This window comes from Ursus arctos, unplaced genomic scaffold, assembly GCF_023065955.2.
Source record: "Ursus arctos isolate Adak ecotype North America unplaced genomic scaffold, UrsArc2.0 scaffold_4, whole genome shotgun sequence".
In the NCBI taxonomy this organism is placed as follows: Eukaryota; Metazoa; Chordata; class Mammalia; order Carnivora; family Ursidae; genus Ursus; species Ursus arctos.
Window position 1 is genome coordinate 56,595,112 of NW_026623056.1, and position 121,896 is coordinate 56,717,007.

At 36.1% G+C, this 121,896-nt stretch overlaps 3 protein-coding genes and 1 long non-coding RNA gene across 5 annotated transcripts; 2 read left to right on the forward strand and 2 right to left on the reverse strand.

Moving 5' to 3' along the window:
- Window positions 1–14,140: 14,140 nt before the first annotated feature.
- On the reverse strand, window positions 14,141–27,023 carry CUNH3orf38 (chromosome unknown C3orf38 homolog). Its single transcript, XM_026520372.4, has 4 exons — window positions 26,937–27,023; window positions 26,181–26,823; window positions 23,383–23,621; window positions 14,141–21,684 (listed from the first exon to the last, which is right to left on the reverse strand). The coding sequence occupies exons 1-4, from the start codon at window positions 27,021–27,023 to the stop codon at window positions 21,004–21,006; spliced, it is 1,650 nt and encodes a 549-aa protein (XP_026376157.2). The 3' UTR covers window positions 14,141–21,003.
- Window positions 27,024–30,460: 3,437 nt separating this feature from the next.
- Window positions 30,461–114,718, reverse strand: ZNF654 (zinc finger protein 654). 2 transcript variants are annotated; one of them, XM_026490634.4, is made up of 9 exons: window positions 114,177–114,718; window positions 89,102–89,247; window positions 67,135–67,216; window positions 53,091–53,226; window positions 50,298–50,500; window positions 49,508–49,647; window positions 40,020–40,161; window positions 34,170–36,516; window positions 30,461–33,578 (listed from the first exon to the last, which is right to left on the reverse strand). In XM_026490634.4, exons 1-9 carry the CDS (start codon window positions 114,363–114,365, stop codon window positions 33,571–33,573), a joined length of 3,393 nt encoding a protein of 1,130 aa, XP_026346419.1. In that variant the 5' UTR covers window positions 114,366–114,718; the 3' UTR covers window positions 30,461–33,570. The 2 variants fall into 2 exon arrangements, with proteins under 2 accessions (XP_026346419.1, XP_026346376.1); XM_026490591.4 differs by having other exon boundaries at window positions 30,461–36,516.
- Window positions 34,018–88,838, forward strand: LOC130542676 (uncharacterized). The gene is made up of 2 exons (XR_008957377.1): window positions 34,018–34,221; window positions 75,339–88,838. It is a non-coding gene; the product is annotated as an uncharacterized LOC130542676 (long non-coding RNA).
- A 3,176-nt stretch (window positions 114,719–117,894) lies between the features above and the next one.
- On the forward strand, window positions 117,895–121,525 carry CGGBP1 (CGG triplet repeat binding protein 1). Its single transcript, XM_026490700.4, has one exon. It carries the CDS (start codon window positions 117,895–117,897, stop codon window positions 118,396–118,398), a length of 504 nt encoding a protein of 167 aa, XP_026346485.1. The 3' UTR covers window positions 118,399–121,525.
- Window positions 121,526–121,896: the final 371 nt, after the last annotated feature.

Here is a 121,896-nt window from a genome sequence, read left to right on the forward strand (position 1 = left end):
ATCCACCCCCGGACCCCCCTAGTCCTTGCACACCCCCCGCTGCTGGCAGTGATGATTGCCTCATCACAACCATAGCTATTCCTTATGGTGAATCTATCAGTCAAAAGAGAGTGTGGGAAATCTGGCTCAGAAAGACATGGCACTTCATGGAAGGATTTACCACTATGCTTCTTTAAATAAATAGATCCCTCTAGTGCACTCAACAACTTATTTTAGGGGTGTCTGGGTGGCTCAGTCGGCTACGCCTCTGACTTCGGCTCAGGTCACGATCCCCGATCCCCAAGTCCTGGGATTGAATCCCGCCTCGGACTCCCTGCTCAGCAGGGAGCCTGCTTCTCCCTCTCCCTCTGCCTGCTGCTCTCCCTGCTTGTGCGCTCCCTCTCTGTCAAATAAATAAATAAAATCTTGTTTTTAATCTTCTTTTCTTTACTAATTATACACAATTCCCAGGAACTCACATTGATAAATGAGAAATCGGACAATAAGGCAATTCTTAGATAATTGTAAAAGCAAGGCCAAGGCTTTCCAAAGTAAGGCTGACTGATCCCTCAAGGCCAGTGAAGCTTTTTCTACTTGGGTAAATAGAAGATCCGTTTTCGTCATTGTCCCATTGAGCCTGTGCTATGAATGTTCTCCCTTCACTTTCTTGTTCAGAGTCTAACTTGAGCATTTTGCTTTCTCCGCAGCCTCCTCAGGTGGAAGCCGCTTCCTCTCTCACACTTCTCTTAGCAGATGGCGTGAAGGTGCCCATTCTTCCTCACTCCTTCCTGCAAACACTCGGCTCTGAATCTCGTGTCGTTGGACGATGCCGCCCAGCAGCGTCCTTGTAAGCATCTACAGATCCTAGGTCGCTCCGTTTCTTCAAGCGTTTTAAATCCTGGTTCACACGTAATTCGCTGACATCACTCCTGTGATTTCAGAGATGATCACTCCGGTAACCAATAAATAGTTCCTGGTTTTCCTCTTCTCCGGGGACTGGGTCCCACCCTCCCTCCTCATCTGCTATGGGCTGAGGTGTGCCCCACAAATTCACACGCTGAAGCCCACCCCTAGGGTGAGGGTGGTATTCGGAGAGGAGTCGTTTAGGGGGTTATAAGGTTTAGATGAGCTCAGGAAGGTGTCGCCCTCATGATGAGATGGGTGCCTTTGTAAGGAGACACCAGAAAGCTTGCGTCCTCTCTTTCACCACTCACATGCGTCAAGGAAAGGCTGTGTGAGGACACAGCAAGAAGGTGGCCGTCTGCCCTGACCCTGCTGGTACCTCGGTCTTGGACTTCCAGTTTCCAGAACTACGAGAAATAAATTCCCGCTGTTGAAGCGCCCCAGGGCTGCGGCATTTTGTTATGGCGGCCAGAGCTAAGACATCACCCGCTCCCATCAGCATACCTTACACTTTTCTACCGAGGACTACATCCCCTGCTTAATAACAATCTCGGGTATCCCATTTTCCAACTGCTGCCTCCCATATTTCCAACTCACTCCCTTCCATGCTGTGACTACCCAAATTCTTAGGCCTATAGTCCATAAATCCTACAGGCTTTTCACTGTCAAGTTTGGTTTTCAGCCCTTACGTCTTTCCTTGCAACTAATCAAATGTCCATTGTCTGTCACGATGTAACACTCTCTTGTGTAAATCAAGTCTCTTAACCTTTCCCTTCATTGTACTGTTCTAGCAAAACCCCAACCCCAGTTAAATTCCACTCTACGAGCACACTCCTCACCCGCTCTCAAGAAGAGGAACTTGGAAGGAGTAGAGTATCACCAGCCCTCACTTTGAATTTCTCTTCATGAACATCAACTGGGCACAAAATGTTACCAAGAAATTCTACCGCAGTTCCCTAATCCAGGTACATTTCTACTCTCCCAGGCAACATTCCACATCTCTTCTTCCCTCTTTTCAAAGACCTAACACTGACTCCCCTCCTCACTCCCAACTAATGATCTTGCTTCCTATTTTAATAAAAGACAAATAAATGAATAAAAGCAATCAGAAAAGAGTATCTTCATTCTCCCACTACCACCATACCCCCCATGCCTTCCGCACCTATGCACTCGTATCTTCCTGGCATCAACCCAGCCCTGACTGTTCACTAGAAATTATCGTAAGCACTTTATATAAGCCAAATCACTTAATCTCCATGACAACCCTATAAGCCAGGGACCATTGTTACCCTCATTTCACAAATGAGAGACCACAGGCAGAGAGAGGGAAAGCAACTCGGCGCCTGGTCAGCAAGCCAGTGAGAGGGCAAGCTTGTTCTCTCGTGGCCTTCACCATATTGCTTCTCTCGGGGCTGCATTCGTACGCACGATCTGTCTGTGCTTCTACCTGAGACCAGTCCTGCTCCTGTGCTGTGGACCCCGTCCCCACCTGACTTCTCGGGAACATCACACCAGTAGTTGACCCCAACTCCTGATCGCTCCTGGGTCATTACCATAAGGATAGAAATTTTCTCTCGTCTTTAAAAACCTTCCCATGACCCCACATCACTCTCAAACTACTACATTATGTCTGTGCTCCCTTTTAGATCATAATTCTTGTAAAAGAGTGTTCATGACTCCAATATCGTGCATTCTCTGTGGCACTCATACAATCCTGGCTCCTACCCCCGTCACTAAGACTAAAGTGGCCCTAGTCGATGACTTACAATTTAAACATTCACTCACTCCTTCCTCCTTGAAACGTTTCTTCAAGGGGCTTTTAGAACACCACCCTCCTTTGGTTTTCCTTGCATTTAACTGGTCACTGTTCTCCTACTGACTTCTCATTTGCCTGACCTCTTAACACTGGAGGGACCCAGAAGTCAGCCCTCAGACTTCCTCAGGACCTAAATTCATACCTGGATGGTCTCAGCCATTATCGCGGTACTAGATAACATCTTTCTGCTAATGATTTTGAAATGTATACCTTTGGTTGGAGTCTGTTTCCCAAACACATATCTTAGGCCTTCTTGACAGCTTTAGATACTCCTAGAGAAACTCAAGGGATATCATTATTTCATTGTCAACTGCAAACTTGGTATCTCCATGTAGATCTGTAATGAATATCTCAAATGAGCACATCGAAACACAAGCTCCTAGTCTTTCTCCACATCACTCCTTCCCCAGCTGTGCTGCTTCCGCAATTTCTTGCGCCTTTTTTTTTTTAAAGATTTTATTTATTTATTTATTTGACAGAGAGAGAGAGACAGCCAGTGAGAGAGGGAACACAAGCAGGGGGAGTGGGAGAGGAAGAAGTAGGCTCCCAGCCGAGGAGCCTCATGTGGGGCTCGATCCCGTAACACCGGGATCACGCCCTGAGCCAAAGGCAGACACTTAACGACTGAGCCCCCAGGCGTCCTGCTTGCATCTTAATTCATTGCAACTGCATCCTTCCAGGTGCTCAGGCCAGAAACTCTAGAACCATCATTCTCTCTTCTCTTTGCCTTGCAGTCAAGAAATTCTGTCAGCTCTCCTATCCCACACAATCTCGAGTCTGACTAGTTCTTACAGGCCGCACTGCTGCCTCCCTGGTCTAAGCTACCATCTTCTCTCACCTGGTTTCCTGCAAAGAGCTTCTTAACTGCTTCCCCCCACCCTGGCGTCCTTGCTCTTTCTCATGGCCAGGATCCTTTAAAAAAATCAGATCATACTACTCTGTTGAGAATCCTCCACTGGCTTCGTACTGTAATTAGGGTATAAACTACGGTTCTTATAATGAACTATAAGGCCCTGGCTTTATGCCCCCTTGCTACTTCTAATTTTCCACTGCTCTGCCTCTAACTCACTGACTCATTCCGGCTCTATTGGTCTCCCTGATGTTCCTTAAACCTGCTAATCACATTCCCACTCAAGAATTTTACACTTGGTGGGGCGCCTGGGTGGCTTAGTCGTTAAGCGTCTGCCTTCGGCTTAGGGCGTGATCCCAGAGTCCTGGGATCAAGCCCCACAACAGGCTCTTCCGCTGGGAGCCCGCTTCTTCCTCTCCCACTCCCCCTGCTTGTGTTCCCTCTCTCGCTGGCTGTCTCTCTCTCTGTCAAATAAATAAATAAATAAATAAAGTCTTAAAAAAAAAAAAAGACTTTTTACACTTGGTGTTCTCTCTACCCGGATAGCCCTGTGGGTCACTCCTGTACCACTTTCTACTCTGGTTAAATGCTGCCTTCTAGGGAAGTTTCCCGCCACCATTCTAGATAAAAAATAACTTATTTTTAAATAAGCTCTCCCCTTTACAACTTGCCTTTCTTGCCTGTTTGTTTTTGTTTTTTACCAATAACATTTACTACCATCTAACCTTGTTACATTTTACATGTTTCTTTCTTTACTTTTCCTGCTGGAATGTAAGCTCCATGAGGACAGAAATGTTTTTGTCTCTTTGGTTCACTGCTCTTTCATTCAGCAAGAAGAGTGCTTAGAAAAAAGTAGGCACAGAATAAATTTTTAGTGAATAAAATGATTTAATAGATGAGTAAGTTAATAACATTGCATTCAAGAGGAGATTTTGTGGTTGGTTGATTAATTTCACATTTGGAGTAGCATCTTCTTTGTTTTTTTTAATGTATTTATTTATTTGAGAGAGAGAGAGAGGGAGCACGAGCAGGAGGGGCCCAGGGAGAGGGAGAGAGAGTCTCAGGCAGACTAAGCGTGGAGTCTGACTTGGGGCTCAGTCTCACAACCCTGAGATCATGACCTGAGCCCAAACCAAGAATGAGACACTTCACCGACTGAGCTGCCCGGGTGCCCCTGGAGTAGCAGCTTATTATGCACATGGTTCTGCATAACATTTTTGGGTCAAATCATGTTTACTGACCCTGGAATAAAGTTCAGATTAAAAGGTCTTTTAAAGTCATATTGGTATTAATTGTTAATAAATATTAATGTTTTTGTTCTTTTCTTTTCATTCCTAAGTCACTGCTGAGTGACAGATACACACTGTCTTGTATATTTACCACTGCTACCATCTTCTCACTTGCTTCTCTCCCTGAGTTATTAATACTGCATTCTAATCTATTTTACATATGGCTGCCAAATTAATCTTTATCTAAAGAGCAATGTAACTATCACCCCTGGCTCAGAAAATTGCTGTGGCATCTCAATGTCCGATGTAAAGTCTCTCAGGCCGGCCCTAACCCACTTCTACTGACTCTTCTACTACTTCTTCTACTTCACCTCCCTGCACTCCTACCACTGAGCCTTTGTGGGCACCACCAGTCCTGCTTGCAAAGTTGCTCTTTACATCAGAGACAGGCAAACTTTTGGGGTTAAAGATCAGGTAACAAGGGGCAGCTGGGCGCCTCAGTTGGTTAAGCATCTCCTTTTGGCTCAGGTCATGATCCCAGCGTTCTTGTATTGAGCCCCTCGTCGCATCTGACTCCCTGCTTGGCTGGGAGCCTGCTTCTCTCTCCTCCCCGCTTACGTCTCTCTCTCTCTCTCTCTCTCTCTCAAATAAATAAATAAAATCTTTAAAAGAAAAAAAAAGATCAGGTAACAAATATTTTAGGCTTTGCAAGTGTGGGGGAAGAAAACTTTTCCCTTCTTTCCTTCTAGGTACTTTCGGCTGGTCCATTAATTAACTGAACCTAAGATCAACAGGAGAAAATTTTAATTGTGTATGTACGAGAGTAGGACCACAGGCACCAAGGCATTCGAGGCTTCTGCGCCATCCTGGGCTGGGGGTGCGGTTAGATGTCTGAGACTTCAAAGGGGAAGACCAAATGTTGGGTAAACAAACGTCTGCCCTGCTGTGCAGAGACAATGGGACATGGGAGGGGAGATCTCTAGGCCCTGCAGAGTTTTCCCCCAGCTCACCACACACAGCCCAAATTCTTGGTAGTTACCTCAGCACCAGGACTTCTGAGATAGGGAAGCGGAGGGAGTCCATACAAACCTGCTTCTTGCTCCTTTTCCTGCTTCTGTTCTTGCCAGGCTCTGCACCCCAGCTCTTACACATGCCTGTAGTGTATCTTGTACAAAGTCAAGGAGTTAATGATTTCTTTAGAGTCTTCCAGCACACTAGATAACATGGAAGGAAGGACTGGGTGAGAATGACCTGACAAGGCCTTCCTGTGGGTATTCCCAGACTAGCGGTGCTAAACATTTCGATGCCAAGACCCCTGGCTCCAAGGAATGAGTGACTTATGGAGGACGCCTAGACACGTGTCCTCATTCTGACTGGTTCCTGGTACCTGACAGGACACATACACCAGACCACCATCCCCGGTAAAAACCCCAGACCCCAAACAAAGACAAGACTCTCTCTCCTTTCCTTTCTGAGTCTCCCAGACACTCTGTACCTGCACTCTTATCTTAAATAAACTTTGCTCTCACTTCCTGCTGGCTCGCATTTGATTTCTATCCTGCACACAGCCAACCAAGGACCCCCTCTTGGCTGCTCCTGCAGGACCCCGCCCCCTTGATCCTCCGACCTGGCATGCCTACATCACTTCTAAGTTCTTTCAGGCAGTGAAGGGGGAGGTAAAAATCTCTTCCTGAGTCTTCTGGGCCTTGGTTCACTTCAGTTCAAAGTAATAATTTTGGGAGGGCTCGTTCTGAACCCCTTTACAACTCATATAGTCTCTGTTATAACTATTCAACCCAGCCCTGGAGCAAAACCAGCTCTTTGTTTTACAGCTCAGGTTGTCTATACTTCTGTGTAATGTCAGTGTCCAGCACAATGTCATGCAAGAGACACTCAGCATTTGTTGTCTGCTGTCACTAACGATAATAACATTGACGAATGTGAGTCCCATCACGTTAAACCTGGCCACATAAAAATAACAATTTAGAACAACCTGTTGTATGTAGGTAACTTATTTCTTCAATCTTAGAGCACTTCCTCATTCCCCCCACCCCACATACTCTTAACATTTCTGACATTGACTTTGTTTTCTTTACCTCTCTACATCTATTGAATGTGATGGGAATTTTTAGCACCAAAAAGTAATTGAATCAATAGTACAGCCTATAACCAAAGGAATAATTTTAGAAAATATTATCACATATCTAAAGCACAAGTAAAAGTGATTTTCCTCCCAAACATCTATGTGGTTCATGGAACTGAAGGCCCAGTTAAATGATAAAGTCCTGCTTTTCAAACTTGTTTGCTTATATATTCCATAACGGAATGTTTACAAACTATATGCCTTCACAAATGTTGAGTCAACACATCTGAAATATTTCATTATGTTATTAAATAGTTGAAAAAAAATAATCTCAGGTGGGGGGATGGAGTAACTGGGTAAGGAGGGCACGTGATATGATGAGCACTGGGTGTTACATGCAACTGATGAATTACTGAACTCCACATCTGAAACTAATGATGTACTGTATGTTGGCTAATTGAATTTAAGTAAACACACACACACACACACACAGAAGTAATCTTCATTTTTAAAAATAAAAGTGTTAACTCTTTAAAATGTAAGCAACTTCATTGAATTCTATACCCATGGATATCTTTTTAAATATTTACAAACAAGCCCGTTTATAGTTAGAAATTTTACTTGTAGGGGCGCCTGGGTGGCACAGCGGTTAAGCGTCTGCCTTCGGCTCAGGGCGTGATCCCAGCATTACGGGATCGAGCCCCACATCAGGCTCCTCGGCTGGGAGCCTGCTTCTTCCTCTCCCACTCCCCCTGCCTGTGTTCCCTCTCTCACTGGCTGTCTCTCTCTCTGTCAAATAAATAAATAAAATCTTAAAAAAAAAAAGAAATTTTACTTGTACTCCTCTGATTTGTACTTTATTCCAGTTGTCCCACAGAATTTTACCCCAATGCGATAATTTTGTGCTTAAAGACTTAATGATAACTGTACACTTCTATGCGACAAAAATATGATCATAATTTTTTTTCATTTCCCTACAATGTTTCAAGTACTAACATTTCTCTGGGTTGAATTACCTTAATTTTTAGTGTTATAAAATTGATCAAAACAACACAACTAACTCACACATTTTACTGGAGACCCACACTTCAATGAGATGGGTTTACTGCTTGTTTAAGTCAGAGTTCATCCTCAATTCTATTTCCTTTTTTTTAGTATATAAGCATGAGAAATTATGAACATATTAACAAGTAGAGAGGAATGAAAATATCAGCCAATATTTTGAACATATTCCTGAGTAAGATTTGCACATTTTAGTGTATGTAAATTTTATATCAAAAGGAAAAAAATCAGATAGTGATTTATTGCCAACATTTACTTTTACTAAATGACCACGCAAAAACTTAATTTGGTTTTCCTTTTAATTTTGTTGAAACCAAATAATTTTAAAGAAAGTTTAATAGACACTTGACTTGCAAAACTTTTTCAAGTCGCTAGTATATATCTTTGTACAAAGAGTAAACAACATGCATACAGAGTGGCCACAGGTTTGACACGGACAAAGACCTTGGTGATATAGGGCTATTGATCAAATTTAAATGGCAAGTTTACTGTTGCCAGTGAATCAATCCAGAACTCTTTTTCAGGATCAAAGGTGACAAGTAATGATATCAAGCAAATACTAGGCAGCATTAACAAAGTTTTTCAGACTTTTGGTCATAAAGACCTTATGGTCCACATCAAATCTGAGATTTGACATTTTTGATTACCCAGCTACCACTGAGCAAACTGAAAACTGTCCAGTAGATCCTGAATTCCACAGGGCCTCCAGCTGGGTCTTTTCTTTCAACTTTTGCACCATCTGACTTGCAAAACTTTTGTTGAATAATCATTGTGGTGATTCTCTTTCTCTATACCTATTCCTTATCTGAATAATTCAAAATTCTCTGTGTTTACGACCCAGAGGTTCTGATACCATAGGGCAGTGCAACATAATGAGGTTCAGGAGGGCTGAGAAACAGATCTTCCTTTTGTGAAGTGAAAGAATGGTAGCCTTAAAAAAAAAAAAAAGTTGAAGAAAAGGGAAAGTCTACTGCTCAGACCCTCAGCCACAGTCAGGTTAGTGTTGAGAGGGCAGGAGATTGAGGATAAGGAAACAGATTGCCTTAAACGTCTTCAAGCCAGCTTCAGTGTTTCTGAGCTTTCAGGTATGTTCGGAAGAACATATTTTGCAGTTGGAAGTCCACTAGTACAAAGCCGGTTCTGTGACACAGACAGACTCGGAGAAAAGCCTTAGCCACAAGATGTCACTAAAATTCCATGTTACACTTTAAGACGCTATTGCAAGCTTCTTTCCATCTAAAAAAAGAGCAGCAGCATTCGAGATGGAAATACAAGAAGGATGAAGTCTCTTTGATTCCTTAATTTTAAAAGAAAATATGTGATGGGGGAAGAAAGGATGATGAAGAAAGGCAACGTAGTTTGGCAATAGCATCTCATGCTACCTGGGCCTTCACAAATTTGTTTCTAGTAAAATGTAATCCAATAAACATGTTCAAATGGAACTAACATTCAATAATTTCAAGTAGGTACTCCAAAATGGAACAACTTGTAAAAAAACATTTTATTAAAATCCTTGGAAAATACAGTTTGTGAATAAAAAAAAGTTTATCCATGAAAACAAATTTACCTTAGAAAATGAAATGTACGCAAAAAAGGTACCTGTTCATTCATCTACATAGTTCTAGGCAGGCTTTACAAGTTTGGTAATGCAAATTCACTTAGTCTTGAAAGAATTAGCTATTGCTTAGTTATTCAAGAGTGGTATTTTTTTTTTTTTAAGATTTTATTTATTCATTCGACAGAGATAGAGACAGCCAGCGAGAGAGGGAACACAAGCAGGGGGAGTGGGAGAGGAAGAAGCAGGCTCATAGCGGAGGAGCCTGATGTGGGGCTCGATCCCATAATGCCGGGATCACGCCCTGAGCCGAAGGCAGATGCTTAACCGCTGTGCCACCCAGGCGCCCCTCAAGAGTGGTATTTTTAAGAAAGAGCGGTATATATACCGCTGACTATATTTTATATATCTTGAGAACTTCTTTATCGGCATGGTACATTTATTACAGGTTAAAGTTAAACTATGTAAAGTTAAGCAACTGGGACCAGAGGTATTTTAGAGGCACTTGTGTACAAGTGTTGGGACTTCCCTAATGTGCAAATCCAAGAACTTCAACAGTTCCAGCTTTACAAAGACTAACCTATAAAATGAAGACATCACAGCAAGCCATCTGAATTTAAGTGTAGAAATGACATATTTACCCGTTTAATAATTATGATAATCAATAAAAGCTTTATTTTGGCTAGAAATAACAAAGAATATAAAAATCATTTGATGAAAATCTCGCCTCCCTCCAATATATTGTGCAAAAACATATCCGTGCTCTACATGCTTCTGAAAGACCGTCAACTGATGAATGACATGTCTTTTTGGAAAATGTAATGTGAACAAAAGAAAATAGTTCCAAGTTTTTTCACTCCAGTACCGAAAATGTTTCCAACCTAAGCCTTATTTGGGTGAAGAGTAAAAGGAGATAGTGGAATGATCTCTAACAAATTGCCAGAATACCAGGATTAGGAAAAGACAGAAAATAAGGGCATTGAATGGCTGCTAAAAAAAAAAAAAAAAAAAAAAATCAAGGTGATGACTTCAGTTAAATTGCTTGGGTGAAAAGGTGATTACTGCTTAAAAACAAAAAACAGCAAAGTCAGATCAGCACAAACTTTTGGTGTACAATGTGTACACTACATTGGTACACTCCGTAACCATGATATATATCCTAGCAGTCTTATCCCACAATTCTGTTCTACATTCCTATGGTTGTATAGAAAGAGGAAGCTTGTCACTATGCTAGTATTCCAAAAATAGGTGTGTGATTTAAAAAACTCGTTTTTCTTACTGATCCACATATAAAATTCTTTTTTAGTCTTATACTACCACAATAATCTTCTCACCTAGAGTCACCAAAAGAAAAACCTACCCGCAGATGGTGTTAAAGCGGTTTCCCATCTGTCCTTTGCATTCAATTCAGGAAAGTATTCTTTCATGTTATGTTGCAGTATTTGGACGTGGTTTTAGATATGTCCCAAAACATGTTTCTGCAGTAAACCAAGAAAATAAGATTGTGGTGGGGGTGGGCACGAAGCTCTTCAGAACTGAGCCATTTGCAAAAGATGTGTAATCTTAACATAATCTGATCTCCTTGCCATTACAATTCACATTATGAATCTGAAGGGGTGTCTTCTCAAGACAGTGGGTAGACTTATATGCCACTTAAGCAAGGCACCTAAAATCAAAGAAATGCCCTTTCCTGACATTAACGATGTCTCAAAGAACTGTTTTTAACTTCTGCTTTTAACTCAAAACATCATGTGAATACCTTTCCTTCACACAGGAAGTATTGAAAGAAAAAAGTTTTGCAACTTCCTGTTCAGTTTTTCATACAGCATTATGAACAGGATAGACTCAAGCGTTAAAATTTGACTGTATTTTCTACTTCTTTCAACACTGAATCAACATATTGATGGTTTATTGTTGATAACTGCTCTCTTAAGGAAAGAGTTGATTGGCTTTTTTATAACCCTCTTATTCATTTAACACCTTCATTGCTGCCCAAATAGCTAGTGTACGTTCCATCATTAAAAATCGTACTACGTCCTGTCTAGTTCCCACCAAAGCTTATTGCCCAGTGCAGTCTTGTTTTCTATATTGATGAGTTTTCAGGGATGAATAGGACAAGAAGTTGCTAGGGACTTCTCACTCTTACATGAAATACACATACATGCCAAATGAATCAGACACTGCACATCAGCGGTTCTGTCTGCAAAATACAATATCCTCTAAACACATGATGGCAGTTGCTCTTCCATGTTGTCACTGAATTATATGATCTTCCTTTTGGCAGAATTTTTCCAATAGCTTGTTCTGTAATCTGATTATATTTATTAATGTTGAGACTGTTTTTACCAGCTACTCAGCAACAATGCCTTTTTAAAAATTACTTCCTGTTAGATTTGTTTGATATTTGAACTGAGACTCCAAGTTCAGACCCACAGTGGACGACTATTTTACGGTTGTCAGAGGCTAGCAGTAAACCAAGTGCATTATTTCGGAGGATTATATCCAATGACATGATGCAGAAAAAAATCAGAAAAATGGATATAATCATTAAGAGATGTTAAAATATGGTTTGGTGTCCAAGTGACAGGTCTAAGACAGGACCCTATTAAGGAGGAACTCTGGTGACAATCTAAGGTAAGCTGGCTTTCTGCCACCAAGCACTGAGTGGGCTGTGTATGCCAGGTGTCTGGGACAAAAACTCATTTTCATTTTAAGAAATGCAACTCTGAATAATACTTCTGTATTTCTGAACTCTTCATCTTGAATGACAAATTTTAAACTGGGATGTTATTTTACACTGTTCAGGAAAAATAAAATCACCCAAATTCATTTACCAGAGAAATCAATGCACTTCAAAAAAATGTGACTTTTGATGGTGATGCAAATATTTGGCCCATGTACTATTAACCAGGGGTGAATGGACTGCAGGCCAAATTTCAGATATTCATAATTGTCCTTCTTTATATATAGTTCAGCTGAAAATTTAAAAACATCACTCTCACAGAATCTCTTGCACAGCACAGATTCTAATTCTGCATTCACATTATGACATTACAGTATTTGTTACTATTTTCATCACTTTTCAATGAGTCATTTTGGGAATCAGAGATAAGAGTAACAACCACAAAATGCAAATTTAACAAGCATTAAAATTCACAGGGAAGTACATTAGTGAAAATAAACACTGTTAAAAAAAAAAAAGAAACACTGTTGACTTCATGTTGGCTGTGATAAACTGACCAACATAGTCTGTGTTATTATATATGCATCTACTGATTATACACTAAGAACATAACACTATCAAAAACTGAGATTTTAATTTACCTATAAAACTTGCTAAATATGTGAATTATGTGCATAAAATTTCCAAAATATGATATGGAAAAAAAATGTTTCAGTGCATTTTTTCCCCCTCTGAAACTGCCAAACTAGTTACCAAAGATCACCATCCTTTTGGGGCATTGTTCTAATCCAAAGGTTAGGGCTTTACCTACAATTCAAAGTTAAGGACCAAAAGATGGCAATGGTTAAAGTAGTAAGTAGGGCATCAATGGGAGATCAGCGAAAAGCACTTTCTAATAAAATAAACTTTTATTAAACAGTAAATGTTACTTGATGCAAGTTAAACAAAGTGAGAAAAGCATTAAGAAACTAGAGCAAATATTTTAAGTACCAAGTGTCTTCTATTAAGGTACCTGGTACATAGTAAGTGCTTGATAAGGGGTTACCAAATTGAGAGAAGACTGTTTAAAAGAAAATACTGACACATTATTTAAAATCTACTTTTTTCTGAGTCCTAAACTCTTGCTCTAGCTTAAGGTTGTTTTTAGAATCAAAATTATGGCTTATTCTGCAATTCTCTTCGCTCCTATGAGTTCAATTCTATGACTGTTCTACTACTAGTTTCAGCATTAAAGCCCCTGACATGCTTTTCTATTGCTATCTTGTTTCTGTAAACTCGTTCTACTGTAAAACTAATCTACTTCAGTCAGTGCAGTCAGTAGAGTAAAACCTTTGGTCTTTGCTAAGTATTTTCCATTAAACTTCGCAGAATAACTTTTAATGACCTTATGAGCAACACCCACCCAGGGCCATGCTTCTTACTGAAAAATCCTATTCTCAATCTGCCACTCGTCTCCAATGTCACTCTTAAACGTATGTTAACTCTTATTATGCCGTCTCTTTGAAGGAATCATCTATCCAGTACTTATTTTATTAACATCTAAATTTTTACCACAGGTTACTAGCAGTCTATAATTTGGCCTTCTGTCAACCACTCTGCACTTTTCAACTAAAACATGAAAATATATTTTGAATATATGTAACAAAGCAAAAAAGTTTTACACAACAGTTCAAACAACTTCAGCAACTCTAGTGATTAGAAAATAGGAAACTATTTTAAAGGCTTCATAGTTTTTTTTTAGAAATGACGTGTAATATTTTTATCCTCTTGTTTTTCCCTCTGTAAATAGAAATACACACACTATACACATATATTTATAAATGTACATTTGTTAGAAAAAACGAAGAATAAAGAGTGTTTTTCAATTAGCATAATTTATGAGGAAGCAAAATAATTCAACTTCAATGAACTACAAATTCCTTTAAAACATTCTTGAGTTGCTAAGAAAGCACACACTCACAAAACCATGTAACTTCAAAATAGTTTAGAAATCATCTAATTGTTTATTTTTACATGTGAAGAAAAGGAGAATTAGAGTTTAAATTCTTTCAAAATAAGGTAGTAGTAGTCAGACTAGAAATAAAGTGCAAGAAAAAAAACAGGCTTTGTAGTTTAAAAATTAAATCATCCTCCTCCCCCAAAACAAAAACAAAAAAAAACAGGAAAAAAATCCCCACAACAAAATCGTGTGAACTTCAGCACATTACTTAACTTTTGGGGCCTCAGTTTGTCTTTTACAAAAGCATAATAAAACTTTAATAATTCTATCTACCAGATTATTGTTGATTGTATTAGAGCTCATATATCATTATTCAGGAAGATAACTTCAGCTTTACTCATTAAACTAATATTTATTGAGCACCTAATACATATGCTAGGCATTGTCTTTAGCAGACAGGTAAAGGGCTAAGAATATAAAAGCCTCTGAAAAAAGTATCATTTGTTCCCTCACTTATATCTTTAATAAATATTGATTTGAATACCTAGCCTCTGTGCAAAGCAATGGAAAAAAATGTAAGCCAAACAGCTAGTCTCTGCTCTCAGTTTAAAATCTAGTGGGGGAGATTAACAAGTTAGTAAATTAATATTTAAAGTGCTAGGACTGAAATAAACAGGTGCTCTGATAAATATTAACAACGAGGTCCACTTAGGAGGAAACATTTAAGACAAATCCTAAAAGATAAAAATTAAGCAGCCATGCAAAAATCTAGGGAAAATTTTAGACAGATGATATATACAAAACACCTCCAGAGAAAAAATGCTTGACTTAAAGAAATTTCCAGTTTTTAAACCATTTCAATCATAGCCCTTTTAATTCTATAGTATATTACCAGACTGTCTGCAACAACAAAAATATTAAATTTCACTACTTTGTATACAGACCTACCTTGACTTATGATGGGGTTACATCCCAATAAAACCAACAGAAGTTGAAAATATCATTAGGTTGAAAATGCACTTACTAGGTTAGGACCTATTGAAACCTTATCTTTGCCTAGCCTACCTTAAATGTGTTCAGAACACTTACATTAGCTTACAGTAGGCAAATCATCTAATACAAAACCTATTTTATAATAAATAAGGTGTTGATATCTCATGTAACTTACTGAATACTGTAAGGAAAGTGAAAAACAGAATGACCATATGGATACCAAATGATTGTAGTAAGTATACTGGTTGTTCATCCTTGTTTACCCTTGTGACTGCATGGCTGACTGGGACATGGGACAACCTGCTGCTGCCCAGCACCAAGAGAGTATTGTCCCCCCTTTCACTAGCCTGGGAAAAGACCAAAATTCAAAGTATGGCTTTTACTGGGGCGCCTGGCTGGCTCAGCCGGAGCACGTGACTCCTGATCTTGGGGTTGTGAGTTCCAGCCCCACATGGGGTGTAGAGAGATAAAACAACAACAACAACAACAACAACAAGTATGGTTTTTACCGAATGCATTTCAATTTCATGCCTTTGTAAAGTTGAAAAATCCTAAGTCGAACCACTCTAAGTCAGGGACTATCTATACTTGCCAGTAAAAGCTGAGGGCTAAGTAAGCACAGGACAAATACTAAGACTACTTAACAGCAGATGTTGGCTGGACCAAACAATGCATGAAAATGAGTGAAATCAAACCTAGATGGTGATGAAAACCAAATTATAAAATCTGGACTTTATTTTGGAGGTACTGCAATACCACTGAAAGTTCTGAGCATGGAAGATATGATGAAAGCTATACTTTAAGGAAATTTTAATGTTATAAATATATTAAAAATATTAAAGCAAAGAAATAAATTAAGTCAATGTTTAGGTAAAGAAATTCTAATTATAGCAGCAGCTGAAACAGAAAGCAATACTGTAGATATGTTGCATCTAGACATGGCAAGAAATTAAATGTGGGAAAGACTATTTCTGAGGCTGAAAGTACAACAGGAAGGGAACAGGACTAGTGATTGTGATGAGACACTGAGTTCAAGAAATTTCATGTAAATTTTTACATATATTTTTACATATCCCAATTACTTCAATTATAATATCATACAAGAGCATTCTATATCTTTTCAAGTGATTTCAAATCACCAAGCAACTTAAGAAGTATAATTACAAGAGGATACCGCATGCACTAACACTCCTACTCTGTATTTAGATAAACAATAGAGATTAAAGCCATCTTTGCTTTGGAAATCAGAGCCAGCAAATGACATTCATACTGAAGACAGTCAAAAGGATTCATCAAACACTGGATGGGTGAAATAGGTGAACGGGATTAAGAGTACACTTATCGTGATGAGCACCGAGTAATGTATAGAATTGTCGAATCATTATATTGTACATCCGAAACTAATGTAACACTGTATGCTAATTATACTACAATTTAAAAAAAATTCTTTTAGAAAAGAATCACCAGTTCTAGTAATTTACCATCTATTTAGAGAGGGAGTAGTAACTTACCTGTAACAATCTGAGAACAATTAAATGTAATACTAACCATCAGTATTTTAAAAGATGAAAAGATTAATACAAATTTGTGAAACTAAATGCTTCAAGAGAAAAGGCTTTCCTAAGTAGTTACTGATTTTTTTGTTCAGAAAATGTCAGATAAGTAACACAGCTGGCAGTGTGCAGCAGGGGATTCTTTCAATTCTTAAATTCATCAATTCAAAAGTAACTAATTTCATACTTGAGATTTAGGGTATCTAAAAACTGAAGATGAAAACTGCTAACCAAAGAACCCTCACTAAATGACTATGAAGGGAAATACTGGGCAGTACTAGGAATAGAAATTAGGAGGTACCAAATTCTAGGCCAGTAATTCTATTAACATTTCATGACTAACACATTTCTGGAGTTTATGGTTTAATATCTGGGGGTACATTCTATCTCACAGTAAATAATACTCCATTTTAATATTAATGTTTTACTGAAGGACTACTGGAAAGGTTCAAACCAGAAAAAAAAAAAAAGGCTAAAAAGATTTAGTGTGGTCTAATACATTTCGAAAATATTTTCCTTCCAACTCTAAATAAAGTGGTCTGTCAAAATATCTTATATTCTGATTGATATGATCAGTGTGGCATAGCTAGGGCCACACAGCTATCTAAAATTTCATTTGTTCTTTTTTCCTGACCCATACAAAAAGATATAACCACATCCTAAAAAAAAAGGGCCTAAAGTAGTTCTCATCTTAAGACATCTAAACGAGGAAACTGAAACTTAACAGAGGAAATTTAGGTAGGTAAGTAACCTACTGATGTATTATTTTACCTTGTGCTTGATTCAGTGACTTAAATTGTAGATGCTCCATAAAAATATGCCAAATAAACTTGAAGAGAACCCAGATCCATAGTCTTACTTCCCAGCACTTGCAGTTTAGTTGTGCTATCTGCATTCAAACTTGAGTATACACAATCGTTATAAACTGGGTGGGGGTGAGGGGAGGTGAGAGGGAATGGTGTGAGATCACATATACATGCCCTTCAGATGTATGGCATGTATATGATCCTATGTTAAAAATCCTTCATTGAAATTAGCAGTGTACAATCATTAATAAATAAACATCTTAGGATAAAGTTTTTGTAAAGATCAAGAGAATTTTTTTTTTTAAAGATTTTACTTATTTGTCTGAGAGAACAAGGGAGAGGGCAGGGTGTGTGTGTGTGTGTGTGTGTGTGTGTGTGCAGGGGGCGCGCGGATTCTGGGATCCTGGGATCCTGACCTGAGCAGAAGGCAGATGCTTAACCGACTGAGCCACCCACGCATGCTGAGAATTTTTTTTAATACTTTTTCTTTTCAGATTTTTCTCTCTAAATTTATCTTGCCAAAATAAAATGAATTCTGAATATTTTTGTTTCACTTTAACAGTATTTCAGTAGGTTTTGTCTTAGTATCTGATGTCTTTTGAAAAACAAAATCCACAAACAGTTACTATCATAAACTAACAGATTTCCTAGAGATTATCCTTTCATTCATAAGGAAGATTAAGTCCTCTAGTTTAGGGACTCAAGCAAGGGCACAAAATTTCCTAAAAATAATTTTAGTATCAAAGAGTAGTTTGGGGGAAATATAACTATTATGGCCAGATTTTAACATGAAGTATAAGAATCCTTATGAGTCACAGATGTGCTTTAGGGAAGTCCATAAACTCACTGAAATAATGCAAATACTGTAACACTATATGCAAACACATTTTTTTCATGGGGAAAAGAACATAGCTCTCATTTTTCAAAGGATCCATGATCACTCCCCACAGCCCAAATTAAGAACCAGTGAAGAAAAGGGCATCTAAATTTGTGAATGTAGATACTAATAAAAACATTAGAGGATGGTTTTTGTTCATGTTTATCATCTACTTAGCCATGGGTGCCATTTTGTCAAAACACAAAATTGCTGATTTTTTAAATTAAACCACTATTCTTTAAATCCTTTTCTGGTGCAATTACAATTTCTTACTGGCACTGGGTAACTAGCCTTCCTTTAGCTTAAGAATATTACCTGAGAACACAGGAATGAAGTTTTCCTATGTTGGCCGTTTGCAAGTTAATTTCATGAAACAGAGATGGCTTTTTTCCTATTATTTGGTATTTTAGCTAATAAGACTCATGAAATGTGTTTTTGGCATTCTAGATACTAATAAAACATCCCAATGTAACTCTTAAATTTTTTTTTTTTATTTTAACAAGAACAGATACTTCGTGTATGCCCTATTATTAGGCTATCACAGATCAGTCTACAGTAAATAAAGCCCAACTGCCCCTCTGGTTTGACCATTCAATCACTATGAATTATGTGTAGGGTTGTATTCTTTACTACTTGACTCCAACAACTTTCAAAATACCAGCTGAGGGTGAAATGAAGCAAAAGACATCTAAAGCTGGGGTCTCTGCCATTCTCTAACATATACAAAACAAAGGGATGGTAGCAAAAGCAGAGTTCAATCTGCAGGGTGCTTCTGGACATTCTCAAAGACCTGACCAAGCTTTAAACTTCGTGAATAAATTTCAATTCCTCCAGATCTTCTTTCTCTGAATAGAAAATCCTACCCCTCCCTATAATGGTTGCAGCCTTTCACTTTATCCCATTCTGACCCCTGGGCTTTTTAAATTTAGTAAAATTTTAAAGAAGGTTATATCTGTTAGCTTGGAGCCTAAAAGTTTCTGTGTATCCACATATGAAATTCAAACAGATGAAATGATAAAAAAAAAAAAAAAGAAAGAAACAACCCATCACCGATAAGAACCAAAGAAAACCTAGATGCAGAAAAGTCTTTTATACAGTATGTAAACTTCTTTTGCTCATTTTTTCACCCCTTCAGTTAAACATTAGGTCCTACTGTGTTGCCCAACTGTGGGGATTCACAGAAAATAAAACATAGTTCCAATTCTCGAGAGAGCCTATCAGGAAGATTTCAAATTTCTAACATTGATTAAAAGAACATGCAAAGATTGCAGCCTGACTTGACTGAGCAAACTCGAATTCAAAAAGTCAATACTGAAGGTAGCTAGAAGCAACTTCTGCTCACCCTGAGCATCTGTAGTAATACTTCTACATTACTCATTATCAATACCACAAAGAAAACAGATGGGAATAGTTTTTAATTTTATCCTTTACTTAGGATATTTATTGAGTATATGTTATAATGATACTCTATACTGAAAGAAGAAAATGATAACCTGGCTTTAAATCTAAACAATATACTATTCTTATAGCAGACAGTAGGAATTTCCCTCCTTTATTAAGTTCTTATTTTAGGATGTATCAATTTGTACTCCTCATAAAAGGCATGGCATTAAAAAAACAAAAAAGGTGAATTTTTTCCTCCTGCTTTCAAAATTCTTGTTATTCTAAATGTTCACGAGAAGAGTTAAAGGTAAAAAATTAACATGTACAACATATCATCACAATTCCCAGCTGAATTTTTTCCATATGGCATTTTTGTAAATTAAAATTACTAACTAAATCCAAGATCAGCAAGTAGTTGCCAAGTGATGAAGAATTTAAACCCTAAAGCAACTATGTAATTAATCTGGCAACTTATCCTTGTAATTCAAACCTACTAGAACAATTCAGAGGTGAAAAATACTAATAATTTTAATTTATGATGTGGGAGTATATCTATATATATGTATATAGATATGCCCACCTTATAAATTTGCGTGTGTGTGTGTGGTGGGGTTTTTTTTGGTCACCAAGATCGATCAAGAGGAAAATAGTAATTCATTTAAGTTAGAACTGGGCACACCTTTTAAAAAATTTCAACAGTATGTTTCCTTTATATGGTATTATAATAAATGTTCTATAAAACTGTTAGCTGAAGCCTTAGATAAGAATAAGGTCTGTTTTGAGAATAGCACTTATCACTGCCCAAAAGAGTTCAGAAAATGTTACAAATTTTAAGATATTTAGCTTGGACGAACTTTGAAAATCCTCAAATTTTAAAAAGGCAAAGTAAATTTTTCTCCACCTGCTAAATTATTGGACTTTTTGCGTGAGACTGTCACTCAAGTTTTCTAAAGTGATAACTTTGAGTTTACATTAAACCTTTCCCACGTGAAAAGTACAGATATTAGCAGAATATTCACTAAGTAAAATGAAAATATTACCTGGTTTCTAAGGCACACCATTAGTTATACCATCTAAGGTGGGATTTATTTGATGAACTGCATTAGCTCTCAGAACATTTGCTGCAACTCAGGTAGAAAGAGGCAAGTATTCAATAATATGTTAGTCTATTGTCAAGAAAGATATTTCAACTAAAATATGTCAATCCTCGCACCTGAAATCACTTAGACATTACTGATGTGACATTTGGAAGAGTTTCTGTATAGAAGGTTTTTCAGACTGACATACAATGTTCAGTGCTTTAGAGGGTTGGGTAAACTCAGTTCTCTTTTGTTCAACAATGCCTCATCTCCACTGCATAAAGCTTGGTCTCCAGTTCCACTATCCAATGCCTGCCTTACATTAAGTTGTACTTCGTTGGTACCACATAAAGTAATTACATTATAAAAGGCCTCTAGATCACTAGGTTCAAATGTAATAGCTGGTTTTGTTAATGTTCCAGGGGCAAGAGACCCCTCTCCAATAATTCTCAGGTTGATAAATTTGATTTTCCACGTATTTTCCACAAAAGGGCAGCGTATGAGTCCAAAAATTTGTTCAAAAATGCCCAAACAAGTGTTCCCTCGGTGGACAGTCCCAGCAACTCCAACCATAACCAGACCATGGGGAGAAGAGGCACATTTCAGTCCATGGGAATCTAGGTTGGGACTGAGAAAAAGATACTCTTCTTTCACTAGTGACAGCAGACGAAGGCTCACAATTTCTGCTCCATAGTAGTCTATCACATTTTGTTCAGAGGTGTTGTAATAAAACCTAAGCTTGACATCGTGCCAGAAGTGCTGTGGCCCCCACTCATCTTGAGGTGGTCCCAGAAAAGGATTCTGAGAATTAAGAAGTTCAAAGAACCAGTGACAGAATTCTTCTCCTAATCGACGAAAATCAACTTTTTCAGCTTTTTTATCTTCTTTTTCCTGCTGATTAAGATAAATAAAATATAAAATATAACCAATATCAGTTCTCATATCTTTTTTCTATCTAGTCTGTTGAGAGCTAAGTTTTCATATACTGAGTACAGAAGAAGCTAAATGAACTACAAGTTAACTCACTGAACCCATCAAGCAAACTGTTTTTCCAAAAAGGGTAAAAATCATTTTAGAATTTCCCAGCTTAAACATCGGAAAATTCAGCAAAGAAATTAAGGTTTAACAAAGTCTCTTAAAATTATCAGCATGAACAGTCAACAGTGATTTATGTAAGTATTTCTCGATTGTGGCAGTGGTTTCACAATGTCTGTCAAAACCTTCATACTATATGCTTTAAATGGATACACTTTGTTGCATATAAACTATACTAAAATAAAGCTGGCAACAAATAAGCATTTTTTACTATCTTTAAACAGAGTTCTAATACGACTGAAATACATTACTTATGATTGGCATTAATTTTATACTGTTATTTTTCTTTTTTACAAAGGGAAATGTTATTACAAAAATATACCTGATAAGCTTCTATTTTATTCATCTATGTGAACAGATGTGACTATTCCAGAGTACAGAACCTCATTTTGATGGTAAGAAATCTTTTATTGACAGAGCACCCATGATTGAATGTGTTTGGCTCTGTGTTTGGCACTTATGGACTATTTCCTTCTATTTTCACAAGCTAATGACATAGATACTATCATTATTATGCCTGTGAAAGTAAACAGGGCTCAGTAAAGTCAAGTGACTTGCTCAAGTTCACACCTAGCATACGGCAGACCCTGTTTGAAACCACATCTGTGTGATTTCAGAGTCAACATTCTCTTTAGCACATTAAAAAAGTTCTTAGAAGAGCGTTTCCCAATGTGAAAGCAAATGCCTCTCACTGAAAAACCTCACTAATTCAAAGTATGTAGTTTAAAATATGCAAATTCATGGAAGGGGCTTCTGGAGTGGGTGGCAAATTTCTGTTTCCTAACCAGCGTGGTCATTACAAATGTTTTTGCCTTATGGACATTTATTAAGCTATATGTTTGATTTGGAAAGGGGGGTGTCTTTCTGTGCTTTACTTAAAAAATAAAAAAATAAAATTTGCAAATTACCTAAAGTTCATAAATCAACATTTAAATATTCACACAATATCTAAAATGTCCAGTGGCTACAAAGAAATAGGAACAGACAATGTCAGCTGGAGGAAATTATTACAAGAGGATTTTTTCTAGCTTAAAAAAAAAAATCTAATGTAAAAATTATTAAAGTTTCTCTCATGGAATTTTTACAATTTAACACCAATTTAATACCAAGAAAGTCTTCAAAATGAGACAGGGCTTACAACAGCATTCTTTTTAAGTGGACAAGAATATTACAGAGAACTAGAAGCTAAATTAACATTAAATTGATCCTGCAGTCTATCCACTCTCTTTACAAATCCAATAGTACTCGTTTGATAAAGTGATAAAAACAGTCTTTTCCTCACAAATCAATACAGCATTTTATTTACATTATTAAACGTCAAAGATATTTTCTTTCTTTTAGGTGCTTTACTGGTCTTCCCTTAGGATGCAAAGGATATGGAGTAAAGCTAAATTATAAAAGCCAAAATATTATTAGCCGTGTTTCCACAGATCTAGAATTATCTAAAGAGTTTAGACAGAACTATGATTTAGGGTGTTACTATAAGATCTATTTTACCTGTTGAAATAGTCTAACGTCCTCTGTCTTAACTGGCTCTGGTGTTTCCTTCAGTTTCAGATGTAACTGCTTTTTCCAGTAATCCTTTGCATGCTGAATAAGATTGTGCTTTTCAGTAGCTGGAGGTACAATAACCCCCTGTGTTGCCAAGTACTTAAATATGACTTCTCGGTGGACTTTCTTACGCCTCAAAAGTTCTTCTACACTTTGACTGTACATTAATATTGCACGAATAGCATCTAGAAGGAAATTATAAAGATTAGTAGAAAATCATAAGTCACTTGTAAATCTGTCCAGGGTCAGCAGAAACCCTATCAAATAACATTTATAAATTCTTGTCATGGCATTACTCCTTTTGCATGAGATGGTAATTTTTAAAAACCAGGAAGTGGGTTGTCAGATTTTGGGTTTAAAAAAATTTTTCTTTATGTTTTAAACTTCCCTACCTAAACTTACTTACCTCTTTCTTTCACTTCTCATAAGACAGTAAAAGTTTTGCATTTTCTTTTAAAGAATGACACGTTTTAAGAAAAAAATTTGAGCCAGAGAAAAAATTTTTTTTCTAAGAAGGACAATGGACCTAAATTCATTTATAATCCCTAACAGAGGTAAAATTACAGTATTTTAGATGTGCAAGGACTTTTAAACTCCTTACTTTATAGACAATGAAATATAAGGATGTATGAGGTATCAACAATTATGCTTCTAAGAAGTGGCAGAACTAAGAATTGTACTTTTTTAGTTTAAAAAATGTTATATTAAACAACATATCAAAGATTATTTTTTTAACATGAAGAATACAGAATAGTAAAGAAATGAACTCCTGTGTACACACCACATAGCTTAAGACATAAGATATTACTAGTATCTTTGAGGTCCTCATTTTAACCCTCCCTACTTAATACTATTCCCTCCCTACTCACCCACCTTAGAGGTAGCTGCTATCCTAAACGTTGTTTATCATTCCCTTGCTTTTGTTTATAGTTGTACAGTGTAACAATGAACTCCTAAACAATACAGTTTGGTTTTTTTAAACACTCTATAAATCCAATCCATATACATATATATAGTGTCTTTCATACTCAGCTTTTCACTTAATGTTTCTGACATTGATCTGTGGATATATGTAGCTCTAGATAATTTTTTCACTGTTAATTCATTTAACTGTACCACAGTAAATTAAATGACTACATCACAAAGTATCTATCCTTCTGTTTAGATTTTTACTGGGTGTGTCCAATTATAAACACCATCACTTTGAACATTTTCATAAATGTCTCCCAGTGCACAGAAGGGCAAGCAGCATGAGGATCACATGGGAGCTTGTTAGAAATGCTGAATTTCTGGGCTCACACCAAAACTACTGAATCAGAATCTACGTTTCCAGAAGATCCCTGAGGGACTGATTCACAGGCACATTCAAGTTTGAAAAGCGCAGGTCCAGAATATGAGCCCAGAAGTAAGCAAATAATTCCATTTAGGAGATGATGTCAAACTTGTTTTCCAAAGTTCTAATCTACACTCCTTCAATAATTGTCAAATTATTGACATTACAGAGCTGCTTTGCATGATCACCACGTTTAGTTTTTTGCCCACCTGGTAGATAGGAAAACCACTGTGTGTTTTGGTTTCCATTTCATTGCTTTTTAAAGAGATTATCTTTTCATAATAAATAAACAAAGAGGTTATCTTTTCATATGCTTATTACTTATTTTCTTTCTCTCTGAGAAGTATCTCTCCAAATCATTTAACATTTCTGTGTAGGGAAGTTTCTTTTTATTTGCTTTTAGACCCACCAGCAATTAAATCCAACATTTTTATCTATTACAATTTTAAACTTACACTCACAAGGACTGTTAGGTGGTGATTAGCATGTGAAATATATAAATGCTTAAGAACTATATTCAGTCTAAAACTATTTAAATTCTAAATTCTTAGGAATTTTTTCTTTAATGTTTGAAGAAACATTAAAGTTTGAAGTTTCAAATGAACGATTTTCTTAAGTGGCAAAAATGTAAATCCAATTTAAAAGCAGAGAAATAACAGATTATGCGTTTGTAGTTATTTAAGTCATGATAACACAGGAATCTGGAGTTTTCACATTTTAAAGTAAAATTCGGCAAATTTAAAGTAAGACTGTCCAGATGATATGCCAAGTGAAATAAACACATAGGCTTCTTGATTACATTTTTATACGGAGCAGCTACAATCAGGCTGAATATTAATAACCCTTTAAATCTACTCTACCGAAATGTTTATTTGGCTCTGAAAGTAATGTATTCCTACTACACAAAAATCATCTCAGAAAAAAATTAGATCCGAAAAGAGACATGGATTCAAACTACCTACTTTCTTATTAGTAGGTAGTTGTTTTACCTACAAGGCTGAAAAGTGTTTATGATACCCTCTCCGAAGCCAGAAGAAAAAAACCCGAGCAGCAGCTGGCTCCTCAGCTCAGCCGAAACTGAAAATGAGAAACACCCCGGCTCCCCGGAAATTCTGTAAAGACTATTCACGTACTCTAAATTCTCGAAAAACTAAGCATTTGCCCATACATCCAGCTTTCCAGTGCCACTACCTCCCCCGGGGATCTGGCGCTTCAGGGCTGCCTGAGGGTGCGCGGTGGCTCCCAGGGTGCGGAGCGGCGGCGGCCGGGGCTCTCCAGAGTTCCCAGTACCGTCGGGCCCCGTTGCGGGGCGAGGTCTCGCACTTCCTCTGCTCCTACGTTCTGGCAACCTGGGGCCCGAGTGAGGCTTTGCGAGGGGCGTCCGCTCTTGGGGAGAAAAGTCAACACTTACCTTGGCGGTCCTCAGGCTGCACCAGGCGGTTGGTGATGGTGTCGCACAGGGCCATGATATCATCGTTGTCTAGTAGGCCGAGCAGGTTACGACAGCCCTCCATCTCTGGATAGCTGAGCCCCGACATCTCGACCCCCAAAAGGGGGGGGAGAGGACGACAGTAACGTCGTCCCTTCAGGCCCACCAGGCCGCCGCCTTGGCAACATACACCGGAAGTGCCTTGTCTGTTGTTCGCCGCCAAAGGGCCTCGGGTATTCCAAACCCCTGGGCGGAAGTGATTGCCAACAAGGTCAATCAGGAAATACGGTGCCCCGACTTGTCGTTCCGGGCTGGACAGGACGGAGGGGAATCCGACGGATCTCACTTTAGGGACGTAACCGCGTTTGCACCGAGAACAGCGATCTTCATAAAGGACCTGGTTCCGGAAAGCGAAGCCCTGAAGTCTCAGGAGTCCAGCCTCCAAAAATGCGCCTGGGAGGGCTGCGCAGGTGCAGGTGCGTGGAAAGCGGGTGGCGGTCCCTGCGCACAGCAAGCTCCCGTGATGCCGCGGGGCCGGCCAATGGAGGCGTCTTCTCCCCGCCCGTGGGCCTGACCCCCGGGAGCGCTTGAACGTCGTCTGCGGCCAGTTCTGAGTTGGGTGCACCTGTAGTTTGATATTCTTAAATTACGTAGTACAGTGTTAAAATAATTCTGATTTAATCAGCATTAGACTATGAAAAGTTAAAAAAAAAAAAAGTCACCTATCCTATGCCATACCTTCTTGCTTTCGTCTCTAACAATTTGGGATCGGCTGTTAAGCTTGCATCCCGGTCCTCGCCGGCTTGGTTTTAGACGATGCTGCATCGCGAGCAATTTAGGGTTGGGGACTCTGGAAGCCAGATCACCAGGGCTTTACTCCCCCAGTCGCTAACTGTGACCGTGGACATGCTTTTTAGCGTTTTTGTCCCTCAGTTTCCTATCTCGAAATGGACCTAGTAAAGTTAAGTACCTCATAGGGTTGCGGGGGCGGGGTGAAGGACAGTGCCTGGCACCCAGAAAGAAGTCAGTGCATGTTAGCTGCTACTGTTCGTGTGGCAGCAACTCGTATTCACCAATGGGAATGTCATGCTCTGCTCGACCGAGTACGATGAGGAATCAGACTTAAACACATTGTCACTTGCCTTTTAGCCTCTTCCACATTTTAGGCATATTTTAGATTTGTTAACATTTAATTAGGGTATTGCCATTTTGTAGCTGAAATATACATGTCTGCAGATGCAGGTGAGCAAATTTAACGTTTTAAAAATTATCACAGCTAAATACCAGTTATAAAATAAACTGTAAATGTAGCGTAGGCATTCAAAGCATGGTTATACTACTTTGCCAGTGGATGTTATTTGGGGTATCATTTATTCAACAGATAAATATCCTTCATTTTTCATTAAGTATTCATGAGTGCCTCCTATGCTAGGTATTGAAGATTCAGAGAAATGACACAGACCCTCCTTCAAGGATGTTTTGAGAGTGCTGCAAGTAAAGAGCTGGCAAGTGCTCACCATGCTGGTGTGGGACTATATAGAAGGCATACCCAACCTTTTCTTTCATTCATTCCTTCATTTACAAAGAGGGGGGGGAGTATTTATTGAGCACCTATTTGCCAGACATTGTTGTGTTGGGAACAAATACAATTTCTTTGGAGTTTTCAGTCTAGTGAGATGAAATAGACAAATATATGAGAAACTATATACTGTGCCAGGAAATGCTATGGAGAAAAATAAAAGGAGAGGGATGGAGTGGATGTTGCTATTTTATACAGACTGTCAAGAAAGACTTCTCTAAGTAATATTGAAAGAAAGACCTGAGGAGAGTGAGCGAAGCACAGAAGAGTGTTGTAGCAAGAAATAACAGTGGAGGTTCCAAGGAAGAAGCAGAGTGCTTGGCATGTAGGAAGGAGGCCAGAGCAGCCTGTTCAAGGAGGAGGCAGTGAGGTTAGAGCTGCAGTCAGGATTGATCTAGAGCAGGGTTTCTCAGTCGAGGCACTATTAACATTTTGGGCAGGGTTTGTTTGGGGGCTTGTTTGGGGGCTGCTCTATGCATTGTAGGATGTTTAACAGCATCCCTTGCCTCTACCCCCTAGATGCCAGTAGCACCTCCTCCAAGTTGTGGCTACCAAAAATATCTCCCAATTTGCCAAATGTCCCTGGGGGACAAAATCACCCCCAATTTAGAACCACTGATACAGAACCACCTGTCCAAAAGTACTTTGAGATCATGAAAATGTTCCGTATCTGTGTTGTTCAGTACAGTAACCATCAGCCACATGTAGCTGTTGAGCAGCTGTAATGTGGCTAGTACGACCAAGGAACCAAATTTTAAGTTTTATTTGAATTTTAGTTAAATTTTAATAGCCATATGTGGCCAGTGGCTACCGTATTGGATATTGCAGATCTAGAGCCCTGAAGGCCATCGTGACGACTTTGTCTCTTTTACCTGTCTTCATTTGTTATTTTCTCAGTCTCTTACTCCAGACTAGTCACAGTGCTATTTGACTGGGCCCCATGCTGTTTGTTCCTTAAACTTGCCTCTTGCTTTTATTTATTTACTTGAGAGACAGAGCAAGCAAGAGCGAGAGCAGGAGTGGCAGGGAAGGGCAGAGGGAGAGGGAGAAGCAGACTCCTCTGAGCAGGGAGCCTAAGAACACGGGGCTCTGTCCCAGGACCTTAGGATCATGACCTGAGGCAGACACAGACGCTTAACTGACTGAGCCACCCAGGCACCCCCCAAAATTTAGCATTTCTAAGTTCTTACGTGATGTCAATTTTGCTGCTCCAGGGACCACACTGTAAGAATCACTGGTAATAGAAGAAAATGAAACATCAGTCACCTACTCCTACCAGATTTCATCCTTTGTCTCTGAAATCACTAATCGCCCGGCAAGTCTGAATCTCTGTTTGGATATATTAGAGCCACTCATGCTCTGTATTTGCAGGGAAACCTGCATGGCAGAATGAAAACTGCATGGCATTATGGTTTTAGGAGGACACATCTGATTTTTCAATCCCACCTCTCCTGTGTGACTTCAGTCAAGTTATTTAATGTTTTTGAGCCTTGGTTTCTAAAACGCAGTGTTCATATCTGTCTTTGAGTTGTTTTAACAATTAGGGGTCACATATATAAATTAGCTATACATAGTAATTTAGTAAAACAAGAGACATTTCTTCTCCAGTGTGTAGCACTCATAAATAAGGCATGAACCTCTCTCCCACTTTTAGTTTTAACTCCATGTAATATTGGATTGCTGCTCCATTTCACATCTTCATATATAGCCAAAACTTCTGACCCTTTTATTAGTTGATTCTTGAAACCAGTATGGAATTCATATTAAGCTCTGAAAAGCAACCTCATTTGTTTATCTTGGAAGCATACTTAGTAATATTTTATTGATTTCCAGAATTCCTCAAGTCTCAGAAAAGAAAAATGAAAAGTCTAGATAACTCTAATACCTTTATCTAAATACCTCAATACATTTAATAGTTTAAAATCATCTGACCAAAAGTATAGACTGAGAATTCCAGATCTCAGCTCTAGAATGCTTCAGTTAACTTTCTCAGTATTTTTCAAAGCATGTTTGCAGTATGTGCAAATCACTGCACATAGCACCGTCCTTTCATTTGCATTGCTATCATCGCATCAAACAGGGTCTTTTTCTACTTCAGCCCTCTTTTTTTTCTAGTTGCAAATTATAGCAAAAGGTGTAGGGGGTTTTCCTTTGTCAACCAAAAAAGTAGGAGCCCTCATGCCCAAGGACCTCACTTTTAGCTACAGATTAATTGGTTTACATGTTTTCCCACTGAAATGCTTTATAGGAAGTCATCTTCATCAATATTTACACCTTATTTCAAAATGACTTCCCAGTGTTTGTTTTTATTTTGAGTTCCACCAGATGCTCTTCATCTTTGAAAATTTACCAACAGAGATAAATCCATCCACTGTCTTTCATTTAGAGACTTCTGGTATTTGTGTACCTACTAAGTTTGCAGAGGGTACCCAAAATAACTTTAATACCAGTATTCTGTCAAGTTGTAATTCCTGTAATGTGGACGTTAGTTAAAATAATGTCTAAATGTTTTATGTAAACTAGATTTTTCTATTTTAAAATGTTTTAAAAAATTAATAATCTGAATATGGTAATATTAACTGAAATAATTCATTCTCTTAAGAGACATAATAGAAATTATTAACTACATACCTTAAGCCTAATTCCTTTTGAAGCAGTGTGCTACATAAAACTGAACACTTCATTACCAACAAGGACAATGTTTTATTGAACAAGTCTATGTACAGTACAAAAAATTTCTTGAAATGAGACGCTATTGTTGAATTATTGCAGTTCAATGGCTCAGTTTTAATTTGTACTCTTATAAAATGCAAAGTAAAATAATTTAATGTTCAACAAGGAAGCACAAATTTCCTTTCTTGCTGAATCTGTAATATCTTTCACATATTAACAATTCCAAAATGCATATGCAGCATTTAGGCATTCTGAAAAGGTGTTTTACAGTACCAAATAAATTAAAAGATAAACACTATCATCCCTTTTAGGTTTTTCATCCATACAACAGTTTAAACCAAACATGAAAGGAGTACGGCTGAACCTTCAAGTGTGATTTGAAAAGAATCACAAGTTCAATGTTATAAGTTATCTACTCATTATATAATCGGTGGTTTAAAAAAATGAATATGGCTAAAGCCCAAAGTACCAGTGTCCTTGTCCACGGAGATCCCTCTTTTCTGTAATATCTGAGCAGCAAAAATTCAGATTTGCTATTTTCTTGACCTTACTGAAACAGCAGAAAGTTTATAGTTAATATTTTGACGAAATTTTTATTAAAAAAAATGAAAGTTGGTCCATGTAAGATAAGCACATCCTCAAAATAGAAGGAATAGAAAGTAAAAGAGAAGAATCTGAGGAATAAGAAAGCTTCCTTTTCTTCTGACTCCCAAATTAGAACTGTTGGAAGTTTATGCACCCCACAAAAGCAAAGTGATGTCAGCTTATGTTTTATAAGACATAAATAATGAAATGTACACATACTTTCAATAGCAATTATTTGAGAAGTATATAGAGGTTTAGAACAGCATGGCCAAATAAATTTTTATAAAACATACCTTGATTTAATTATATATAAACCGATTTGATCTAAGTGTTTCAGAAACAGTTTTCCCCTAGCAACACAAAAGTAGAAATAAAACCTCAAATTAAAGACAAAATTAACAAGTGGATTATGTTTAAAACATCTTGGTATGAACTGCAGAATGAATGAAAATAATTTGCAGACATGGATTTGTCAAGAGATACAACTTATAAAAATAAAAAGTTAAAAAATGTGATAAAATGTTAAGCTGTAATTTTAAACTTCTGGAAAATGTACAAAGCAGAAATTATATTTCAAAAAAACTTCATTGTCCAAATGAACTAGTTTCCAAACACTCTTCATTACATGATGTATTTTATACTGAACTGAAAAGAACTCAAGTATTATATTTTCAGTATCGGGACGTACAGAAAATGGTTTTTTTGTTTGTTTTTTGAGTTGACCCTAATGGATTTAAAAAGCTGACTGAGTTGTGTTTACTTATGTTATTTAAATGTAAATTCCACAGCCTAATGTAGGCTACACAAACAAAACAAAAACCTTAATCTGATGGAAATGGACTCGTGACTATCAATTGCATAGTAGTGAATGAATAAATAAACTAATAAAATTGGGCAATTTTTTTTTTTGGAGATCTTTCATGACTTAGAAATCCTGATTTAATAAGGTCTGGATGCTACCTTGGAAGAAATGTTCCCTTCCGTAGTGACTGCATTCAAGAAGCTTAATATCCAAAATTTTGTAATCGTAGAATCCAGTAGGATTATCTGCTTTGAACAAAAATGTATCAGTTGGAATAACTGGAATATTTGGTTGACAATGGTACATTAGTAGCTCCATTTTTTAAGAATTTGCCTTTGCATTTTTGTTCATTTTATCCCTGCTATAGATTAACACACTAACAGGTAAAAGAAGGTCTTTAAGCTTCCTCTTTTAGAGAATGTACAAGTGGAACATATCTGAGAGGGTATTTTAAAAAACATTTTGGGTTTTAACAATTCATTTGCCTAGTAAGTTAAAATCTTCCTTAGGAAAATTACTGGTCATCAAGGAATTTAAAGCATCAATATATCTTAACTGTGTTCCTGCTGTGCAAATTTTTGTGTAAATATTTCCTTTTATATATAAAAATTACTATTCAGACCAAATTCATCACTAATAAATAAGAAAGCGTGAGTAGTATGGCTTATTTTAGAATTAACTCTCCTAACTGAATAAAACCAATGAATTCTTGACCTGATTTTAGCTGACATATTTTTTTACAGCCAGTTATTTTTATAGGACTGTACTTAGATAACTCACATTAATGTCTAAAAGGACCTTACTATGAATCATCAAGCAATGTCCTAACACTACTCTATATACAAATAGAAATATCCCAGTGTGCTTATACCATTATTCATTATTCACATTGAGTTATTTGCAATTCAGTGTTTTCCTTCAATTAGATAGCCTTTATGGTCTTAGATTCCTCCCATCTCTCCCCAAAGTTACTGATGGTACTACTTCTATTTGACACTGCTGCCTTTAAATACCATTGGTATTACAAAAATGGAAAGTGGAAGGTTCTATTAAGAGCTTATTAGCAAAGTGTTGTTTTGTTTCCTTTTGTTTTTTAATTTTCAGTGCTGGCATAACATTCATTGAACTCTGTCCTGTCTAATCAATCATCTTGGAAACAAGTTACAATCTTTTATGGATAGCATGGTGATAAATCAAGTTTTATTTTCATGTATCAGTTTCTAAATTATAATAAACCAAATACCAATAGTTCTTTAAACCATGTTTGAAGAGAAGGGAGGACATAATCTGATTATGCATGACAAGAAAACAAATCTCATTTGTAGAATACTTTAAGTTGTTTATTGTAAACCAACCCCCCCCTTTTTTATAATGGATTAACTTTTCCCTTTCTGTAAGGCCATAGCTGGTTTTTCTTTCTGACTAGTTGCCTGAACATGTTTCTCACATAGGTGAAACTGAACATGCTGCATTCATAGTCATCAGCTTTTTAAAAAATGTGGTTTTCTGGATAACTGGTACTTTGGGAGTTCTGTAATAACCCTTTTGGAGTCTAAACCAGCACATCTCCTCTCTGAGTTCATTCTAGAAAATGTGCTTTGTCTTTATCTTTAGTAATCCAAGACCGCTTGAAAATTAAGGCCATCAGGAAAATAGCAAACTGATGATGCAATTTCTTGCAGTGCTTTTTTCACACTACTGCTTGATCGACAGATCTTTCTGAAACATTTTTATCAGGCACCTGTAAAACAGAACATGTCTGTTAATTCAAATTTTATAGTTCAACTGGAATTCTAAGTCAGATTCCTGTTTATACTCTTACTCATTCAAAAAATATTGATATTAGTAGAAAGGCAAGATCTTCTTTTGCTCAATTTTGTCTTTCAATTATTTTCTGGTTCTTTTTCACTTCTGTTTCTGTAAAAGCAGCTCAACTTCACTTGGTTTGTATTCTGGGATGCAAATGAAAAACATGTCCATCACAATTACTTTGTTTTTAAACCTTTTATTACATGAAATTTGGGATGAAGAAATGCCTCAGACACAGTGAATGAGTATGATCAAAGAGTATGAAAAACCGTGTCCAAGTTCTGACTTCCACAAGTTCATAGGCTATACCTATGCAAATTACTTAACTTGTGAAATATCAGTTTGATCTATAAAACAGGAGTAGTAACATCACCTAATAGCGTCTATATGGATTAAAAGAAATAATGTATGGGGTGGTGCTTTATTATCTGTGCTATACAAATGTTAACTTTCTTAACCTCATAAAGATCTATGGCATTTTCTATTTCTACAGATACACCTATTGAGAAGATAGAAGACTTACTTTCATCATCTGAATCAAATCCAAAGAGTGTCTGACATTTCTTTTGTGCAAGGTGAGCCTCAAGTGCTTCTGCATTACAGTAGGTGGTCAGGCATTTGCCACATCTTAATCTTTTCATGGATTTTTTACAAACGTTATCTTGATCAGAACAGGCATCTACTCTGTCAGTCAGAAATTTTCTGCGTTTTGGCATACTAAGGTACCGTTCATCAAGGTAACTGGGAGGCAGTGGTCTGACATATGGCTTTGTTAAAATTAAGCCATATGAAGTATGTTCACTCGTCAGATTTGGTTTGGAAGGTGCCTGAGATACTGGCAGGGTATTATGTTCTTGTGGTACAACACTGGGTAAAACAGAACCGTTTTCTGTCCTGATTCTATTTGTATCAACTTTCAAAGCAGGATCTGACGAAACTAACGGTGTCTGCTCTGTTCCACTGTGTCCATTGACTAAATCACTAACACTACAATTATTTTCAGAATTTGGCTCTATGTCAGGCATCTTTTGGTCTGTCAAGCTTATATCAGAAACAGTGTCATCAGAATGTTCATTTCCATTCTGAACTAAACCATCTGTTTTCTTTTCCATACTTTCTGTACATGTCTTTGGTTCTGTGGAATCTTTCCTTGATTTGCTAGTAGAAACTGGCAGACTAATAGTTTGTTTCTCATTACTAGATGAGTCTTTTTCCTGATGATTAGGATTTGAGTCCGTAAGAACATCCCAAAGAATTGTTTCACTTGGTTGTGCAGATGATTCTGGTGTTTTACTTAAATAGTGCTGAGCCTCATGTTCATATAGCAGAGGAAGATCTTCAAAAAGCTCGTGGCATTCTGGAAAACTACACTGAGCTTGAAATATCCTGTGACTTTTTGTGTGCTGAGCAAGCTGGAAGGGCAACTTAAACGACTCATTGCAATTAAAATGCAAACAAAAGTACACATTTGGATAGCTGTGTCTATTAAGGTGATCTATAAAATGTTGGGAATCTTCAAATTGCCGTTGACAGAATTTGCATTTTCCTTTGCTCCACTTCATGACTGTTTGCCGCACGTTTAAGTCAGTTGGATGTACAGTCCTAGCGTGTTTATTTAGAAATCCAATTCTTTTAAATATTCTGACACAACCAAGAGCAGGACACTTAAAGTTTCCTTCTTGATCTGTGGCATATATGTCTTTTGGATGGCACACAGTTCCATTGATTTTATGAAGTACTGAAGTTTCTTGATTCAGGTCATAATCATCGTCTTCGTAATCACCTTCTTCATCCTCTTCCTCCTCATAGTCATCCTCACATACAGGCAAAGGCTCTGAGACATTATTTAAAGAAGTATCAGGACTTCCATTTTCAATCATGTTTTCGATAACATCTTCTGATACACTTACAGGAATTTCAATGAATTCAGCCACATGTGCAGGGATGACTTCTTTGTTTTCATCACTGGAAGCAGTAATTGTCTCTATTGCCAAATCTTTATTACCAGAATTTCCATTTTCAAATGAAATGAAAGTATCAGAACAATTTATTTCTTCCAAAGCAGGGATTTCCTGATCCTCCTGTTGAGCTGCAGCAATTTGCTGTCTTTGTATTTTCTTAACATGATTCTTTAAATGCTTCTGCATAAGTCCTCTGTTTCTAAATTTCCTACCACATATTACACATGAAAAACTACCCTTTTTCTGATGAGCCTGGGCATGCCTTACGATGTGACCACCTAGAAATTCCTTGTTACATAACATACACCGGTGCCTTGGGACGTTGTGATCTACTTTGGAAACATTAAGAGCCATAAGATTTTTCTTTGTATTAATGTGACCCTTAGGTTGCACTCTAGATACATCATCAGGATCAAGCTCTCCAGTGCTCTGGTCTGTAAGAGAGTCCAGCCCTTCATCTAAACCTCGCTGTTCCACTGCCTTTTTTAGATTACCTATAGAATTTTCCAGTGTACTTTCATTTAGAAATCTAACTGCTGATTTATCACTCAATAATGCTACACAGTTTTTCTTAATCATTACGAAGTTCCAGAATTCGGGATCAAAAAACAATCCCTTTTTCAAAATTGGAAGTAATTCAAAACGAACACGATTTTGAACACTGCTTGTGCCTTCGTTATATTCCTCATCTGGACGTTTGTAAAGCTCTTCAACAGTATGATAAGCTTCCAAGGAGCGCTCAAGAAAAAATATTGAGAGTGCACAAATCCTGAGGATCTCCAAATCATTTGGCAAAAAATGTGCAATTGTTTTATAAATTAAACATTTAGTTTTGGGATCATCATGAAGATCTAGCTGTAGAGCACAACCACATATTTCAACACAAATTTGTAGGCCATCTTCTTCAACCTGGAAAAGGAAAAATATTACTACTAAATACCTTTGTAAAAAAAACTAATATACTTTTATCATTTTAAAATACAACTCTCTGGGATGTCTGGGTGGCTTAGTCGGTTAAGCATCTGCCTTTGCCTCAGGTCATATTCTTAGGGTGCTGGGATCGAGCCCCACATCAGACTCCTTGCTCAGCGGGGAGAGCCTGCTTCTCCCCCTGCCTGCTGCTCTCCTCCTGCTTGTGCTCTCTTTCTCTCTCTCTCTGATAAATAAATAAATAAAATCTTTAAAAAATAAATAAATAAATGAAATACAACTCTGAAATGAAAGCTGAATAGACATAGTATTTCAGATGTGCGGTTTTCCTCAACAGGTAGCCTTGTTTAACTCTTTTTTAATATATAAGTAAATCTTTCTTTTTTAACTTGAGAATAATCTGGAAGAGACAACATTTTAGCTTCCAATTCATTTAATTTTCAAATTTGAAAATTCCTACTAACCATAATACAAAATGCCTCATAACTTATGGTGATTAAGGTTTCTTACAAATCCAGCCCAATTTATTTTAGGTACCAATCTTACATTCTGAGGCAGAAGGTTAAATATATTTAAAGCATTTATCAATTTTAACATTTATCAATGTTAAAAAAAGAACTATATTTTTTTAAAAAACTGCTTACAGAAACTCATAAATCTGCACTAAAAATATTACTTATTAAGTAATATTATTTATCCAAGTAAGAGGAAAAGTGTGGCCCACATGAAGAGGGCAATTACAATCTTTCCAAATCTAATAAAAATCAGAATAATGAACCTACTTGAAAATTATCTGAAAATTATTCAAGCTTTGAAACTTTTTCTGATGACTCAGAGATAACTGCACTTGGGAATTTACTGTCCACCCACCTTAACTCAAATAATAAACAGATTTGGAATGATATAAATGCTTGTTTGAATAGAAAAAGACACAATAATAATGTCTTTAAAAGTGTGTGTGCGTGTGTGTGTGTGTGTGTGCGCGTGCGTGTGTACTGCCTGCATCTGGTATACTATAGATGACAGGGAGGAACACTACCTTGCCAGCCTCATGTCTTCATCGTCTCTTACACACTGTGTAACCCTATTTAATTACTTACAGTTCTACAAGCAGACCTTAATTTTGCATATCATAATCCCACTTTATCTAGCTAGTAAATTCCTATTTCTTATTCATTTGCTAAGAATCAGTTTTTTTTTTTTTTAAAGATTTTATTTATTTATTTGACAGAGATAGAGACAGTCAGCGAGAGAGGAAACACAAGCAGGGCGAGTAGGAGAGGAAGAAGCAGGCTCATAACGGAGGAGCCTGATGTGGGGCTCGATCCCATAACGCGGGGATCACGCCCTGAGCCGAAGGCAAACGCTTAACCGCTGTGCCACCCAGGCGCCCCTGCTAAGAATCAGTTTTACCCTGAAAGTTTTTCTCCCCATTCATTCTGGCCCCAGCCCTGGGGCAGAGTTAAACATTCTCTATTCTTTCCACTGAGAATAGTTATACTTATTTATAAAAACCACATACATAATTGTTTTGTAACTGTGTATACCCTACCCCCTGACTTTGAATTTTTAAATCACAAAGACAGTATCTCATTTTTTGTATCCTCCTATCATTAGCATAGAAGTCGGCATATAGTGACCTTTGAATAAATGTTTGCAAATGTGAATGGGAGCAGGTCTATTCTATTGACTTTAGCTTCCTCCTGTAAATCCATCATTTCAGCTTGGAATCCTTTTCTGAATTCAAATTTCTTATTTCTGATTATCTGTTATAATTAGATATTTCCATCTAGATTTTCCAGATAGTGAATTCAAAATTCACTGCTTCAAGAACAGAATTCCTTCTCTTTCTCCTAAGTTCTATCTACATCCTCTGTCTTAACTCACGAAATTATCATGTACCCAGTTGCCCAAATCTGAAAATTTTAAGATCGTCACAAAATGTAACAGGCTACTTCCTTACCTGAAATCCTTCAACAATTCTAGTATATTTATAGGCTGAAGCTCTAATTTTCAGTGCAGCATGCAAGGCCCTGAAGGATTTCCAACAACCACCCCCCACTCCACAACTTCCTGCAGTCTCTCTGATTAGCCTCATCTCCCACACACCTCCCCACATTCCTCCTACCCTATTAATGCCGATAGAGAGTTGTGAGAAAAACAAGTAATACAATGAGGCAAAAATGCTCTGAAAAGCACAAAATCCTCTACATGTTAGTATTATCCTCCTCTATCATTCAAAACCCAGCTGAAAGCATCTTCCTCTGTGAAGCCTTTACAGATATGCCATCTGTAATGTCTCATTCTTCTGAACTCACACAGCATTGTTTGTGCCTCTTTTCACAGTCCTGGGCATATAAATGATCTATTCTATCAGTAAAGATGTTTTTAGCAGAGTATAAAGAGTTAAGCACATTTTTAATATTTATTTCATCTTTGTATTTTTCCTCTTATATTCTCAGGTTGACTAGATGTGAAAATAAGAAAGCTTTATGATAACTGGATGACCTTCACCTATATTGAAAAATTTCTATAACAAAAAATCTTTCAACTTGTGGTGCAAATAAGAATCCTATGTAAAAAACATATATGGATACATTTTATTTTTTTTAAGTTTTATAGGTGATTCTATGCACTTCAAATGTTGAAAAGGATTCTATAGCATAGTTTGGTTTCTTTTCCCTTTTTGATGTGCGTAGAGGTTAACTTTGACAATGCATCTGAATGACATTTCACTATTTAATAATGAAGCCATGAATGCAGTTAGTAAAATAAATAGGAAATTTATAAAATTCTCTGAGTACAATGCTGCTAACTTTATATCATAGAGATATAATCACTACATGGTCATATATCTAATGAGTGACAGATACTGTGATAAATGCATAAATATATAAGAAAAATTAAAATATATTATTTAATGGATGCCTCCTGTATATTTAAAAGTAACCCATATAAAGATTCAGCTAAATGGAACTACCTAAAATGTAGGATAGCTTTATCTTTCTTACCTTTGTATTCAAAGTTCTGTTAATATTTGAGGGTGAAAAAATTAAAGGATCTGTAGGATCCCATTTCATGTCAATGTAAGAGTCATGTGCAACTGTACCCACTTTTAAGTGACCCATGAAGACCTTACTTCAAAACTATTTTTAAAAACAGGTAATGGATTTCACTATTACTTTAAATACTCTAAAAATTTGTCAGGTTTCAAAAATGCTTCAAAATTCATTGTTCCTTTTTACCTGAATACCAGACTTAAAACTATGAACTATATTTTTCTGTAAAAGTGAGCAGGTATTACCTATAGATATACAAAATTCATTTGCAAATAACTTAAGATTCTACAAACATAATATATGGAGAATGTGGCCTTAAAATCCTCCTTCCCTTCAAATAAATTTTATCATAAAAGATTCACGTTTTGGTGAAGTATCATTTAAACTTAATTTAAAATTGAGGGACAAAGGTATCCTATTTACCTCATCTTTAATGATTTTCATGAAAGGAAATATGACTCTCACATTAGTTGCTGTTCTTAAAAGCTGGTAGCATTGATCTACAAAAACTTGTTTTGAAGGATTAGACTTAAGCTGAAGTTTACTCCATATGAAAATCAACTCCCTGTAAATGAGAAAAAAAGAGAAATATCAAAAATACAGTTTATTCAAATACAGATATTAGCTCTCTTTTACTGATTCTCTAAGTACCCTGGCTGGGGTGTATACAAAGTGGGCATTAATGGATATTACGTTAACCTCTGAGCTACTTCTGCTGTGTGGGACTAAGAGAAGCTGGGGGGAAAAGAGAGATCAGAATCTTACAGTGGTAAGGAATGAGTTCCAATCATATGCTGACAAACCTAAGCACCTCTAGTACATAACAAATTCTAATCCCTATGTATCAATATTAATGATACTACTTTAAAAAAATAAACTTTGGTCCTTAATACCTACTTGTAAATTTAGAAATCAGTTTTGTACACTTTCTGCAAAGAAACCCAAAGTACTATAGGTTAAAAGTGTAAGATATTATAGTACAGATTCTGAAATTTTATGTTTAAGATCATCTGCTTATCCATTAAGATGGAATACTTTTAAACAGACAAGCTATGGACCATTTAAAGTATTTCACAGGTAGATTCTTTTCTAAAACACAGCCAATGTTATTAGACAGACAAGGTGGGTGCAGGGGGTTTTGAGACAAAGGAAATCATAAGATAGAACTGATATATTTAGAAATCACAAATTGTAACTCTTTAAAATGTGTCAAGTGACATAAAGCATCATAATCTAAAAACTATTCAAATAATTGATAAAATTTTTTTAAAGTAATTTACTGAGGATATACTTTGAGCCCAACACATACAGCTATTAAGTCTAAGGACAGCATGACTACTATCATGAAGGTGCCACACAGTCTACTTAGACAATACAGAAAACACAAAAGAAAAAATGATAGCAAGCAGCAGAGAAGAAATAAAACCAAAATTCTACTTCCATTTCCTTCTGGGTATTCATAAGTTACAGTCACAACTCTATTTTGCATACATAAAAAAGCTCACCAGGTTACACTCCTTGTTCCCAAATCTCTAGCTCTGACTTCTTTCCCAATTTCCATGCCTGGGTATTTCAATTTAGATTGCTATCACCAGAACCCACTTAGAACGAGTAATACTCCCGCAAAACTGATTATCTTTTCCTAGGTCAGTCAATGACACTAAACATTCCTCAAACCTGTTTGGTTCTAATCTGTTTATTTCCCATAGCCTATGTATTTCAATTACATTTTTGCTCACAACCATACCAGGCTTTCTCAGTGCTACCACCTTAGGTGCTCTAATCTTACATATGTACTTCTACAGGGGTTGCTAAACTGATCTGTTCCCAGACTTTCAAATCATTTCATTCAGTGTATCCCATATGTCATGTAGTATTAATAGCAACAAAAATATGGGTTTTGGGGTCAGAAGGATAGGATTTTAATCCTGTGTACTCTTCGAGGTTAATTAGTTAATGTGCTTTGTTGATTCTCATTTTGTTTATGCTAATTTACTGTACTTGGAAAGTACCTCATTTCTAAGATAAGCTTATCTTCAAAGTCCAATATCAAGTAACTTCTTCCTGAATGCCTTCATAAATACCCCCACACTAAAGTGACAACTACTTCAGAACAGATCTTATCCCTCTGGTTGATTTCATGCCTTTCATATGTTTCCTTGTTGATATTCTGTAGGTCCTGTTCCCCTAACTATTACTACATTGTAAATCTCAATGACACATTATATAGTAGTGGCAAGAACATGTGACTGGGAATAAGAGACTCTCAATAAGACATTATACACTGGTGTGATATTACCCAGTTCACAGTGAGCCACCTTTCTCTGTGAAGTAGCCCTAACTACACAAGGTTGGAACCCCAGTGGCCATGTTTCCTCTGTGAACCTCCTCACCATCCTTAAGATATTAAATTAAGGGTAGGCAACTGACCCCAGTTAGGCCAGTCAGAGTCCCTGGAATGTTGTCAACTCTAAACTATGAAGGCTGGAGACTGTTGACATTCTTTCCAGTCTACAACAGGAAAGAATGAAGTAAACTGGCAGAAAAGAGAAATCAGTGTCCCTGGTAGCAGTTTTATTTGGGGACCTATTATATCTCTGCCCCCCCTTTTTTGGTCATACCCCAGTATTTTTTCCATGTACAATACCTTTTCCCTAAACTAATTAGACATAGGATGCTATCACTTGCACATTGACTAGTATAAATCCCAACCCCATTTTGTTACTACCTATGTGGCTTTTATCTCTTTTATCCACAGTTTTCTTACACATAAAAAGAATTGACAAAGGTAAGTAAAAACACCTAGGTGAAATATCTAGTATATACCAATGTTTAATAAATCACTGATTTCCTATATTCTTTCCTTATCTTTATAGTCTTAATAGTACCAAGCAGTGAGATTTATTCAATAAATATTTGGTAGTTAATAAACTGGTAAAAAAAAAAAAAATGTATCCCTAAATGCTAAGAGCATTTAGAAGGAGTCTCTTGAAGAAATGTATTAAGGGAAACTTAGACATTAGGGGAATGTATTAAGGGAAACTTAGACATTCTAAGGGGTATTTTATGAACAAAGGGATGAGGTAGAAGGCAAGAAGATTAACTGTTTAGGAAGACATACCATATCTCTGCAACAGATTTAAAGAGAAAAAAAATGGTAGTTGGAAGTTATGGGAGGTTATTCCATTGCATTCAATTTTATACAGATGAGTGTTTAACATATTAGAAATGTATATATTCTCCAACTTGCTCCAAAGAATAATTTGAGACTCCTAATAGACATCCTTAGGATACAGTATTATTATTATTTTTTATTTTTTGAAGAGAGAGATCTTATTTCCCTTTGTCTCTGTTAAATCAAGATGAAACCTGGTGAACAAAATGTAATCTCAAGATCCTCATAAATTTGCCAGGAAAGGGCTACCAATATGGATTTAAGCTTTCTAGAAAGCAAAGCAGAAATCTCAGGATATGGTTATGAAGCTCTATTTTTGACTGAATTTACAAAAGGGTTCTCAGGTTTTACTTATACAATGGATTTTGAAGGAAAACAAAATACCCTGAAAACAAATGATAGTCTTCTTTGCTTATTAGCAAACACTGTTTATGAAGTTTACATTTTCTTTTCAAACAGAGGGTCCTTTAGAAAACACAGTACCTATATGGTATATAAACACATTTCCCAGGTAACTAACTACTAATAAAATCATCAACAAGTTGCAGAGAATGCAGGCTATAACAAGATCTGCAGCCACCCTTACAACATAGATTTTTTAAATATATATTTGACCTATATACAGTAAGTAGTATTTAATAGTAGAGGCTGTGAGTCAGGCTGCCTGGATATGAATCCTGGCTTCATTATTTTCTAGTTTCATGGCTTAGGCTTAACAGTATCTACCCCATAAGATTATTGGAATAATAAAAGAAGGCATATACAAAATATAGCCTACAGAAAGCACTCAGTAGATATTAGTAGCTGCTGTTATTATTACTAGTATTTGTTATTAGCAATAGTGAGAGAAATGGGGTTGGTAACTTGATCCACTGGCTTCAGATAGAGCAAAACTGAACTGTGGATCAGGTTCTGTCCACAGAAAGGGGAGATAAGGTTAAGCTTGTTCATAGGGAAGGCCAAAATTAAACAGACGACACAGACCCTAGAGACTGGAAAGAATCCTGCTCTTCAATTACGGTGAAAATCAATCTTTAGAAGCAAGAAAAAAGGACCCCAGCAATTCAGAAATATAGAGGAGAGGTAGAAGAAATAAGAGAGCAGGCAATCAGAACTCCGCCTACTCAGAAGGAAAGATAAAGGAACAGTTAGGCAGCTGGGAGTTGCATACCCAGCTTCTATTCTTAGAGGGTGCCAGTGGCTGGGGGCAGGAAAGACAGGCACTCTTCTGTTTTTAAGGTCCCTCCCTAGAGAGTAAAATGGTTAGCCAAAAGAAGAAAATAAAATATCTTCTTGGTCTTTTTGTTTCTTTGTTTATACTTGAGATTCCAATATACTTATGAGTATATTAAAATGAAAAGGCTAAAGATATCCTGTTTAAATAGCTTAATATAGCCAAAGTCAGAACATTCCTTTCCTCCTTTCCCCACAGGAAAAGATCTACTATAATAGTTATGACTATATTCTGTTTCAGAATAACTACATATCAAGAAATGATAATACCTTAGGGGCACCTGGGTGGCTCAGTCGGTTAAGCGCCCGACTCTTGATTTCGGCCCAAGTCATGATCTCAGGGTTGTGAGACTGAGCCATGGGTTGGCATGGAGTCTGCTTGAGAGTCTCTCTCTCCCTCTCCCTCTGCCCCCCACCTCCCCCTCTCTAAAAAAAAAAAAAAAAAGAAAGACATGATAATACTTTAAAAACTATTTAAAATTGTATGTCTTACCACTGTCTCTTGATCCCCTCTATTTGAAATTCCAATTTACATGGTAAACTTTTTAACACAAATTTGCAATAATTTAACTAAAAGTATACTCCTCTAGAAGATAAGGCCAGTAGTTTCTAGACCCAGCTCTGCTACTAATTAGCTATTTGTATCTCTGAGTCTGAAAATTTTAATCTATAAAATAAAAATATTAAATGAGTATCATTAAATCCATCAAGCTATTGTTTTAAATATTTAAGAATTTAGGTCCAAGATGGCGACATAGGGAGACCCTGAACTCAGCTTCTCCAGGGACACACCAAATCTATACTCATTTATAGAGCAATTCCTCCTGAAGAACTGAGGACTGACTGAACAACTTCTGCAAACAAAAGATAGGGAGACCACATAGAGAACAGCAAGAAAGATGGAGACACGGTAACAGGGGAACCCCCACTCCCAACGCTGGCACTGCAGTGGGGAGGGGTAGTACTGAGGGTCTGTGAGCAGATTCATCTGTCCTGAGAAGCGCACGCGCGAGCGCGCGCACACACACACACACACACACACACACACAGAAAGCTGCAGTTTAAAAGGGCAACTAGAATGTAAGGGATCTAGCCCTAGAACTCTGCCAAACGTCAGGGAGACTGCTGGAACTCTCTCTAAGTCAGTGAAGCTGTCAAGCACCACAGTTTACATTCCCCATCCACCTTGACAGTATGGATAGAAGCATAGTCTGGGCACCCTGCTGCCTCAGTAAGCCCTGGTCCTCTACCCATACCAGCTGCAACTGTCCCACTGGCAGCCCTAGTATAGTGCCCACCAGGACACCTGTAGTCAGTGTTCACTATAGCTCTAGACTACTTGACAAGGTTAACACAGGCACAAAGCACCCTGAAATACTCCAGGCCCACACTACTTCAGCTCCAGACAACCTGCCAGGGCACACCTGGAGCAGAGCATCCCAGGGCACTGTAGTCCACACTTGCTTCTGCTCTGGCTGCCCCATGAGGGCAACCCCCTACACAGAGTATCCCAGGACACCCCAGCCTGTACCCACTTTATCATCTGCTGTCACCCTCAACACAGGAGAGCCCTGGGACCATCCTGCACCCACTTCAGCTTCAGCTGTTCTGCCAGTGTACCTGCGGTGCAGAGAACCCCAGCACCACCCCAGCCCACATGCACTTCAGCTCTGGCCTTCCCAACAGCATGGCCCCAGTACACAGCGGGCCAGCCACAGCTCTAGCTAGCTTGCCAAAGTCACCAGGCACACACAATCTACACAGGAGATGACCGTACACAAGATCATTCCTTCAAGTGTACAAGTAGCTGTTCCACCTAATTCACAGAAACAAAAACAAAGTGAAGCAAATGAGGAGACAGAGGAATATGCTCCAAATGAAAGAATAAGAAAAAAACCTCAGAAAAAGAGCTAAATGAAACAGAAAAGTGATCCACCTGATAAAGAGTTCAAAGAAATGGTCATAAATATGCTCACCAGACTGGAGAGAAGAGTGGATGAACTCAGTGAGAACTTCATCAAAGAAATAGAAAATATAAAAACCAATCAGAGTTGAAAAGTGCAAAAACTAAAGTGAAAAATACACTAGCGGGAATCAGCAGATTAGTGAATGCAGAAGAGATCAGCAGCCTGAAAGACAGGATAATGGAAAGCACCCAAGCTGAAGAGCAAAAAGAGAAAAGAATTTTAAAAAACGAGGATGGGTTAAGGGATGTCTTAGATAACACCAAGCAAACACACATTTACATTATAGAGGTCCGAGAAGGAGGAGTGAAAGGGGCAGAAAACTTACATGAGGCAATAATAGCTGACAACATCCAGGTTCAGGAGGCACAGAGAGTTTGAAACAAGATGAACCCAAGGAGGTCCACACCACTACACATAATAATTAAAATGTCAAAGAGGAAAGATAAAAAAGTATAGTTCCTTACCCAGAAATACGCAATTAAAAGCTCTGAGAGTAGGCATGAAAACCTGCATTAAATAACAAGCCCTCTGTGTGACTTTATGCTTACTGAAGTTTTTAAAGAGCTACTTGATACTAGAATGACAGATTATAAATTCCTTAAGATTGCTTAATGCATGTACCAATTTATAATTGTGTGTGTATATGGTGGGGTTGAGGAGCGATGGATGGGGTAGAAGAGTACTAAAGTATGCTAGTGTATAGTCTGGGAACTAGTTATGAAAATGACAATTTTCTTGAGGTGGAGAGTATGGCTATCAGGACAGCAGAGAGAAGATATATGAACAAGCATTGGTGACTGAAATGTCTTATGCTTATGGTGCTTGGTGGCTGTGGGTCACTACGTAAGTTCCTCTGTGAAATAAACCCTGTTATGGTGATAGTTTCCAAAAACTATTACAAGAAATAAACTAGACTGATGCATATAATGTAAAACATGTATTTAAATTTGACTGAATCCTAAAAGATAAAAATTGCTGGTTTTAGGAGTGTGGTATCCTTTTAAAGTCTAAATATCTCTTGACTCACTCTTCTGGATAATTTTTATCACAATCACTCTCAAACCAATATATAACTTTAAGTTAACAAGCTGGAACCACCAGGTTAAACAGTTTAAATAAGCTAGCAGTTTATTTCTTAAATTTCTTATATTCAGTGACATGAGTCCTGGAATTTCTCTCTTTAGAAGAATAAACTTTAAATATAGACAATATATAGTGAAGGCTTTCTACTCTATCAAAACTTGCCACTAATGTTAAGCTTATCTATTAAAAAGGATGTTTGTGCAAAATAAGTATTTCAGAATTTCCAATTCGGAAGTATTGATTAAAAAATGCCTATAGGTGGGGTGCCTCAGTAAGGGTCTGATTCTTGATTTTGGCTCAGGTCATGATCTCAGGGCTGTTAGATGAAAACTACAAAACTAATGAATGAAATAAAAAAAACTAAATAAATGAAGAGATATTCCATGTTCCCATGAATAGGAAAACTCAATGTTGTCATGATGTCAGTTCTTCCCAACTTGATCTACAAATTCAATGCAATCTCAATCAAAATCCCAGGAAGTTATTTTATGGATATCAACAAATTGATTCTAAGGTTTATATTGAGGCAAAAGACCCAAAATAGCCAATAGAATATTGAAGAACAAAGTTGGAGGACTGATGATACCCCACTTTGAGATGTATTTATAAAGAAAATGTTGTATTGGTGAAAGAAAAGACAAATATATCAAGAGAACAGAACAGAGAGCCCAGAAATAGACCCACATAAATATAGTCAACTGATCTTTGATAAAGGAGCAAAGATAATACAATGAACACAGTCTCATCAACAAACAGTGCTGGACAACTGGACTTCCACATGCAAAAAAAAAAAAAAATTGAGTCTAGACACACTTTATACCTTTCACAAAGATTAACTCAAAATGGATCACAGACCTAAACATAAAATGCAAAACTATAAAACTCCTAGAAGATAACATAGGAGAACACCTAGATGACCCTGGGTATGGTGATGCCTTTTTAAAACAACCATAGTCATGATCCATGAAAGAAATAACTGATAAGCTAGACTTTGTTCAAAAATTAAAAACTCTGCTCTGTGAAAGACAGTATCAAGAGAATTAAAAGACAAACCATAGACTGGGAGAAAATATTTGTAAAAGACACAGAATCTGATAAAGGGCTATCCATAATACACAAAGACCTTTCAAAACTCAACAAAAAGAAAACTAATAATCTGATTTAAAATGGGCCAAAAATCTTAACCAACACCTCACCAAAGAAGATACATAGATAATAAAAAACAAGCATATGAAAAGATGCTCCACATCATACGTCATCAGGGAAATGCAAATTAAAACAGGATACCACTACACACCTACTAGAATGGCCAAATTCTGGAACACTGACAACAGCAAATGCTGGTGAGGATGAACAACAGGAACTCTCATACATGCTGGTGGGAATACAAAACAGTACAGCCACTTTGGAAGACAAGTAGGGCAGTTTCTTATAAAACTAAACCTATTCTTACATTTCAGTAATCATGCTCCTTGGTATTTACCCCAAAGGATTTGAAAACTTATGTCCACACAAAAACCTGAACAAGGATGTTTATAGCAGCTTTATTTGTAGTTGCCAAAACTTGGAAGCAACCAAGATGTCCTTCAGTAGTTGAATGTATAAATAAACTGTCATACATCCAGACAATGGAATATTACTCAGCACTAAAAAGAAATTAGCTATCAAGCTATGAAAAGACATGGTGGAACCTTAAATGCATATTACTAAGTGAAAAAAGCCAATCTGAAAAGGCTATATACTGTATAATTCCAACTATATGCTACTGTGGAAAAGGCAAAACAATGACAGTAGTAAAAAGATCAGTGGTTTCCAGAGGTGAGGGAGGGGAGAGGGAGATAAGAAACGAATAGGTGGAATACAGAGGACTTCTGGGGTAGTGAAAATACTCCATATGATATTACAATGATGCAATTCATTATACATTTATCCAAACCCATAGATTATATAACACCAATGGTGAATCCTAAGATAAACTATGGACTTCGGGTGGTTATGATATACCACTGTAGGTTCATCCGTGGTTTAAAAAAAAAAAAAGCACCATTCTGGTGAGTAATGTTTTTTGTTTTGTTTTTGAGTAATGTTGATACTGGGGGAAGCTATGCATGTATGGGGATGGGGATATAATGGGAAATGTCTGTACTTCCCCCTCAATCTTGCTGTAAGCCTAAAATGGCTCTAAAAAATAAAGTCTTAAAAAACTAACAAAAAAATGAACACTCCACCTTTTATAATACATACTTTAAACATTTACACTGTCAATTACTGGTACATGGTCATTGTCTTTTTTAGGTATTACAACTTACTGTTGTTTCTTGCACAATAATTTTTTTAAAAGCAACTTAACATTTTCATATAACTTTCTGAAAAACAAAGTCCAGACTCTGCTAACCATTTCTCCTTCAGTTCCCCCATCTTATCATTTCAGTTTCTGTACTGGGAAAACTTACCAGATACAGTACATATCTCCATTCTGGAGCTGTGGAATAAGAAAGGATTCACATAGTTGCAGGGCTAACATAGTCTTGCCTTCTTTTTCAGTGTTACAGATGATATCAATTCCACTCTTACAATCAGTTTTCAATAAATGCTATAAAAGGAAAAGAAAAATCAGTTCTTATCATTAAAAATATCTAAAAAGCTAATTGCATTAAATGTGTGGAGTTAAAACTCAGGAAAAAATTAGATGTCTGGTTTTCTTCTACAAAGATGATGAATTACACAGAAATATTTTCATAGTTTCACTATATAGAACCTACACTTTTATGACTACTTTTAATCTCATTAATGTCCACAATTTATAAATAGGTTCTATTATTAGGAAAAGACTGTTTCATCTTTAAAAAAAAAAAAAAAGTAACAAACATGAGCATTTAATTTCTTAGTATTTTATTTAAAAGGTAAAATACTTTATAAAAATGTATTTTAAAAAGTGCTGAATAATTCCTTGAAATCTTATTTAAAATGCTTCTCAGTTTTTATTTACCTCTTATCTGTCACAAGAAGCTCAACATGAATAATGCTTATTGATGAATGTTTTGTTAATTTCATCATTTGTTAATATCAGATTGTCTAATTCAACAGGAGCTTAAAGAATGGTGCCAATGAGAACACATCTAGACAATGTAATCTTAAGACCTTTGGTGTTACTGTAAAAGGAATTTAACAAGAATGGGCTACTTTTTTAAAACTTTTGGTAAGGTTAAAATAGTAATAGGTAAACATAATGTCAAACAATACCTCCCGGAATAGCTGATCTTCTACAGGTGACATAAACAGACATGTGAAGAGCGCTTGATGGAAGTACAAGTCTTTGCTGATTTCTGGGTGATTTATACAAGATTTAATAAGAGCCATTGCTTCAGGTATGCGTTCACAAGCAATTAGGTATCTGGCACGTAGTTCAAAGAACAGTGGATTTTCAGAACTTAAATATTTGTTCACTATATTAAAAAGAAAACAGACTCTTATTACTCTTAAGATTCTCAAAGTTGTTTGAAACTTCACCACTAATGTGGTATCTAAGTAGATTAAGTAGCTATTTAATTAAATAGCATTTTCCTTAGTAGGAGTTTATTTGTGAAAAGAATATTCAGTTACATGATTGGAAAAATGGAAATAAGAGCATCACCAAAACAGTGCTCAAGAACTATTGATTTCTTTTCAGTCTAAAAAGTGAAAAAATTTAAAAAGGAAATAAAATGAAATACTCTCTTTTCAGTTCACTAATATGTTAAAATGTTTCAGATAACATGGGGTCTGGAATTTCTAGTCTATTATATACTTTATTTTTTTACTGCCCAATATTTCATTACAATAAGATAAAAAGGCTGACTCTGAATTTATCATTAAAACCACATTGATGTAGATTAATTATAGAGAAAAGTAATTTGAGTTAGTGAAAACGTAATATATTTTATAACTTTTTAACAAAAAATTAAGTTGGAAGTAGTGCCAAATAGGATTGCTTATTAATATATGCTCATATGTCACTAAGAATAATTACTAATTAATACTTGCTTTTACACAGCTTAAAAACAGATACATACTTTTTATCTACATAAGTTTATTTAGACCTAACAACAACCTATGACAGGTATCATAGTACTTCTTTCACAGATCACAAAACTGAGTCTCAGAGAGGTCAAATGACTTGCCCAAGGACTTAAGAGTAAGTGGTAGAACAGGAACAGGGACCCATATTTCAAATCCAAAGTGTTTAAGTTGTGTATGTTTAATCAGTAGCTCCTAAAATGCCTATGAGTGATGTTTTATTTGGGCTTCAACATTTGCCTTGAAGTTCTGTGTACTGTATATGATAAGCAGACAGTGATTTGTGTAGTTAATGCAAAGATAAACTTCAGACTGGTCTTTACCCTAGAAGTCACCAACTAGAGGAGAGTCATCCATATTCATCAGACTCTAGAGCAGCTTTTCCCAAAGTGAGGTATGCTAGTGGAAGTATGAAAGGAGTATGTACATAAGGACGAGAGAGAGAAAGAGAGAGAGAGAAATGCCATCAGCCCTCATACCAACCAACAACAGATCTGTTCTAGCTCCTAGTCAGAGAAGCCTCAAAGCTCCCCTAAAAGTCCAAACTTTCTTCTCCTGTTCTCACTCCTTTTGAAACTCTTTGTCTCACTCCTGTCTGCTCTGGCCACATTCCCCAGTTTCCTCATAGTTTTCTTCAGTTTGTCACCCTTGCCTTCCCTATCTGGACTCTTAATACTTTTCCTCAGTGATCTAACTCTTTCTCTTCAGTTCCAACTTCCTCCCTCTTCAGTTTTTTATTCCTTTCTGAAGCCCTCACATCAAGTTCCAGTCTCCTTTGTATCCCCTGGGTATTTACCACTAAACCACTGTGATATATACTGTAGCCTTCTCATCCCACCACTTTTTACTACTTCTCCTGGTCTTCTGTCTTTCTTCATCTTCTCTCACATCTCTGTCACAGTCCTCCACATTTGTATCTGGGGATGGCTTGCTCTTAAGCTGGAGAAGCATAGCCCCTTCTCCACTCAGTTCTACTCAAAGCCCACCCCCAACCCTTGACTTGAGACAAATGGAAAGATCCTAACCTGCTCAGCATAATATGTGGTGTGAAGTATCCTCACCAGACCAAGGTCTAAATGGTTCCAAGGCTAGGAAGTCTTGTCTCTTCCCTCTGGCCATCTTATAATTGCACTTCATGGGCTCTCCATGGTTTCAAATGTTTTCCATACTTTTTTGCTTATACTACTGCTGAGTTTACATTCTAAGTTTGGTGATCGAAAATGTTCTGGGGCTCAGGATTAATATGGCAAACATTTTTAAAAAGAATTAACTAGAAGTAACTGACAGAGCCTTTTGCCTCAAAAGGAAATTTTGGCCCACAGGAAACACTGTGGATCTAGGTTGAAGAGGAGGTGATGTCAAAGAAGTACGAAGGGCATTAAGGGGAACATCTATTAATGGATGAAGTTTGGGAAATACTGCTCCAGAGTATTTGGAATTGAAATTTACTTATTCCTTCAACTAGTCACTCATTCACTTAACACATTCATCATGTGGTCATTCATTCAGTTAACAAATACTTATACTGAGCACCTACTCTGTCCCAGGCCCTGGGCTGGGTATAGGATATGCAGCAGTGGTGATAAAAACTGGCAGAGTTCCAGCCTTCACAGAGTTTCCTGTATAAGGGAGAGTCCATGTGCTTAAGCAGGGTGTTTTTTTAAGTTTGTTCCTACTTAAATAGATTTTTAAAATATAACAAATGGCGAAAACAAACTTTCTGTAAGTAACATCTGGATAGTAAAAGTGTTCACACTCTGAATTCCCATTAGAATAAATGGGAAATTACTGGATATAAATGTACCTAGTCTGGTGTCAAAAGTCATTCTTGGGCCAGGTTAGTATAACAATTTAAACACATTTCATGTGAAAATACATTACTCTTATTCAAAGAAAAATCACTATTACTGCTCTAGTTAGAAATGAAATTGCGCTTGCTTCTCACAAATGTTGGTTTTGATTTTGAGTCTCCTGAAGTACCTATCTCCTGAGATGCTGGCTGGGCTTTAAGAACAGCTTGCAACACTGGATCTTCCCATGGGCCACCATCTCTAATGATTCGAGTCACCAGTTCCAGATTCACATTTCCATATCTGCGGAGGTGATTCTGGCATTCCTAGGAGAGAAAAATCATTTTGGCTTTGTGAATTTAAAGGGGTTAAAAACTAAACTTGATCATCCTTGTCAATAAAATGACTGATGGTCAATGAGGCAGCTATTAAATTATAAAAGAGAAAGGGTTGCTATAGTAACCTAAGTAGGGTGTCAAAACCCCATCAGTACACAAATAGGCTTTAATGCCAAAGGTTACAGAGTTTTTACATAATTGGACTTAGAAAATCCAATTATAATAGGGATGAAGTGTAACCCAAGGGAAAAACTTAAGGGATGCATCATTTCTAGGAAAAGAACCAGGTTGCAAAACCTAAGGGAAAAACTTAACAGGATGCATCATTTCTAGGAAAAGAACCAGGTTGCAAAAATGTAAAACTTAAATGTTCAGTTAAATTTATGTGAGGGCTCGTAAAACTTTGGTTAACAATGGCAAGCAAGAGCCTGACTATAAAAAGGAGGTAGAGGGGTCCTTGGCCAATACAGACTGTGGTTGGCAGACAGACACAGGTCCCTTGCTTTGATCCCAAATGTATACTCTTGAGTTGTGCTAAAAGGCTGGAAGATAGAAATTCTGTTGCATTTTGTTTTGTTAGCAGATTTATAGTCTTGGGATGAAGAAATGGCAGACTGAAGGAATGAATCCAACCTCTAATACGAAAACTTTGCATTCGTTTTAAAATGAAGATGTATTGATAAGCTGGGCATTAACTGATAATTTGTCTATGCATTTTCTGGGAATTTTTTAAAAGATGTTTGAAATGTTTTTAGAGAATGTATATATGAGACTCGTGATTATAGTATGAATTATGTAACAAAGTTAAGCTTGTAAACAAATCTTAATATTTAGGAGAACTTGGCCGAATGAATTTAAAAATATGATTTATTAGATTTAGATTTATAAAATTTAATTGTTTGATTATGCTTTTTTAATTCATTATACACCTTTGTTGTTTTTGAAAATGTTTCAAGGAATTTAATTAGATAACTTTAGAAGATTAACTGAAGGCCTAGTGAAGGTATGACTAGATTTATTTTTTTAAATGCATACACTGAGCTTACAGCCTTAAGGAAAGAAATTAGATATTGAAATTGGCAATGTTAAAAATTTGAATAAACTGCACATCAATTAAAGCACAAACAATTGCCAAAATTTCTTTCTGTGCTCAAAAAATCCCTCAGACATTAAAAACGTAGTAACAGTTATAAAGCAAAGCTTCAGTATAAAACAATACATCATTACAAATCTTATGACAAAAATCACCAGGCTACATATTCAAAGTGGCAATAAACACTTTGTTTTTATATGTCATGTTCTTCCATCATTTGAATGTTACAAAGTGGTATCTATATGCCACTTTTTATTCTTTAAACACAAAAAGGGGTTTTATTTGTTTTATAAGAGAACAAAGCAGAAGAAATACCAAGTTTCAAGATAAAGAATCATTTAGTCACAGAAGTCAAAGGATCATGAAGTCATAACCTGAAAATAAGTATCTTCTAAAAGTTATTTAGAGTATTCCCAAATTAAAATGAGCAAGCAAGCAAGCAAGCAAGCAAACAAAAACTGTATAAGTAATGGGCAAGTTACTCAACCTCTCCGTGCTCCTTCAGTTAACTCATCTGCAGAATAGATACTAAAAACACCTACTTCACAGGATTGCTGTAAGGTTTAAATATACAGTATTGAAAAGTGCTTAGTACAGTGCCTGGCACACAGTAAGCACTTTTAAAATGTTAGCTATTATTTCTTCTAGTATTTTTTAACAATTTGGATAGTTTATCTTAGCATACCCAAATGCCTTAGCATAAAATTAATTAATTTCTACATTTCCATGTGTCAGCATGTTATAGCATTCATAAAAATAGGGTATAAAGTTTTTGATCAGCCATGATATGTTTTAAACACATGGAACATAGTAACAATCTGTGGTAACAACTTATGATTTAAAACAATCATCAGTTTCCAAGCTAAAGGTAAACTTCTAAATTACTCTAGACACACATACTGCTACCCCTAAAATTTAACTACTGTACGCTGGCTTTTGGTTCAATAAAAGCATAAGAGATAAGGTGAACTGGATGCTGGCCCCTGAATCACTGGTGAGCTTTAACTTTGCTTCTGAGCTCTTGGACAACCCATCCTTCTAGCTGTCTTATAGTAGGTAAGGTACCAATCATACAGCCATTAGCACTGTGGGCCCTATAACTGGACTTAGGCCTAAGTCAAGATACGGTGCAATAGGTCTATTGGTAATTTCCTAAATGTGGCTGAAGAGTAAGAAATACTTGGAGGTCTTGTTAAAAAACAGATTCCCAGGCACCAATTAAACATACTAAATCAAAATTTCTAGAGGAAAGCTCCGATAAACTGTATATTTAATAACTGCCACCCCTCAGTTAACTTTGGCATGCTTTTTAATTGTACCTTCTACATTTGGAGTGTACTTTCATAAATGCTAATACTAGAAATTACATACTTGTACTCCTATCAACCATTCTATTAAAAATTCATCAATTAGCTTAAGTTCATTTTTCTGAGACAACAATTATAAGGTAGAGTTTTGGTTTTTTGTGTATGTGCACTTCTTGAGTCAAGGGCACCATATTCCGGAGACCACTTTTATGGGAAATAGCTTTAGACAGGAAACAGAGATGAAATGAAGATTTCGTTGTCATTGTAGTATATTTAAAAAGACATGGGATGAAAGAGAACAAATCAGTCTGTAAATATCTTTTGGCTCCTCATTCCTTAAATAATACAGTGGTTTCTATGGATGAAATGCAATTTAAAAGCCTTGAAAGTGAAAAAGGAAGCATTTAAACCACTATAGAATTCACAACTTATCTTTTCTGTATATACATATTATATATTTTTTAGAATGTTCACTTAAAAACTTGGACCTGTATATTAACCTAATTCTTTAGTAAGTCATCTACACTGTGCTAACCATAATTTCCTCAGAAACTTCCATTCAACATTGTGTTTTTGCCAAAGGTAGAGAGAAGACAAAACCCCTTCCCTCACTCTTCTTTCAGAATCTATTGTGGTATGGGCTTAATGTTTTGTTCAGGAGAATTTTCTTCCCTGAACTTGTTGCCTATTTAGAACTGGCCCCTCAACATGTCTGCAAAGCTGTAGACCAGTTTTCTGGCCATTCTGTATACTTGATCTGAACTCTTTGGCAGCTCATAGGATAAAATTCTTTTTTTAATAGCATAAAATTCTTAATGCCCCAACCTCATATTTAAGGACCTCTGGATGTACCTTCCTAACTCATTCACCTAGTGTACATGAATCCATCTCTTCCTTGTCTCTTAGATTCATCAGGTACTGTCTTGCTATGCTTTTCTCATTATCACTCTCTTTCTCCTTCAACTTCCTATAAACCTTTCTAAACCTTCCCATAAGCCATTCTAAATCCTTTCCTATCTTTTCACAGTCCTACTTTTCCCTGAGAAGCCTCTACTAGCTACCTCAATCCATAATAAACTTAATTCCTTCTGCAGTACTGAAAATGAGTACCAGTCCACTCTGGTATTTATCATGTAAGAGGAGGCCTTGTATTATTAAAGGTTGACATCTTGCTTCTTAGGTAATTAAAAGCTTCTTCAAACAGAGCCAAGAAAGGAAAGGTATACCAGAGAAGATAAATTCTCAATAATTAACTTTTTAATTAAAATAGGGTTTTATGGAAATCCGTGTAATCAGAAGCACTGTGCAGTGTTTGTCTTATTTTGAATGAAATGCAGGTTCCAGAGTAAAATTATAGAATACCATGTCAAATTCATTCATAAAACAAGCTATTATAGCATAAATCAAAGCAAAAATATTTTAAAAAGGTCTTCAATGTGGTCAATATCACACTTTCATTGGTTATCTTAAAGCAAAGCATTTCAACAAGTTGTAAAATTTAAAGATGTTAGGTAGTTTTCTTTTAGAAAAAGACAACATCACACATTTGCTGTTCTTTTCTGTGGTAAGTTCCTAAGGAATATTTACCTAATGTTTTTGAAAAATAAGCATTCTGAGTTTGTCCATATAAAGAAAACAGTGTAACAGTGAGAAGGTTACTGCTTTTCAAAAGAAAGTTCTTATGGAGAAAATAATTTAAAATGAATGTTTGGAAGTGTTTGCATTTTTACATGTTTGCTGTTGCCAAAAATCAGCATGTCACCTATAATGTTTGTATCTGTGCCCTTAAAAAACTTAAACTAGAATTTTTTATTGAAAAACCTTTCAACTGCAGCATTTTATTAGGTTTTCAATTCATATGTTAAAAATGGTTAGTATCAAGAAAACATTGATTTCAGTAACAACAGAAATTTAGTAGTCAAATTTCAACCACTTTAAATTTGGTGGAAGGAATTTAAAACTGAGTATCATAGTTTAGAAGATTTTTTCATTTGCATCTACCAAAGGTGTCTTTTTCACCCATGACAGCTGTAAGTATCAAAAACTGAACCTAAAATCAGACTACGAATTACTATATGACCAAGTGTTAACATTTTTCAAAATAAACACATTCAGTCACACTGCTGTCATTAGTTTTTACACTGTTAAAACATGATTTTACTTTTATCTTTTTAAAGTGTTTTTATGTTTTATAATGTATATAATATTAGTATATGTACATAAATAACAAATATACATGTATTGATATGTATATATATTTTTAAAGCCTGGATGGTTGTCCTATCAAAAGTCTAGAGATTCCTGGTTTTAGCTATTATTTGTTTTTACATTGGATTTGGAATCAAATATAAAACTCACTGTCTTCTATTGATCCTAATATTATGTCACTTTTCTTTATTTGATGTGCTTCTTCCTGTTATTTCTACTGTTTACACTCTAGTATAGGCCTTCATCTGCTATCATTTAGATAACCACATTAATTTCTTCTTCCTCCCTCTCCCCAGTAAGTCTTTGGAAGGTCTCAAAATGTTAGATCACAAAGCATTTTATTAAGATAGCCATATAAATAAAACATTTTTTTAGGGGCACGTGGCTGGCTCAGTTGGAAGAGCATGTAACCCTTGATCTCAGGGTCATGAGTTCAAGCCCTATGTTGGGTCTAGAGATTACTTAAATAAATAAAACTTAAAAAAAATTTCTTTAAACCTATTGTTTTGACAACTACATTACTGCAAACACATGATTATTTCAATTCATAGAATAGAATAAGTATAATATTGGTTGAAGGTAGTAAGACTTAGGCCCTTGTTCTACTTCTATAAACCTCAACTCCATCAGAGCTTAATTTTCTGATCTGTAAAATAAGGGATTATTGGATTAAACAATTATCTCAAAATTATAAAAATTCATGAATGCCTATAAATTACATAAATTTGATTTTTAAAAATAACTAGAATCATGTACTTAGTGAACTATTTAAGATGCCCTATTTGGGAACTTTAGAAAAAAATATAAGTAATTGTTCCCTGTTTAATAAACACGATTACATTTTTATACATTTGAAAAAATCTTAAGTAGTAAATGTAAATGTTACCTAAATTATCAACTGGAGTTTTATCTGAAGGGGAAGCCACTCCTAAGTAGAGCAAAACCTTCAACTGAGAGCATAACCAAATTTCAGAATTGGTGATTGTCACGCTAATGAAAGTACAACCCTATTATTAACATTTTTAAATCAGGAGGGAAATAATACGGCCAACAGAGAAGTGCTATTGTTATGATTCTAACCTATAAGACAGACGGTGACGCAGAATTAAGGTGTGTGCAAGATTTACTTGAGTAAAGGTTCCCACACAAAGAAATAAATATAAAATCTGATTCAGCAAAAGAGCAACAGAGTTAGTCAAGAGAACAGGTCACAGTACTGGCAATGCCACAAATTGGGCAAGTTAATCTCCAATAAATATTACTGAATGGATGAATGAATGAATCTCTGTCCTTGGTTTTATCATGTATTAAAGTTACAATGGATTTAATGACCTTTACAGTTCTTTACAGCCAAATTTTCTATGATCTAGTATTTTAGCTGGGAAAACATAAACTACTTCAAGCACTAATATGCTTATAATTCTAGCTATGTATTAGGACACTATAGAATCATCTTTCAGTGATCAATGAATGCCTCAATGACCCTGATGTGCTTTCAGAGCTATTTTCAAAGTATTAATCTACAATTAAATTTTGATTTTGAAGACAGTTACATGCCTGCTCCTAACAACACAAAACTGTAAGATGCTCAGAACATAAGGTCTTTGTTTATAGTTGGATACTATGGTATGAGTAACTATCAATGCACAATGTTCAGTACCTACTTTTGAGATGACTGTCATTCCATGTGTCAGGGTATACCAGCCTTTCCTGAGATTTGCAACTTATTGATGCTGACAGCCTTATCTTTTGGAGCTTGCTCTTGATCCCTGGGGCTTAACTGTCTCAAGTTTATTTATTGTATTATGCTTGAAATAACTCTGGCTCTTAAATCTCTTCAAAGTGATTATAGAACTTCAACAGTTGAGCTAAAGTGTTTCTATCTCAGATTTTAAAAAAAATAATAGAGAAAGTGAAAATATTTCTGAGGTGCTAATATACAAGAGTTATTAATAGGAGTAACAAGGAGTAACAAGGAGAAAGGAGTACCTTTCTCAATTAAGCAGACTTCTATTTCTCTTTTTTCTACACACTGTCAAAGTAAAATCCACAAATAAATATTCAGTGGTTTCACCCCATGAATGCATTTGTTGATCTGTCCCTCATCTCACTGTACAGTAGTAACCAATGGACCATGAGGTAAATTTCAGAAAATATACCTCATTTTTTCTTGTTTTTTAGAGTTCAGCAATGATGATCCATCTCTAAGAGGGATTTTTTTTTTTAAAGAAAGAAATGCCTATGGACTTATTTATCCTTCGTTTGTGTTGGCAAACCTATCAATATGAGGGGCTAAGACTAAGTGCTGGACACGCAGGGATGAAAGTAGCCTCTGCCCATGAGCTCTAACAGCATAGTTGGAAAGTCTTATCAAACCACAGACAGAATACACAGGAATTAGTGTTTCAGTAACAATAGAAAAGCTTGTGATGGGGAAGGGGGTGGTGGCATCCTATGCAGTCAAAATGGAATTAAGCAAAGACAGGAGAGAACTTCTGTCAGAGAAGAATATGCGAACACAATTTTGAAACCGCTCCTCAAAATGTCTTGATATTATTAAGTTGGTATGATCATATCCTCTAAAAGCATTTTAACCAGTACTACAAAGGTGGTTTGAATACCATGATTAGGACTTTACCAAATAAAGTCTTTGGGCAGCTTATTCCAAGTGGTCTAGGAAGGAAACATAGTCCAGAAGGTTTTAGTAGAAAGTAGGTTCTTCATTTTAGGGGTGCCCGGGTAGCTCAGTCGGTTAAGTGTCCAACTCTTGATTTCAGCTCATGTCATGATCTCAGAGTTGTGAGATCAATCCCCGCCACTGGGGTCCACCCTCAGTGCTCAGTGGGGTGTCTGCTTGAGATTCTCTCTCTCCCTCTGCTCCTCTCCCCCATGTGCACTCTCTCTCACGCACGCGCTCTCTCTCAAACAAATCTTTTAAACTTCATATTAGCTAAAAATAAAATCTGGGAAGTATGCTGGGTTATAATGCCAAGGAATACACACTCTGACTCCTTAGGGAAAATCAACACTTGCCCCAGTGCAATAGGATGGGCATAACAATTTATTTAAATTCCTCTCTTGTGGCTGGTTCTTTTACTTTTGATTCTTTTTGCTCTTCTTTTACGATGCTATCGCAATAAAATAGTGTTGGGCCTCCTGCTGTTTGGGAGGTTGTATCCCCAATCTCCTCCCATCTGCTTTCCCCCAGTTATCCAAAGAAGGACAAGCAGATTGAAAAATAGAATACAGGAGCGCCTGGGTGGTGCAGTTTTTAAGCGTCTGCCTTTGGCTCAGGGTGTGATCCCAGTGTTCTGGGATCAAGTCCCACATCAGGCTCCTCCGCTGGGAACCTGCTTCTTCCTCTCCCACTCCCCCTGCTTGTGTTCCCTCTCTTGCTGGCTGTCTCTCTCTGTCAAATAAATAAATAAAATCTTAAAAAAAAAAAAAGAAAAACAGACTACAGTCTCAGGAAAGAAAGCTTAACTAAGGCCTACTTCTAGTCTGAACAAAAAAGATCTTTGTGAATTATACATTGACCCCAAGGGATGAGAGGACAGAGTGCTCACTGAGGTCAGGGCAGGCTTACTAAATAAAACAACTGCAGAGCTCTAGCAGTAAGGCTTTTAGATTATTGGTTAGCGTTTTGCTGACTACTCCAGGGTCTTCTTTTTCCCCCCCTAAATTGGAGGCTTTATAACATCTATTTTTCTCTTGATTTATAAAAGTAATACATGTTCTTGGTTTGTTTGTTTTTTTTTAAAATAAAGGCAAGAAAGATACAAATATAGACCCATCAATTTATCTATCATTGGGCATTTGGATGTTCCAAAGATATTTAAAACTCTGGAATGGAAGTTATCTTCTTTTTTTTTTTTTTTTTAAAGATTTTATTTATTTATTTGACAGAGATAGAGACAGCCAGCGAGAGAGGGAACACAAGCAGGGGGAGTGGGAGAGGAAGAAGCAGGCTCACAGCAGAAGAGCCTGATGTGGGGCTCAATCCCACAACGCCGGGATCACGCGCTGAGCCCAAGGCAGACGCTTAACCGCTGTGCCACCCAGGCGCCCCTGGAATGGAAGTTATCTTCTTTCTATATCCTGTTCTTCCCCCTATAATCACTGCCCACTTAGTGAATGGCACTACTCTATATGGTTACTTCAGCTTAAATGCCCCCAAAATATACCTGATTCTTCCCTATCCTCCTTACCGCCATCCAATCTATAATCTGAGATTTTAGTTCCATATCGTTACCTATGTGCTTGTATTTTCTTTTTCCAGAATCATTTCTAACATTAAAGAATTTTCATTACAGCCATATTAACAATAGTCTACTAATTTTTACTTGTTTCCTCACATCAGTCCTATTTTTTAGTTCTATAACAACTCATTTGTAAATTCTTTGTTTTGACCATTTCTAAATCAGCTGGCATACTTTTTTTTTTTTCTGATAAAAGACTTATAGTTGTTTTGTTTTTCTAGTATTTGGACTATTTCTTTCTTTTGCTCTCTCTCATAAACTATAGGGCTTGGCAGCTGTATTATTAAATAATATTTTTTCCCTTGAAAAACTCCACAGACATTATTTATTTATTCTGGTATTTGTTACAATGGGGAAGTTCATTGCTAGCCTGATTTTTTCCTTTGTGAGAATCCTGTTTTACATGAGTCCTGCATCTGTAGGAACTTTCCTTTATCCTGAAAATTGAAGACTACAATAAGATATGGCTGCATGTAACTATGAACTGAAAATACATTTTTAGAGATCTGTTTCCTTCACTGAGTTTTTTCTGGAGCTAATCTGCTGTTGATCGCCTACTTTTAATTTAGTAGTTTCATTTCCATGCAATATTTTAACTCCATACATTCTCTTGGATGGTCCCTTCTTTACAATTTCACTTTCAGTTTCATAGAGGATACCCTGAGCTCAACCACAGAAAGAACAAAACTGATCCTTTTTTTAGCTGTTTTATCTTAACCATGTAACTGATGGTAACTGGCATTAATCTCTTTATGAATCTTTACCTAGAATATCTGGAACAGAGAGCTGTTCTACTATGGGTAAATAGGTCTCTTTGACTCCTTTAAGCTCAACCAAGACAGAAGGGAAAAGGTTATAAGTTTACTTTGTTAGATCAATGGCCCATGAGGCAGAAAGAGGAAGCTACAGTGGGAGACAACCATACCTCTTTGCAAAACTTTCTAACCTCTGGATATTGGGGCAGGCTGCATTTAGTTTGGGTCATACTCTCATTTTCTCAATGGAAGGAATGCTTTCATGGAGAGCCACATACCCCATTTTTAATATTGATAGCTTAGTCATATCAGTATTCCTGTTCTGTGGGCTCTGCTGCACACCTGGCGCACTTTCAAGAAGCACCAACAAGAATGAGATTGGCCATACACCTAATACCCCACCATCTGGTATTTCTTCCAGTCCCCACTATTACAAGCTGACAGGGGTAGGGGTCATTACTGGATAGCATTTGGTAGGCCTCCCCTCTCTTTCCCCTATTTAATCACATTCAGTTAACCAAGTATTGTTTGGCCTATCACTTGAGATAGATTCATCCCTGAGGGCTTCATACAGATCCTGATCCTAGTTTCCAACATTCATAAGAAATTTTGTTCTCATGTTATTTTTACCATTTCACTGGGAATCTGATTTAATCACGTTAATGGGTTTTGGAGACCTAGTGTATGAATTCAATCACAAGCCTATGGAAAGCTCACCAATGAACAGATTAAAAATAATAACGAGGTAGGTTCATCATATAAGCAATGTGTCGTCATCTTTTTTTGAGGTAAAGAAAAATTACTGGAAGACAAAAATTAAGAAAGCAAGCTTTTAGAAGCCAGCAAATGGAACATCTGGCTCTAAGAATGAAATTTCCTTTTGGAATAAGGTAGAGGAAAAATTATAGTCAGTCAGTAACAAGATTTAAAATTTCTACTTGAGTAGCTCAGATTTTAGAAGATTCAGAAATTCACTGAAGAAAAGAGTAACTTTAAGAATAAACTTAAGGGCCGGGTTTTGGTTTTACTGTGAAAACAGAAATCCAGGTAGTATGATTTCAGAGCCTACAATCTGACAGAAGGGATAATTAACTCAAATTCTGCAAAGAATATTAATCCCTTGTTAATTCAAGTTGTGGTCCTGGGACAAGCACTACAGGCATCACTTCTGAGCTTGAGAGAATTGTAGACTCTCAGGCCCCTACCCCACAACTACTGAATCAATATCTGCATTTTAACAAGATTCCCAGGTACATTAAAGTATAAGCAACATTATGTTTATCCTACTTATGGTAGAGGAGAAAGTGCAAGATCTTAAGTTGGTATAAATCTTTATGAAAGATGGATAGTAATTAACCACTTGGGGAAATAGGGTTTACATTAGAAAATATAAAAACATTCCAAAAAGTGACATTGGGATAATCACTGGACTTTGTCAAAGATAAGTCAAAGCCTGGGGAATTTACAAGACCTTAGCAAATGCAAGAGTTTAGGGAACTATACATGATGGACTACATGTGGGCCCTTCGCAGGTCCCCAAGGGCACAGGCCTGAAAGTACCAAATAGCGGCAGCTCAGTTCAGAAAATGGAGGATGAAAGGTGGTGAAATCTCTCCTAGAAGGCAGGAGTTAGAGGCCTGAGAAAACTCAAGAGTAGTAAGAAATAAGCGGAAGTAGGAAGAAGCCATAGCAACAGAAGTGGCAGAAGTGGCGTAGAAATTTTAAAAACAAAAGAGAACAAAAGGAGGGGCGCGTTTTAGAAATTGAGCAGGAGACAGAAAAGGGTACAAAACCAAGAACTCTTCCCTGAGGAATTATTTTGAAACTGAAAGGAAACCCTGCTCAAAAAAAAAAAAAAAAAAAAAAAAAAAAAAAAAAAATCCCTTCACAGATGTTATGATTTCACACATTTAAAACATAATTCAAATATTGTCTCTCATCTACTCTACAAACACTTCAGCAGTTCCCATTATCAGTGCTCAGTTAACATTTTCATGAGGCATTTCCTGACGATCTCATTTAAAACTGAAATTTCCTTCCCCAGTACCATCGTGCCAGCAATCCCTATCTCCCTGGCCTGCTTCATCTTCCTGTGAGTCATTTGTCACTTCCTAAAATACTCTTAAATTTACGAAGATTTGATTTATTGTCTTTCTGTCTCTATACTAGAATTATACTCCACAACAGGAGGGTTGTTCTGGTTTTGCTTACTACTTTTTTTCCCAGAGCTTAGTACCTGGCATATACTGGAGAACTTAATAAATATATGCCTAGTAAAAATTCAAGAATGGAATGCCAAGAACACAAGTGTCAAAGGAAAAATGGAATGGAAAATTAAAAAGTTTTAAATACAGAATATAGACTTTAATTAGAATGTAAGCTCCATAATGGGGCACCTGGCTGTTCAGTTGGAAAAGCATAGGATTCTTGATCTCAGGGTCGTGAGTTAAGCCCCACATAGGGTGTAGATTACTAAAAATAAATAAATAAACTTAAGAGAAAAAAAAGAATGTAAGTAAGCTCCATGAAAATAGGTATTTTGGGGGCGCCTGGGTGGCACAGCGGTTAAGTGTCTGCCTTCGGCTCAGGGCGTGATCCTGGCGTTATGGGATCGAGTCCCACATCAGGCTCCTTCACTATGAGCCTGCTTCTTCCTCTCCCACTTCCCCTGCTTGTGTTCCCTCTCTCGCTGGCTGTCTCTATCTCTGTCAAATAAATAAATAAAATCTTTAAAAAAAAAAAGAAAATTGGTATTTTTACTTCCTTACTAAATAGAAGAATGGATAAAGTAGAATGTTTAATACAATATACCTAGTTTTATTGATTCTAAGATGCATTTTTTCCCTATTTCTACAATTCTAAAATCAGAATATGTTTTATAGTCAATGCTATCTTAGAATCCAAGTCAGCCTGGTAATGATCACAATGTAGCTGTCATTCTGTATCCATGGACATTCAAAGAGACAGCATAAAAACTTGCAAAAGGGTATATTGGTGACTCCGAATAAAATCCAAGAGACTACCAGAGCACTCTTTTAACTTGTGGGAAGCAAACAGTTTGAGGAGGGTACAGGGCAATTAACGTAATCTGACAATACTCTGAAGCAGGAGTCAAAAGCTAGCTGGTTAAACAGAACCATAAAACCAGCTTAAGCTTTTAAAAGCCCAGTGCCAATGGCTTTTAGTTCTTTTATCAACTACTTTAGGAAATGCTACCTCATCAACACTTTTGATGCCACTGAAGACAAAACAGTATAGAAAAATAGACAGTAACTGAGTAGAAAAACAAATCTAGAGTCAGATTCTGAGTGTGAAGAAGTTTTAGATATATCTTAGCCAATTAAGTCTGCCTCTAATTTTCTTATGTCTATGATCGCACCAGCGTGAGCAATCATAAAAATCTATTTTAATTCAGTCTAAAAGATCTCTTTCAATAAATACAAAATAAAAATTCTAGGTGAGAGAAAGCACTGCATGACTTTTTGGTTACTATGCTAATCTCCTTCCTAAAGATAGATAGCAATTCTCCTGGTTGACCATAAGCCTCTCTTTACTAACACGTAATAGGAATAAATGTTAAGATGTCTGAACACTTTACCCCTAGAGGGAGCTCAAAGTACATCTTCCTTTATTCCACCCCAGAGAATAATGAGATGACAAGGACACATTAGTGAGCCATATGTACTAGGGACTGCAAATGGTAAAAAGATCAAATGATCAAATGTTCTTGCTTCTACACGTCTTTGGATCTTTGTCATTCCCTTCTGGATTTACTTTCTCCTCTCATATAGCACGTGCCCCCCCCCTGCCCCCCATGCTTCCTATCTTGGGAAGGCTATTGAGAAAATAAATGAGAAAATCAGGATACAGTCAAGGGGAAAAAGTGATATGGGACAGGCAGCCTGCTTTTAGGCTAGGCAAGAAAAGTCCTTTTTTACTAGGGCTGAGTTCTACATGGGGCTTTGAAACCAAAGCCTATAGCAATAAACAGTGTGAGTATATGTGCAAGATGTGCTTAAGAATCTACAAGGGTGGTAGCAGCAAGCTCTGGTCTAGCAAATGTTGAACTGGAATGTTAATTTGAACTGCTTTTAGAAATATAGCTAGAAGTTAATTTTAAGAACCTTCTTTTTCTGCTAGTAAAATATCCTAATGACTGCCATCTTAGTAAATATAAAAACTTACAAGCAATAAATAATAAATATACCATTTTTAGAGGGAGAATAAGGCATGTGTTAAATGTAGACAAAATGTGAAGGAATAAACTGTTTTACCTGAAATGATCCAAGAATATCCTTTAAGGGCTCTTCATAAAACTCATCTCTTCCAAAGAACAGCAGCAACTCAAAGAAGCTCCTAGAAAGAATATGTGAATAATAACTTTCATTGCTTCTTTAATTTTTTTTTGCCCCAATTAAAAATATTCTCAAGAGATAAAAGCTATGTAACATATAAGATATTTAGTTTTAAAATAGCCAGATTTGAATCATTACAATGAGCATTTAAGATTCATTTAGATTTTTAGTAAAATTTTAATAGACGTGTCTTCAAAGAAAATACAAAGAAATGTACTGAAGTTCTAGAACTATAGAATGAACAATTACATTACTCATGCCTACCAGTGTTCACAATGCAAAAAAAAAAAAATGCCGTGGTATAACAGGTGGCAAAATTGTTGCTACACATGTCAAGATGATTTAAAATGGATCCAGCTTCACCCTTGTACAATGGGCCCCTTAGAAAATTCAAAATTTAATTTTCTTCAGATGGATAAAAAGGATGGATAAAATTAACACAAAAGTATAAGAAAAGTAGAGAGTCACTGTGAAACTCTCAGCCAACATTAATGTTATAGCAATATCACCAATTCGGTATCTAATAAACAACACGTGGGTTCTCAAACTCTGGGCTTACCTTGATTATCCCACTCATGACAGACTGCCCAAAAATCTGTGGTTCCTCCTTTTTAAATAATTGTTTTTGGAAAATATTGATACTAAATACTTTATGTGTCTTTAATAATTCATAATTTCATACAGGAAGAAATAGGACTTATTTGCTAATCATGAGCATGAAAAACTATGCAAATTATTTAATATTGTATTTTTAATCACTTTTTGCCTTTAATCCAAATTAATCTCTAAGAATGAAGTTTTTAGGATGCAGATATAACTATGAGACTATATAGTTTTAAAAAATTATATAAAAGACCCAAGTAATACAAAATAATTACAAAAACTTCTAAATATAACATAATAACCATGCCCCATAACATATTTTATAAAACTTTAACTACTTAAAAATTTTAAATGTTAACAGACCAAAAAACATAAAAGTAGTCAAAGCAAAATGATGCACTGAGAAAGAATCTCTGTTGATTTCCTTAATTAAGAAGCTTAATTATTTTTTTTTAAGTAGGATCCACACTGGGCATGGGGAGCCCAATGCAGGGCTTGAACTCATGACCCTGAGATCAAGACCTGAGCTAACATCAAGAGTTGCACACAACCCAATGAGCCACCCAGACACCCCTGAACAAGTAATTTTTAAAAAGTTAACAACCTGGTAAAACACTGGGAGAGCACTACCTCACAGAAAAGAAACACAAGTGAACTTTTTTTCAAAATGAAAAGATGTTCTACTTTACTCAAGTAAAAATTTATAAAGATGAAATACATTTTCCATCATATTTACAAAAATGAAAATGTTGACATATTCTACGATGGCTCTGATGTAGAGAAATATGCTCTGATATCTTTTTGGAGGGACGGTAAGAGATACTACCTCTTTTAAAGGGCAACACAGTAAAATCAGAAAATTTACAATACGCACATAATCATTTGACTTAGGAATTCCACTTATAGAACTAAATCAGCCAAATATACACACATTAGCTCAAAGACATATACGGATATGCACGCACAATGATTTGTAATAGCAAAAGAATAGAAACATACTAAATGTCTACCACAGGGGACTGGGAAAATGAAGTACAATACACCCATACAATGAAATATAATGCAAATGTTAATGAGAATATTAGTGAGAATACACTTAAATCTATATGAATAGATAATGGGAAAATTCCAAGATACGCTGTTAAGAAAAGATGCAGAAATATATTAATATATTAATTACATTATCATTTGTGTGAAGGGAGGGTGGGGATATGGTGCACATGAATACCAATGTGTATTGTCAAACTATCTAGAGGGATATGCAACAAACTGGTAAAAGCAGTTGACTCCACACAAGTAAAACAGAATTTGGGGCCAGGAATGTAAAGAATTATTTTTCACTATTAACCCTTTTGCAATTATTCATTTTACCATCACTGAGTATGAAAAAAGCCCCATCAATGTACCTCTGGAATCTTCACTATCCCTATTAAACCTATTAATTCACATCTACATCACCATTAAACTACTTTTTTTAATAATATTTTTTTTATTATATTATGTTAGTCACCATACAGTACATCCCTAGTTTTTGATGTAAAGTTCCATGATTCATTACTTGCGTATAACACCCAGCGCACCATGCAATACGTGCCCTCCTTAATACCCATCACCAGCCTATCCCATTCCCCTACCCCCCTCCCCTCTGAAGCCCTCAGTTTGTGTCCCAGAGTCCATAGTCTCTCATGGTTCATTACCCCTTCTGTTTAACCCCCACTTTCTTCTTCCCTTTCTTCTCCTACCGATCTTCCTACTTATGTTCCATAAATGAGTGAAACCATATGATAATTGTCTTTCTCTGCTTGACTTATTTCATCATTAAACTTCTAATAGACCCTTCCTATCTCCAGTCTTGCTATTCTACACTTAAACTTAAAAGTACATGTTTAATATAGCTGCCATTGTTATCGTCCTAAAACACAGAATGATTTGACTACTTAAACTTTACAAACTGCTGTTTGGATTGTACCATCTAAAGCAAAGACCTTCAGCTAACACACTTATTTTGTATGGATAAAATATTTTTAAAAAAAATATTTTAGTGAGTTGCTAATACTTAAAAACTGTGCTACTTCAGATTAAATCTAGATTTCTCTGAGCTAAAAAACAGGAACCCCTATAACACAGGGTTTGCATCTCTCTATGACAAAATAAGCTGAGCAGCTACTGCCTTTAAACAACATGAACCTCTTTTCCAATTTGCCAGGCTCCATCCACCTCTCCAACATACTAGCTGCTTATTTGTTTTACTATCATTCCCTTTCCATTCTATTTAGGTATTTGAGATTATTAATCTAGAGCAGGAAATACAAATTCCTTATCATGATATAAAAACTTTTATGTCTGATTCAAAACTATACTCGACCCACACTGCTTTTATCAGAAATTTCATGTTCTCTAATCATAGCAAGCTTCTCCCCATTTCCTTAACTTCTATTTCTTAAGGTCTTTGGATCTATTGCTTCCTCAAGACCTATTTACACAATTTCACCTAGGAATCTGGTCTAAAATGCCCTCCCTTCTCTCCAAATATATAGCTGATTCTCTACTATCATAGTATTATACTTTACAAACATATTATAACTTGTTGAAATAGGCGTTAAATTTGCATGAAGTAGAAGGGAAAGGGATTGCATCATTATGTTGAGCGGATAGTACTGACTGGTAGAGCAATTAGTTGTATTAAAAGAGGGGGAGAGATAACAGAGGTTTTTAGTAGAAATAAAATGTGCTATGGAGTATGTTTAGATATGTGAATGCAGACGCACGTGACCTTGTACAGAATCCAATAAAATATGGAGAATTATATAATGTCTGAATTATGTGAACATGAACGGGGAGCCAGCATTACAAAAGAGAGATCTGTGCATGCCCCACTATTGGCTACCTCAATAACAAGGCCCAACTCCATGATAATGATATTAAAATACTAAAACTACATGCAAAGTAAGAGTAAATAAAAACAAAAGAGTAAATAAAAACAAATCTAACTAGCTCTGCCTTAGGGTTTCAGGGAAGTCAACAAGTATTTATGTGGTAGTGAAATCACTGGGGAAAATTCTAGGTTATATACAGATGTAGAAACTTCAGGTTTTAAACCTATTGTACTCCCTATTGACTAGTATAAAGGATCAACTGAATGTTTAGAGATCAAGTTACCTAGCCCTCATGGAAGAAAACTCTATATGGGGGAGGGTGAGTCCAGAATAGAAGTAGGACCCCAAAATATCTGTAGCAGTCTAGAGAAGGGCTGGCAGACTACTGTCCACAGGCTAAATCTGGCCCAATGATAGCCTGTTGAATAATGCATGTTAAGAATAGTTAACCATATTTAAACTTAAAAAAAGAAGAAGAAGAAAAAAAAACCTGGAATAACTTTTCATGACAGGTAAAAATTATATGAAATTCAAATATCCAAATATTCAAATAAATAAGATACTACAAGAAAACAACCATACCCATCCATTTACATATTGGCTATGGCTGCTTGCACACTACCTGACAGAACTGAGTAGTGGTAACAGAAACCTTATGAGGTAAGCCTGAAATGTTTACTATCTGGTCCTTTACTCACCCATGGTCTACAGCCACAATTGTTTGGGTTTCAATCTCAGCTGCACCACTTTCTTGATATGTAACCCTGGGCAAGTCACTTAATAGCTCTATGCCTCAGTTTGTTTATAAAATAGAAACAATAATAATAACTACCTTTTGTAAAGCACTTAGAACAATCCCTGGTAGTGCTACTGATGCTTGCTGATAATATAGTACTGTTAATTTTTATTATTAACATTGCCATCAAAGTTCCTCCTTCAGTAATCTAAGAGGAAACACAAGATCTTCATAGAGTTGTTCTACTTTGCTGTGTACTGTTAGTTTTGTTAAAACATAAGACATCAATTTTTCTTCACTTAAATTATGAAGATTTTTAAGGTATCTGACTAAATTCATCAAAGGGTCTCTAAAAATTTATTAGTGTATGTTCATATCCGTTTTTAATTTTGAGTATGTTTAATATAATGTTTAATGTTTGTATAATGTATATTTAATACAATATTTTATATTACCAGTCTATACACTAATCAATTTATAATTAACCTTAGTCCAAGTATGAGTTAACTGAAGTTCATTTACATAAACTGAAATAATTATTCAAAATAGAATTACTTAAACAAAATGATTTCTATAAAAACAAATTATTTATAGTGGGACAAATACATGATTAATAGCATGCCTTTGAATTTAAAAAATTATTCCATATAATCATACTTAACTTGCATCAATCAGTATACTGCTATAAGTTATACAAGTTTAAATAACTAGAGTATTGTTACAGTTCCTATTTATGAAACAAACTATGTTCTGTCATCAGGATGCTTGGAAGTCAGACTATATTTTCTCATCTGTCACAAATGATAATAAGGTACCAGACTTCCTTAAAATAAGACACACATAGTAGACTGTTTGGTAGTTATAACAAGAATTGCTATTCTTTTTTGGGTCTCTGCAGCATATAAGTAATTTTCATCCTGAATACAAGAATGTGGATTTGTGTATTTATCCACCATAGGAAAATTCCACTGAAGTATGATGCTTAACTATCCAAATGCAAGAAATCCACTTACTAATATCGAATATAATGTAAAGAGAAAAAGAAATAGAAAATACAAGCAAGAACTGGAGATACAGGGAATGGAGTGTACATGTGTAAGATGTCTAATTATACTTGCACACACAAAAAAGAGATAAAGAGAGAAATGAGGTAAAGACAAAAACCAGAATTTTTCATACTTGGTGAAAAATACCAACCCTCAGATCTAGGAAGCCCAGGAAATCCCACAAGGATAAAATAAAAACAAGTCTACACCTAGCTTATCACAGTAAACCATAAAACATCAAATACAAAAAACAATGTATAAACAACCAGAGAAAAATAGAAACTGTTTTCAAAGAGATAGGGAATTAAATTAGTAAGAAGGATCTAAGATGCAAATTAGTGACTATATAGGCTACAAATTTTGGCACCATGAAGAAATAATCTCATCTGGGCTTTAAAATACAGCAAAAATACATGACATAAATAGCATTTAAGTTGGAAGGAGAAATTTTAGCATTATTGTTCCAGTGTCCTTGGACTGGAGGAAGGTAAAGAACATATGAAGTACATACTTCAATAATTTAAGCACTAAATTTGCCTTAAGCAATTTATAAATTTACATATAATAAAAGTACTTCCAAGTTTTGTGGAGGTAGGTGAGTTGATTAGAAAGTTGAATATCTAGAAAAACCATGAAACAGCAAGAGCAATGAAAAAGAGCTATGGCTATTAAACATTTTGTAAAGCCTCTATAATTGAACCACCATTGTACTGGCAGATGAACAAATAGCCTAATGAAATGAAAAATCCAAAAATAGACCAACTGCCTGTGAGAAGTGCGTGTATGACAAAAGCAGCATCTCAAATCAGTAGGGAAAAAGTTGACTTCTTTGTATTGGATAGTCAAATGTTGTAAGATAAAACTGATTCACTCTAGCTTCCAAACAAAAAATTCAAAGTGGATCAAAAACTTAAATATAAAAAATTAAACATTACAAATATCAGAAAAAAATTCCATATAACCTGGTTATAGACAATTTTTCTTTATATCATTCTTAACTATGATTCAAGATGCAAGAGCAATAAAGGAATACTTGCAAAATTTAATTACATTAAAAAATATCTAAAAATACAAGCAACATAAGAAAAATCTAAAGATATATGAAAAAATAATGGTTTGTATGGATATGCAAAAAGATGTTCAACTTCACTCACAATAAGAAAAATACAATTAAAGGGGTGCCTGGGTGGCTCAGTCGGTTAAGCACTGACTCTTGGTTTCAGCTCGGTCCATGATCTCAGGGTTGTGAGAACCGAGCTCCATGTCAGGCTCTGCTCAGTGTGGAGTCTGCTTGTCCCTCTTCCCTCTGGTCCTCCTCCTGCCCCACCCTGCTCTTGCTCTCTCGTTCTCCCAAATAAGTAAAAAATCTTTAAAAAAGATAGAAAGACAGAAACAAAGAGAAGGAAAGAAAAAGAAAAATACATATCAAAAATACAAATTAAAACTACATTGAAGGGTGCCTGGGTGGTGCAGTTAGTTGAATGTCCGACTCTTGATTTTGGCTCAGGTCCTGATCTCAGGGTCATTAAGATCGAGCCCTACATCGGGCTCTGTACTCAGCATGGAGTTTGCTAGGGATTCTCTCTCCCTCTCCCTCTGGCCCTCCTGCTTGTGCTCTCTCTTCCTAAAATAAATAAATAAATATTTTTAAAAAATATACTAAAATGCCACTTTTCTTCTGATTAGCAAAAAAAATCAAAACTTTGATAACACAAAATTGGTGAGATCGAATGTAAAAAAGGGACTAATTTTGTGGGTGAGAATGCAAAATGGTATGAGATGTCTGCTAGATTTCTTTAGTCTTCTAAATTAGGTAATGCCTTACTCTGGTGGCCTTCAAGATATCCTCTCTGATTTTCAGAGTCTGAATGTGATTCATCTAGGAGATCCAGGTGGTAGGTCAGGGTGTGTATGTTTGACATTATCCTGCTTCTGAGTTTCCTGGATCTGTGGTTGGATATTTTTCTTTATAGTTGGAAAATTCATGGCCATCACTTTAGCAATATTTCTTCAGCCTCATTTTTCTTCTCCTTCTAGGATTCTAGTAGACATATATTATACAGTTTAAGATTTCTCCAAAGCTCTGGGGTGCCTGGGTGGCACAGCGGTTAAGCCTCTGCCTTCGGCTCAGGGCGTGATCCTGGAGTTCTGGGATCGGGCCCCGCGTCAGGCTCTTCCTCTGGGAGCCTGCTTCTTCCTCTCCCACTCCCCCTGCTTGTGTTCCCTCTCTCGCTGGCTGTCTCTCTGTCAAATAAATAAATAAAATCTTTAAAAAAAAAAAAAAAGATTTCTCCAAAGCTCTTAAATGCTGTTATTTTTTTTTTTCTTCTCTTTTTCTCTTTTAGTCTGGGTAATTTCTATTGACTTATATTCAAGTTCATTCATTCTTTCCTCAACTGTGTCAACTCTACTGATAGGCTCATCAAAGGCATTCATCCTCTATTACTGTTTTTTTCATTTCCAGCATTTCCATTTGAATCTTTCTTAAAGTGTCCCATCTCTCTACTAAAATCCCCAATATGTTTAACCATGTTATCAAAATTTCCACTAAAGCATTTATATCTGAATTTAGTTCTTCTAATTGATTTTCTCTCGATAGTGTATTTTTTTCTTGCTCTTTATGTGTCTACCATTCTTAGCTGAACGCTGGACTTCATGATATACAACAGCATAGACTGATATTAATAGTATTTATGCCTGGGGATAGACATGCCTTTTCTTCCCTTAGGCCTTTATTATGGAAATTTAAGTAAATCTAGTCATGAATTAAATGGGTTTGTATTATGTTGTTGCTATCATAACCTTCAGTGTACCACCAGTTTCAAATTCCTCTACTGTTGTTGTTTTTTTTTTTTTTTTAAGATTTTATTTATTTGACAGAGAGAAAGAGAAGGCACAAGCAGGGGAGAGCAGCAGAGAGGGAGAAGATGGCTCCCCAATGAGTAGACTGACACGGGGCTCAATCCCCAGGACCCTGGGATCATGACGTGAGTAGAAGGCAGATACTTAACTAACTGAGCCACCCAGGTGCCCCTCCTCTACTGTTATATTTTCTTTAGGGTGGAGGCTGGGTTGCCAGATATTTTAGGTTTGGGAGGCCACATAAGATCTCCATCACATTTTTAACACGACTGTTCAAAAATGCAAAGACTGGGGAACCTGGGAGGTGTAGCTGGTTGAGCGTCTGACTCTTGATTTTGGCTCAGGTTGTGATCTCAGGGTCATGAGATCAAGCCCTAAGTTGGGTTCCATGGTCAGCAGGGAGTCTGCTTTAGATTCTTTCTCCCTCTCCCTCTGTCCCTCCCTCTGTGTATTCTCTCTCTCAAATAAAATAAATAAATCTTTAAAAATACAAAGACTATTCTTAGCTTGAAAACCATATTAAAAAGGGAGGGAGGCATCGGCAGCATTTGACCCATGGGCCATAGTTTGCTAACTCCTAAGGTAAAGAATAACCATGTTAAGAAAGATATAAAAGACCCAAATAAAACTTATATAGATAAAAAAATGCAATATCTGAGATGAAAAATACATTACGTGGGATTAATGTCAAATCAGATAGTGCAGAAGGTAACATCAGTGAAAACAAGACAAAGCGTTATTAAAATAAAACACACCAAAAGAAAAGGGACTGATAAAAATTAACAGAACCATCAGTAAACTGTGGGTCAACTGTGGATTCTCTTCAAGTGTCATCCCTTAAGAAAACATAATGATGCTTTTAAAATAATTTTTGAGGGTGCCTGGCTGCCCCAGTTGGTAAAGCATGCAATTCTTGATCTCAGGACTGTGGTTCAAGCCCCATATTGGGTATAAAGATTACTCAAAAATAAAAATCTTTTATTTTTATAAAGAAATTTCCCAAATTTGGTTAAAATTATAAATCCAAAGATCCAAGAAGCTTAAGATCAAGACATATGAGGGAAAACTACACAAGGCAAATTACAATCAAATTTCTTAAGACCAGGAATAAACTTCAGAAGATATCAATTAGAAAATGAAGACAGGCTACAGAGTGGAAGTATTTACTAATCACTTATCTGATACTGAATGTATAAAAAGAATATATAAAAAAAGTCTTACAACTCAATAGGGCAAACAATCCAACTGAAAAATGGGCAGATTTGAATAAACACATTACCAAAGAAGATATGTGATAGCAAATAAGTACACAAAAAGATGGTTGCCATCAACAGCATTGAGGAAATGAAAATTAAAGCCAAATTGAGCTACCACCACACGACTACTAGAATGGCTATTATAAAAAAGACAAATAATATAAAAAGTGTTAGTGACGATGTGGAGAAACTGAAACCCCACCTGGACAGCCGGTTAGAACTTCTAATGGTATAGTCACTTTGGACACAGTTTGGCAGTTCTGTGTTAAACAAATGTTAAACGTAACATATAACATCCATTCCTAGGTAGCTACTCAAGAGAAATAAAAACATTTGTCCACACAAGACTTAATAATACACAAATGTTCAAAGACAAAAATTGGAAACAATCCAAATATCCATTAGTTGCTGAATGCATAAACAAAATGTACTATTACCCATACAGTGGAATACTATTCAGCACAAAAAGGAATGAGTTCTTGATAAGTGCTACAACATGGATGAGCCTCAAAAACATTATTCTAAGTGAAAGAAATCATATCTAAAAGTCTATATATTGTGTCATATTGTTTGTATAAAATGTCCAGAAATAACAACTCTATTGAGATAGAAAATAGATCAGGGGTTGCCTTGGGCTGAGGAGGGACTGGGGATTGGCTGCAAATGAGCATCAGGGAGCTTTTTGGTGTGATGAAAATGTAAAACTAGTTTGTGATGATAGCTGCACAACTCTATGCATTTACTAAAAATTACCAAATTATATACCTACAAAGCATGAATTTAATAATATGAAATTTTTACCTCTAAAAGCTGTAAGTTAAAAAAAAGATAACCAGAAATGGGTACGGAGTGGGGATGTACAGAGAAAACAAGACTGATGATATGCTGATACTTGCTGAAGATGGTGATGGGTAGGGCAGTTCATTATAATATTCCTTCTACTTTTGAATAGGTTTGACAATTGTCATAATTGAAAAGTTTTTAAAACACAAGTACTGACAAAGGTATAGGGATACAGGTACTCTTACATTGCTGGCAGCAAAAGAAAGAGTCGACAGAACCAAAAGACAACCTACAGAATGGGAGAAGATATTTGCAAATGTCTAATCAGATAAAGGGCTAGTATCCAAAAGGTATAAAGAACTTATCAAACTCAACACCCTTTCTCTGACTTCTTTCACTTAGCAAAATGCCTTCAAGGTCTATCCACATTGTCACAAATAATGGGATACCTTCTTTTTTGTGGTATATATATGATATGATATGATATGATATGATATGATATATGATATATATATACATTTTATGTGATATATATAGATGTGATCTACATACATGTATATGTATGTATATATGTATCACATTTTCTTTACCCATTTATCCATTGATGGGCATGGAGGTTCTTTCCATGTCTTAGCTATTGCAAATAGTACTGTAATGAACATAGGGGTAACAATATCTTTGCAAGATAATGATTTTGTTTTCTTTGGATAAATACTCAGAAGAAGAATTGATGGATCATATGGTAGTTCTACTTTCTATTCTTTGAGGGTACTCCATGCTCTTTTTCATAGTGGCTGCAACAATTTACATTCCCACCAACAGGGCACAAGAGTTCTGTTTTCTCACACTCTTGCCAACACTTATTTCTTGTATTTTTGATACTAGCCATTCTAAGTGTGAGGTGATAACTCATTGTGATTTGATTTGCATTTCCCTGATGATTAGTGATGAGCACCTTTTCATATACCTGTTAGCCAACTGTATATCTTCTTTGGAAAAATGTCTATTCAGATCCTCTGCCCATTTTTTAATTAGATTGTTTGGTTTTTTACTATTGAGTTATAGGAGATCTTTATAGCTTTGGGATATTAACCACGTCAACAAATAGATGATCTGCAAATATTTTCTCCCATCTAGTAGGCTGCTTTTCATTTTGTTGGTTTCCTTTGTTGTGCATAAGCTTTTTAGATTGATGTAAGCCCCCTTGTTTATTGTGCTTTTGTTGCCTTTGCTTTTGGTGTCAAATCCAAAAATATCACTGCCAAGACTAATGTCAAGGACCTTATCACCAGTTTTCTTCTGGGAGTTTTATGGTTTCAAGTCTTAAGTTTAAGTCTTCAATCCATTTTGAGTTGATTTTTGTGAATGGTGTAAGACAGTGGTCTAGTTCCACTCCTTTGCATGTGGCTATCTCCAGTTTTCCCAACACCATTTATTAAAGAGATGGTCCATTCCCCAAAATGGTCCATTCTCCAATATATATTCTCAGGTCCTTTGATGTAAATTAACTGACCATATATGCATGAATTTATTTTGGGGCTCTCTATTCTGTTATGTTAATCTATGTCTGTTTTTATGCCAATACCATACTGTTTTGATTACTACAGCTTTGTAATATAGTTTGAATTCAGGTCACATGATGCCTCCAGCTTCGTTCTTCCTTCTCAAGATTGCCTTGGCTATTTGGGATCTTTGTGGCTACATTCAAATCTTAGGAATTATTTGTTCTATTTCTGTGAAAAATGCCATTGGATTTTTGATAGAGACTGGACTGAATCTGTAGATTGGTTTGGGTGGTATGGACATTTTAACATTAATTCTTCCAATCCATGAGCATGGAACATCTTTCCATTTATTTGTGTCTTCAATTTCTTTCATTAGTGCCATATAGTTTTCAGTGTACAAGTCTTTCACTTCCTTGTTGGAATTTCTAGATATTTTTTGTTACAGTTGTATATAGGACTGTTTTCTTAATTTCTCTGACAGTTCATTATTAGCACAAAGAAATGCAACATTTTTGTACACTGATTTTTCTTCTTGCAATTTTATTGACTTTTTTTATTAGTTCTAACAGTTTTCTTTATAGTTTTCTATCCATAATATCACATCATCTGCCAATAGAGACAGTTTTACTTCTTTTCTGATTTGGATGAGCCCCCCCCCCCCTTTTTTTTTTGCATGACTGCTCTGGCGAGGACTTCCACTACTGTGTGAATAAAAGTGGCAAGAATGGGCATCCTTGTCTTAGAGGGAAAACTTTCAGCTTTTCACCATTAAGTATGAGTTAGCTGTGGGCTTTTATGATGTTGATGTATGTTCCCTCTACCCACTTTGTTGAGAGTTTTTATCATAAATGGATATTCAATTTTCTTAAATGATTTTCTGCATCTATTGAGAGAATCATAATGATTTTTATCCTTTATTTTGTTAATGCAGTGTATCACATTGATTTGTGAATGCTTGAACCATCCTTGCATCCTCTAGGGAAAAAAAAAACCCACTTAATCACCATTTTGATCCTTTTAATGAGCTGTTGTATTCAGTCTGCTGACATTTTGTTGAGTACTTTTGTATCTATGCTCCTCAGGGATACTGAACTGTAATTTTTCTTTAATTGTGATGTCCCTGTCTGGTTTTAGTATCCAGGTAATGCTGGCCTTGTGAAATTAATTTGGAAGTGTTCCTGCCTCTTCAATTTTTTGAAAGAGTTTGAAAAGGATTGATATTAATTCTTCTTTGAATGTTGGATGGAATTCACCAGTGAAGCCATCTGGTCCTGGACTTTTATTTGTTGGAAGGTTCTGATAACTCAGTCTCCTTTCTAGTAATTAGTCTGTTCAGATTTCTATTTCTTCATGATGCAGTCTTAGTGGATTGTGCACTTCTAGGAATTTATCCATTTCTTCTAGGTTGTCTAATTTGTTGGTGTGTAACTGTTCATAGTAGTCTCTTACCCTTTGTATTTCTGTGGGATCAGTTGTACTATCTTCTCTTTCATTTCTGATTTTGAGTCTTTTTTTGTTTATGAACCTAGATAAAGGTTTCTCAATTTTGCTTCTTTTTTCAAAGAATCAGCTCTTTGTTTCATTGATCTTTTCTTTTGCTTAGTCTCTCTTTCATTTCTATTCTGATCTTTGTTATTATTTCCTTCTATTAACTTTGGGCTTCATTCGTTCTTTTTTTCCTAGTTCCTTGCAGTGTAAAGTTAGGTTATTTATTGACCTTTCTTGCTTCTTCAAGTAGGCATTTATCCTTATGAACTTTCCTTTTAGCACTGCTTTTGCTGCATCCTGCAAGTTTTGGTATGTTGTACACATATCCATTTTCATTTGTCTCAAGGTATTTTTTGGTTTCTTTTTGACTTCTTTTTTGACCCATTTGTTCAACAGAATGCTATTTAATCTTCACATGTTGGTAGTTTTTCCAGTTATCTTCTTGTAATTGATTTGTTTTTATACCTCTATGGTCAGAAAAGATGCTTACATGATTTCAGTCTTCTTAAATGTATTAAGACTTTTTTGTGGCCTAATAAATGATCTATCCTGTGCGCATGAGAAGAATGTGTATTCTATTTCTTTTGGATAGAATATTCTGTATATGTCTGTTTAGTCCATCAGGTCTAATGTGTGGTTTAAGGCCAATGTTTCCTTATGTTTCATCTGTATGATCTAACCATTGATTAAAGTGGGATATTAAAGTTTCCTACTATTATTATATTGCTATTTCTCCCCTTAGATCTCTTAATATTTGCTTTCATGTAATTTAGGTGCATCTAAGGGCATGATTTTAAGATTTCTGTATAAGGAGCAACGGGCAAAACTTTGTCATCTTTTCAACAATTTCAGAAGCATTTCTTTTTTTTCCCCTTCTTCTTCTTGTTTTATTCCACAGTGAAAGCTGACAGTATGATGTTGTGGTCCAGTTCTATAAACCAAAGCTATTAGGAGGAAGGAAGGAAAAGTTAAAATGTTCAAAGCTGTAGTTTTTCAGGAATCTGGCTTAACCCAAAATAAAGACATTCAAATTCAGAAAAATTCAAACATGTATTTATACCATTCATAATGACTATATACATCTTCTTCTAAAGAATAAATAATCCTAATAGCAGTGAAAATAGTAACAGCTTTTAGTCTACTGCTTTTTCTCTCTATAGGTTTTTTGTATCTCCACTGATCAAGACTTATCAAGCCTTCCTTCAACTATATTAGAAAAGCAATAAATACCATTTTACAAAACTATACATGTATATACCTCTAGGTTCTGATATATACCAACATGGATAGGAATAGGGTATGTCAACACAAATATACCAGTTAATAATTCCTATCTCTTTGTCAATAAAATGACTAATAAATGCCAATAAAATGAAGTCTCAACTGCTTCCCCCCAAGATTAACAAATGGAACAATAAAGGCCAAAATTATAAGGAAAAAATATTTTAGGCACTACTAGCACCAAATGAAATGCTGAGTTTCTAAACATAGCCAGTATAAACAAATCCATGTAGGTTTGTCTAATGTTGACTTCAGCTACAACAAATCCTGAAAACAAAATATTTTAATGTAATGGTAAAGAAAAACAAAGCAATGCTGAGGGAATTTAGTATGGGAATTAAATTAAAACCATCAATTGCCTCAAAAAGGAAATCATTTCTTTTTTTAATTAATTAATTTTTAAGTAGGCTCCATGCCCAATGTGGCGCTTGAACTCATGACCCTGAGAATGACTCATGTGCTCTACCAACTGAGCCAGCCAGATGCTCCAGAAATCATTTCTTTAAAGAGAGAAAACAAAGGCTAGATAGCCTAGATTTCTCTATAAAATAAATGGGATCACCTGCCACAAATGATTAGTAAAGATAATAGATAAAAAATTGGAGAAGGTTTTGAATAAGTGTTGGTCAAAATAATTAAAAAGTCAACATGCAATAAGAGTGCTACACATTGCACAGAAAGGATATACAGATTGGGGCCAAAAGACCAACACCTTTTGTGGGGCACGGCCCCACCCCAAAAAATAGCCCTTTATAATTATCCTTTCTTCCTTTAATTTCTAGGCTATTTCCTAAGTTAGTTGAAGCCCAGACCTAAGTTATAAATACAACCAAATAAAACTTGGTTGAGTAGAAATTAGGCACAAATTCTATGTTTGAAATTAATTCAATTTAGCAACATAGTCAGAAAGGGTTGATCTATCATTACATGTGTGGCCTAACACATGAATGTCTAGCCACTCTAAATAAGACTCTGATTATACCCATTTAATTCCATGAAGAGAAGGAAAAGGCCTTCTCTTCTAGGCAAATTGGCATATTAGGGTATACATTTTTAGTATTTGTCACTACACAAAATAAACACTACTAGCTAACTAGTTCCCTCTCCAGTGGATCATATAGATCTTTGTGGACCTAATGGCTGCCAGGCAAATAGGTATTGTCCATCACGGAACCTGTGTGGAATGCTACATTTACTTTCTATTGGGCTAAAGGTGGCTGGGAAGGGCAGCATTAAAGTTTGCTTTTATTTTATATAAAACTGGTAAAGTCTAAGTTCTCTGCCTAAAGATTCACTTAGTTTCAGGGTATTTGGCTCTGTTCTACCTGTAAAACAGAAATCAGTGTTTAACCAATCTAAAACAAGAAAACAATAGGAAAAAACAAAAACAAAAAACACTCAACTCAGACTTGCAAAAGTCCCCTACAGTTCTCAGGCCTAAATTTTCTTATCTATAAAAGAGATTTAACCTGAGGTCCTTTTTAGTGCAAATACATACATACATACATACATACAAACACAGCTAAATCATTTTTTTTTAGAAAATACGCTTAAAAAAACAGTCAACCTAGGTAAAATCATTAGTCAATTTAAGACAGTTCTCTACATGACTATATTCATTGCCACGGTTAAAAAAAAAAAGAAACCTCAAGTATGAATAAAAACAGAATCCTCTTCCTTCCCTGTAAAGAAGACCTTCACAAAACCATAGTTTTTGTAGTCTCCCTATAGAAGGCACACCTTCACATATGTATAATTTACAAGGTGGAACAGGCTTTTATGAAGGTGGACATATATGGACCAGATAATACTGCCACAGAATATAGTAACTTATATGTTTAACATATATATTATATATATAAATACATACTTACATATATACTTATATAAAACAAAATCTTGTAGATACTACTTAACTCTTCAGCTCGCCTATAATTTTTTAGTATGTCAAGTGAATAAAAAATATTAAGTACATGATATAGATCACAAACAAGATTTCAACAAACAGATATGAATTATAATGAAATCCATTAATATCCTGACATCCTATCCAGTCACCTCGAACATTCTATTTGCCATCCCAGGGAGGCTCTTCTGCTCCTTAATCTAATTAACTGTTACCGTTCGTTCAGAGCTCGGCTCAAGTTTTAGCTCACCAAGCAAATTTTCCCTGACCTCCCAGACCAAGTCAAGTCCCCTGTTATACTCTCTGATGGTATCCTGTAATTTTTTCATAATTATAATTACATAATAGTGTGACTGCTTATTTACTATTTTTTAGCTTTGTAAGGTCGTTGAGAACAAGGACTTACCTCTCTTATTTCCTATTTTAGCTTAGAACCAAGCACAGGAGATTTACAGAATGAATGAATGAATGAATATGGAATTAGAAAAATTTTCAGGCTTATATATTTATTTAAATAAACTGAACACTGTTACAGACTCTCTATGCTTTAATAGTATCACCATGTTGCTATTTCCTCATTTTTCTTCTGGTATTAAAAATACAATTAACTTTTCTGTTAAAGTAAATTCAAATAATGCAGGAAGTTTTCCTTACAAGGAACATTACTCTTTGACAAACCACTAAGATATTCTACTTTCTTGTGCCTAACACTGTCCATCTCAGATAAGATTTGCTTCTGCTTAATAATTTTTTTCATTAGCAGTAGTAAAAAAGATAGCAAGCAAAGAAAAACTAACAAATGAGTTAAATTTTTAAAAAAAATAAAGTACTTCTGAAAACCTTAAAAGCATTTCCCATTATAACATGAATGTTAACAAAGATTATATAGGTGAAAGGTGGGGGAAAAGTCTGTAAACAGGCACTGAAACAAGAATAACACTTCTTGCTTACAAATAATGTATTTATTTTAATACTTACAATTTTCTTTTCCTCAGAAATCAGCAGAAAATAACTAAAATCATTTTGGTAGTTTTCAAAGTGACACATAAAATTATTCTTTGTAGCAGACATCTGTTATGTTTGTTTACCTAGCTGCTCTCTTTCACACTACCTTATTTACTTCTTGAGGGAACTACTTACCCCTCCAACATTTCTATGGTTCTGATTGGGCTGTCAATGTAGTATCCTCATTCCCCCCAGCCATGGGGTGAGCTGATCATCAAACTGAGCCAAAAATCTTAGTATACTCTCCTAAACACAGCTATTAGTCAAACCAGGGGGTACATAAGTTGGCTGGGCTCAAGTTCCCAAAAATATTTTGAGGATTGCAAATGGGGGGAGGGAGTTTCTTCCCTCTTGGTTAATAAACTAAGCTTAATCGCAGAACTGTCAGGAGCCCTCAGTGAAGACAAAAAAGGGAAGACAGAAAGTGGGAGAACAGTTCTAGATGATATTTTATTCTCTGGATTCAGAACATCCTGAAACTAGTTCTGGTCCTTGCTTTTCCATGGTATAGTCACCCAATGAATCCCCCCCACACCCTTCTTTTTTTGCCTAAGCTAGTTTGAGTAAGTTTGTCAATTATAATCAAAAAAGTCCTAATACATCTCCCATATTCATTTGGGAATCATAAAAAAATAAATAAAAGAAACACATATTTTTAAATAATATAGTTTTCTTTATACTGCACTGCTCTTACAAATCTATAAGGTTATATTCTTTTTTTATACATTTTTTTTAAGATTTTATTTATTTATTTGAGAGAGAGCGAATGAGAGAGAGAGCATGAGGGGGGGGGAAGGTCAGAGGGAGAAGCAGACTCCCCACTGAGCAGGGAGCCCAACCTGAGCCAAAGGCAGTCAATCGCTTAACCAACTGAGCCACCCAGGCGCCCTATAAGGTTATATTAAACTCTCCTTCCTCCTATAATTTTTTTTCCAGCTTCATTGGGGTATAATTGACAAACAGAAATTGTATACATTTAAGGTATACAACTAGATGTTTTGATATACATACACACAGTGAAATTATCACCATAATCAAGCTAGTTAACATATCCATCACCTCACAGTTCTCACCTATAATTTAAATATCTACAAATAAACTTTTAAAGAAACACAATGTACATGCACTCTTTTAAATTTTACATAAACAAAGCAAAAAACCACATAGCTCATATATAAGAAATTAATACATCTTCAAGATTTAAAAATGCTAACTGTACAAAAACAGTCTTCTCTCTCACTAGTCCAATGCCCCAGAATTAACAACTCCCAAAATTTTTAAAAGCTGTTGATAATAAGCTTTGTCAGTATTTCTTGATTTACCATTTTTAAATATTACCTCTTGACTTCCTGCTGTGGGAAAAGAGAATTTAACTCCTCACACAACCAATTTACATTCCCATTAGTTACTATTATTTCATCTATTACTGATCTTTGTAACTTTATTTACACATTTATTTATGGTTTCATGTACTACTGATACTCCCATCTTGTAAGATCAAAGGATATATTTTAGTGTCCTTATTCATTTTTTTTTTAAGATTTTATATATTTATTTGACAGAGAGAGGCTGCGAGAGAGGGAACACAAGCAGGGGAAGTGGGAAAGGGAGAAGCAGGCTTCCCACTGAGCAGGGAGCCCAATGCGGAGGCTCGATCCCAGAGCGCTGGGATCATGACCTGAGCCAAAGGCAGACGCTTAACAACTGAGCCACCCAGGCGCCCCTTATTCTTCACTTTCAACTTGTAACTTCCATCAAATAATCTTATGTTGAATGGTGAATAATTTCCTTCTGTTCTATAACTGTAATTATTTTTGTACTATACTAAAAGTTTAAAGTAGTAAACATCATTTACATTAAGAAAACTACGTAAATAACACTCAGTACATATTGAAGTAGCTTGCTATAATTCTGTGTTTTTTCCTGTTTAGATTATTTTTAATTTTCCTGGAGTGTCTAATTACATTTTCCTTTTCTTTGCCTTTTATCACTACCTTAAATGATTCTAAATTGTCAAGGTTACTCTCCAATCTCCATTTTTACTCAATATTTCCCTCTTCAAGGTGACATATCTGTAAGGCCTACTACTCAACAGTGATCCTAGGACTTCTCTTCCCTCTCGCTCAAGTAAAAAAGCCACTATTTTCTAGATCCACTGTCATTTTCTGGAGCACATTCTCCAATAACTTCCTAAAAGAAAGGGTATGTCGACAAGTCAATCTTCTACAACCTTACATCCTGGAAATCTTTCTCTCATATTCACTGACAGTTTGGATGAGTATAAAATCCTACATTGAAAATAATTTCTCCTCAAATCTTTCAAGACACTGATTCATTATATTCTATCACCCACTGTTAGTTATGTGTTGTATGAAGACTGATACCAATTTGATGTTTGTTCCTTTGTAGGCAACCTAGTTTTTCCTCTCTACAAGGTGTTCAAATCTGTTTTTTCATTCTTGGTATTTTGTGTTTTGTTTTGTTTTTTAAAAGATTTTATTTATTTGACAGACAGAGATACAGTGAGAGAGGGAACACAAGCAGGGGGAGTGGGAGAGGGAGAAGCGGGCTTCCCACTGAGCAGGGAGCCTGATGTGGGGCTCAGTGCCAGGACCCTGGGATCATGACCTGAGCCGAAGTCATAAGCTTAACGACTGAGCCACCCAGGCGCCCCAATTCTTGGTATTTTGAAATCACAAAATGATGTATTTAGCTGAGTATCTTTTATATTTACTATCCTAAGCACTTCTTGAGTTCTTTTAGTCTGGAAGTTCATGACTTTAAGCTCTGGAAAATTCTTTTATTTTTTCTTTAAAATTTTCCTCCAATATCTTTTCTTTAAGTTCTTTTTCTGGAACTCCAACTAGTTAGATAATGAACCTCCTACATAAAGGCACCATATCATTTTTTTTTCTCTGACATATTCCTTCTCTTTGGTTCTGTTTTACATCCTGGATTATTTCTCCAACTTTACTCTCCAAATTTCCTCCTACAGAACTTTAAATTTTAACCCATCATCAGATTTCCTTAATTTACACAAACTCATTTTTGATATCTCATTATTCCATTCACACAGTATGATATGTTGATGTTTTAATGTTACACATATCATCTTAACTCTCTCTGTAAATGTGTATTACATATGTTCTATTTTTCTTAATGTTTTAAATTTTCTTCCAAATTTTTTGTTTTTCACTATATTTTTTTCATGTTGAAAGCATTCCTCAACTGTCTTGAGGATTCTTGAATCCCCATTAATATTGAAGAATAAGGCTATAAAGATTAATTGGGAGTTCTTATGAACATGTCTAGACTTTGGTGACTGACAAGTTTTTCTTTAGGGTAATTAAGTGATTAGCTAGCTGTCTGAAAGAGGAAACTTTAACTGCCAGAAAGCAAAGGTCATTGCTCCAAAGTCATTTAATTCTCTAGAGGGGGAAAAAAAAAAAAAGCAGCAACTCTGTTTCCCTACCCCAACCTGGCCCTAAGGTTTGGTGATTGGCCTGAATGGAAAAACTGCAATTAACTCCTTTATCTGCATTCTCCCAAAGTATCTCATTCCTCACTCTCTATTTCACACCTTGCATATTCAAATTCTACACCTCTCTAGGATTCTGGGGGGAGGGGGGCAGGACAAACTAGACCTATCTTATAAGGCAGAGTATAATTGTTTTAACTGCTACGGTTTTTAAACATGTTTTACAAATAATCAAGTATACACACATAAATGAAAATAAATATATAAGACAAGAATTTCACTAAGTAATACTTATCCTACAAGACATTCTGATATTTTCTGTTGTATTCTCTAATGTTGATAAATGATGTCACAACATGTTACCGTGATGTGTGATCTGAGGCGCATGCACACGCGCAAAACAAAAAGTGAAGTTGTGACTTGTTCTGTCATGTTTCAGTGACCACTCACTCTTTTGTGTTCTCTCCCATAGAAAATTTCTCAAATCTTTCATTCACTGATGGCTCTTCTCTACTTTCTTTTCACTGTATTTCTCTCTTTTACATCTTTACTATAACTTTAGTACGATCTACCAGAGCAAAAAGAATAAACCCAAGTGCTCACTTTGTGATCTTTAACTTGAATTCCTCTACAAGTGTTTTTTAAAAAACCAGGAGTTTCCTAAGCTCTCTCTGGCCTGATTTAAGGTCCCTCTGCTATATATCATGGCCGCAATTGCTGTATTTTGGAGCTTACTATTAGAGCTAGGGAATTATAAAAGGAAAGTGATGACAGCGACCATAAGAATCTATGTAAAAATTCCAATTAACTCTAAAACTAAAAGTAAAATTACGGCTATATGTTTAAAGTTAAACCTAAATACTTAAATGAAGAAATGGAAATTTCTTTTCATTTTTGTTCTTTCTTTCTTTCTTTTTTTTTTTTTTTTTAGTCCAGAGTTTTGGAAATTTCTTTTGAGGGAAGACTTTAGGAAAGGCTCCTTCCACAGAAAAAATAATCAAAAGCCAATTCTCAGCTATGTCAAGAAAAATAATACTTTATAAGAAGTAAAGAGTACTTACAAGGCAAGGCTACTCAAAACATACTGTACGTGCTCACATTCATCCGGGAATGATGCACTGGCTGATGTAAAACAGCAGAGTGCAGTCTGAAGAACCTGAAGCTGTGGCAAAGGGACCTGCCATCTTCCAGCATAATCTTCAACCACCTGATAGGAAAATAATCCAAACAGTACATTATTATAGAAAATGTTCTCAACATCTTGAGTTTAAAAATTATGATGAAACTACTAGATAAATTAAAGCATTAGTTCAGCATGAATACAAATGATTAAGGGGAAAAACGTTATTGTTTATTTTCATACTGTACATCTGAAAATAAAATTAACTATTATCTTTGAAAATGTGGGAAAGAAATACTATATGAATAATCATACTGTCCAACTGCCAAATCTTTAATAAACTGTAACAAAGTCCTTCACCTCCTATATCCAGCCTTTGTCAAAACATCAATTATCAAAGATTAAGATAGCTAGAGAGTAGAATATAGTAATAAAGAAAATTAGAAATGAACGTGATTATTATTACTATTTATTAAAGACTAAATTCTAAGCATTCTGGCACCAATGGGTATTAAAAAGATATAGTGGCATGATGCTCTGATTATAAAAGTTTAAGCTATACAATATGATGGAGAAAAGAGTCCAGAATATAATTAGTCTTGGCTCTGTCACTTTACTAGCTTTATGAATTTGGATAGGTCATCTTCCTTGTCTATGCATTAGTTTCCTCACTATGAAATAGAGATAATAATGCTTCTCTTGCAGGTTTACTGTGAAGCCAAATTAGGATAATTTATGAGAAAGCATTTTAGAACTATCAATTGCTATAAAATGTTAATTATGATTTCTCATATATAAGACTGCTAAACTGTTTTTATATGACCCACAAGCTAAGAATGGATGTTACATTTTTAAATGGTTGAAAAAAAATATTTTATGATGTCTAAAAATCATATGAAATTCAAATTTCAATGTCCATAGTGCTTTACTGGAACATAACCAGATTCGTCCTTTTACATCCTATCTATGGCTGCTTTCCTGCTATAACAACCAGTTATATAGTTATGACAGAAATCATACGGCTCACAAAGCCTAAAATATCTAATATCTGCCCCACTACAGAGAAAGTTTGCCAACTCTGTTTTAAAAGCTGGAAAAAACAGAACAGAGTACAAAAGCCAAGAACACTCAGAGCTCAAGGACTTTTCACACTCATTATTTCCTCTTCGGAGAGAATTTTCCATGGGTCTCTTGTATTTTACAGTTTTTCAAAAAAAGGCCTGACTGCCTTCATCTTTTCAAAGATATTCATAGGCAACAGCCTTGAAAAGGATGATGTCTCCCTCCACAGCAGTGAGCCTGTTATCTATTTAGCATAATCACAAGGTCATCTCCCTCTGAAGCAAAAGCCAGGCAGACACACTTGTAGACCATTATAAAAGATTAGGGTTCCCTAAGCTTGGGCTTCCTCAGCTATGATAAAAACTCACTGTGAGTGCAGGATCCACCTATGCCACTTACATCACCTTTGTAAGAGTGGAGGGGAAAGGGGAACCACCACGAGCATGAAGCTCATGCTGCTTGCTGTGCCATGAGTAATAAAGTCCATTATCTCTGACCCAGGAGTTTCATGTTTTCTGCCAATATCCATGAAACTGTGGCAGGCTAATTTAGATACAATCTTATACCATTCACGGTTCTCTGACAATTCCAAATTGCACTACCAGAAAGTTAACCGGGAAGTAAAAATTACTACTGTGATGACTCCAAATAGGACAAACTTTTCTAAACTACCAAAGGCAAAAAAAAAAAAAAAAAAAAAAAAAAAAAAAAAAAAAGTTACACTGTGGTTACCTGCCTTTAAATTCTCTCTTCACTAGAGTGTTTGACCAACTTTATTAGCCTCTTTTTGGCCACAACACCATTCCGATGACACATAAAATATAGGTAACCTGACAGTCTCATATCTTCCTGTCCTCCTTCCCAAACAGCTTGCCCTAATCCATATCTACTTATAACCTTATTCACTTCCTATTTATGGGATGAGTTTATCTCCTTAGAAGAGAAACTTTCTATTTTCTCAGCTTCTATTCTTACTATACCCTCATTCAACAAGATTCTACTACTAATATACGGCCTGATCTAGCTGAGCCCAAACCTAACACAATAAAAGTCCTTGTGGGCAACACCTCCAATAGGTTTGTTAGAATACCTATGAAGGGATAGAAACAAAATTACTGAAACTTACATATCTTCTTACACTGTTCAATATCATGCCAGACACTGCTAATACCCTGTAACATTAATCTAACACTTTAAGACTCACTATAACACTATATTTCTCTTTTAAATATTTTCCTTAAAACATGTGAAATTGTACATTATATTGCCCTTTTATTTGAAATTTTTCTCCTGTGCTATCATAAGCACTCAGTTAATGAAAGTGGACACTATGACATCATAATCTGAACATGCTCTAACAGGCTGAAGTACAGCAAGCAACACATCTTCTATTTTTCTTTTTCTTTTGCATTCTAATAAGTAACAGTCTTTACATAACGGCCAGAATAATGTTGAAGTTGCTGCAAAGAAAGGAAAAGTATTTACCTGGATCTTTAAAATCAACCATTGCTACAGTTCTAAATTCTTCAAGAAAATGGTCTAAGAAACAGGATCAAGATCAATAGTCCATTAGAGATTGGTAAAAACCTTTTTTTTTTCATTCTGAAGGGTATAATAAACATACTGCAATGCAATTTACTATAATTTATAGAAACTACATGAATACTGCTGAAGTTACAGGCTAAGGTCAAAAGCATGCCATAATATAAGAGGAGGTGAAGAGAAGGGCAGAGCTACTGCCAAAGAAGATGCTGGAATCATGCAATGATCCTACAGCATTTTCTCAGCACTCCCATTTACAGGAGCATATATCCTGATCTAAAAGGGATGTAGTACATATTATATACTGCCATATATTCATTTACCAAGGCAAATTATTGTGAGAATGAGCACAGATTTATTCTCTGGCAAAACTGTCAAAAGACAGACTTACTGTAAACCCATTCAGTTAAAATTACATTCATTATTTAAGAACATTAAGATACATCATCCAAATCACTATGGAATGAAAAGTGTCCCTAAAATTCATATGCAATCTATGCCTTGAATTAATTTGCTAACTTTCTAAATACCTAAAGCATTGTAATAGACATTTAGTCTTTTCCCCACCCCCTTCTGTATGACTATGTTATTCATTTGTAATATAGCTACTATATATATAAATAATCCCCTAGCTCTGTCTACTGAGAGGACATAGGAGCAGTAACACCCCAGTAGCAATATATACACTTAAGGACCAAATCTTGGTTTCTAAACACTATTCTCCAAAAAAGAAACTTGGACTCCTCAAGGCCTCCTCCAGCAGGCCTGAAGCAGGGAAAACACAGATGAGAATAGAACATTTTCTGGTTCCAGAAAGTACTGAAATGCTGAAAAAAATCATGGGGTATAAAAACACAGGAGCCAACCTGAAGGATCTCCTAAGTGCTAAAGTTGGAACAATTTAAGCGACAAAATAAATTATAGTATTGTACTTTAATCCATAGAACAAGATAAATATCCAGGATACAAATAATCAGATAAATAAATGTTAGAGATGAGACAGCACTTCCTCACAGTAAAAATCCCAATTAATAAACACAGAAGAGGGGGCGCCTGGGTGGCACAGAGGTTAAGCGTCTGCCTTCGGCTCAGGGCGTGATCCCGGCGTTATGGGATCGAGCCCCACATCAGGCTCCTCTGCTATGAGCCTGCTTCTTCCTCTCCCACTCCCCCTGCTTGTGTTCCCTCTCTCGCTGACTGTCTCTATCTCTGTCAAATAAATAAATAAAATCTTTAAAAAAAATAAACACAGAAGAAAAGAGATATAGAGAATTAGCATTAGGCAAATACACAGTAATGAATGCTGAAGACAAGATCCATATATCAATGCTAATATTTGTGGGTAAAACTTTGAGGCAGGGGTGCCTGGGTGGCTCAGTTGGTTAAGCAGCTGCCTTTGGCTCAGTTCATGATCCCAGAGTCCTGGGATGGAGGACCACATTGGGCTCCCACTTAGCAGGGAGTCTGCTTCTCCCTGTCCCTCTGCTCCTCCTCCAGGCTCATGTGCTCTCTCTCTCTCTCTCTCTCGCTCTCTCTCTCACTCACTCTCTCTCTCAAATAAATAAATAAATAAATAAAATCTTAAAAAAAAAAAAGTTTGAGGCAATGCTGGATTTGCAGTCTCAAATTATCTCCCCCAAGACATTTATCAACTAAAAATAAAGGTAGTAACTTAAGAGAGTGTAGAAACCCCATAGACACAAACTTAACCAAATCATCAAAGTAAATATCACCAGTAAGTAATACAACATATCATCATCACAAATCTCTTCATATGGCATACCAAGAAAGAAGCAATGGCATTTTAGTGCTACTTTTGCCAAAAATGCCTAACCTCATTCCAATCATGAAAAATCATCAGATAAACCCAAACTGAGGGATTTCTTTTTTTTTAAGATTTTATTTATTTATTTGACACAGAGAGAGAGACAGCCAGCGAGAGAGGGAACACAAGCAGGGGGAGTGGGAGAGGAAGAAGCAGGCTCCCAGTGGAGCATGGAGCCCAATGTGGGGCTCGATCCCAGGACTCTGGGATTACGCCCTGAGCCGAAGGCAGACGCTTAATGACTGAGCCACCCAGGAGCCCCAAAACTGAGGGATGTTTTACAAAAAAAACTAATCAGTATTCTTCAAATGTGCCAAGGTCATGAAAGATAAGAAAAAAACTGAATAAACTGTTACACACTGGCAGAGACTAAGGGTAAATAACAACCAAATACAATGTGAGATCCAGAAATAACATTCTGGAACAAAAAAATCATCAGTGGAAAAACTGTTAAATTTCTAATAAGGTCTGTAATTTAGTGATTATTATACCAACGTTGCTTTTCTGTTTCTGATAATTGTACTATATTTAATAAGTATAAAATAAGTTCAGTTTTTAAAACTTTAAAATGTTTTTTTTTTATTTTCACCTTTTCGCTCAAATTTCAATGTTCTAATTTATTTTCTAGATGCCATTTTATAACATAAGCATAATTCTACATTTACTTTCCTTACTTTGTTACCTAACTACACATCAAGATTTACCCTTGCCTATGGGTATTTTTTTAGGGTCAGATGGAAAAATAAATCAGGTAGATTGGCAGCACTGTAGAAAGAGTACAGGTTTTAGAATCAGACCTGCTTTTGTCATTTATTAGTTGTGTAAACTTAGCAAAATTATTATACTTCTGTCTCAGTTTCCTATAAAATAAATTTAGTAAAACCTTAAGAGCGATGAGAGAAGTAAGAGAATATAGAAGTAAGAGAATATATTAAAATCTAGGATAGGCACACATCAGTACACTTTAAGAAAATAGCGAAGGTAAGCTTACTTTTCGACTATTTCATTGCATCAGTTTTAACTAGTTAATTATTAGTTTGTAAGTACGATGAATTACAACAAATATTATGCACTTTTAGCAGGAGACAGGCCACTTCCAAATAAAATCTGTTCAAAAGCTACTGGAGTTTCAACTATTTAGTTCAATACTCATTGTCAAATGATGCATATCCTAGATACGGCAATACAAATAAAATGCTTCATGCCTGAACAGATACCTGAGGATTCCTTTTTTTTTTTTTTAACAGTTTTCCATTGAGAATAAAAAAGATAAAGAAGAGTTCTATTCAAAACAAGAGTCACTGTCATTTGACTTTTTCTATCACAATAGCCATGTAAAGAAAATCTAAAATTAAAGTCATATTTTAAAAACCCACCAAAATGGTTTAGAAATAGATCCTAATAAGTTAAAAGTTGTTTGGAATCTGCAAAGGACATAATCTTTAGTAACAGACAACCTAAAACCCAGTGCTTTGGGGGCTTAATTAAGCATAATGTTTATTCAGCTCACTACTCCTTAAATAGGTATTTCTGCAACATTAAGGTCTTAAATAGGTTCTGTGAATGTAGTAAGACTCAACTGTTTACAAAATGGAAAATGGAGTAAGCACCTCTAAATCTTAATATCCCATACAATCTTTTTTTTTCCAGATGTTATTTATTTATTTATTTGAGAGAGAGAGGGAGAGCACGTGTACATGGGGGTAGGGGCAGAGGGAAAGGGAGAGAGACAATCTCAAGCAGACTCCACACTGAGCACTGAGCCCAATGGGGGGCCCAATCTCAGAACCTGAGATCATGACCTGAGCCAAAATCAAGAGTCAGATGCTCAACCAACTGAGCCACCCAGGCACCCCTTAATATTCCATACAATCTTACTATTAAAAGGAATCTTCATGATTATCTAGTCAAAGCTATAAACCAAAGCAAGTATATCCATTACAGTATCATTGCCAGAAGGCTCTCATCTCCTCCTTGCGTTTTCTGCATCCATATGGTATGAGACAAGCCAGAGTCTTCCGTGTGGTTGCCTGAGCCTGCTTAAAGACCCAACTTGCCAAAAAGAACCCAAACCCCCCCCCAAAAAAACAAAAAAAAACATCCCAGTTTTTCTCTTAAGTTGACCCAAAGAAGAAATAGGCTCATTTCAAATACTTTATTTTTTTAAAGATTTTATTTATTTATTATAGAGAGAGTGAGTGAGCAAACAAGCAGGGAGAACGGCAGGCAGAGGGAGAAGCAGGCTCCCCGCTGACCAAGGAGCCTCATGTGGGACTTGATCCCAGGACCTTGGGATCATGACCCAAGCTGAAGGTAGATGCTTAACTGACTGAGCTTCCCAGGTGTCCCTCATTTTAAATATTTTAGACAAATTTTGATCCCTGTCAATTTTTCATTTGATTCCAAACTCACTAGGAAGAATAATATATAAATGCTTCCCTCATAAACATTAAAACTGGCAAATAAACAAGTGAACCCCAAAATATATGCACAAGCAAATGCATATGAACATCAAATCAGAATGCAGGATGCCAGTGGTATACACAGATGCGTGTGCACATAATAATGACTTAACGAGCTTGCACTAAACAGAGCTCTGCGTCTGACTTCAATTCAGCATGGCCTACCAGGTATGGCTGAGGCACTGATTTTATTATTACATTTTTTTAAAAATGTCCTTTAGTCATATAGGGGTTTAGACATTAATAGGTGGAAAATTTTTTGTTCTTTCTGTCTGGTTTCTCAAACAACTACAAGTCAGGGGATTAAACTGAGAAGTTGGTTAAATTCCATATGCGTCTTATAACACTAGTGTGTGAATGTCTAGCCTGTAAGTTGTTAGTCCTGTGGAATATTATTGGGCCATAAAAAAGAACGAAATCTTGCTATTTGCAATGACATGGATGGAGCTGGAAAGTATAATGCCAAGCAAAATAAGTCAGTCAGAGAAAGGCAAATACAATTTCACTCATATGTGGAATTTAAGAAACAAAAAAAAAAATGCACAAAGGGAAAAAAGAGAGAGAGAGAGAGAGAGGGAAAAAAGAGAGAGAGAGGGAAAAAAAATCAAGAAACAGACTCTTAATTATAAAGAACAAACTGATGGTTACCAAAGGGGAGAGGGTTGGAAGGATGGGTTAAATAGGTAATGGGGATTAAAGCATACACTTGCTGTGATAAGCACCAGGTGAGGTATGGAACTGTCAAATCACATATTGTACATCTGAAACTAATATAACACTGTATGTTAAAAAAAATAAAATTTCTTATTTTGACAAAAACTGAAAAATAAATTGTTAGTCCTAGATCAGGTGAACTAACTCTGTTCCTCCCCCTCTTAATTTTGTTCTCAAAGAGCAGCTCTTAGATTCATGTGACTTGTCCAAAGGCTTCTAAACTCAGTGTCACAATATGATGTCAAGTAGCTTCTGGAATTGATAAGTACATAAATCTAATCAAGGCTGCAGATGTGAAGATTTTATCTGAGTTCAACAAAGATGGCCAGTAGATTTTACCAAGTGAACAGATGAAGAAGAGTCAGATTCCTTATTATATAGGACATAAATCACTTTCTTATGCTGGGACAGAAGAAAAATTCAATGGAATTATTACAAATTCAAAGGCCAAAAGAGACACTTAAAAGGTCCATGCATCAAACACTAACTTTAGGTACCAGATTTGCTCCATCTCAAGAACTAAACTTGCTTAAAAATGATGCACTTACAATTAAAATAACAGTGGGAGAATTAAAAAATAAAAGGAGGTCATGTTGATAAAGATGGAAGAGGGGTACTACCTTAAGAATAAGTTCACTCTTAAAATTAAGGCTAGATAGGGGCACCTGGGTGGCTCAGTCTGTTAAGCAGTCTGACTCTTGATTTCCGCTCAGGTCATGATCTCAGAGTCATGAGATGGAGCCCTGCGTCAGGCTCCGTGCTCAGTGGAGAGTCTGCTTGACATTCTCTCCCTCTCCTGTCCCTTTGCCCCTCCCCCTGCTCCCTCTCTTTCTCAAATAAATAAATCTGAAAAAAAAAAAAAAGAATCAAGACTAGATAGACAGGAAAAAAGAAAAAGGAAATACATATATACCAGAATTATGTGTTCTTAAAAGTGGAATTAAGGGGAAAAGGATATTTTAGTTGTTCCTCATTAGAAAGAAAGGGTGACTAGTTCCAAAGGTATGTAACAGGAATGGAAGGTAACTTTGGATGAAAATCTCAGAGTGAACCAGACTAGAAATCCAACTATGGCAATATGTTCTTTTAAAGAAATAGAAAGTCCATAATAAGAGCAAGTGAAAAACCACACCTTGAAGATCATTATATAAGGTAACATAAAATCTGTACAGATTTGAAGGTAAAAAAAAAGAAGAAGAAGAAGCTGGGAGAGTACCTTAAAATATCAGAAGCATTTCATGGACATTTCAAATTACTAGTTATTATGGAGGGTAATGTATGGTATGGCACGGTGCCACAATGGAAAGTGCCCAAGAAACTCAAAGTCAGGCATCAGAGAGTGAATAAGGAAAGCAACACTGAAGAAAAACAAAATAAGAGATCAGTCCTAGGTCTGAGGTTGAGCTGATAAAATTTTAAGTCAGAGAGATGAGAGTGGGCAAAATCTGTTTAATAATGAATGCTTTTCAATGAACTCAAAATTCCTTGACTTTCATCTATGACATGGGAGATCTTACAAGAGGTAACTGTAGAACATTCAAACCTGGGCCCAAAGGCAAAGAGAAAGGAAAAGGAAGACAAAAGAAGCCAACTTAAAAACAGGCTAAATTGTAAACAAAAACAAAAACCAGCCATGGTTATCTGAAATAGTGTAACCTACTATTGCTGAAAGGAATGTGACAAAAAGGAATGTTTACACTGCCAATGAAGTAGAACAAATGATGCAAGGCCCAGAACAGTTAAAAGCAGAATAAAGAAAAGGTCTAGAGGAGCAAGTGGCAAAAGAGATATTGTTTTCACTGGGTTCCTTTAAGCACAGACATCAGAAACATCAAAAGCAGCTTCTTTTCTGGTACCTGTTTATGGTTCTTACCCAAATAATACAAATATGGGGCACAACAGGAGTGCTTCTATGGTTTTAGCTCAATAGGCCTAAGAATCTCAGGGAAGATGGCAATATCCAAGGTAGCACAGGACTAAAAATGTCTTGGCACAAGGCTGGGGACAAAAAAATCCAGAGATAAGGATAGAACACTGGGGCTTTGGAAATTGCAGGGCTGAAGTCTTCTGGAGATTGTGCCTTGAACTTGCCACACTACAAGTAAGTGATACACTATTTACAAGAGATAGTATAGAAGCTGTGCCACTAAACAGAATGCACACTTATTACAGCACAGGAACGCCAGGACTATACAGAAGAAATGGAAATTAAAAGTTTTTAATATGAAAAAAATCTAAAGGAGGAAACATCAAACACATTCTAGTGCCCCAGGCTGCCTTCCACAGAAATTTGCAAACTTTGCAAGGCAGAAAATTCAGGTACACTTTCAAGGAAGTAGTAATGTTCAGATTAAGTTAGCTCCCATTGCCCCCCAAAATATGGTTAACATACAGTGGCACAATCAACCACCTCATGAATTTTCCCAGTAAAACTTAGGTACAATTTCTAGACTCTGGCATTTGGCAGAACTGACTGGCATCCTAGTGAGGTTGAAACCAAAACTGACTTGATATCCTGTTTCCTGTGCACCCACCTTCCCTGTGATATCACTAAAATCTACTGGCAAAAGTAGTGCGAGTCAACTGGACTATGTACTAAGTTGAAGGAATTACTGTTCTAAATTTAATGGGTATCAGACTGGGTAGAGTAAAATTTTTGCCCTACTGACCTTCTAGATTCTTTAAAAAGCTAGTAAGACACAAAAGAAATTGGGAGTTAAATAATTCTCTTTTAGAGAAGTGAGAAAAGCTACTCCCAACCAGAGGAAGACTACCCAAGCTACAGCTCTAGAAAAATCCCCACCTCTAACCACAGGGGCACAGAAGACCCACTGGCTCTGACTAAGCAATATTCTGGAAGGGAAGAATTTGGGATCTTACTCTCTTTGGATTCTTTGTGAACCTGATAATGGAAGACAATTCATTTGATCAAATTTGATACATTATTAGTTGTGTTGACATTTGGTCCCCTGTCCCTAAATTAAAACCTGAAAAGATATTTTAAACTTAAAAAAGCTCATAGGTAAGTTAACACTCAAACACAGAAGCCTCCTCTATTAAAAAGCCTTTACTCCAAGTACTAAAGTATTACTAAAAAGAGAAAAGAAATTATGAGTTCTGTATTTTAATAAACTTTATCATCGGTTACCTGAAAATGCCTTGTTCTTAAATGGGAATGCATATCCTCAACATTAAAAAAATGTCCATTCTGGCTAGTGATTAACAATTTCTGTTCCTCTTTTTTTTTTTTTTTAGAATGTACTAGCTCTTCAAACCCAGTAGTCAAACTGTACTCTTCATTTAAATCCCTTAATTGTTCCTTCTACCATTTACTACTAATATTACCACCATATTCTTAGACATTTCGACTAGAAACCCAATGCAAATTCATAAAATTCTTTGTTCCTGTCTCCACATTTAACCAGATGTTAAATACTTTATTTCCGTATTTCTTGATATTATTCTTGTCTTTCCCATTTTCATTGCCACTATCCAGTTGGGCCCTCAATCGCTCTTTTTCTGAAATATTCCAATAGCTTCCTTTTGTCTAGGCTTTCATTCATTACTTCATCAATCAAGTCTGTTTTAAAACAGGATTTCAATAATGGTACTGTTGTGCCCTTGAACCTAAAATTCAAATTCCTAAGCCAAGATCTAGACCAATCCATTTTTTCCAATCTTAATATGTACCAATACTTTTCTGAATATATGTTCTACTCCAGTGGTTCTCAAACTTTAGTATGCATCAGAATCATCTGGAGGCTTGTTAAAAACACAAACTGCTGGGCCCCAACCCAAGTTTCAAGATTTAGAAGGTCTGGGGTGGGGCCGAGAATTTGCATTGCTAATAGTGTACACATTCCTATTGCAGGTCTGGGGAATCACACTTTTTTAAGAAAGACAGCCCCACACAATTAACTACCCCCATTCATAAATACATCATATCATCTACCTTTTCACAAATTATCTGCTCTACTTATAATTTCCTCCTACTCATACCACTTTCTTTTTCATGTCTACACTTTAATATTAACAATTTTTTAAGACTCAATTCAAATGTTATCTCGTCCACTAACACTTTCCCAAATTATGACTATCAGAGGTAGTCTCTCCAGTTGAACTTCGAGAGGACTTAATATACATTGTGTTAGTGGGACTAGCCATCATTTCGCTGTTTTAGGTTTATTTATATTTATTCATTCATTTATTCTAAGCTTATTGAGTGCTTACTGTGTACCAAGTACTCTAATGCTTTCATTTTTAGTGAAAGGAAAATTGGTACACAAATATATGTTAGATAGTATTAAGTACCTTGGAAAAAAAAAACAAGGTAAATGGAAAAGGGAATGCTAAAGATGTGATGCTACTTTATACTTTATGTGGGGTGTTCAGGGAAGGCTTCCATCTCTCTTATTAAAAGGATGTTTGAGCTGGGTCCTAGAGCAAATCATATAGAAATCCAAATGATAAGTGTTTCTGGCAGACAAAACAAAAGCCAAGTGCAAAGCCAAAGGGCAAAGGGCAAAAGTGCTAGTGCAGCTGAAGGTAATTAGTGGAGGCAAAGAGTATTATGAGACTAATCAAAGAGACAGACAAGAGCCTGATCATGAAGCACTATAGTCCACTGTAAGAATTTTTGTTTTGTTTCTGAGACATGGAAGGTTTAGAAGAGATCTCACATGTCTTTAAAAGGATCGCTTTGGCTGTATGGAGAATAAACAGAAAAATTGGAAGCAGAGAGATAAAATAATCCAGGGAAAAGATAACTGTGGTTTGGATCAAGGTTCTAACAGTGCATACAGTAGTCAGATATGTCTTTTTTCCCTTACCAGATGATTCACTTCCTTGAAGGTAGAGGTTGTGACTTTTTCCTCCTTAAATCTCCTATAATCATTAAAATGAAGCTTTTCACATAATTTACAGCCAACTTTTTTCTTTTAGGAAAGAAAAATTTCTATGACACTTTTATGGTACTTCATGTATCTAGAGCTATGCCTAAAATAATTAAGGATAATTCAACTGATATTAAGAAAAAGTAAGTTATATACTGTTAGATACATATGTAACATTTTAAGAGCACCTATTAAGTTATCAGCACTTAATACTTGAAGGTAACTTCAAAGTATAAAAGAGAGAACAAAGAATCTCAAGAGTTTAAGAAAAATGATTTCAGTTAATATAGAAAATTAAGAAACTATAAATACAATTTTTTTTCATAAAATCAAGAAGAGTTAAGGAGCCGCATAGTAAGAGTTAAGTGCCAAGAAGAGAAGCAAAAATTCCATATCCACTAGAAGTATATAAACACAGGATGACACATAGGAAATCAAAATAATAAAAGGATAAATGAATTTTAAGATCCTCATAACTTAGTTCTACCTATTTTTTTTTACAACTTTCTCCTCTCTAGATCATAAATTATATATGCTCGCTAGTAAATTGGGATTATATATGAAAACAAAATCATCCATCATTGTACTACCCACATATAACCACTGTTAACATCTTGGTATATTTCCTTTTTCAAGCTGTGTGACTTGGGGTTAGTTGCTTAACCTCTCTGAGTCTCAGCTGCACTATTCATAAAATGAAGATAAAAATAGCACCTATCTCACAGGGTTGTTGCAAAGAATAAATGAGAATCTAGGACAGGGGCTGACATACTTTTTCTTAAAGAGCCAAAAAGCAGCTTACGGACCATACATCCTCTATCCCAACTACTCAACCCTGCCATTGTATCATGAAAGGAGCCACAGAAAATGTAAAAATGAATGTGCATACTCCAATAAAGTTTTATTTATAAAAAACAGGCAATACTGCTTATGTCACAATGGCTTACAGCAAAGGTTCATAACTTTTTGGTGTGTTTGGACTGTTGTTGGGTTGTGTTTGTTTTTTTAGCAAGTTTTGAAATTCTTAAAGAGAATGTGACAAAACAGAAAACAGACCAAAACAAACAAACAAAAACAAAAAACAGACCTACTCAACAAAGAAATGGCAAATACAACTTTTTGCAAATAATTTCAGAGAGTTCACAGACTTTCTGAAGTATATGAATGGCTCCTATATTCTATCATCAAAAAATCTTATTTCTAATGAAGTGGCTCATTTATCTTCACCACACTTTCCCTCTCTAAAATCCACATATAAGCACAGTGAGACTACACCAGCCTACGTCCGAACTATATAATCCTGTTACAAATTTTCCACCTAAATTTTTTTGTATTATTATATTTTCCTAGGTCATTAGTTATTGAACACATCGTTTTTTAAGGCTAACTAATAGTTCTTGAGGGTTGAAAAGTTTTCAACTATTTTAGATGTTCTGGCTGCTTTTCCATTTTCAATTTATTCCTCTCATTAATTACAATTAATGTTATAATGCATACCTTTATATCCAAATTTATATTTCCTCAAAAGTTAATGCTTTAAGGAAAATTACTAAGCCAAAAGGTAAAAATTATTTTTAATGTTTGTAATATAGTCTAATGGATAGTAGTCCAGAAAGGTTGTGGTGATTTTTACTCCCACCAGCTGAAAATGAGCTAGCTATCCATTTCACTACACCCTCATGAGCATGGACTATAAATTTTAGACTTTACTTTTACTTGAGAGATCTTTAGGCAAGAGTTTTCAAGGCACGGTAAAAGGATAGATAATTAAGCCGAAAAATGCATATTCACTGTACCCTGGATTAGTAAGAATTCCACATCTGTGCAAGGTTGTATCTAAGTAATATGGAAAGATACTTTAAAATGTAATCTTTGAAGATAAATATCTAAAACATATTCCATACTCTGCTGCCTTCAAAACACAGTAACATAAAATAACTTCTACTGGTTTGTAATCATCACAACTCTTGCATTTTAAAAATAAACACTATAGTGAGCCACTGCTTCTGAGAGAAGTATATCCCATTTAGGTGGGTTGGGAGGAAAAAAAAATAAAAGGTTTGAGAATCACTTCTTAAAGGGAATTTCCAATAGCTTAAGTTTGATCTTTTTCTCTTTTACATTCATGAACATCTTTAGTTTCTGCTGCCTTCAGTCTTTTTTAATAACTATTTCTACTCAGTCCACAACTGCTTTATCAAATACACATACACAGATGCTACAATAGGTACCAAATGCATATTCCTAGGTACAGTATAATGTATGCGTGTATTGAAATGGCTAAGTACACACACAGGCTCTTGACAGGCTGGCCAGATTCCAATCCGACGATCACCAACTAGCTACAGTACCTTAGTTAAGCCATTTACTCTCTTGGTCTTAGTTTCCTGATCTGTAAAATGGGAAAAATGGCACTAACCTATAGGGTAATGGATTAAGTGATAAAACACATGAAAGGACTTATCACAGCACCTGACACTTGGAAAACACTCAAAATATGACTTATATATACATATATAGAACATTCCAATAAAATAAGTAAAACTTTCAGATATTAAAAATATAAGACACACACATCTAATCAGTGACAATAGTGATTAGGGAGTATTTAGAACACTTCAACTTCAAAATATACAATGGTTAATTTTAGTAAACTCCAGTTATAGAAATATATATTAATAAACTGTATATACATTTTATGGGGACATTATATATACCCACTTATATACATACACATATTTCCACTGCATAAAAAGCAATGCTGTGCACCTATTAATACCTATAGTAGTCCCCCCTTATCTTCAGGGGATACATTCCAAGATCCCCAGTGGATACCCGAAACCACAGATAGTAGCAAACCCTATATATACTATGTTTCTTCTTATACATATATATCTATAATGAAGTTTAGTTTATAAATTAGGCACAAAAAGAGATTAGCAATAATAACTAATTATAACACAGAACAATTTTAACAATTTCCTTTAACAGAAGTTATGAGAATGTGGTATCTCTCTCTCTCAAAAATATCTTATTGTACTCTGCTCACCCTTCTTCTAATGATGATGTGAGATGATAAAATGCCTACGTCATGAAATGAAGTGAGATGAATGACATAGGTGATGTGACATAGTGTTAGGCTACCACTGACCTTCTGACAATATATCAAAAGGAAGATCATCTGCTTCCAGACCACAGCTGACCTCAGGTAACTGAAATCGCAGAAAATGAAACCATAGATAAAGGGGCTCCCATACTGACATAACTGCTTCTCTACCTTCTCTCTTTCCTCCTTTCACGTCTCTGTACCATATTTTACCACAAATGGAGCCAGAAAATGAGCTTGTAGCTTGTGCCCTTCTTTCTCAAAGCTAATTAACTGATCAATTACAACATAATATTCAACCCAAAATGAATATAACTAATCATATAACTAATCATGCCTTCACCTATGCAGATGAGCACTGCTGAACAAAAGTACAGACTAGTGGTCACTCTACATTCATAATCAGTAAATCCAAATGGTTCTGTAGGTCAATTCAACCTACCTCTCTCTAAGAAGCTACGATTTTAGACCTCCATTTACCTTAAAGCTCCAACTAGTATCACGTACTCTCAACACATGAACTTTCCTGATACCTCAAAGCTCCTACATAAAGCAACCCCTCCATTTTGTGTTTTGAATCTTAACCTTCCTTCCCTTTTTGAAATCTTATTTTATAGATTATCCCTTCTTTCTTTTGTAGATTTACGTCATCCATTCAAATGAATCATTTTCATCAGATTTTAAACACGCCAAATTCTCACCTCTATATTTTTTTAAATACTCACCTTTAATCCACAAGCTCTCCAGCTTCTACTGATATCATTTCCTCTCCTTTATAAGCTATCCATACTTACTGTCTCTCTTTCTTTGCCTCTCACTCCTCAAACTACTCCACTCTGATTCTTGCTCCCATCACTACATTAAAACAGCTCTGCTTAAAGTCACCAAAGACCTCTCCATGTTAATTCAATGGTTGGATCTCAATAGCTTTCAATGTCAAGTACCATTCACTCCATCCTGAAACATTCTCTTCCACTGACTTCTGTGACACCATAGTTACTTGGTATTCTCCAACCTCTTTAACTAATCCTTCTCAGATTTCATCTGAAGACTCAATCTTTTCTACCAGGAAATTTAACTACGGAGTTGCTGAAGGTTCATTTCTAAGTCCTCCTTCTTTTCCCATTCCATATTATCTCCCTATGTTAGCTTATTCATACAGATGACTTCAAATACTATCCATCCACACAGCTAGGATAACCAGACCTCATCTCTGCATTCTGAATTCTGTAAATCCAACTATCTTTAAGATCTCTCCTTGGCTGAGGAAAGGTATCTTAAACTCAACATGTTCAAACTAAACCAAAAAAGCTCAGCAGACTTCAGCTTGCCCAAGAATACAAAAATAGGCAAGCTCTTATTAGGCCCTATTTTATAGTATTGTATACCTATTCTTCATAGAACTTATCAAAGTTATAACTGTATACAAAAACAAGGACAATGCCTATTTGCTTACTACTATATACCCAGTGTCTTATATAACTGACAAGCTTCATCTATAATATCAATGACTTTTTTTCCTACTGCCTAGATGGAAAGCCTTTCAGCTATTTTCATATTCAGTTCTGCTTTGAAGAGTTGAGTGTACCCAGTGCTTGGTACAGAGTGTCAGTGTACTAGACTTTAGGATCTTATGTAACAAATTATACAGACAGAACTCCTCTCATGTTGATTTTGCCACCAGTATTCCACCATGGCTCTAACCAGGTGACATTGATTGGGCCTCATACTAGGAACAGACCCATAGTGGATAGAGTATACTGCTGAAATAATGAGCTGACCAGTCAGAGAAATAGGGAGCTAAGAAATCAATGTGATATATATTATATGAAAGCTAAAGGTTACCGATCTAGTGTTAGATTTATTGGAAATTACAAAACTTAAAAATACTATCTAATTTAGACTAGGTACTACTATAAATGATTTACAATTTAACCAGAATTAATATTTAGTTTATTACCTTAGATTTTAAATGTTCCACTATCCTTACCATTACATATTAATATACATTTAAAGTGGTATACCAACTAACTATATTTTACTGATCTTATTTATGTTTTCAAATAACTTACCAGACAGTGATTTTACCATAGCTTTCTTAAATTTAATTTAAAGTTCTCTTTTCTGCTTTTGTTTGTAATTGCTAAGGTATAGTTTAGCAATTTTTGGCAGAAAAATCAAGATTCGGTGCCAACAATAATAGTATAACTGGTGCCTCACTTCTGTTTGGCAGAACTGCAAAATGATGGTATCATTAAAATACTTAAAAGCAATGAACTTCATTTAAAAATATTTTCTCCTACCATTTAATCTACAAAATTAAAACTGAGATTGATTTTTTTAAGCCAGTATGATGGGTCGTTATTAGAAAGCAATATGGACATATTTTTTAATGCAAGATTGTGTATAAAGAAGTTATTTAAATTTAGGGTTTCATTGGTTAACCTAAAATGACCTTTGTAAGTTCACTTAACCAATTCATTTTTTAAAAATTTACATATTCTTAAGAAACAAGGAGTTAACATTTTATCATACTCAAGTAATCTGGCATTTACTGCATTTCTTCACAAAAAATAAGGTAGGAAGGTAGGAAGAGTAAAAAATAAAATGTTTTTATAATTTATTTTTCCTCTGATTATAAAGGTAGTTGGTTTAATCAAGAAAGTATAAAAAATTAGTAAGTGTAAAGAAAATAATCAAATTCAGCTATAAACTTATCACTAAGAAGTTATTCACTATTAACAATTTGTATATTTCTTTTCAGTCTTTTTTATTTACAAAAGTGAAATTACCTGCTTCCTGTGTCTTTTCAGTAGATATTATACCATGAACTGTTTCCCATATGAATAAATATTTAAAAATATGACTGTTAGGAGAACATAGGATTCTACTACATGTAACAAGTCCCCTAACTTTGGTCATTAAGGTTATTTTCAAGGATTTGCTATCATAAATAATGTCATAAGGAAAAATTAGTACCATTCAGTTCCGAAAGTCAACCTAAAATGCATTAAACAACAACAAAGCATTTAGCTCCCCAAATATAGCCATCAAGATCAAGGGTTCATTTTATTTTGTTTTTCCTAATTATAATAAACTAATGTGTTTCCATGGAATTCACCTTTTATGAACACTGGAAATGGCCCAAATGTGTCAAATTTTTAAAACCATTTTTAAAAAGCTAAAATTTTAATTTGCAATTTAGTAATAAAAATTATTTTGCCATAAGGAACAAAGTAAATCTGTGTGATGAAATTATTTCTAGCTCTGAATATTCACTACAGAGTACATCAGGAAGTAGGATACTCTTTTTCAAAAGTAAATAAATCACTCTGAATTAGTTTCAGTTCTTTTCCTTTTCATCATCTTTCATGTCTATTCCTTATTGAGCTGAAAAATTAACTTGAGACTTCTAGTTAAATGTGGCAGATTGAACATACATTTATTTCTGCTCCCACTTGAAAACTCCACTGAAATAACAGTAAAAATACTTTTGTTTCAAAAGACCTAAAACCACAAGGAGGAAAACAATGAAAAGAGATGACAACATTCAGATAGCTCTTATTTAGAAAGGAGGGAGGGAATTCAGGAACAAGTTAATTTGTACTGAAAACACCAGAAAATCTCAGGAATCTGAAATACCACATTATCTCCAAAAGTGGAGGTGAGAGTGAAAAACAGATCTGTTCAAAGTCTCCCCTAGATCTCTTCCCCTACTAGATCAATGGGAACTCTGCATTCTCTGAAGAGGCTGAACTGTAAGAGACTCAGAAATGACAGGGCAAGGGAGGAAGGGGTTAGAAGAAAGGGAAGCGATATAGAGGAAAGGGGAGAAGGGTGTAAAATCAAAGTGTACAAACTGAACAGTGATTCGGTAAGGTACTCCCTACCTCCTCCATCAACTAAGCTAACTGATCATATCTATAACGAGGAAAAAAATTATAAACATGGAGGTAAAAACTGTAAGAGCTAAAAGAGTTGCAAGTGATTGCCTCCAGGGAATATGTGGGTTAAGAATAGGACAGAGTATGATGGCTGCTTTTTATGATAAGCTGTGGGGGGGCGGGACTGGTTGCCTCTCTAATACGCAGTCTTGTTTACTTCTCCCTTACTAGTAGAATCACAGACACGTGTTTATCAGGAAATATAATACAAAAAAACAATACAAAAAAGTCCTAACATTTTTTTTTTTTCAAATGGGGATAGCTAACAAGATGGAAATGGAAGTCACTGAGAAGGATTTGGGCAATATATGTTTGGCTTACCCCACACACACCCTATTCCTGCTACTTAGAACTCAGATGTGATGGCTGGAACTCCAGCAACTATCTTGAGTCTTGAGGTAAACTTGAGATAAGACAAGGATGACCAATAAGAAAAAGCAAATGATGGTACTATGATCATTCCTATACTATCCATTCAAGACTTTTCACATAAAAAAAATAAATGTATACAACGGTTTAAGCTGTTTAAATCAGGTCTCTATTAGAAGCAAAACGCAATTCCTGATATTTAAGTCCTATAAGACCTTTTAAAATAAATACATAAGAAACATTTATAAAAATTCAAAATAAATTTAAAATAATTCCAATTAATAGCAAGAATTATTAATAATGTATTCTTTACCCTAAGAAACTACTCAAAGAACTATAAATACTATGTAAATTCTATATTAAGACTAAAAAATAGGGGCGCCTGGGTGGCACAGCGGTTAAGCGTCTGCCTTCGGCTCAGGGCGCGATCCCGGCGTTAGGGGATCGAGCCCCACATCAGGCTCCTCCGCTATGAGCCTGCTTCTTCCTCTCCCTCTCCCCCTGCTTGTGTTCTCTCTCTCGCTGGCTGTCTCTATCTCTGTAGAATAAATAAATAAAACCTTTAAAAAAAAAAGACTAAAAAATAAAGACTATATTTTCCAAAAACAATTAAATTTTAATTTCTCTGGGGTGCCTGGCTAGCTCAGTTGGAAGAGCATGTAACCCTTGAGCTCAGGGTCCTGAGTTCAAGCCCCACGTTGGGTGTAAAGATTACTTAAATAAATAAAACTCATTAAAAGAAAAGCTTAAATTTTAATTTCTCTAAAGTAAGAGACATTAGCATGTATTTTAAAATATACATTTTTGCCATTTGTATCAGTATTACAGACATAAAGTATCCACTGAGTTCCAAAGTAAGGGTATAGTAGGGTTTCTCAACTTTGACACTACTGATATTTTGGGCCAGATAATTCTTTGTTGTTGGGGCTGCCCTGTGCATGTTCAACAGCCTCCCTGGCCTCTACCCACAATATGCCAGTAGCAATCCCCCTATGAAGACAATCAAAAATATCTCCAGACTTAATGAAGGTCCCCTGAAGAAAACAAAATCTCTGAGAACATGCAGTTGTTTTGCATATCATTTAGTATTTCATCAGGGTCTTCTAGTTAAATAACAGAATTTTAGAAATGTAACATTCCTAAATTTTCTCTAAATTTTATTGTGGGATACAAACTATAAGTGACTTACAGATTAGATTACCTCTAACGTCCCTCTTAAACCTTCAGAGGATTTCGCACGACAGAAATATTAATAGCTTCTATCTATTTAATCTTACCTATGTGCTCGCTATAGTACTGAGCACTTCAGGTTCATTCTCTCCTTTTCTACTCATGATATCCTCGTGGGATGGCTATTAACCCTAGTATAGTAAAAAAACAATTTAAAATCTACTTTAATCAACATATCAAAATATTTCCAGAAATACTTATTTATCACTCACTACATTCTTTCTGGCACTAAACTAAGAACAAAGTACCTTAACTTGTTAGTATACAACTTATGATGAAAACATTTCAATATACCTAGCAACAAGGTAAGCCGAATTATTATAACCTTCAAGTATTGGAGAAATAGTTCACAGTACCAAAGAAGTTAGAGAAATAATAATTATCTGACTATTTCTTCAAATATTTTTTATACTGTGGCATAATGAAAGAATACTTTAAAATCTTTTTCATCCATGATTCCCTGAGTACTTCCAGTAACTACTTTGCCCCTTTATGCAACTTGCCAAGAAAAGTTCATTTTATAATTATTTGAGAATTTTTTTAAAGATTTTATTTATTTACTTGACAGAGAGAGCATGCGCACAAGCAGAGGGAGCAGCAGTGGGAGAGGGAGAAGCTGAGCAGGGAGCCCGACGTGGGGCTCGACCCCAGGACCCTGGGATCATGACCTAAGCCAAAGGCAGGCACTTAACCAACTGAGCCACCCAGGCACCCCTAATCATTTGAGGATTTAATTGTAATTTCAATCTACCTTTCAGTAGAAATTGAAGGCTGGGCTCCAATCCCAGCTTGCACACCTATTGGAACTGAAGGCAAGTTAACTTGTTCAGGCCTCCATTTCAATTATGTAACTTGCATAATAAGACCAATGTGAAGGCCTTAAGAGTTAGTAGGCCCTCAATGAAAATTATTTTTCCCTCTCCTTTCCTCTTTAAAGCAAATGAAATATCAGTTAAGGGCCAATTTTATTTAAGCATTTGTTCAGAGTCTACAAATAAGAGCCAAGGGAGAATGTGACACAGCAGTTAGTCCAACATTAGACCATGTAACTATTTGGAAACCAACACTTTCAATCTCTCAAATGTATCATCTCAAAAATTAGCTGAAACCTCAAGGGCTATTCCCTTGGTTTAAGATTTTATAATTACCGGCATTGCTTCTCAAATAGAAAAGTACATCAAAGTATTGGGTATAGGCATAATTTATCACATGTATTACCTACTGTCTTCTGTTTTACTTTTCCTTGTTGTAAAAAAGACACAGGAACTTCTCTTCAAGTGTTCCTTCCTCTCTCCCCTCACCCACACAACTAACTGCCAAGAAATTTTGATTCATATTTCTCTCTAAAGGGAAGATAAATTGGAGTCTTTCTTCTCAACATCACAAGGTTCTGTGTATAATTCATATATTTAGTTAACTGTCACCCACCCAAGTGTATATTATCCATTTTATAGATTACCCATGATTAAGTAATTTACTAATGAATGTACGTTACTTAATATTATTCTTAATAAATATTAGGAAACCAAATGCTTTAAAAAAACAATCTTTGGTAATTAGTTATATGATCCACTGCTTCCCTTACTGGCAAATAAAACAGAACTACTATACTAGAATTATATTAATCAATGGATAAACTTCAACTTAATACAGATAATCCTTTATTCCATCTTAAAGTTTTAATACAAAAAAAGAACTTCAAAGCTCACTTGCAAGGTGGAACTAGGACAGGAACTCTAAGAACAGATCTACTGGTAATCCAGAGTACTATAAAATATGTAATGAGGTTTCAGGTAGAAGATGGTAACATGAAAGTATGTCAGTATAACTTAACTCATAACTTAGCAATATAAAAGTTCGTTAAGTATTTCCTGTTTAGTTTATTTTCTTGGATATTTAAGAGGTAGTGAAGTTTTATAGAACCTTCAACTTCATTTGTTCTTAAAATAATTTACTGTCACTGTTCAGATGCTGTATTTTACATGCTAAATTTACTCATTGTTCTTAAAACTGATTTCAGGATACAGAAGAGTAGTTAAAAGTTCAACAAAAATGTTCTGGCCCTCAAAATTTCAAATTCTACAGCAATTAACAGTTATCTGATCAAATAAATCAACAAAGCTAAATGTAAAGAAAACCAAGTTGCTGATTAATTACATAAAAAGCAAACATAGATAAAAATGAAGAGACTTTCTGCCACTGAATATATTTAAGAAATCAACTGTAACTTAATTTTCAGAAACTTAAAATTACTATAGATACAAAGTCTACCTATAACATGCTTTCTACATGAAAAACATACAGTTAAAAGATAAGTACTGTAAAGACACTGAATCTCTAAATCCAGTGGTGAATGCCAATACCAAAAAAAATTTTTTTCAAGAAAGTCACTAAATAGAGAGCAGTGCCAAAGAAAACTGACACACTTTATACCAGGACAATTTCCACCTTCAAACCAACTTATCTACTGAGGTGGGAGGAGGAGTCAAAAAACAATTGATTTAAACTAAAGTGTTAAAAACTTACCTGAAAATGTCAACTCCATCCTTTTTCTTTCAATGCTTGCAAAGGCATAAAATCAAATTTCAGCAAACACAATGCCCACTTTTTGTTAACTTTATTCCTACTTGTTACCACAATGAAATTAATAGCTAAGTTCAATTAATATGTAAAAGATTCAAATCCTTTACATATTCACTCATTTAATTACTCTCCCTATTTGGCAGAAGAGGAAACTAAGGCACAAAGAGGTTAAGTAACTTGTAGGTTACTTAGGTTGCAAGGTAACACAACTAGGAAGTGGTGGAGCAATAATTTGAACCCTATATAATCCAAGATAATAAACAAATAAAAAATGGAATGGAGTGTTAAAAAAAAAATCCAAAACAGTTCGCAAAACGAGAGTGTTGTGAATGAGAACGAAATGTTTAAACTATAAATACACGTAGATGTGAATGTAAATTGCACAAATTTTACCCCTGGACAAGTACTTTGTCGCTCTAATATTTTATTATGGTCAAACAGCTTAAACTACATCATATCGTAGTGGCAGACTACCAAGTAAATAATTTATCGTCACCGTTCGGACACTGTATTTTACAGGCTGCATAAAATACATTGTAATTTAAAAACGGAAGGGGGTGGTGAGGTAACCGGAGCAATAGTTTAAGGAAAACTACTTTTTCTATCAGCAGTTCATTAGAAAAGAGAGTACGCTTGTCGGGGAACCAGGGTAAGAGAAGGAAAGATGACAATCACACTGCCTTAACCCCACCTCCCAAAAAAGTAACTAACAGTGGGTCAGCGCCTAAACCAACTGGAGAACTGGCCCAGTGGGATCTCGTGAGGGGATGACAGGAGACCCTAGCAAAGGGGGAGGGGTGGCGATGACAGGAGAGGGGGCGGTAGAGAGATGGCATGCCACCCATCTCCGAAAAAGGGGAGAATACGGGGGGCAAGGGCCGGAGAAGGGAAGGCAGGAAATGTTGCCAGAGATTCCAAATGAGATGAGAAGGAAGAGGGTAGGAAACCCAAGAAGGCGGGACCCTCGGGCAGAAAGGGGTCTGTTTGGAGGAGAGGAGGCATGTCAGTACACAGCCTTCCTGCCAGCTGACCCTCCTTCCCTCCAGCCCCTCCACCCCTGACAAACTCTCACTTTCTCAGCAACCCTAAACCCGCGGGTCATCCCAGTCCCTCTCCCTGCCCCCCACCCCAAGCCGGATAGGTGGAGAAGGGAGCTTCACTCTTTCTCCTTGTTGGGCTGGGGAAGCGAACACCGGACACAGCCCTGATTCGAGAACGAGAAGGCCAGGAGACGCAGGGAGGCCCAGGACCCGGGTGACAAGTCCGGGCGGCCGACGGGCGCCTCACCTGACAGAAGCGTCGGCAGTAATCCCGACTGCTGATCCCAAAGCCGCCGACACCGCAGCTGCCGCCGCCAGCGCCACCTCTGCCGTCGCCCGCAGCTCTAAACCCAACAGGGCCTGGCGGGGACTCCACAATGGCCACGAGCTCTTCTCCGAGGCGTTCGGCCTCTTGATCGCTCTCTTCCTCCGCCATGAGGCTCTCGCCGCCCAGCGCGTACCAGCCCCTACGCCGCCGCCGCTGTAGCTGCCTCGGTTAACCTCCTCCTCCTCTAGTTCCCTCCCCCTTCCCTCCGCCCCAGCCGGACAGGGGCCTCTCGGCTGGCTCTACTTCCGGCTCCGCCCACCCACGCCCCCAGTTTTCATTGGAGAAGCCTAGCCGCCAATCATACACATGCCCACCCTTCCAATCCCATTGGCCAAATCAGCCGTCTGTTTGATAGACTCGCGGTCCGTTGGTCAATGCTGCTCGGCGGTTGCTGGGGACCGCCTACGAGCTTTGCCGTAGGCGGTGCAAGAGGACGGGGCGCGGCGGGGGACACGGCGGCCGCCGCGGGGCTCGATCGGGCAACGGCGACGACGGCGGCGGCGGCGGCGACGGGTCTTCCTCCTCCCTCACCCCCTTGCTCCTTTTTTTCCTCCTCCTCCTTTCCTTTCCGGCCGGCTCTCGTCCACTTCCCCTAACGGCGGCCCCGATCCTACGGTACCGAGGAGCTAGGGAGGCCGAGGGTGGGCCCGGCCGTTGGTGCGGGCTTTGGGCCCGGGGCCTTCCGTCCTGAAGCGGGAGCCGGGGGCGGGGCCGGGGCGCCGTTGTCGGCGGGAGGAAGAGGGAGGAGACGGGAAGCCTGACAGCAGACGCCTCCGCCAGGCGCCTGCCGCCTCCTCCCTTGAGACTGCCGCCAACTCGGCTGTCGAGTTCCCGGGCCCACGGCCGGCAGCTGGGTCTCGGCCCTGCCCAGCTAGCGGGGCAGGGGTTGTGGGGCGCCAGCGTGCTGAGCTTGGCGCGGGAGGAGGGAGTCTAGACGCCGGGAACGTCCCGCGCCCCGCCTTTCCCTCCCCCTCCCGAACCCTGGGGCCTGGGGCGCGCGAGGAGGTGCAAAGCGGGGCTAACAACTGAGAAAGGACTGGGTTGAGGAGTGTTGAGGTAAACGTTGGGATCCGGATTTGTTGTGTGGAGTTAACCTAAAGGGAGCGGTTTTAAAGACACCTCCGTGGTGGCTGTGTCGTTCTTGTTCGTCTTTTTATCTACCCTTCGTTCCCTCCCCCTCCCCCATTTTTTCTTTCCATTTGTTTTTCATGTTTTACAGTAAAGGCATGACTTCCCGGCACCGCAGGGAAAATAGGGTGCAAGCCCAGAAACTATTTCCCCATCACCACTTGTTGAAAAACTGATTTGAAAGCATCTGCGGGTTTGAACAAACGAAAGTGCCAGGATTTCAAGCGTCTTTGGTTTTGCGCTGGAGACCCTTCACAACTAAGTATCAAGACGAAAAAAACTGGAAACTGATCGGGTAAACACTTAAACTTGAAAACTTCTGAGTTTATTTCGACCTAGTAAATAATTTGCTGCTACGTTTTTGTTGGCTAATTCCTGCTTTTAACTTTTTAACTTCCTCGTTTAAGGTATCTTTACCTTCTGTTGAAAAACACTTTTGTTATTCGGGTCTCTGTAAAGTCGAGCATCCTCTACTGGGTGGATATTTGCCTCTGCAGTAAGAGAAACAGATTTTTGAAAGTTAGTAGACATTGGAATGTATAGGCCTTTCACATTAGCACAAATGATTGAGCATTTTACGATTCAGAGAATAATGAACATGTTTATTGTTTTAAAGTTTGAAATCCAAATATTTGAATACAGAAGACTTTCACATCGAAAGATTTAGGTATTCCTGGGCATGGATATTTAATGTTTTTCATAACTAGCTTAGAACAAAATTAATCATAATTTTGACTGATTTGCTATGGGAGTAAAAAATCCGTACCATTGACTTAAAGTACAAACGTGTAGTGGTAATTCATATTAATTATTTTTGGGGCAGAAATCATATCTGTCTTATCTGCCATTGAAAACCTATAGCCTAATACAATATTTGGCACATGAGAGTCAAGCATTGAATAATTTGTTAATGGAAAAAAAATTGAATTAAATGTATTAAAACCTAAACTTTATCATACTTTGCAGAATTTCTGTGAAACGTTAAGCCTGTCTCTGAGTTTATGTCCACAGGTGTCTAACACATTGGCAATTTAGTGTTCTTTTGAAAGACATTTCCTGTAACCCAATTATGAGTTCTCTAGTATGGGTTAAGAGAATACACCATTATTACTGATTACCCTTTTATTTTTTTTTTAAGATTCTATTTATTTATTTGACAGAGATAGAGACAGCCAGCGAGAGAGGGACATAAGCAGGGGGAGTGGGAGAGAAGAAGCAGGCTCATAGCGGAGGAGCCTGATGTGGGGCTCCATCCCTTAACGCCGGGATCACTCCCTGAGCCAAAGGCAGATGCTTAACGACTGCGCCACCGAGGCGCCCCTGATTACATTTTTAAAGCATAGTTGTTGAGAATGCACTTAGGAATTTTTCTCTGATGTTACTTATAGAGAACAGAATTCCACCTTGAATTCTATCAATTTCATTTTAATTTCTTATATATAGGCAGAGCTTAGCCCAAAGGTATGGCTCCAGAGAACAAGTGGGTGTCACTGACTACATTTGTTCGGTATCTCAAGTTTTCAGTGTCCATAATGTAATGCCATGATTTTGGCAAAGATCCTAAAAATTTGTTATTAGGGTAAATTGAGAAATTATTAAGCTGCTTCTGAGTTAAATACTTGGGAAAATAGTAAAGATAATCATTTACTTAAAGTATTCCATCAACAAATTGTGATTGAGCGCCTATCATATATACTAGGCACTGTGTTAACTTCTTAGATTTGTTCTAACTTACTAGTTAATAAGTGAAATAAATAATTAACAAATGTATTAGTCTTTAATGGAAGAAAAGAGGAGAAAGTGTTAGAAAAAGCACTTAGCTTATCTTGATTATCACGTTTTAGAAAACTCAGTAGAGGTATATATGCATTAAAAAATGACTTACTTTGAGCTCTAGTTCTTGGCTTTAACATTTAATGTCTTTGTTACTACTGTTAATTGCAGTTGGTCTGTGTTCTTTTTTGTTTCTGCTTTTTTTTTTTCTTCTCAGAACAAATCTTCATATAGAATTAGGCCAGTTTAGTGGCCTACTTGTTTGAATATACTTTGTACACAGTTGCCTACAATTGTGTTCCTAAAATCAGTTGACCCAGAGCTGTGAAGGTAAAAGAAGCTCTTTTAAACTTCAGTACACATCTACATTGAATGAGAGTTAATAGAATTAATACCCTAAATATTGACATCGGATTAGGTTTTCCTAAAAGGTAGTAACATCTGGGTTAGTTGGAGTTCTTTTTTCATAGTTCTAATTTATTTGAATTTCATCAATTCAAGGAATGGACCTAGTTGTTGCTAATAACTTGTTCTGGTTTTGCCTTCCCTTACATATTTCAGGTAAGTTAAGACTTAATGGACACACAGTCTATTAATTAGAATTAAGTTTTCTAAAGTCTTTAAGTCTTAAAATGTTTATACCTTTTTTTTATTGTTAATTACTTCCTGAATGAACTGTTGTTATAACACTGATTTTTGTTTCTCTTGTCTTGAAAGAACCTTATTCAGAGTCAGAATGGAAAGATTTGTAGTGACAGCACCACCTGCTCGAAACCGTTCTAAGACTGCTTTATATGTGACTCCCCTGGATCGAGTCACTGAGTTTGGAGGTGAGCTGCATGAAGATGGAGGAAAACTCTTCTGCACTTCTTGCAATGTGGTTCTGAATCATGTTCGCAAGTCTGCCATTAGTGACCACCTTAAGTCAAAGACTCATACCAAGAGGAAGGCAGAATTTGAAGAGCAGAATGTGAGAAAGAAGCAGAGGCCCCTAACTGCATCCCTTCAGTGCAACAGTACTGCGCAAACAGAGAAAGTCAGTGTTATCCAGGACTTTGTGAAAATGTGCCTGGAAGCCAACATCCCACTTGAGAAGGCTGATCACCCAGCGGTCCGTGCTTTCCTGTCTCGCCATGTGAAGAATGGAGGCTCCATACCTAAGTCAGACCAGCTGAGGAGAGCATATCTGCCTGATGGATATGAGAATGAGAATCAACTCCTCAACTCACAAGATTGTTGACAAGGAGGTTACCATCATTGTGATCAAGATAAATGTGGAGTATTAAAGTTATGTGTTGATTGTGTGGTTCATTTTTATATTTATTTCATTTAAAATCATGTGATGCAGAGTAGTTTTGCAATGTGTATATAGTTGCAGGCAAAAAAACAAAACAAAAAAAAAAAAAAACCTCACTGCAAAACTTGTTAATTTTAGTCACCAATGGTGTAAAGCAAAACTTAGGGTTTAGAGTGTGCTAGGATACCTGAAACCTGATGGTTATCTTTAAAATTGATGGTTTTTCTCCTGAAATGTTTGTGCATGGAAGAACTGCCCTGCTTTTTTACCCCGTTGCCATATATGATTATTCCTTGTGAGATTACTTAATTACTTGGATTGAACACTAGCCTAGGAAATTGAAGCTGCTGCCAGGCAACACCACTCACAGTAACTTAAAGGAATTATTTCTGATTAGAGGATCCCCTTCAAAAAGGAAGGGATGGTGGGAAACTGTTCTTATATCTTCAGATCCCTCGAAGAAATGACTGTCTTTATTTCAAACTATGCGTGTATATGATGTAGTTATCTTATCCTTCAGTTCCTCACTGTCTTTTTTGACCCTTTTTAAAGACTTATTATATTTAGTAGCAGCTTCAAGTGACCAAAAGACTAAAATCTTTCTTTCAATGTCAGTGCCAAAAGCCATGGGGAATTTTGCAGTGACATGATTTTAGTCTCTTACTATAAACAAATTTTTGAACCATAACTTTCATTTCAAGCATCCTCTTGAATTTGCAAGCTTCTTTTTTTTTTTAATTTCTTGATGTTAAAAGATTTCAAGATTGGCATTTTAATTTAAACAGGCATTTTATGATTGAGTTTCCTGTTTTTACAGAAAACTAGTAATTACTTTTTGGCTGACAGATCAGATAATAAGGAAATTACTTTCTATACATTAATTTTTCCATATGATTTGTAAGACTTTAGGTAAATAGACTAGAAACAAGTTTACTTATTTTTACTTTTATGTGCTTTGCCTCTAGTGGTACAAGGTTTTTAAACATGGATGGTAAACAATTGTCTAGAAAAACTGGCAAGATTTTGGTAGTGGAGATCTGGCAGTATCCTGCATAACTGTTTGGGTGAGGAAATAATCAGTTCTGTTAAAGGTCAACCATGTTCAGGAAATGATCTCTATGTGAACCTCACTATCCTGTAAGGTCATCAAAGTAGCTTAGCCCAGTTATGTCCTCTCCATTGGAGACCCAAATTATATTTTTTAAAAACTAAACAGCTGAAGACTTGGACTAGAGCTTTAAAAAAGAATCTTAAATTCCTTGAAAACATTCAAGTTTAAAATACTTATAAAATATATTTCTATTACAAAGCACTGACATGAATACCCTATGTGACTTGGAATTTTCTTTGAGGTCATGTTACCACAAATCTTCATTAAAACAAAACAAAACAAAAAAACCAAAGTGAATAAGAAAAGGTTATATTTTTCAGAAACAGCTTCCCATGTCTAAGTTTTTTACAGACCTAAGTTCCTAGTTCAGGTTGTCAAAATGCCCATCTGATTTTTAGATTTTATGTGGGTTTTTGTTTTGTTTTCATTTTAAGATAAGCCTGCCACCAAAAAAAAAAATTGCTTGTCAAAATTTGAACTCCGAGTTTTTCTCATGTTTAGTTACGTGAAGTAGCACACTAGATGCCTGGAGCAGTGCTGTCATTGCAAAAGCACATACATGAGACCGGCGGCAAAACAACCAAAATGTACTCTGCTTTTACTTCCCCTAGAAAGAATTTGCAGGCAACCATGTTTAATTGGAATTATCTAAGATGATAGAAGATCTAAGAAGCTAGGAAAATAATTGAGTTTTATAGCATTTTGAGAATACAAAAATAAGGTTAGATATACAATCATTCTAATTTTTCAAAATTCCATGTGATTCAGACTGCTCCCTATTTCAATATTAATTTGCACTAACAGCAAACACATAGTGGCAGAACAGTTTAGAGTAGTCCTAAGCAGTAAGCTGGATGATGTTGCACAAGAAAAGCCAATAATTCACATTTGAGTTTCTAGTAGTTATTAATTGATTTGATATTTAGGTCCCATATGTCTTAATGTATTTCTCCAGGCTCCTAACTATTCCCACATACTCCCATCTAGGGGCATAATGCATCCTCCTGTTAGGATTATATCATGTCCTTAGAAGCATTTTCCATCCTGTTGTGGAAGTTTAATATGTTTGTTTACTGATTATGAAACTTTTTGTTCCCTGAAACCGGTTAACTTTGTCTCATAGTTCAATAGATAAGGCAGAATGATTGTTTTAGCCTGCTCAAACTGGTACAAATCCTTGAAACCATGGTTGGCGTATGTTGGATAACAAATGAAGATGTCTAAGGCGTATGCTGCTGTGGCGGTGTAGTGGATGTGTGTACAGAAACTTTCGATCTTAACTATATAGTGTTAGTGTGATGCTGTACTATTGGAAAAATAGCAACTTTTTCTATTTTATAAGTTGTATGCATAAACATAAGATTTGTAATGTTTCATTTATAAACTGCCTTCTTCAACACATGCTTACCTGTTAATAGTGTTTTCTTGAAGTATGGTAGTATGTCTTCCAGAATTTCACTATATGCTTAACAGTAAATAGTTACTAGCTTGTTGAAATGTTAAATTCCTTGTTGTTTTGTTTTGTTTTGTTTAATTCTGTGGGGCATATAGCAAGCCTGAAGGACATTGTAATCATTTCTTACAGGGTGAAAATTTAGAAAGATTGTGTATGAGAGCCTAAATAGTTATTTTATTCACTATCATCTTTAAGCCTTTTTTTTTTTTTAAAACAAATGCTACTTCCAGTTAGTGCATTTGGCCCTACTGAATTTTGGGGGACCAGAAAACTTTAAAGAAAAAGCTCTGCATCTTACAATTGTAACCAATTAAGTATCGGCTTGGGATTGTTCTGAAGTATTCATTGCTTAAAACCTATTGTAAGTAACAGTTGGCAAGATCTCCAAGCAGAAAGTTCCATGTTAAAACTTTTGCCTGAAAATTTGTATGTGAATGTTAATGGAAAACACATTTAAACAAAATAAAATTTAAAGTGGCCCAAAACGAAAGCCACAAACATTTCGTCATTTGGTGCTTAGTCTTTGTGAGGGCTGTCTGTGGTTTGACTTGCCCCAACTGCCTTTAAATGAGTACAGATCACCTTAAAACATACTCGTTAAATAGAAGATTCATCCTATAATTTCATTGAAAATCTTAACCTAAAATAAATTGCTTTAGTTTCTGGTCAGCGCTGATTAACTTGTGAATAGTGAAGTGGCTGCCCTAAACCATTTATCTCAATCCATACCATCCTAGACTTCTAAGACAAACACAGTTCTTACCTAGTGATGTTCTACTTGTATCCAGAATACTGTATTCATTAAAATTTTACTGTGTTTATTTTTGTATTCCCATGCTTACTTTTTTTTTCTCACACATGTATCCTTAGTATA

Bases quoted from the DNA above. Each gene is read 5' to 3' on its own strand.
- CGGBP1 (XM_026490700.4), top strand. From the start codon at position 117,895: ATGGAAAGATTTGTAGTGACAGCACCACCTGCTCGAAACCGTTCTAAG.
- ZNF654 (XM_026490591.4), bottom strand. From the start codon at position 114,365: ATGGCGGAGGAAGAGAGCGATCAAGAGGCCGAACGCCTCGGAGAAGAG. The intron at 53,227-67,134 runs GTAAAACAGTTT...TTTCTCTCCTAG, and splicing joins ATATTCTTGGATCATTTCAG to GAATGCCAGAATCACCTCCG. The intron at 36,517-40,019 runs GTAAATAGGATA...TTCCTTTTCCAG, and splicing joins TGAAAATCATTAAAGATGAG to GTTGAAGAAGATGGCCTACA.
- CUNH3orf38 (XM_026520372.4), bottom strand. From the start codon at position 27,023: ATGCAGCATCGTCTAAAACCAAGCCGGCGAGGACCGGGATGCAAGCTT. The intron at 26,824-26,936 runs GTATGGCATAGG...ATCAAACTACAG, and splicing joins TTAGAGACGAAAGCAAGAAG to GTGCACCCAACTCAGAACTG. The intron at 21,685-23,382 runs GTAAAATAGATC...TATCTTAATCAG, and splicing joins ACGTTAGACTATTTCAACAG to CAGGAAAAAGAAGATAAAAA.